This window comes from Lagopus muta, chromosome Z (genome assembly GCF_023343835.1).
Source record: "Lagopus muta isolate bLagMut1 chromosome Z, bLagMut1 primary, whole genome shotgun sequence".
Lineage (NCBI taxonomy): Eukaryota > Metazoa > Chordata > Aves > Galliformes > Phasianidae > Lagopus > Lagopus muta.
This window is the reverse complement of record NC_064472.1, coordinates 74,111,288-74,233,183: the sequence shown is the minus strand read 5'-3', so window position 1 is coordinate 74,233,183 and position 121,896 is coordinate 74,111,288. Positions and strand designations below refer to the sequence as shown.

Sequence of the window (121,896 nt, the reverse complement as noted above, 5' to 3'; positions counted from 1 at the left end):
AGAAAGCTGAGACAAGCTGGAGGATGCATCCATATAGTGCTACTGATGGACACTTTTTTCAAATGACTACATTGAAAGGCCAACACTTCTGGATCCTCCAGGCTGACAAGTCTAAATTACTGTCTCCCTTATCCCACTCTTAGCCTAGTTTGAAACAGGTGGCAGCAGTCAGAGGATTGATGCAACCTCAGTGATCAGCTGAAGCTGTGGGTGGAATCTGTGCACCACACAAATCTGCCAAATGCTTTATGCAAAGGCTTTCAAGCCGTAATGAGCTGAAAGCTCCCCCGGGAGAACCCCACTTATTTGTAACTTCTTGACAGGGTAAGAACAAATGAGATAAGTGTACAGGTGTGACAGTGAAGCCATAGGACCATACAATGATTTGGGTTGAAAGAGATGTTAAAAAAGGATCCTATAGTTCCACCACCGACTAGAACAGCTTGCTCAAAGCCCCATCCAACCTGGTCTTCCTAATGTCCTAATCTAAATCTATCCTCTTTTAATTCAAAATCATTATACATAGTCCTTTCACTACATTCCCTGATAATGAGTCCCCATCTTTCCTCTAGGCCCATACTAGAAGGCATCACTGATGTCTGCCCAGAGCCTTCTCTTCCCTAGGCTGCACAGCCACAACTCTTTCAGCCTACACTTACCACGGAGTGGGGCTTTAGCCCTCTGATCATCCTTGTGTTCCTCCTTTGGACCTGCCCCAATAGGTCCATGACTGTCTTGTGATGTAGGCCCCAGAGCTGAACGCAGCATTAGACTATATATTGGGTCTCATGAGGATGGAGTATAGGGGAAGAATCTCCTACCTTGCCCAACCTACCCCTCATCCTTCAATGTAGCACAGTGTACTGGCTTCCTAGGCTGCAATGCACCCTGCTAGCTCATAGGTTTGTCCACCAATCCACCAAATCAGCTTGAAATTGAACTGATATGATACACTCTGTGAGCTCCTAGTACATCACTTGGTGAATATCTTCAGAGAACGTTCTTCTAGAAGCAATTTGAAGTTAGAACAGCCTCTTGTAAATTGATTTGCCCAACTATGAGAGAAGGACGAAGTACTGACACACAGTTCCTCATGTTAGGAAATTATTTCATGAAAAACTCTGAAAAACAGGAAGTCACGAGCACTGGGACTCCCAGGATTGCAGTATGAAAAGCATGACACTCCTATTTGTGTCCAGCTTGGGTGCAAGAACTGAAGGAAGTTGCTTTTTTATTTTATTTTATTTTATTTTTACTTCTTTTTTAACTTTAACCCAGATTCAGTACAATGCACAACTGCGCAAGAAAACTGCTGGAGGTCCTTGCAATCTGCTCACAAAACCAAGAATCTATTTCAGTAAATATCTTCTATACAAACAATGGGGTTAACCTACTCAACTTCCTAGCAATCTTTGGAGAGAGACAAAACCACAGTCATTAAACTGAACCACATTACCACCAACTCAACTCTGCTAAGAGGAATAACAGCCTCAAACACTCCTTACTGCAAAAGCCAACCTACAATAACCTTCAGAGAGCATTACTATAAACCCTCGAAGGAACAGCCTATCCTTCAATCCCGTCACAGCCTCTGTGTCATTGCACACAACCAGCAGTGTTGCAGAGGTGCTGCCTCTGCCTGCGCTAAGAAGGCTTCCCTCCCACTGCACGTCTTGGGGCCTCCTCCACATGGAACAGAAATTACAAACCTTGCAGATTTTGACTGTGGGAAGTTAGAGCCGACAAACAGATTACTCATTTTTGTTGCTGACCTGCTATTTTACCACACTTTGTTTCCCCCCCGAGATATCTTAGGTCAATTAGATTTTGCAGCAATTGCTCTGGCATTCTAAGCATGAAGGATTTCATCAATCATTCAAAATGTGGTGGCGAGCATAGATCTTATAATTCTGTTTTGTTGGAAACAACAACAAAAAGCACAGTCCTTTTCTTTGAAAGGAAGTGGCCAAAGGGTTATTTCCAGAGTTTATCACAACAAAAGGAAATTATATCATTAATATAATTGAAATGTACAAAAATCAAGAATGCTAACAATTAATGCATGGTCCAAAATCCTAAGGAAGGCAGTATGAGGTTTCAAAAGTTCTCCAGCTTCTCCTACTACCAAAATCATCACTATTTTGTAGTGTCCTGAGAAAAACATTGTCTTTCTCTTTCTACTGTCAAATTACAACTATGAACTATTCATTCTGAAAAACTCAGTTTAGTCTATCTCTCCAGCAAAAGAAGATTATGAATAAATGTCCATCTCCATGTCCAAGCCAATCAAATATTCTCAAAAGTCTTTGCATTATAAAAGAGAAGAGGGAGGATGTACATTATTCCACGAGATACTTATGCCAAACACAAAGCAAGTCAGCCTGTAAAAGATTTTGAGAGATAACTCAAAAGTACTATGTTTTGTAGATGAGGGGACATCTAGAGGTATAAATACAACAGAGAGACCCTAAGAAACATAAGTGCACCACTGAAATCAATGTCAAGTGTGCCAGAGCCAGGACTGTAGTATTTGGTTAAAAACAAGAATCAGCGTATCTTCTTTGCTAGACCCTGAGATCCTGATATTTATTTTCCCTGGTCTACATGTTCCAGCCTGACAGTCTGTAGGCAGGAGGATCTGCCAGTGCAGGTCAGTACGCAGGAAACTATCCCATAAACAATCAGAAGAGCCATCTCTAGCCTTGCACAAGGTGCCAGCAACCCTTCCCAGCAGAGAACAGTGCTTGTTTTTACTCCTTGCGTCACATCATGCACCTTAGATCTGCTTCTCTCCTGCAGCGTCAGCAGGTAGTCCTCTTCGTCCTTCACAAACTTTTTGCAGGGAAAAATAAAACAGAACAACAACAACAAAACACTGCTGGCCATCTGTTTCTCCTGGTGCTTAGGCAGCAAGTCTCCTTGTCACTACTCTCCAAGATGCTCTCCAGAGACAGGCAAGACATCCAAGCCCTCTTCACACATGTAAGTGATGAGTCCATCTAAGCTCTTTTTATCCATGTAAGGCACAAGTCCCATGTGACTGAACAGTGAGCCTGTGCAGTGCTCCAAGACACAGTTAAACCCTGGGGAATAGCCTGGTCTTCCTTGGATTTAGTTCATGTCTCAGCTACTCCAGGAACTGACGCAAGACAAGGATTCAGAATGATGCCTGAGAAACACCCAGCGGGGTCTAGTGTCACTCAACCAATCCTGGAACTGAAGTGAGAGGAGGTTCCATAAATCCAGAAACTGAGGCTGGTAAGGAGGGGCGTGTGCAAAATGGAGATTTAGACAAGATACTGTTAGGAAATCATGATAAAGCTCAGGGCGGTGAGGCCCTGGCACAGCTGCCCAGAGCAGCTGTGTTGCCCCATCCCTGAAGGTACTCAAGGCCAGAGTGGATGTGCAGCCTGAGGTGGTGGGGGGCAGCCCTACCCACCGCACGGGGTTGGAACTGGGTGGGCTTTAAGGACTCTTCAGACCCAAGCAGTTCCGTGATTCTACAGGTATCTATGGACCCAGAGTGTTATTTCACCTTAACCCACACCAGGTGGATTTCTGAATCGAAGTCAGACACCCTCCTTGCTAGAAAGACACGACAGTGCAACCCCTACAGACCTTTATTTCCGTCTTTCCTCTTTATCTAATGCTTTCATTATAATTAGATGCATTTTAATATGCTTTATTATTTATAATAAATATTTAAGCCCCAAACGCACCCGTTGTATCACAGGCGCGCTGCACACTTAGAAGGGCCCCACATCGGACAGCTGAAGGACGCTGCACTCCTGCATCTCCTTCAGGGCTGCCGCCACCATCGCGGTCAGCTTGACAGACGCTGTCAGTACCGACAGCCGGGACAGCGAGCTCCTCCCCTCGTGCCGAGGGCTGCGCTCTGTGTAGACGGCGATCCCGAGAGCGCAACGCCGAGGGGCAGCGGGCGAAAAGCGCCGAGCGACAGCAGAAAGCCAGACCCGCCTCACCGACCGGCCGCCCCGGCGAGGGCGGGGGGTAGGCGGGAAGCCTTTCAGGCTGCGGGCGGAGCCGGCCTGCCCCCGCCCCATCCCTCCCGAGGCCGTCGGCAGCGGCGGGGAAGCGGCGGCGCTGCGTTCCTGCGAGCTCCCCGGTGAGTGCGGCGCTTGGTGGGGCCGCCGTGCCCGCCCGTCGCCCTCCCGCTTAGCCGGGGGGGCGCCTCGAGCCGCCCGCCCTTCCTCCGTGCGGCGCCGGGCTCTGCCGGTTGCGGTCGGTGGCGGCGCGGATCCGCCCTGGCGGCCGGCGGGCGCGGAGCGGCCATCCTGCGGCCCAGGCCGCGCTGAGGGCGGCACGCCGCTGCAGCGCGGCCCTTAACGGCGGCGGGGGTTCGGCCTCGTCTGTTGGCTGGGAGGAGAGGGGGCCGGGGGAAGGCTGCGCTCAGGCTGCCTGCGGGCGGAGCTGCCCGCGCTCGGCAGCGGGAACGGGGCTGCGGGCGGATCCGCTCCGGCTTTTGGGTTCCGTGTGTCCGCGGTGCTGCTGCCATTGTTCAGACTGGCTCGTTACCGGTAGTAGAGGAAGACCACCCTAGGGACAAATATTAACACTGGGATGTTTATTTTGTAATGCTTGGCTTGAAAGCAATTGTGCTTGGTCAGAATGTCCTAATAGACTTCTGGGGATTGTTGGTTCTTCAAAGGGCAGAGGGAGAATTTAATGCACACACAGTAGGAAGTGCGGCTGACTCTTATGCCCTCTGGGTTTTTGATGTGTATGAGGAGTTACTCGAAAACTTGTCAGTATTTTATCCTGGGCTTTGTAAGACAGACAGGATTCCCGTTGTAGAGCTTTTCAGTGTGTGGAGGAGTTTGGACGCTCTCTTACAGAGAATGCAGAACTAAAGGCTTGAGGTCTTTCGAACTTCATTTTGAGTCATACGACATTTTAATTGGACCCCTGCCTCCCTCTGGTTCCTTTGAATTGAGTGTCAGCCATGAATGATGCACCCCCACTTTGATATTTCCAATAAAGTGATTCTGGTAATTATGCAAGAGCTTATGCAATAATTGCAGAAAACCTGGAATGGAAGAAATATTATTGATATTTAAGTAGTAAATACAGTGGGAAATTTATTTTGCTAGTGTTCTTTAACACGTATTCTCACTGTGGGATTTTAATGTGTAATTAGCTGGAAATTTTCTCCCTGACACAGTTATGATGTGTCAAATTCCTGAAAGGCTTAGAATTGAAGGGTGATCTGTTTCCCTCAGAGAAACAGTGAGAAGGTAAAGATGAGGCTTTTTCTCCAGGTTCCCCTGTTTGCGTGAATAGAAGATAAGAATTTTTCATGGTTATTGCCTTCAGTGTTGCCTGTGGAGTGGCTACTGCTGTAGGTAGGAACATTTCCTCCAGATATTTGGGATGCTGTCATAGGCATCAGGACATAGAATAATTTTAGGGCAGGGACTCCAGGAACTTGCAAAATACTCTCTGCTTTTTCTTTTTTTTTTTTTTCTTTTTTCTTTCTGGTCTTTTTGTGGAAAACTCTGGAAAAGCTGATTAGAAATGTTTTGTTGAAACTTCAGTTGGTTCCTCAGGGATTGTGGCTAGTAAGCGCTTGTAATGGCTGGCTGGAATTGATGAAATGCTATCAGATACTCAGTTGCTCTGCTTGCAAACTGAAACCAGAGGGTTTAAAAGTTGGATTTGTCTGCATGAATGGTCAAATAGTTGCTGAAATTCTAAGTTGGAGATGTATTAATGAGAAATCTCTTGCTATACTTCCAGAGTGCAATTTGCCATGACCTGAAAAATTAGGACTTCTTCCTGATGGTGCCAGATTTGTTTCACAACATTAATAATTCTTTCTTCAGTTCTTCATCCTTCCACCTACACATTTGTGATCGTTCTGAAGCAGTGGCAGTTCACACAGAGGGACTCCAATGGGTGCAGGAGCAGAACTTCACAGAACTCAAATGGTGGTTCTGTAATGAGGAGAGGGCTAATTGACAGTATCCCCAATTTGTTTTCCTTCCTCATGCTCTTCTGCTGCCGTCTTGCCAACCTTCAAATGAGGCTTTTGAAACAAAACCAGTAACAGAATGGTTTTTTAGTCCCCCATAACGAAATGTCTTTTTTAATCCCCCATTCTGAAACTGAATTTCAGGCTAAACTTTTCCAGGTGCTTACTGAGATGTGTGTTTCCAGCTCTCTTGCAGTGCTCCCATGTTCACTTATTGTTGGGAACATGCTTCTGCATGTGCCCCTGGATATATGTATATTTTTTGTCCTAACACTGAAAGCTAATTCTTTGTTAAAACTAGTCCATGCTGCATTTTTATTAATGAGTAGTCTAGGACTGCCAAGATGGGGGAAGTGAGTAGCAAGTTTGTACAGAAGTAGGAAAAAGGTTTAAGTTGTTCTTTAAGGGGAAAAAAAATATTGAAAGCTTCAATTTTCAGTGTACTATAACCTCAGGTAAGCTTTCCTTTATTCTTAAGTGTGATGTTGCTTGTTTTTCTGCAGGAAAAGAAAAGTCTGGTTTTAACTAGGGCACTCACTGATGAGTCTGCTGACACAGCATTCCCTTAACACTCTTGCCTGCTTAATTAGGATCTGGATTTTGTTAAGTACATGGTTAGATTGTGTTCCGGAGGCTGTTTGAAGATACTGGATAATGTGTACTTACCTGGATCATCAAAAACTGGTGAGATGTGTGCACGGGAAGTGTTTCAGTGATCCCTCGAGCAAAAAGCGTGCTTTGTTAGGTGAGGGAAGAGAAGGTCGCTTTCCAGAGGGATGACTTGAGGGAGTTTACTGTCTTGAAACTGGACGTATCTGAACTTCCAGCCTGCTTGGAGCTGGAGTTTCTGTAAAAAGGCGGAGGCTTGATTTCACAAACACGGTCTCTACACGGTACTACAGCACTGCTAACAAGGTGAAATCCTCAGAGTGTTTATGATAGCCAGTGAAATATATCATTTATACGAACACACGCTTCCCACTGTGCTTGAAGTGTCGCTCGTTGTGCTCTGAAAACACGTGTGCTTTCATGTTGCAGTCAAAGTTTTAGACATTAGGAGGAAGCAATAAAGTCAGCAGTTCAGGGTCTCACTTGCGTTCCAGGACAAAGTTCCTTTTGAGCTGTGAGTTGAAATGGGCTCCCTGAAATGTTGTGCGGAGTGTTTTAAATAAACTCCATTACAGATTGCTGTGTTTTCTTCCAGTGCACAATAATGCCATGGTTTATACCAGTGGAATAGTTTCTCAGCTGTCAAAAAGTTAGTGGACTTCTCTTTAAGGATCTGTGTAGCTATGGGCTTCACTGTGCAATGGAGAAACATATTCTTTCTGAAGGCTCTAATAGTTCTCAAGTGTCACTGCTGGTAGTTCACAGCAGGGCAGCACTGCATGGTTCTTATACAATGGCCTTATCCATCACAGGTAGAGCAAGTATTAAACAGTAAGAGCTTTTTTAATCAGAACAAGAAACCTGTGTGTTTATTGCAGCTGTAGTTGTACTCATCTGTTCTTTGTGCATACAGAACTACAAATGTAATTATAATAGCTAGATACAGTACAAAACAAGACTCTGCTTGTTCTACTGGCGGTGTTGAACTTTATCCAAATGCTGGGCTATTCCTTTTTTTTTTTGTTTTGTTTTTGTTTTTGCTGTTCTGTTTTTTTTTTTTAATAGATGCCAGGATAACAAAAACATTTTTCTTAAGCAACTTGGATTTTTCAGCTGATTCTTTTCTATCACACAACTATCTGTGTTCCCCCTTCACTCCTCAAACTGACTTGAATTGTGAATGGATTTACTTACCAGAGTGTTACTACTGCGGATCCCTGACTCATGCTGAAGAAGCTGTCCTTCCATATCAAGCATGGAGACTTCTGCCAACATGCTTAAAAGGTTCTTTCAAGCAGGATAGGTACATACAGAACGTGTTGCAATTCCAACATGACTGAAGTTTCTTGCCTACTTGACCTGCTAAGGGATCACAGAACCACAAGGTGGTGTGGGATTAAGAGACCTTGAAGATCATCCAGTTCTAACACGGGCAAGAATGCTTTCCTTGCTCTTCCGCTTTCCAGATCTTGATTCATGGGTAAGAAATCTGTAACTTAGGTAAACTGAAAGTTGAGTTGTCAATGCCTTCAATTAGGGCCATTGGTGAGCAGAATGTGAAACCATATGTAGAGCTGTGTAAATTGCAGACGCTTACTTTCTGTTCAGGAGGAGAGCAGTAGACCTAGGTTTAAGAAGTGCTCTTCAGCCAGGCATGATTCTACTAATGTCACAAGTGGCATGCTCAGTATTGTCTTGATGGATTTACAACTCAGTAATCTGCTGTTCTGTAGCAGCTCCTCTCAGATTTTTACATCCACATATGCACACAAATGTCAACCAGTTGAGTAGGCAAAACTAAGGTAAATAACTTGTGCTGTTGGAGGGGGAGCAGTCATCGCAGTGTTGGTACAGATGTGATCAGGTTGAGCATGGGTGGTATGTGCTGCTGCAGCTGTGAGTGATCCATATGTCTTCTGCCTTTTCCCCAGAGCAGTCCTGCCAACTAACTTCTCCCTTCCCCAGTTTTCAGTTGGAAGTTTCTTCATGGATTCCCATAATCCTTGCAGGTCTAAGTCTTCCACCATTACATTTGGTGGATTTAACCACTCTCGTGTCCTATAAGGTGTTCATTTTAAACTGCCCAATTGGTGATTCTATGCTAACTCATTCCTCCCACTGGTAACAGTCGATTTACAAGCTGCCAAGGGAAAATAACTTTTACTAATTGATGTCTACTTTAGTCAGTCAAACCATTAGGTGTTTAGTTTTATGAGTTGATGTTTAAAATCTTAGAATCCTGAGATAGCATAGCTCCAAAAGGAGCTTAGATCATGTAGTTCCAACGCCCTGCTGTCAGCAGGGTTGCCAACCACCAGATCAGGCTGCCCAGGGTCCCATCCAGCCTGGCTTTGAACATCTCCAGGCTTGGGGCATCCACAGCTTCTGTGATCAACCTGTTCTGGACATTACCACCCTCTGGATGAAGAATTTCCTCCTAATATCTAATCAGAATCTCCCCTCCTTCAGTTTAAAACTGTTCTACCTTGTCCAATCACTGTCAGACCATGTAAAAATTTGTTCTCCCTCCAGGTTATAAGATGTACTGGAAGGCCACAGCAAGGTCTTGTCAAAGCCTTCTCCAGGCAGAACAAACACAGCTCCCTCAACCTTTCTTAGATGACAGGTGCTCTATCCTTCCTGTTATGTTTGTGGCCCTCCTCTGGACCTATTCCAAGAGATCCATGTCTTTTCTTGTGTTGCGGGTCCTGGGTTTGGATACATTACTCCAGGTAAGGCCTCACAAGGGCAGAGCAGAGACAGTCACTTCCCTTGCTCTTTTGGACACTCTTGTTTTGATGCAGCCCATGATACAGTGGGCCTTTTGGGCTACAAGCATGAACTGTTGGCTCTTTTAAAGCTTTTCACAGAATCATAGAAACACCAAGGTTGGAAAAAACCTACAAGCTCATCCAGTCCGACCATAAAATTCTTCTATCAGAACCCCCAGGTCATTTTTCCCAGGGTTACTCTCTGTGAGTTCTTCTCCTGACCTGTACACATACTTGGGATTGCCCAGACCCAAGTGCAGCACCTCTCATGTTGCCTTATTGGATCTCAGTAAGATCCTGTGGATCCAACCTTGTCTAGGTCCCATGGATGGCATTCCTTCCATCTGTTGTGTCGATTGCAGCACTCATCGTGATGTCATCAGAAAACTTGCTGAGGGTACACTTGATCCCACTGTCTGTACCATTGATTAAGAAGTTGAACTGGGATACCACTCATCACCTGTATCTACCTGGACATAGAGCCATCGACCACAACCCTCTGGCAGCGAGTATCCAACCAATTCTTTACCCATTGAATAACTATCCAAGTCTCTAATTTAGAGATAAGAATGTGGTGTGGGATGGTATTGAAGGCTTTGCACAAGTCTGGACAGATGACATCAGTTGCTCTTCCTTTGTCCACTGATGCTGTGGCTCCGTCATTGGAGGCCTCCAGGTAGATGAGACTCAATCTGACCTCGGTGAAGCCATGCTGGTTGTCTCAGATCACATCCCTGTGTTGCCTTATTGTAGTTTCCAGGAGGATGTTTTCCATGATTTTCCCAAGCACAGTGGTGAGGCTTACCAGCCTGTAGTTCCCCAGGCCTTCCTTTCTCTCTTAAAACTGCAAGGGACTTTTTCCTGTTTCCAGTCACTGAGAACTTCACCTGACATGCATGTCTTTTTGAATTTGATGGAGAGTTGTTTGGCAATCACATTGGCTTGCTGGCCAAAGTTATTGGCCATACAGCGCAATAACTGAGATATCAAAGATGAAATAAAAGAGACAGTGGTTTGTTGTGGCTTTACCCCAGCAGGCAGCTGAGCACCAGCAAGCTGTTCTCTCACTTCCTTGCACTGGGATGGGAGAGAAAATCGAGGGGACAATAACTCTTTGGCTGAGATAAAGGCAATTTGATAAAACAGAAAAGGAAGGGAAAGTAATAGTAATAATAGCTATATACGTATAGAAGAAGTAATGCACAATGCAAGTTCTCACCACCTACTGACCAATGCCTGCTCAGTCCTGCAAAATGGCTGCCTGTTCAGCCAATTCCCCACGTTTTTTTATGGTTCATCATGAATTCATACGGTGTGGAACGTGCCTTTGACCTCTTTGGATCAGCTGGACTGATTCTGTTGTCCTCCCTGCTCCTTATGCAGCCCCAGCTCCTCGCTAGCAAGGCAGCACGAGAAGCAGAAAAGGTTCATTCAGTGCGAGAACCACTCAGCAACAACTGAAACACCAGTATGGTATCAATGCTGTTTTTCTCCTAAATCCAAAGCACAGCATCATACCAACCACTGTGAAGAAAAGTAACCCTAGTCCTGCTGAAACCAGGACAGTGTATTGCTGAGATGGTCATCCAGTGCTGTGGTCTACCACAGAGATCTGCATGTACATCACAGCCCATTCTCCTGCTAGTCTGTTGTTGCAAGGACATGTCTGATCTATCATGGTGAATAGAGTTTACTGATCGACTCAATACGGATAGAAGGAGGGTGATGTACACATATTTTGCTAGTGTGGATGCTTTGGTAGAGCATCACGATACAAAGTTTTGTTGCTGGAGAGATATGAACCCTCCTATATCATTTCCAATGGTTGTTTAAGGAGCAGCTGTTCTAGCTAAGAGTTCATTCTCTGCTTGGAAGGGCAAGTGTTACGTGCATGAAAAACAGCTTCCTTGTTTTATATTTGGAAAGTTATGGCCCAGTCCAAATAAATCTTCCCCTCTTGGTATTCATGGTTTCCATGCCTATGCTTAGAATCTTTCTGCACTTTTGCTTCTGTGAGGGAGAGAGTTCTAGGGCTGGGATACAGGAAAGACTGAAAATACTTCTTGTGAGGAGCTGATGTGCAGTCTGTGTGAAAATTCAGAATACACTCCAATGGGATGTGAAGGTGAGTGACAGAGTGCTGAGCAACTGCATTGGCATAGCACTCTGAATGGGTAACTATTAATAGTGAAGGAGTTGAGATTTAAAGATGTTCAGCGTTAATATAAACAAGACCAGTGTTTGCCAATCTGGGTTAGTTGGCACAGGAAACAATGAAGTAAAATTGTAGTTCATCTTGTTCACTTTGTAGAAATCATACAACCTTTGAAAAGGCTAAAGTAATGAGGATTTGTGTCCTGGCAGATGATGTTTGAAAGGGACTGTACAAAGGAAGGAATGTTGCTGCTTTAGTGGATTACAACTGAAGAAAGTGAAATTTACCATACTGCAAAAAGGCAGATTTGTATAGGTAATGCTTAAAAGCTAAACATCCTTATTCCAGATTCAACTTCAAGTATGTAGTCACAAAGGCATGGATTTTGTGAGACAGAAGGAAGCTTTTTGAAGGCCTAGCAGTTTTTACGCAAGTCATTGGGTTTGTGGTGGTCTTCTCTATCATGATATTTCTGTTAACTTCTGTCTTTTTTCTCTACTCCAAAACTTCTCTTGCTAGTTTTCTCTTTTTCTCTGTTTGCCTGAAATTATTTTTGCTATAACTTTTACGGAAAATCTGCCCCCCAGTCTTCACATGCTCGTGCTCTGAAATCTGATTCTGTAAAGTCATCTGTTTTCTTTGCTTTCTGATCCACTGTACATTTATGTAGCCTTAAAGATGCTAAATTGAGTTTAAAATAGTTTTCTTTTGCTCTGCAAAGCAGGCTGAAGGAAAACTTAATTTGCTTCCCTTCTGACCCATTTCCTCAGATAGATCAATCGTGTGAAGCCACTGAAATCATAGGAGAGCATCCAGAATTGTGCAGAGGTGGGGGAATGGACGTCTAGAGTCTGGCTAGTCAGAGGCCTGAGTGTAGGCAGCAGTGAATGCTGTCCTCCGGAGCCAGGAGGAGTGTGGCTTGTGTGGGTGACTTGTGGCTGTTAGCATGAGAAAGCTCTTCATTTGCACTTCTGCCTTCCCGAGGGTGTGCATGCAGATCCCCATTTCAGAAGTGACCTCTGTGCAAACAGTGTGGAGGCCATCAGGCAGCAGATCCAGCGCTTGCTTCAGTCTGCATGTTCAGCTGTTGCTGTGACCGTGCGTTGTGACCCCTGCATACTGAGCCAGTGTTTGGCAGGCAGACGCTGGCTAACCTCACTGCATATTTACATGAAATGAATAAATACTCTGTGTTGCAATCTCGAGTTAATCAGTATCCACTGCAGTGATTACTTCAGACAGTCTGGTGGCCTTCTGTGATGGAATGAGTGGACAAAGGACGTCATCTACTTGGACTTGCGCAAAGCATTCAGTATGGGCACACACCACATTCTTATCCCTAAATTGGAGGGATATGCATTTCATGGGTGAGCTGTTTGATGGAGCAGGAATTGGTTGGATAGTCGCAGGCAGAGGACTGTGGTCAATGGCTGTATGTCCAGGTGGATGTTGGTGATGAGTGGAGTCCCCCAGCGTTCTGTCTTGGTCCCAGTGGTTTTCGATATCTTCATCAGAGACCTAGGTAATGTGATGGAGTACCACATCAGCAAGTTGCTTATGACAGAACCTATGAAGAATGATTGGGGGAACTGGGCTTTTTCTTCCTGGAGAAGGCTTTGGAGAGACCTTGCCGTGGCCTTCCAGTGTTAAAGGGAGCTTGTAGGCAGGAAAGAGACTGATTCTTTTACACGGTCTGATAGTGATAGCACAAGAGGGAACCATAAACTGAAAAAGGAGGTTTAGAATTAGATGTTAGGAGGAAACTCTTTGCTCAGAGGGTGGTGAGACCCTGGCACACTTGCCCAGAGAAGCTGTGGTGCCCCGTCCCTGAAGGCATTCAAAACCAGGATGGATGGGCCCTGGGCAGCTTGATCCAGTGGGTGGCAGCCCTTCCCACAGGAGGTGTTGGAACTACTTGATCTTTAAGGTCCCTTCCAAGTCAAGCTATTCTAGGATTCATTCTGTGATTGTATGATTTCTTTTTTAGTGGATTTAACCTGTGGAGTATTGCTTCCTCACAACTTTTAGGCAGGTCAGCAACTCGAGTGCAGTGCTTTGGCCATTTTGTTTATAGTTTATTTGGAAATAATAGTAGACTGTTTGTGGATTTGTGCTGTGAAATTTGCAGCAATGTTGTTAAGAATTTGGTATTTATTCTCTATACTTCAATTCTTGCTGGGGGCTCAGTGGAGCTTACAAGGTTGTAAGGTTTGTTTGTGTCACTTTGACCAGGTAAGGTAAGAGAACATGCACGCGAGCCTTGGCGACCTCAGTTTGGCACCTTTGTTTAGCTAACTGATGATGGCAAAGAAATGGTAGCAAGTCAATAATGTGTGATTGAATTGCCTCTGTGGGTTGCCAAGACATCGGCTTAAATGAGAAATGTTCCTGGTTCAGTTTGTACTCAGATAAAAGTGTGTCAGCTGAGTACGGTGGAGTCATATGGTCATACTGAAGTAATGATCTCCTGCTTTATCTGTCAGGCTTTTCCATGAAATGAAATGAGTATTCTATAAAATAAAATTCTCGTCTTGGAAGGCAGAAAATAAAACTCATTAGGATCATAGCATGCAGTCAGGGAAAGGAAGAAGTTCGTTTCAGTTGTGCTCAGTTCAAGAAGCATTGAGGTTGCTTTAGAAGGGGAATACCTGTGTGAGTCATGGTTACCAAAGAAGAGGACGACCAAAATTTGGTGAGATTGTGTGAGGGAGTGGTATCTGCAAAGCTGGGAAAAGGAATCTCAGCAAATGACTTGTAGTTGGGAATGTGAGAGGTGAGACGTCAGTAGCAGCTGGAATTTTAGGGCAATACAGTGCAGAAAGTAAGTGGTCTTTGGCCTTATGCAAGGAGAAAAAAAAATGTTGCAAAGAAATCAAGGTAAGTTGTCAGTGAATGCTACAGAGTAAGCTTTTTTTTTCTTTTTCTTTTTTTTCCCTGAAAGAGGGAAGCTTCTGTGAATTTCCAAGCACAGATTTGTAGTCTTTAGTAAGCGGTGCCTCATTTTAACTTCAGTTGTTTTGATGGTCGCAATCTGTTAATTTTCTTACCTTTCTAATTTGCTTGGACATTGTTTAGAAGTTTCCCTTGTTTTGTGTGGCAGAATGCAGGGCGTTTTCCTTTCTTATATTTCTTATCTCAATACTTTATTCCTCAGACCTTCAGTTTTCCCTCTCTCTCCATCTGTGTCACCCCTAACTGTTGTTAACTTGAAAATTTGTGAGATGTGATTTGTGCTGGAGTGCTTTAAGAATCCTACACAAGTGATGGAACACCTCTTGCAAGGACAGGCTGAGAGCCTGGAGGAGACAGGGATCTGAGGGGAGACTGAGTGACCGCTCAGTGTCTGTGGAGGGGCTGCAAGAAGGAAGGGGGCAGACTCTTCAGCAGGGTCTGCTGTGGCAGGACAAGGGGAAATGATTTCAAACTAAAGGAGGGGAGATTGACATTGGATATAAGGAAGAAGTTTGTTATGATAAGAGTGGTGAAGCACTGGAACTGGTTGCCCAGAGATCTAATGACTGCTCCATCCCTGGAGGCACTCAGGGTCAGGCTGGGCCAGGTGCTGATGGAGCTGTAGGCGTCCATGCTCATCCAGAGGAGTTGGACTAGATGGCCTTTAAAGGACCCTTTCGACTCAAACAATTCCATAATTCTCCGTGTATTTGTATTTCCTGAAGAGTCAGTGAGGTCCGATGGGTGAAATAAACTAATTCAGCCTTTGGCCTGACGTTAACACAAATCAGTAACACAACACATTACTACTGACAAGTCCTGGTCTTTGTGCAGCCATTTGCACCAGCCTGTCAAGGAAGCTTGTCAATTTCATACTGTTTTTTTTGTTCTTGCTTGTTTGAAAAACTGAGACACAGGGAGATAATGTTACTTGAAAGAAGGCAGGAACAGTGATGTGTGAAAACTGAGTTTTATCTCTCTTTTTTTTTTTTTTTTGTTAAAGAAAAAGATAATCATGTTGCCTGGCAAAGGATGAAAACAGTGTTCTTTTTCTCAAATTGTTGGCTTGTTCCCAGGCATATGTCAGCCTGAAGTGTTCCCAAAAGTGCTTTGGATAGAACTCAGGTGTTAGTGTCCTACAAACTGTTTCAGCAGGCAGTTCACATGCAGCTAAACTTTTCTGAAGATGGAGAGATGTTTCCAGTATGAATTCAGGCCATTTTGTGCCTTGATGTTGGAAATATTCGCAGACACTTTAACTTGTGTAAGTGAGTGTTAAAAGTCCTTTATCCTAGTGGAATATTCTGCCCATTGAACTGCTAGGATAGCCACAAAAACCATCTCAAGATGTTTACGGTAGAGTCAGCCTTAATTTTCTTTTTGTGGGGACTGAGATATTGCTGATGGCAAGGCGACTCCTTGATTCTCAAATATTCGGATAGGGTTGGTAATCTTACTGTGTAACTCTTTCTAGCTTGAATAAAATCATCATGTTTGTGTTTGGTTGAATTAATTTTTGAGTTAATTTTTAATTTTGAATGCGAATGACTTTCTGTTTAGCTTTCAACAAGATTGCATTGTTAGTGACTGCATCACAGGGGCTCAGGGGGCAGTCCAGAAATAGCCCAAAGAAGACAGTAGTGCAAGCAATGTCAGTGCAGACATTAAACTTGTTTTGTAAGTCATGTGATGCCTCTTAAATTTTTACAATGCTCTTATCTTCCTGCACAGCTTTTATCTCTGAGGACATGTTACAAGAGGATTGCAGGGAAAGGGCAATACTAATACAGGCTTTGCTGTGCCTTTTTGTCTTGCATGGGCTTTGCACATATATGGAACAGACATTTTGTGGGGTTATAGAGTGTGTCTTTTGCACGTGGGACACATGCTGTGAAGATAGTGCTAATTCTTTTTCTTTTGTATTTTAGGGACACGAGGTGTCTTTAATAACCATGAGCAACCCTTTTGTACAGATTGTGGAGCCACTAGATGCTACACAGCCTCAGAAGAAGTTCTTTAATCTGAGCAAATTGGAAGACGTGAGATATGGTACGTTGACAACATAGGGGAAGCATTTGATTAGCTTTGATGAACAATACCAGAGGCACTGCAGCATGGGGTGATAATGAATCTGTGACTGTACAGTCATGGAGAGGATTATGAGTTCAGAAGATATTTCTTGAAAACAGAAAAGCGGAGTTTATTTCTGGAAACTTAGAATTATAGAAGTACCAACAGTTTGATAGTGTTATTTTTCTCATCATGTTGTGCATGCAAACTGCATGTTGCAGTTGTGTTTTTCCAAAATGAATAAGGAGGGCTAGCCAGATCCAAGTTTTTACTCCACAGCTGTGAAAGGCTGGAAATGACCTGACTGATATAGCTAAGTCATCCAGAAAAATTGTTCAAATATAAGAGGAACAATGAATGGAGGTGAGAAATGTTTCCGAAGATGCTTTTTCTCACTAACAATTCCTGAATATTCTTAGGCAACTTCTGTTTGTCAGTGTTAAAAACCTTACAACCCATGCCACTGACCTAGAAAGCCAGTATCTATAGCTTATAGCTGCCCGTGTGGAGTGTTCCTCTTCCTTCAAAGAGAAAACAAGTGATTAGGAAGAATTCAGGAAATAAGCTTGGAAGAGAAGGAACATTTTGTTTGAATGTTAAATGCATTGCAAGCTCAGATACTGCGTAAATGAGGAATGAACTAACTGTGGACCTGGTCTCTGGAAAGCAGAGATGAGTCTTAAGAGACAGGCAGATGCATGTATGCTATTAGCAGTTGTCTTATTTCAAAATCCCAAGAGGAATAAGCTGCATGTTCTGTAAAGGAAAAAAAAAAAAGGTGAAATTCTCACAGTCCAGCAGAGAGATGGAGTAATGCACCAACTGACTGTGGTGGTGGTGAATTACCAACCAACAAAAAAAACCACAAGTGCAAGTGGCTCTAAGTGATTAAATGACTTCTGTGTCTGGGGGACCCTGGATAGAACATTACAACAGACTTCTCAGGTTGTTTTTTTTTAATTGAAATATTTAAAGAGAGGATCTCAAACATCCATTATTGCAGATAAGCTTTTATCTTTTCTTCATACCCATTACTCATGGTAGGGCTGTCAAGGCTATTCTAATCTTTGGTAACATCTCACATGTACAAGGATTAAGCCAAAGGTAATGCTTCCTACATTGCTGACTCATTATATCAGGGAAAGATGCTGGTAATATGGCAGTAGAGGTTGAATCTTCCCACCAATTTTCTCTTACATTTTGTTGTCATGCAACGAATGGCAGCAGAGGGGTGTTCTGACAGAATGGTGTCTGGCATGGAAGTGCAGATGAAGCAGAGCTGTGTCATTGAATTCCTCCCTGTGGAAAACACTGCATCCATTGACATTCATTGATGCTTTCTGAATGGTTATGGACACCAAATGGTGGACATGAGCACTGCAAGGTGGTGAGTGATGTGTTTCAGCAGTTGCAGCAGTGAAAGACAAGCTATGTTCTGAATGGCCTTGCACGGCTGTCACACCGTGAAATGAAGAGCATCTCGATCAGGTCATCCATGTGAACTGGGGGAATTGCAACCAGGGAGCTGTGTACAGAGCTGAATATCTTCACTGATACATCGGAGATAATGGTGGCGGTGTTGGAATATCACAGGTTTGTGACAGGCAGGTCTCAGGATTACTCAGACAGGAATGGAGAGAACACTGTAAGCAGATCTGTCAGGACCTATTTAACTGTATGAAGATGAAAGTAACTGTGTCCTGGTTAATAAGCCATAGTCAAAATGGCAGTCCATAGAGGGGTGGCGTGAATGGCCTCTAGAAGAAAAAGTTCAAGATGCAGCCCTCAGCAGGTAAAGTGATGTGTGCTGGCTTTTGGAAAAGGAAAGGTTCCAGGATTTCCTGGAACTTGGACATATCATCAACTCTGTCCACGTTGTGGTGCTGAATAAGCTGAAGGCTCAAGTTTCTACAGTCAGGCCAGAGAGAAGACAGCTTTCTCCTGCAACGGTGTTATTGTTCTCTTTGTATCTGTTGTAGTTTCTGTGGAAATAATTAGGAGGCATTACTTTTGGAGTGGCCTACTTATTTCTGTCTTGAAGTAAAAGTTTAGCAGATGCACAAATACTGCAGTTCACTTTCATTCTCCATCTCTTGAGGACAAGAAAACGGTTAAATCATCTAAACTGTTTTCAGTCATTCTGGGTAGAAAATTGTATTTTCCCATTGTGTTTATAACCTCTTATTACCTCCTGCCCATGCAGCACGCCTTCCATTTTCTATTCGAGTCCTCTTGGAAGCAGCAATCCGAAACTGTGACGAGTTCCTAGTGAAGAAGCAAGATGTTGAGAATATTCTCAACTGGAAAGTGGTGCAACACAAGAATGTTGAAGTGCCATTTAAGCCTGCTCGAGTTATTCTGCAAGATTTCACGTGAGTCTGATGCTCTCCACAGCTAGCAAGAGTGGTTTTTGAATCTGCAGGAGTACTACTCAGCTTGGGATGGAGGGGATGAGCTGAGAGAAGCAATAGCAGTGAAATGCTGGGAGGGATTGTGTTCAGCTTTCCTGGATATTAGTATGCAGACAGCTCTTGGGGAGGCAGATGCTGGTAATAAAAGCGTAGGTGAAGTACCTCTGAGATGCAGAAATAAATATCTTCATGAAGTTCCCCAAAAAAGGAGAGAAAGTAAGATGGATGTGTTTGCGTGCAAATGGAGAAATTTGAAATAAGAGATTTTGCTGGTTTCTTTTTTTTTTCCTTGTTTTTGGAGAGGCTCTAGCTTTTAATATTGTACACTTCTCAGTCCTCATTTATTAGCCCCACCATTGCTTTCTGTTCTAAATCACTATTATTCCAAGTGTATATTTTTAAAGACTTCTGAAAAAATGAATGTCTACTTTTCCCCAAAAATGTCAGTTGAGATTCCTGCCTGATGGACTCTGAGACTGGGCCCATTTATTGCAGTGGTGGTAATACCCATATGTTAGTAAGTCCCTGTTAGATGTGCAAAGTAAATTTTCAGGTGAAACAGTAACTCCTAACTGTTTTTAATAGGGCTTTTGACATGAAAGTCCACATTACTTTGAACTTTTGTCCTGTACCTTTGTACAGAGCAGAGATCTCAGTTCTTCTGTGGTAAGCCCCATGCTGCTAAGCTGTCCCTTTATTTTATTCTTCAGGAGTGTAATGTATCTTGCCTGTTGTACCTCCTGGTTTGCATTTCCCCATATGGTGACCACTGGACGGGAGCCCAATACAGCTCAACTTTTGAAGATGTTTGGAAAACTAACAGAGCTTCAATTGAAAAAAAAAAAAAAAAAAAAAAAAAAAAAGTATTGTTTTCCTAGATACTCATTTTTGTCTGTTGGCTGTTGCAAACCTTAAAAAAAAAAAAAAAAGAGTATGGAGGCAACCAGTTTATAAGCAAGCTTTGTTCCCTTAGTTACTGCTTTTCTTACTCCTTTCTTTCTAGCTGAGTTGTAAAAGTTTTGCTTTAAGTCTGCAGAGCAGCTGTATTCAAAAACATGTTCCTGAGTGGGATCGTTTAGAAAATGGAGCTTTTGGTAGCCTTACAGAAGCCACGTAACAATTACATCCATAGATCGTGGATTAGGATTATTGAATTTACTAGATTTCACTGTTCTGCAGGTATGCTGAGTTCCTCTGAGTATATAGATGAGTATTATCTCTGCTTCTTTTCAGTTGCATGAGGTTTGTAAATTGGTAAATGAATCTTCCTCTCGCCTTCTTCCACCCCTGCCCTCCCTCAGATCCATCCATAATGCGGCATCAGCTTCTTTCCACAGTGTATGCGTATTCTGGGGGAAAAACAAAACCAACAACCTGCTTCAAGCTACTGAACATCAACAGCTGGTAGTGCTGAATGCTAGATAATGTGGAGCCTTTTTTGCATGGAGAAAAGAAGGCTCGGGGCGGGGGGTGGGGAGTTGCAGCTCTTACCAGTTTGTGAAAGTACTTGCATGGAGGGTGGAAAGAGAATGAAGTGAGGCTCCTTCAGTGGTGCCAGTGACAGACAGACAAAAAGCAATGGGTTCAAACTGAAAAACAGGAGGTCTCCTCTGAGTGTGAGGAAATGCTTTCTTACTTTCTTGAGGGAGGAGAAGCATTGGCACAGATTGCCAGGAGACATTGCAGAGATTCTGTCCTTGGAGATATGTGTAAGCATGGGCAATCTTCTGTAGATGGCCCTGCTTGGGAAGGGTGGCTGGACCAGAGGACCCCCAGATGTTCCTGACACCCCAACCATGATTCTTCCTGCAGGGCTTCTGCTATATTTTAAAATTTTAATAGCATTCTTATAATCAGGAGTTCATAACAAATTCTTGCTACCGTATGCTACTCTTGCAGAAGCTCATTCTTTGTGAGATACTGAATGGTATTAAATCATTACAGACACATCACGGACAACGTTTTTGTCTCAGCAAGTAGCATGGTAGGATATGTTGATATGCAAGAGGGTTTCCCAAATGAAATCCACTTCTGAAAATAGAGGTGTTCTGTAGTCAGGTCCTTTGTTCTTTAGGAAGTCTTGAATACCTTGCTCTACCAGTAAAACTAGCGGAGGCATGGAGGGCACTTTTCACAGAATGACAGAATTGTAGGGGTTGGAAGGGACCTCCAGAGATCATCGAGTCCAACCCCCCTGCCAAAGCAGGTTCCCTACAGCAGGTCGCACAGGTCGGCATCCAGGCAGGTCTTGAACATCTCCAGAGCAGGAGACTCCACCACCTCCCTGGCAGCCTGTTCCAGTGCTCCGTCACCTCACTGTACAGAAGTTCTTGCACACATTGGTGCAGAACTTCCTATGCTGCAGTTTCCGGCCGTTTCCCCTTGTCCTGTCTCCACTCACCACTGAAAAGAGTCCGGCCTCGCCATTCTGCCCCCCACACCTCAGATACTGATAGACCTGGATCAGGTCCCCTCTCAGCCTTCTTTTCTCAAGGCTGAACAGACCCAGTTCACTCAGCCTTTCCTCATAGCAGAGATGCTCCAGGCCCCTCACCATCTTGGTGGCCCTCCGCTGGACTCTTTCCAAGAGATCCCTGTCTGTTTTGTACTGGGCAGCCCAGAACTGGACACAGTGCTCCAGATGAGGCCTCAGCAGGGCAGAGCAGAGGGGGAGGATCACCTCCCTCGACCTGCTGGCCACGCTCTTTTAATGCACCCCAGGATGCCATTGGCCCTCTTGGCCACAAGGGCACACTGCTGGCTCATGGCCGACCTGTCGTCCACCAGGACACCCAGGTCCCTCTCCGCAGAGCTCCCCTCCAGCAGCTCATCCCCCAACCTGTACTGGTGCATGCAATTATTCCTCCCCAGATGCAAGACTCTACACTTGCTTCTGTTAAACCTCATCCGGTTTTTTTCTGCCCAGCTCTCCAGCCTATCCAGGTCTTGCTGAATGGCAGCACGGCCTTCAGGCTGTCAGCCAATCCTCCCAACTTCGTACCATCAGCAAACTTGCTGAGGGTGGCCACCATCCCCTCATCAAGGTCACTGATGAAGATGTTGAACAAGACCTGACCCAGCACCGACCCCTGAGGAACACCGCTGCTTACAGGCCTCCAACCGGACTCTGCACCACCATCAACGACCCTCTGTGCTCTGCCAGTCAGACAGTTCTCAACCCACCTCAATGTCCACTCATCTATCCCACACTTCCTCAGCTTTGCTATAAGGACGTCATGGGGGACAGTATCAAATGCCTTGCTGAAATCAAGGTAGACTACATCCACTGCTCTCCCCCTATCCACCCAGCCAGAGACAACATCATAGAAGGCTACCAGGTTGGTCAAGCATGACCTCCCCCTGGTGAACCCGTGCTGACTGCTCCTGATCACCTCCTTTTCTTCCAGTTGTCTGGAGATGACATCCAGCACAGCTGTTCCATCACCTTTCCAGGGACAGAGGTGAGGCTGACTGGCCTATAATTGCCTGGGTCTTCCCTCTTGCCCTTTTTGAAGACCGCAGTGACACTGGCTATCCTCCAGTCTTCAGGCACCTCCCCCGTCCTCCAAGACTTCTCAAAGATGACCGAAAGCGGTTCAGCAATCACCTCTGCCAGCTCCTTCAGCACCCGTGGATGCATCCCATCGGGTCCCATGGATTTCTGAACATTGATGTTGCCTAGGTGCTCCCGGACCACCTCTTCCCTGACAGAAGGGGGGTCTTCCATTCCCCAGATCCTCTCACTAATCTCCAGGGTCTCAGATTCCCGAGGGGGAGCTTTTTCACTGAAGACAGAAGCAAAGAAGGCATTCAGTATCTCCGCCTTCTCAGCATCCCCCGTTACCAGCACACCCCCGTCACTTAGCAGGGGAGCCACATTCTCCCTACTCTTCCTTTTACTGTTAACGTACTTAAAAAAGCCTTTTTTATTATCCTTTATCCCCTTTGCCAGATTCAATTCCAGGCGGGCTTTAGCCTTCCTTGTCGCATCCCTGCAGACCCTGACAACATTCCTGTGTTCTTCCCAAGTGCTCAGACCCTTTTTCCACATTTCATGGGCCTTCTTCTTTCCTTTGAGTTTGTGCACGAGCTCCTTGCTCATCCACACAGGTCTCCTGCCACCCTTTCCCGATTTCTTGCTCACAGGGACGCACCGATCCTGAGTTTGGACGAAGAGCTGCTTAAATGCCGACCAGCTCTCACAGGCCCCCTTGCCTTCCAACACCCGGAAGAGATCGAAGTTGGCTCTCCTGAAGTCCAGAATAGCAGTCCTACTTTTTGCTTTGCTTCTTCCACTCAGGATCTTGAACTCCACCATCTCGTGGTCACTACAACCCAAGCTGCCCCCGACCTTTACTTCCCTGACAAGCCCTTCTCTATTAGTGACAATAAGGTCCAGCAGTACCCCTCTCCTCGTCGATTCCTCCACCACCTGCATCAGGAAGTTGTCTTCAACACATTGCAGGAACCGTCTGGACCACGCGTGCCTGGCCACATTGCTTTTCCAGCAAATATCTGCATAATTTAAGTCCCCCAGGGACTTCAGTCCTCCAATCAGGAAGAAGATTCTCATGCATTTTACAAACCTTGGAAGAGATGGCCTTTGCCCTGAAATCAGCTGATAAACATAGCAGAGAATGGAAAGAAGGACACAGTTGGTTTTTTGTTCTGCCTGCCCCAAATTTTTTGTTTTGTTTTTGTTTTTCTTTAAAGAGTACTGGGAAGGAGAGCAGAACAGAGCAAAAAAGAGAAACAAATTCAAGGACCGAAAGGAATGCTGAATTGAACTATTTTTTCTAGAGTCCCAGCCATGTTAATCTCCCTGATGAACTTTGATGAATTTTGGTTTTAGTTTTTCGTTGTTACAGCACTCAGAATGCAGATACAGTTCAGTCTCTCCTGTTCTTCTGAATTCATCTGCCTAAGAATAGAATCATAGAATCACCAAGGTTGGAAAAGACCTCAAAGCTCATCCAGTCCAACCGTTCACCTATTCCCAATAGCTCCCACTAAACCATGTCCCTCAACACAACATCCAGCCTTTCCTTGAACACCCCCAGGCTCGGTGACTCCACCACCTCCCTGGGCATCCATTGCAGTGCCTGACCACCCTTTCTGAAAAGTAATACTTCCTCATGTCCAGCCTGAATCTCCCCTGCCGTAGCTTGAAGCCATTCCCTCTGGTCCTATCACTAATGACACGAGAGAAGAGGCCGACCCCCAGCTCACTACAGCCTCCCTTCAGGAATTTATAGAGACCAATGAGGTCTCCCCTGAGCCTCCTCTTCTCCAGGCTGAACATTCCCAGCTCCCTCAGCCTCTCCTCATCAGCCCTGTGTTCCAGACCCCTCACCAGCTTCGTTGCCCTTCTTTGAACACGTTCCAGGGCCTCAATATCTTTCTTGCAGTGAGGGGCCCAAAACTGGACACAGTACAGAGAATACTGTCTCTGAAGCAGAGTAATGATCCCAAGACTTAGGGTGAGACCATAGTTTGCTTCCCGTGTGGCTTCAGGTATCTCTTCTGAGTTTCAGGACATTGGCAGAATTTGTTTTGCCTTTTTTTTCTCCTTTCACATTGTCTAATTATCTTCTATTTTAGTGGGGTACCTGCTGTTGTTGACTTTGCTGCAATGCGTGATGCTGTGAAGAAACTTGGTGGGGACCCTGAAAAAATCAATCCCATCTGTCCTGCTGATCTAGTGATAGATCACTCCATCCAAGTTGATTTTAACAGGCGGTAAGAATCTCAAAACATCTCTTACTTCTTGATGTTAGGAAGCTGGTAATGCAATTGGTGATACTCTAAGCATTTGAACGTTGTAGAACTTGAGAAATGATGAAGTCAAAGTGTTGCATCAGTTGCTGTGAACAAAATAGAAATGTTATTCCTTCTGTGATGCCTTTCTCAGCCACACAAGCCTGGACTGAATGTCAGTAGAAACAGGCTCAGTCCAGACCTCTGGTGATCACAGTTTTCCATCATAATACTGCATTATTATTAGTTGTTCAGAAATAGCTTTTTTCCACTTGCACTTTTTGACCTTTGGGGCTTCGTGGAAAGGATAGGCAAGATTGTCTCCTTTCTTCCTTATTTATGTAACAGCAGACCTGAGCTGCCCTGACCAGCTGTTTGCTGGTTCTCTGCCTCCACAGGGAAGAGCACAAGATATTGATTAATATGTCTGGTAAAAGTATAGGAAAGAAGCATAATGCAGGCCAATCCTGAATGTGCAGCAGGCAGACGAATGCTCATAGACTCACAGTTAAATCTAAGACCTTTACAGAGGGTTCCTTTTACCCTGATATGTAAACACGAGTCTACCAAAATACTCTTTGGAACAGATCTTGCCAGTGCGTGTTTCTTTGTGGTTTCCTTCTGTGTACCAAACTTCTGAAGTTTGTTAGTCTGCAATTGCCTTGCCTGCAGAAGTGCTCTGTATTTATTGCCCTCTGTAAGGGATAGTTTTGAAGCAGGCCTCTTAAATTACAGAAAAAAAAAAAGAATAAAAAGCAGAAATAAAAGATCACAAAGAATGTTTTAGCAGCGCCAATATTTCAGGGGCTCTGCTAAGTAAAAATAATGAACTTCAGAGCAGAGATGTAACATAGAACTTATTTCAGAGTGGAATGTTGATGGAAAGTTTTAAATGTAACCATTTTCTTCCTTTTTTTTTTTTTTTTTTAATATTTTTGGCTAAAGGCTTATAGAGGCACAAGCTCACTGCTTCAGTTTCATAACTGATGGGAGAAGAAAGGCCAAATGTTTTGACATACACTCCTGTCAAAAATAAGCTGCCTTTAAATTTTTGTAGAGGTTATTGTGAATCTTAACACTGAAGAATTTAGAAACAGTCACAAAATAAAAAATGAGACTTACCAGTGAGTTAGTGGGTGTTTTAGCAGCAGTTAAATAAACTAGAAGCCTAACATTTTAAAACTTGTAAATGACATCTGCATCAGTTTTATGAGATCTTTGGAAAACAGTACAATTTTTTTTTTCCCCCCACTTTCCCACTGTTTTGATCACTTTTCCTGTCTACTTTAATAACTTTCATTTTATCACTCCTATTCAGGACTTTACTTAGATAATTTTTGGCTGATAGTTACTTTTTGTCCCAGCGTTGTTCTGATTCTACTAGGACCTTGTAGGTGTGGAGAGAATATTGGCCAGTTCTGGGCTTGAGTTCTTTCAAACCCTTCAGCCCTAGGTTAGGGAGCTGGTATAAGTGGAAAGTTTGTTAGCCCTTTCTGTCTTAAAGCACGGGGGTAGCTACTGCTTAATTTAAACTGCAAGGTAGTTGTGTTCCAGTTCGCCTTTCTGCTTTTCTGGTTTCCTTGTATTTATCAAGGCTTTGAAAACTTCACATTGCTCTGATGCAGATGTAGTCTATGTTTTCCCAAAATACAAGATTCAAGCCAACCATGTGTATGATATGCAGACCAGTGCTCAGATTTAAACTAAACTTCTTAAATAAGCAATATTGCTTACCTTACAAGCAATATTGATTACCTTCGTTTTGCTGCTGTGATGACATTAAAAGCTGAGATTGATCAGCATTAAAATTAACTAATAACTCTTCTTTCACCATTTTGGCGTATTTGACCACACATATCAGGTGGATCCTTTTGATTGTGACAGATGATTATTTTCACTTGCAGATCAGACAGCTTGCAAAAGAATCAGGATTTGGAATTTGAAAGGAACAAAGAAAGGTTTGAGTTCTTAAAGGTACTGAAGTAGTTAATCTTATTTGCATGACCAAAGATGGAACAGACGTAAATTCTTCCAGTGCTCACATGTGCTAAAAACTTTTGACTCCACTTTTTGTTTCAGTGGGGCTCTCAGGCTTTTAAAAACATGAGGATTATTCCACCAGGCTCCGGGATCATCCACCAAGTGAACCTGGAATACTTAGCAAGAGTGGTGATGGATCAGGATGGCTACTACTATCCCGACAGCGTGGTGGGCACTGACTCACACACCACCATGGTAGATGGCTTGGGAGTACTTGGCTGGGGTATGTGCAGTAGCTCATAGTGAACAGTCTGTTGGCAGAATGGTCTGTATGCTTCAAAATTATGGAATCATACAATAGTTTGGGTTAGGAATGGATCTTAAGGATAAGTTCCTACCCAATTCCGTGGGCAGGGAACAACCTACATCTTTGAGTAGAGTAAACTTTCCTTCCTGTAAAACGACTTGTCTGCTTTTGATTGATAAGCAGTAGTTACTGTACGTTTCACAAACAGCACACCAATGTTCTGTGCCCCGTGAGGGGTTTTGTTCTTTGCTTATTCATGCCATGTTTAAGTCTTTAAATGAAACTTTTGTTTGCTCACTGTGAAATCCAAGTCTCTTCTGAGTGAGTTACTTAGATTTATCTAATATCCCATCTGATGGGGATCAAGGCTAGAAATATGGAACTAAAGCTTAACCTTGCACAAAAAAACAGCCTTGCGAAAACTGAAGACAAACATCTGTTCACAGAGGTCTCAGCCGTGTTTTACTGTGTGCCTTCTCTCAACTTAAGTCAACATAAAATACTTACCTCGTAGGTTTATTTGACTCTTGTGTGTCTTTCGGATAGTCTGATGGTTTAGTTCTGTTGCTTCCAGGTGTTGGTGGCATTGAAGCAGAAGCAGTGATGTTGGGCCAGCCCATCAGCATGGTGCTTCCTGAAGTGGTTGGCTATAAGCTGCTAGGAAACCCTCAGCCCCTGGTAACATCCACTGACATAGTGCTCACCATTACCAAGGTAATGAACATGCCTTTTTTTTTGGTCATTACTGCTGAAAATGTGCTGTGTACTCAGGATCCCTGTGTATACTTCCATGTAGTTGTTTTGATGCTTCAGACTTATTGCTCTGTGGATTGGAATCAACTACCCAAATTTGTTATGCAAATCTGTTTCCCAAAATGTAGATAAAATAGAGCAGAGTGCTGGTGCCTAAAGGCCTGTTTAATTCCTCACATGTAGGCCCATTTTGGAGCAGCACTGTACAAAGTTCTCAATTCTTTATCATCTCAAAATAAACAGAATGGCTCTCTTTTGAAGGCCACGCTTAGAATGAGGCAATGTAGAAGCTGAAAACAGTAAGTTCTACAGTCTGAGGTCTTTGATTTATGGGCATTTTGCTCACATGCTCATAATATGTTTATTCACTCTGTGGCTTGTGACTGAATTGAGAGTATTAACTGAGTCAGCGGTGATGTTGAGTTGAAGCTCAGCAGTCTGGTAGATTCGTTCATCATGGGTTGCTGGCTCTAGAGAGAACCTCCAGCTGGGGAAAGTTAATTTTTCTTTAAGTCCATCCAAATGTTGTGTTTTCAAACATTTGCAGTTTGATTCTTGTGGGGATAGCTATTCTTGTTCCTCTGCCTGCAAGAGTTCACTGGCAAAGGAGTGTGCTGTTTTCTCCTTAGAGAGAGAAGTCAGGATAAATGCAGTTATTCGAAGATAGACACTAATTTAAGTGAGAGGCAGAGTATTTCAGAAGGAACACCACATGCCTGTGTTTTATCTTCTTGGGAATTTGCAGCTCTCTGTCCTTTTTTTTCCTAATGTAGTTTACTATATATAGTTTCCTGCTTTAAAATGTGTGTAGAATTTTTACTCAAGTCTCCTGATACCTATTGATGATGTAGTCACTGTATTTTTATAACAGCACCTTCGCCAAGTTGGAGTTGTGGGTAAATTTGTGGAGTTTTTTGGTCCTGGTGTAGCCCAGCTGTCAATTGCTGACCGAGCCACCATTGCCAATATGTGTCCAGAGTATGGAGCAACAGCTGCCTATTTCCCAGTGGATGATATCAGCATTGGATACCTGGTGCAAACAGGTTAGTTACAGGAAGAGACATGGATCAAAGGCCGAAGTGAATAGAAGCCCAAAGTGTATATGGTGAAGCCTTGTTAGCTCGAAGCTTTTATCATGTATTTTTATCATGTATTTGCTTATTCAGCTTGTTTCTTGCTTTTAGTGTTAGAAGCCATATTTAGGAAGAGCAGAATTTTAGGTTGTCTTGTAACTGTCTGCTTAGCCCTCCTTGAACACGGGCTGTCCAGATTACAGAAGCAGGAACCTAAGCTGGTTTTGTTCTGCAGGAGCCACTGTCTGCTCAATTAATCTCTTTCTAGGGAGTCCCTAGTGCATGTGTTGGAGGAGTCCTTTTGTGCACAGTGCAGTGTGGAATAGTGTTCACAGCAGTGTGAAATAGCCTGTTTTGCTTTCTGTCAAGTAGCTGTTCCTCAGGTCCACTTGTGTTTTTGTTTTTTTTCCTGTATCTGGCTTTCGCCACAGGCCGTGATAAAGAGAAAGTTCTGTGCACCAAAAAGTATCTTGAGGCTGTGGGAATGCTGAGAGATTTCAAGAACTCCTCTCAGGATCCAGACTTCACACAGGTTAGAAATTATTGTGTTTTGGCTCCTTTTTTTTATGCCCTGCCCTATTTTAATGTGACTGTTGTCTCTTTTTTAAAGTAACTAAAACTAATCAAAGTACTCCTCCTTCTGTTCCTTTGACTTTATCTGTACAGCTGTCTTATTCCACTGAGTTCTGAATTGAGCCAGCTAGCTGAGTCTCCACATGTGAAAATTTGGTCATCAGTATAGACTAACTGTAGCTGAACTTTACCTGCTGCAGATAGCATGACTGATTCCATGTATTTTTGAGAACTCTGGTCCAGAAATGAACAGAGCTCTTGAAGATAATGCAGATGTCTTCTCTGTAGGCCTTGTCTCATGTTTTTCCCTTGCATGTTCAGCAACTTACTTTACTGCATGATAAGGAGACTCCAAAGCTTTGTTTGCTAACTGGATACCGAACAAGCTTTTTTCTGTGCAACAAAATCAAGATCATAGTCTATATCTAGGTGACTCAAGATTAGTTTTTAACTTATGTTCAGTTTTGCATGCTTATTAAAAAAAAAAAAAAATAGAAACACTATAAAAACAAAATTGAAACGTGGGTGGGGAATAAGAAACTATGATAGTTTTTTTTGTTTTCCTAATAGTTCTCTGAATATTTTCCCTAGGGTACACATAAGTAGCCTGTTCTGCTTGATGCCAGTATCAGAATTCCTCCTCAGCATTGTTTTCTGAAAAGGATCCTGTTACTAGTATGTGAAAGGACGTAATTCTCTACACCATCCACATTGTTCAGATGATTCCATCACACATTGAGCTTTCAATGATTGGGCTACTTCTGGGAACCACACCTGGGAGCGAGCAGGGTCTTAGTGTAGAACTGTTCCTACTCTTCTGATCTGTCCCTTCTCATATGTCTCTGATGATTCTCACAAACATAACAGTGTGCAGGCTTAGCATTAATTAGGCAATGAAGCAGAGCTCACGTGTGACTTAAGTGGCTTCAGCTTGTCATAAGTGCTGAATCCCTCTCTGCTGTTCTTACTGAATAGGTTGTTGAGTTGGATCTTCATACTGTTGTGCCTTGCTGCAGCGGACCAAAAAGACCCCAGGACAAAGTTGCTGTGTCAGATATGAAGAAGGACTTTGAGACTTGTCTGGGAGCAAAGGTGACTGGGAACATATGTGTCTACAAACTACCGTATGCTTCTAAAATAGTTTAGGAACTACATTCTGGGATTGACTAGTTTGTTCCTTGCTTTCCTGTTGAGAAGTGAATGAAAGTGCTTGATTGGTGTTTGAAGGCAGGATAGAAGATGATGTCAGTGTTCCTTTTGAACGTTCTTTCACCTGGAACTGTTGGCTGTCTTACTGAAGTAGAGTTCCTTCTGATTTTAGAACAGTCTTAGGCCTAACGCAGGTTTGTTGTGTGATTGGGATCTCTGAAAAAAAGCTACGTTGGGTATTGTTGTAGTTTGGACAAAGTAGCTGCTGCACTGACCTGTGTGATGGCTGGCCAGCTCCACATCAGGGCTTTCAAAGTGTGTTAAGCCTTGAGATCTGCAAGGTATTTTTGAATTCTCTACTCAGGTTCAGCAGTTCAAAGCTAATTCTGTCTCTATGACTCTTTCACATTGATGTTGGTGACAGAATAAAAGACATTTAGAGAATATTGTGACTTCTCTCTACATCATCCAGTGAAAAATTGTCACTGAAAGAAAAGCAAGATTTTAGTTCAAAATATTATGCCCAAACTTGTAAACTTACAAAATCAGTTTGAATCTTTACTTGATATGGTACCCCTCCCTGATAACCTCATAGAATAACTCTACCTGCTAAATAGCAGTGCAGCACTTCAGTGATTTAAATCAAGAAGTCTTAACTGCAGTGATTTGTTACGTTTCTAATTGCACTAAAGGACCTTATCATTCTAAATCTCTAAAATTACTGCTTTATGCTGCAAACAGTGTCTTCTTGCTTTTTATCAACTGTCTCAAATCATCTTGTAACATAGGTTTTAGTTTATGTTAAACTAATAAATACTTGTGTTTTTTGATTTTTACAGCTTAAAACTTGTTCATATTATGCCTAAAATCTCAGACTAGGCTATGTAGCAAGACATTGGGGAATCTTTGCTTTCCAGTATGTGATCAGGTATCCAGAGCAAGTAGGTCAGAAGCACCTGAGCATACTGAAGGGGAATACATTCATGCAGGAAGAAAACCCAAACACTTTTGCTTTGAAGGCTGTTTTACCAGTAAAAAGAGAATGGAATATAGAGCAATGGAAATTATTTTTGTCCACCACTTTGACCAAAGATGCAAACCTCCAGCACAGTGCAAGCACTGGTGTGACTGCACACACTTCTCATTCAGGAAGTTTGCAGCTGATTTCCAGTCAAATTATTAACATTGGAGGCATCCTTTTTGATTCTTTCTTTTTCCTCTTACAGCAAGGATTCAAGGGATTCCAGATTGCCCCAGATCGACACAACAGCATAGTCAAATTTAACTTTGAGGGCTGTGACTTCGAGCTGTCCCATGGTTCAGTAGTGATTGCTGCCATTACAAGCTGTACTAATACCAGTAACCCCTCAGTCATGCTGGGAGCAGGTAAGTATATCTGCTCGGTTTTATGTGCAGTAGTCTTTCTGTGGCTCTGGCTGTGTGTTGTGAAGACAAAGACAACACTAACTCTGTTTTCATCATTTGCCATACTAGAATTGAGAGTAGTCCTTAAGGAGTAGCAGAAGAAATTCTGGGCATAGTAGCTGGAAATGTGGGTTGAAGTTTTTCCTGCACTGTTTTCTCTCCAGGTCAAACTGGAGCTGAATTAACCAGCACCTCTGACACTTGATTAGATGCACAAAAACAGCTCTGTAGATCTGTGATAGAAACTGAGGAGGGACTACTGAAAGTCAGCACTGCCGGGAAAGGGTCTGTGGAGAAGGGTCTGTTGGTTTAAATCTGGAGGTGCTCTTATCTGTCAGCGGAGTATGAAGCATATGCTTAGCTGTCTGAACAATTGTCTGAGGGTAGGTAAGGACACATGAATGAGGAAAAATGTCCTCTCTGGAATTTCTGTCCCCCAGAGCCTTGTCATTTTCACTTGAACTGTATCCAAGAAATGGTCCGAGGTGAACTTTTTTCTCCCACTCTCTTGCTTATCACCATTGAAATACTGTCATATAATACAGTTGGTGTGAATATGAATAGATAAAATTTGAGCTAAGGTAGTTGTAGCAAACAAGTTGCCTTATACATTTATCTGTCAGTAAGATACAGCTCGTGTTTCAGCAGTGTACTGTTTCTCTGAGGTGATCTTCAGATGTATTGAAGAGAAGTATTGAAATGATTGAATGTATGGGAAAGATTCCCACCAGTAGGGATCAGCAGTGCCATAGTATAACTTACGGTTGATGGCAGTGTAAATCAGAAAGTATCACTTAAAAGAGTTCATAGGGGAAGCTATCTCTTGAAATCAATACTATTTGGTTGTTGTTGTTATTTATTTATATGTCTCTACTGCTAAGAATCTAGAAATTGACTCTTACAGAAGGCCATTCAGTTGATGTTAGAATCATTGCTTCTACTTCCTCTTGAGAGGCAAAACACAAATTCAGCCTGAGATTTCACCATCAAATAAATTAATGAAAGCATGACTAAAAGGACATGGCAGGTGAAGCCCTTTCATTATTTCACTTTCAGAACCATTAAATAAATAAATTAAAAGGATATGATGACTGAGAAGGTGTATTACTCACACATCTAATTTCCAGAGCTATGAATTCCCCTCGGGAATCTGAGACCCTGGAGATTAGTGAGAGGATCTGGGGAATGGAAGACCCCCCTTCTGTCAGGGAAGAGGTGGTCCGGGAGCGCCTAGGCAACATCAATGTTCAGAAATCCATGGGACCCGATGGGATTCATCCACAGGTGCTGAAGGAGCTGGCAGAGGTGATTGCTGAACCGCTTTCTGTCATCTTTGAGAGGTCTTGGAGGACGGGGGAGGTGCCTGAAGACTGGAGGATAGCCAATGTCACCCCGGTCTTCAAAAAAGGCAAGAAGGAAGACCCAGGCAATTATAGGCCAGTCAGCCTCACCTCTGTCCCTGGAAAGGTGATGGAACAGCTGTGCTGGATGCCATCTCCAGACAACAGGAAGAAGAGGAGGTTATCAGGAGTAGTCAGCACGGGTTCACAAGGGGGAGGTCGTGCTTGACCAACCTGGTAGCCTTCTATGATGTTGTCTCTGGCTGGGTGGATGGGGGGAGAGCAGTGGATGTAGTCTACCTTGATTTCAGCAAGGCATTTGATACTGTCCCCCACGACATCCTTATAACAAAGCTGAGGAAGTGTGGGATAGATGAGTGGACAGTGAGGTGGGTTGAGAACTGGCTGACTGGCAGAGCGCAGAGGGTCGTTGTTGGTGGTGCAGAGTCCGGTTGGAGGCCTGTAAGCAGCGGTGTTCCTCAGGGGTCGGTGCTGGGTCCGGTCTTGTTCAACATCTTCATCAATGACCTTGATGAGGGGATGGTGGCCACCCTCAGCAAGTTTGCTGATGATACGAAGTTGGGAGGATTGGCTGACAGCCTGAAGGCCGTGCTGCCATTCAGTGAGACCTGGACAGGCTGAGAGCTGGGCAGAAAAAAATCGGATGAGGTTTAACAGAAGCAAGTGTAGAGTCTTGCATCTGGGGAGGAATAATTGCATGCACCAGTACAGGTTGGGGGATGAGCTGCTGGAGGGGAGCTCTGCGGAGAGGGACCTGGGTGTCCTGGTGGACGACAGGTCGGCCATGAGCCAGCAGTGTGCCCTTGTGGCCAAGAGGGCCAATGGCATCCTGGGGTGCATTAAAAAGAGCGTGGCCAGCAGGTCGAGGGAGGTGATCCTCCCCCTCTGCTCTGCCCTGGTAAGACCTCATCTGGAGCACTGCGTCCAGTTCTGGGCTGCCCAGTACAAAACAGACAGGGATCTCTTGGAAAGAGTCCAGCGGAGGGCCACGAAGATGGTGAGGGGCCTGGAGCATCTCCCCTATGAGGAAAGGCTGAGTGAACTGGGTCTGTTCAGCCTTGAGAAAAGGAGACTGAGAGGGGACCTGATCCAGGTCTATCAGTATCTGAGGTGTGGGGGCAGAATGGCGAGGCCGGACTCTTTTCAGTGGTGAGTGGAGACAGGACAAGGGGAAACGGCTGGAAACTGCAGCATAGGAAGTTCTGCACCAATGTGCGAAGGAACTTCTGTGCAGTGAGGTGACGGAGCACTGGAACAGGCTGCCAGGGAGGTGGGGGAGTCTCCTTCTCTGGAGATGTTCAAGACCTGCCTGGATGCCGACCTGTGCGACCTGCTGTAGGGAACCTGCTTTGGCAGGGGGTTGGACTCGATGATCTCAGGAGGTCCCTTCCAACCCCTACATTTCTGTGATTCTGTGATTCTGTGAATTAGTAATTTAGGAACTTGTAATAGCGTGGCTGTCCCCACTGTTTTCACTGAGGTGCAGGCTCATTACCTGTGTCTGCCCTGTTGGAGCTGCAGATGCAAGTTGAGCAGTGCTGGGTTGCCCAGGGCTGCCAGGCAGGTGGCATAAGACTGGCAGCTGCCCGCATTGCAAAAGGATTGATTAAGGAAAGACAGGGTGGCCCAGGGAGCCTGCAGCTGTGGTGCTTGTGGGAGCTGGAGAAGCTCCAGCGGTGATGGGCCAGTTGTAAAACTGTGTGCTGTGAAAGATAGAGCACTGTGAGGTGGAGGAGCAGGAATAGCAGCCAAGGTCTGGCTGCTGCTTGGTGGCAGCAGGGAGGGGGCTGGTACTTTTCCCTCCCTGCTGCAGCAGCAGGGTCTGGCAGGGTTGGAGCAGTGCCGTATGGGGCTCAGGTGGTGGCTTTCTTGGAGCACTTGAGTGGTGGAGGACCAATGGGTACCACATTGTCCGTGTGCCTTCTTCCTTTTCTGCCACCAGCAGGCTCCTTTTGTGCTCTGCTCTGCTCCCCGTGTGGGGTGGGTACCTGTGCTGCTCCTCGGATGGTTTGTGTTCAGATCTCTCTGCAAGGCAGACTCAGCCAGGGCATCTCTCTTCTGGGCAACTCTTGGCTTGCGGTGTTCAAGTAGTTGTGGATAATCTCTCTTGAAGCATGGCTTATAGTAGAAGAGTAACTAAAAAATGCAAAGTAGAAGAGCTGCTATGATTTTGAGGTTGACAGACAGCAAGATACAGGAACTAAAACAAATTTCTAAAGACAGGTATTGGTATTAGAACGTCTGTTGGTCAGTGTAATGCTACACCTTAGGCTGACTAAAACAAGATAAGTTGCAGATACATGTGAATAAACAGACTAATCATATCCTGATTTTTCTATCTTTGATATATTTGATACGACTCAAATATATTTTATCCGTGTTTCTACTACTCAGCAATGCTAGCTACCTTAAAATACCTGAAAACAGACAGAAAGAAATAAAGACCAGAATGTTTTCTGTTGTCCTCATCTCCTATGTTGCCAAGACTTACGTTATTGGACCTGCCATCCCTCCCACCAGAATGCTGTGGGAGTTGGTTCATTTAGGAGCAACTGATGTACCTTACTATGAGCAGCAAGTGCTTCTTCCTCTGCTGCAAATTCAGGAAGTGAGGGATGCCTTTTGCAGTCACGTTTTATTTTGGGGAATCTGTGCAGATTAAATCAATGAATCGAGCTTTTCTTGGTTTCAGTCTGAAAGACTCTCAAAGGTCCTTTCCTACCCAGTACTTCTACCTTAGACATTTATTCAAGGATTGCAGCATAGTAAATAAGTAAGGCTATCCAGTGGTCTTAAATTCCTCACTTTCAACCAGTAGCCAGAGATTCTGTGAAAAGCTGATGGCTGATACTTCATTTGCCAGAGCTCTCCTCAGAAGAAACGAGGTAAACATTTGTTTTCCTCTTCATCTGTAAAAATTTGTGATCTGTTTTCTCCCACCTTCAGTGCTCCAGCAGCATCACAAGCCATCTCTGTGTCCTGCACCTTTGAGAGGAACAAGGTTAGTGTTTCCCAGTTCATTTGCCCTTAACGGGACAACTGGATCAGGTCCATGCTGATAATGATCACAGTTGTTGAGCTGTGTTTCTTCTGAGGATTGAGAAGTGGTTTTCCTGCAGGCAGACCATCTTTACTCAGTTTTTTTCCTTTAGTTCTAGCTGGGTGTATCCTTCAGTTGTTCCACCAATGCAGCATATTTTCCTCAAACCTTTGGCTTCCAGGCTAATGGTATGCATTTTACTTCTCTTTGCTGTGGCATGGAGATTCTGGTCTTTCGGCCTAATTAGCTTACTAGCTTAAATTTGATGCTTAAATTTGAGTTTGATGCACAGAAGTCTCTGCAGATGCTATCAAGTTAGTGCTCTGAATGCATTCACTGCAGCGTAATACACAGCAGCCTGAAAAATGCAGTGCCAAGGATCTCAGCACACTGACTCAGATTCAGTAGCAGCTGTAACCTTTGCTGCCTTGCTCTTTGGCCTTGTCAAGCAGGGAAAGAATAATTCTCTCATTCTCTGTTAACTGTTTATACGCTACCTTGTTCAGAACCCTCAGAGATATCCGCAGGAAAGGTGATAATTTCTTATTCAAAGTGGAGTTTTAAATTAAATAAAACATACAGTGCTAAAAGAAATGCAAAATACGGACAGTTCTTTCAATCTACAAAAGGATGTTCTGTGCTCTAAATGGTATGGGGGGGCTGTATGTTTGTGTGGGCAGTGTGCATATGCTGTAGTAGCCTTGACAGCCTAAGTTCTGTCATTTCCTTGCATGGTTTAGAGCTTGATTTTGTGTTTCAGAGCTGATATTTGCAGGAAAGCAGAAGCCAAAGCTTTCAGAGGGGCTGTCAGCCTCTCAGATCTTAGTATGATCATTTGTTCATGGTTACCGACTATGCAGGAACTCCAGTTTACAACAGCTGTCTCTGACAGCTAGGTGGCCTCAGCCATTTCAAGAATGGGGCTACTTTTTGATATATAATCTACTGCTAGGCCTCCAAGTCTAATGGTCTGTGCCTTCTCACAGAGTACTCTAAGAGGAGTTCTCCATGGCATGTCTAATAGTACCGAACAGCTGACAAAAAACAAATTAGTGTGATGATTATCTTTCTGCTGGAGCTCCTGCTGGATCAGAGCAGAGCTCACGTATACTTTCTCATGCAAGTAGGTGTGTTTTGGAAAAAAATTACCGTTTACAATTGAAAAAAGGCAAAAATTACTTGTTGGGCATTGCCAGCACACATGAACTACTCATTTAAGCGGAAGAAGGTCAGAATCAGTACATTTCTGGCAACATATCTATTCCACTAGATCATCTCCATGCACATTGCAAATAAGGACTGGTAAAATAGCACTCCAATAATGAATTGTGATGATGACAGCTGCTGCACTCGGAAGCAATTTGTGTGAGTGCAGCAATAGGTTGGTTGTTATTTCAGCACTAAGCTGCCAGAGGTGGGAAGGTAACAATCCTTCATTTTTGGTGAGATGTTTGTCTTACGGCTATTGTTTGTTTAACCATTGGAGTTCTGAATGTCTGCATGCCACCGCTGTGTGAGTGCATTTTGTTGAGTGTAATTTCCCATGAGAAACAGAAATTGCAGACTGGGTTTACAGTTCAACAGTGCGTTTGTACTCTAGCCGGTTACTCTGTAATCAGTGCTGTAGTCCTTTTCGGCTCTCCAGTTATTTAATGACACTGCTGTTAACGTGTTGATCCACCAAACTATTCCACGTCCAGGAAAAACTGCAACTATCCTTTGCATTTTTCAGGATTGCTTGCCAAGAAAGCTGTTGAAGCTGGTTTGACAGTGAAGCCTTACATCAAAACTAGCCTGTCCCCAGGAAGTGGCGTTGTCACTTACTATCTGAGAGAGAGTGGAGTCATGAGTTACCTTTCTCAGCTGGGGTAAGTAAGCCTTTCTTACTGTTGTCCAGTGTGTAACTGTAAGCACTGCCAAGTGTTGCAGTGGAATAACTCTTGGTCTGCGCAGATTAAAAGATATGGCAGATGCTCTACAACATGCTCCTGTGTGAATTAGTGCATTGCTGTTGTGCTGGCTGACTTAGTCACAAGCAGGGAAAGGGCTTGCTGCCTTCTTGAAGACTCATGTTCCTATGCAGGAGAATGGATTCTTTTTCAAGAACAATTGCTTTAAAATAGCATAAATGGCAATATATTGTTGTTCATCTTGCTAGATAGCAGTTTCCCAGCTCTTTGCTCTGTATACATGGAGTGTCACTGCAGTAATAAAAAGTGGTCATTCTGGAAAATGCTGTTTTCAGCAGCAGCGGATTTGTTAAAACAGTACATCTTCTGAAAGTAAGCTAAGGAGTTAATTGCTAAGGTGTTAAACACCTAACTCCCAAATAGTTTTTTAATTCCTTGATGATTTCCACGCTCTGTCTAGGTTTGATGTCGTGGGTTATGGCTGTATGACTTGTATTGGCAATAGCGGACCCCTGCCAGACTCCGTTGTTGAAGCCATCTTACAGGTATGCATCAGTCAGATTTCCATGTGCATTCTATGTAGGTAAGTTATTCTCTGTGCAGTATTGAGCTTAACCTTGTCAGGTGTATACGAAGTAAATGCAGTTTTCTTTGGGAGGTACTTGGGGATCGTTTGGAAGGAGACAGTTCCTTGTCATCTTACTGATGTTGCAGCATGATGCAACTCTGCAAACCTGCTGCACCAGCTTCCTTGTCTCAAACTCTTGCAGGGAGACCTCGTAGCAGTGGGTGTTTTGTCTGGCAACAGGAACTTTGAAGGGCGTGTGCATCCCAACACCCGTGCTAACTACCTAGCCTCCCCACTGCTGGTCATAGCCTACGCAATTGCAGGAACTGTCCGGATTGACTTTGAGAAAGAGCCTTTGGGTAAGACATGGGGTGCTTCTTCTCATACCTCATAAATGGAACTAGTTGGAATTGAGCTCTTAAGAGACGTTTGTCCCAAGGAGATACTCCAAATGTGTGAGCACGTCTGGGATACGAAGCATGCAGTGGTCAAGCAGGAGAGCAAAAATTGGTCTATGTGTTGGAGGAAGGGGAAAACCATGTTTGCCTTATGTTCTAATTCCATGGGAGACATTTTGATTACATGTGGGTGATGGTTTTTCATGAGCAGCCCGATCTAATAGACTTTATTTGAGTAGGCAATTCAACCTGACAAACTTTGTAATCCTTTCTAACCTAAATTATTGTACAAATATTCTGAAAGACCAATAGAGATCACAAAAGTAGGCATATGTACAGGCATCAAGTTTGTGAGGCTATCATCTGTCAGATCCTTGTAGTTGAAAAAGGGTGTTTCTCGTGAGTTTTTGTTGGGTTGGAAGGAACGCACAGCTGGAAGGCACACTTTTATTTTTCTTAATGGAACATGTATATAACATGTATATAACATTATCAATTTATACAGGAATAAATGCTTCAGGGAAGAAGATTTTCCTGCAAGACATCTGGCCAACACGAAATGAGATACAGGCAGTTGAGCGTCAGTTTGTTATTCCTGGGATGTTCAAGGAGGTCTACCAAAAAATAGAGGCAAGTTAATCCTTTGGGAAGTGGTTTTATCTATGTGCTGTGCCATTCTGAAGATGTTAAGTGAATAGCTTTAGACAGTGAAAAGAACCTTTTCCTTCTGTTTCTGTTGCTCTGGTTGTGGCAATATTCAAGTGAGGTTTTATTTATTATTGCAAATGACTCCTAGCTATGTAATTAGTTCTTATGGCTGGTCGTGTCCTGAATATTGCAGATTATGGGCTTTAAACAGTTATTTTAGGCTGATATTAGAAAGTGAGATGTTCCAGCCTCACAGATATTTTTCTTCAGATGACATAAAATTCATCTGCATTACTTGATAGCATTAATGGCAGAGAAAAACTTGTACTTGGTAAGGTATTTCTGTAAGTCTTCCTCAGCTACTGAAACAAAATGTTCTTGGGGTTTAAGTGGTAGAAAAGTTTCTTTGAGAGTTATAAAATGTTGTCTGCCTTCATAACATAGATAAATGCTAGAAAAATGGGCGAGTAGCTCTTCTTCTGCAATGAAGGGAGTGAGCTTGCATTTCCTTACCTGTTCTTCTAATAGGTAGAGTCATTAAAACAAAGCGAAAAAGAATAGAGTGGCACAAGAACTTCCCAAAAGCCTGAGAAAATACAAGGCTTTTGCAGAAATCAAATCTGTTGCTTCTGAAAAGTTAGAGATGGAATGTTTACGTGTTTTTCAGACAGTAAATGAATCTTGGAATGCCTTAGATGCTCCCTCCGACAAGCTATATACTTGGAATCCAAAGTCAACATACATCAAGTCTCCGCCTTTCTTTGATGGTCTGGTAAGTGTGCACTCCCCCTTTGAATCAGGCCAAACACTACAGCAACCATGACTAACCTGGAGGGTGAAGCAGGGGCGCATCACGGCGCCCAGAAGCATCCATGATAGCCTGCTGAGACTTCATTTCTGAGCTGTTATCATCACACTCATTGTATTCATTTTAATACACAGGCACAAGCCAGTCTAAAAATTGCAAGGATTCTCTGCTGCTTCAAGATTTTTGAACATACCCCTTTCTTGTTAAGCTGGGATAGTTTTAAGTAGTAACAGAACAAATGAAGGAAAAAGAAAGGAACCCGTATATATTCTTGCCTGCATTTTGCACTAATTAGTTCAGCACTCAGATGCAGTTTCAGCACTGTTTAAAGGAAAATGCAGATTTCAGTGCATGCAGATGTCCAGGAATCATGGATTTTCCTCTGTGTTCATGCATGTGCTGTTGAAGCCCTCAGCTAGCTTTTTTGCCTCATCTATTTTATACACACACGAATTTGCTGACAGCCAGGACGTCATACTTGGTTTAAGAATGACTGTATCTTTCATACCATTTTTTTCTTTATCCTAACTTACATGTAAAGGGAGGCTCTATTTTGCAGATTTCTTCTACATATTTTGTCTTTTTGAGAAAGGTAAGGGAATTGTGTATCATATTAAAATCATGTTCTTTGTACTTGTGGTGGCTTAGACTTTGGCTCTGCAGACGCCCAAAACTATAGAAGATGCTTATGTCCTGTTGAATTTTGGAGATTCTGTGACAACGGACCACATATCTCCAGCTGGGAATATAGCAAGGAATAGTCCTGCAGCCCGCTATTTGACCAGCAGAGGGTAAGTAGTACATTCTTGTTCCTGTTGCAGATTGGGAAGAGGAAACGAGCCACAGTTACTATGCCATGTTATGGACACACATCAGCTGTCTGTTCACAGACACTTGTGTACCTTGGATGATGCTTGGAGAATACGTAAAAGAAGAAGAGAAAGCATTCCTGTGTTGTTTCAGCGTTTGGCACTGGTTCTAAAAGCTTGTGTAGGGTGTGCAGATGTGTTCAGCTTGAGAACTGAAGATGTTTGTATGGAATATGATGGTTCAGAATGGTCACAGTCCTTGGGGTCAAAAACTGGTTCTGCACTCACTTATAGCACGTACAGCAATTTCATAGAGCTAGGATATCACGAACTACAGAGTTTGGGGTTTCAGTGCAGCTGCAATGACTGGCACAGCTCTTGCCTTTAGCCTAGAAGCTGTTGTAAACTGCTCCTTTGCTATGGACAGCCTGTCAGTTCAGTACTGTGGGTTCAATGTAAGACAAAACCAGGCCTTGCTGGGTCTCCCTATTCACTCTTCAATGTAATGTGATAAGTTGTTTATTCACTGGTTTAGCTTTGCTTACAAATTCTGTGGAGCTTTGAGGAACAGTACTGACAGCTTAGAAATTAAGTATTTTCATTAGATTTAATGAATTTGGAGAGAAAATTGGTTAAAACTGAGCAGTCCACTGATGATTAACTGTTTTGACTTCTTTGGCCCACTTTGAAATCTAAATAGCTCCCTTCTGAGTGTAGTCCAATATAAACAGTTCAATTTTATGTCATATTGTTGTGATTTTTTTTTCTTTACTGATCGGGGTAGAGTCTCCTTTAATTCCCACATCCATATTTTTAAACACAATTTTTCTCCCTCAGGTCTCACTTCCAGCAAAGATTCTCTCTTTGCCCTATAGGTATTTATCACAGTGGTGTCTCTACCTCTAGATGCTGTGGTAATACAAATAACCATGACAAATTTCAGTAGCCAGCTATTAAGTGAAGCTGAGAAAAGCTGCTTCATGATTCGTAAGGAAGGATTGTATTGCTTCTTCTGACCCAACATAGCAGTATGTCTGCATTACTGTCAGATACGTTTTGTAGGGCACAGGATGAGAATACCAGTACAGCTGCTTTCTATGTCCAGGCTAAGTAGGCCTGTTCTTTTTTCTTCTTTATTTTTTTATTTTTCTGTTCTTTTTTTCTTCTTTAAATAACCGTAGAAACACCAGAGAACTGGGTGCTGCTGCCCTGATGGGAGCGATCCATAGCTGCTTCAGGGACACTAGCTCGTGACTGCATTTAAACCAACAGCCCTGCTTTTCTTTTTCATTAACAGCTTGACTCCTCGAGAGTTCAATTCCTATGGTTCTCGCAGAGGGAATGATGCTGTTATGGCCAGAGGAACATTTGCAAACATTCGTCTGGTGAACAAATTTATTGATAAACAGGGACCTCAGACTGTCCATTTCCCTTCAGGAGAAACAGTAAGTATACACGCCACTTTAAAATGAGCTCCTTGGCAGTAGGTGGGATTAGCATTAGATTTGCTTCGTACAGCTTACATCATTAATTTCAGCACCTTTTAAGTAAAGCTGAGGAGGAGACTGAAGATTTCATTGACTCAGGGCAGCAGGTCACACATACCTGCATAAGGTGGTGCTCTGAGGCTCAGCAATGGAGAGCAGAACCTTGTGGTGAGAATGGAAAATGTGGGCTGTGGTAGAAATGCCTTCAGGCTGGGAGTCACGAAGTGCCATGTAACTTAACGTGCAGTTAAGTGGCATAAAGTGTGGGCTTCAGCTCTCAATGTGAAAACACAATTTTCTTATTTCTACAGAAGTGTATTTCCACCCACAATAGTATATAAAGTGTTTTGTATTTTCATTGCAGCTGGATGTGTTCGATGCTGCAGAAAGATACAAGCAGGCTGGCCATCCTTTGATTGTGCTGGCTGGGAAGGAATATGGTGCAGGAAGCTCAAGAGACTGGGCGGCCAAAGGGCCGTTCCTCTTGGTAAGTAACTCAAGTAATGTAGGAGGAGGATAATACTTGGAGGTTTGTTCATTTTTTCAGGAAGAGTAGCTTACAGCATTATCTTAGGTAGCTTATTCTCACTCTGGATATCAGAAGCTATTCTGAAGTACAAGCTGAGTCCAAGAGCCACAGTACGTTTGCAGATATATTCAAGTATTCATAGAGCCCATTCAGGCAGGAAGACATGACAGAACTTCAGCTAGCTTTCCATACACCAGAAAGGCCATTTTCTTTAATCTTCCATCATACAGCCCAATAAACCTTGGGTCTGCTTCAGGCTGCTTTCTTCAGCTCGCTTATCAGAGAAGATATAAAGTGTAATAAGTGAAGTATTAGTGAACTTTAAATTTAGCATTGCTTCACCATGCAGGTTTCAGGAAGTCCTATCAGTATTGTTATTGGATCATGTTGTAAATCCAGGTACAGTGGAACATCTGTCTTATTCTGTATGCTGTCCTACATTATTCAGCAGCCAAGGTGGTTCAAGTTTTCCTGGTATGCAATTTTTGAATGCAACAGTTGTGTGCATTTTTAAGCAACGAATTAAGAGGGTTGGTGTTTAGGGTTACGTCTGCCTGAGTTTTTAAAATTACTATTGCAGTGGTGAAGTTTGTGTAAACTGTATTTGCACATGGACATGTAAAGATCAATAACACTGCACCCTGGAATATGCAGGGTAGGAGAACACTGAAGTAGCAAAAATTACAAAAATAACTACTGGTACTCTACGTGTGACACAAAGAAGTCTACAAAAAACACACAGGAAAATTACACAGAATTCCCAGAAAAGTGCGTGCAGTTTTTTGGCGATCTTTCTTCTTAAGATGTTTAGAAGTTGACATATAATCAAGTTATTGTGGGCAATCCACTGATTAGCAGTACCTACTGACCAGCAACAGTCAGTAAGTGAAGGGTGGGCACCTCAAACATCCCAGTCCTATTCCTGTGAGAGCAGAAGGTCTATCCTGAGCCATCTGGATAAGCACACCCATTGTGTACTTCTCAGGGCGTCAAGGCTGTGCTTGCTGAAAGCTATGAGAGGATTCATCGGAGCAACCTTGTGGGGATGGGAGTGATTCCTCTGCAGTATTTACCTGGGGAGGATGCAAGGACTTTAGGACTCACTGGAAGAGAACGTTACACGATTATAATTCCTGAAAGTCTAAAACCACAGATGAATATCGAGATCAAGGTATGAAATGCCTGAGGGCTGCCACGGTTTCTCTTGAATTAACTGTCTCTTCAAACTGTGTCTTTTCCAGTAATCTCTTTTTTCAGGAAGGCAAAAGAATTGAGGGCAGGGGATTGGACTAGATGATCTTTTGATGTCCCTTCCAATCCCTGGCATTCTGTTATTGTGAGGAAGCAGTAATTCTGAAAGCAGTGATGGGAGATAAAAGCAGCATTCCCAAACAGCTTAATTCAGCACAAAGCAGTCCTGTATTGTGGAGTAGCCTACAAATGTTGTCTACGTATGCCCAATTAATGTCCTGAAACTGGGAGAGCATAGATCCCAGTGAATTCATCACTTTATTGTAAAGTCACTGATGAGAGCAGCTTTCAGCAAAACTGACATAGTTTGATTCGCTTCCCGCTGCTGTCTTTCTGCTTTTCTTCTTCCCATACAGAGCTCCAGTGAATGCTAATGCAATTAGTGTTACTGTTGTACCTAAGCCAGGAGAATGACTGCACAAAAAAACATGAACAGTTATTGTAACCACTTAATTGGGTGGTCAGCTTACATGCAGCTTACATACTAGGCTTGTGTCGACCTTAAATCAGTTAGAGACAGTAAGTGCAGTGCAAGGAGTCTCCATATTGTTTCAAGCCAACTTGCTCTGAAGCTGTTGGCTGTGGTCTGGTGTGGCCCCTTGTCTTAAAAAAAAAAGCACTGGTGTCCACTTGCTGTTCATCTGAGCTATTCAGATCAGAAAACTATCGTAATAGCCTGTATTTTACTGTTGTGTAGTAAGTTCTGCTGCTTGAAGGACTCTCTTTAACCTCAACAGCTGGATACTGGGAAAACCTTTCATGCCATCATGAGGTTTGACACGGACGTGGAGCTCACTTACTTCCACAATGGAGGCATTCTGAACTACATGATTCGTAAAATGGCGTCTTAATCAAAAATGCTGGGCGCAGGCCTGCTTCTGGTGAGCACGGCAAAACTAATCAGTAACAATGAAGTGAGAAGAGCGAACCGTACAGTGAACAGCGGCGTCTTGGATTTGATTTGTTCTTTTAAACAAGCCTTTTGAAAGGCTTGTTGACCATGCTGAATGATTCTGTGCATCAGGAAACTTGTCGCTTTTGCCCATTAAAGAAAACAACTTCTCATTAGTTTTGAATGGCGACTGAAAATTGTAGTTGGCTTGACTTACCCTAGAACATGGTGCAAAGGTCATTAAAATGCTGACAGAATCTGTGGAACTATTGAAGACCATATGCTGGTTTTATGTATTTGGTCCATTTCCTTTGACTGCTAAGTTCAGTTCTGCATTATATTTAGTGGTCCAAAAACTAACTGACGGCATACATCTAATTTTTATTCCTTCCTGATTATCTGATATTGACTTCCTTTCTTATTCAGCTGACCAGATTCTGAATCTAATACTGAAATTAATCATCTAGCTGTTTATTAATTCAAAAGAAGATGTGAACTCTGTTCCTTTAAAATCTAAGCCTTTGTGGAAAGGTGGACCTATGGGGATAATATTTCTAATGGATAAAATTAAACTTATTTTCAAAGAGTTCAGTGTGCTGTTTCATGTTATCCTAGGTACTAAGATACAGAAGAAAGCCTCAGCCTTATTTTCTCGCTGTCCCTAACTGGATCAGGACCCCACCCATCGTATCCTGTTGTATATTAATTCTCACTTGTTTCTTTGGACAGTTAACATGAGACAGGATGACAACGAAAACTGTCCAACGTGAACGACCTTCTGTAGCTCAGCATGATACTGCTGATTTAATTCCCTCTCCTGCTTTGTGTCCTCAAGAAAATAATTTACCACACTTCCAAGATGTACATCAGCAAGTTTATGACAGTGAGCACCCAGTAATAGTAATATGGTCACTGAAGTCATACCCATGTACAGTGATAACAAATACCTTCTTACTCGGAGATAAACAAGGTGATAGCACTAACAATTATTCCTAACTGTATGTGGAGCAACTGCCAAAACAATTAACAGGAGAGAAATTCTTTCAGAGCAATCTCTCATTCCTTATATTTTCAGTGCACTTTGCTCCTGCTCTGTTGGCGTGGGGTGCAGTGCAATTAGTTTTGAAAGAAATCAAAGGACTGGAGGAGGGGACAGAGATTACATTGTACCTGCAACAGCCTACTGATGACAACAGCACTGCTGAGGCTGCACCTGACGTAGTAATATCTCTAGTTATGGAATCCCTGAGAGAAAGAAAGGCCAAGTCTGTTCAGCTTAGGGAAGGGTTAGGGCCAGCTGAGCAACCTGTGTGCACAAATACCCAAAGGGACAGCACACAGAAGATGGACACAGGCTCCTGAAGGTGCAGCAGCAGGACTGGAAGTAATGGGCACACACTGAAACACAGGAGGTTCTGGCTGAAGATCAAGAAACACTTTCTCACCGAGGGTGACTGCGCACGTTCACAGGTTGCCCTGATGGGTTCTGGGTGCTCCATCCTTGGTGGCATCCAAAAGGCATATGAACATGATGCTGGGCATCTTGCTGCAGGTAGGAGGCTCTGCCTGAGCAGAGACTTTGGGCAAGATGACCTCAGGAGATTCCTTCTAACCTCTGCCATTCTGTGAAACGTCTTGAGAGCTGTTAATGTGGTCATCGTTTTCAGCACTGTTTGGTAAGAAATACACAGCTTTTGGTTCAGACTGAAAAAATAAATCATCTGACAGGCCGGTCTTCTTCAAAGTCTTTATTCCTAATATTGTTGAAAGGGAGGTATTATCATATTGTAAATCATCCATTCTTCCATGTTTCTTTTTGGAAGCAGCTGCATGAACAAATTTACTGGGTTAAAATCAATGCCCAGAAGAAAGAACTCATTGTAGGACTGAATTGATGACTTCCTGTACAGTGCATACCGCTTTCACAATAAAGGATAGAGACCAGGACACAAAACGCAATAGTGCTTAAAAGTTTATTGGTTTTAATGCTGTATGAAGTGGTTAAAGGAGGACTTGAGATCTCACTGACTAGGATCTAGCTAGTGAAAGTAACTTTTGGACTCTGAGTTAAGTTTATTGTTCAAGGTGCTTCTTCCTTCAGAGTTAAGTGTTTAAGATCATAATCCTTCCACATATATACATTGCTGCACTGTTACTGGGGGCTGGATTTGCTGACCTCTTGAGGTCCTTTCCAACTCCTGCAGGTCTGTGATGAACCATGAAAAGTAATCTGTCATTTTGGTTCCGGAGACATTGAAGATTAAGTGCTTTGAAGTGTACAGGTTTAGCTTTCCTCTGAAGCAACTTCTGTTTTTCTTAGCATAGACTGGGACAGAGGTGGGGAGAAGGGATTTAAACACTGATAGTTAGACTCAAATCTGATTCTGTGTGAGCTCTGACAGGAGACCTGCAGAATTCCTATCAGTATCTTGAGTGATACCAAATACCAACACGTGAGGGCAGCAGGATAGCAGTGTAAGTACTAATCACCGTTGAGATTAAGCCTCCACCTATCTTACAGGGCACTGCCTTTTCTTCCATGGGGCTGGTTAAGGTGACTTGAGGTGTCCCTTTTGCAACTTCAGCAACAGCAAAGTGACAGACCTGCAGTGATGGAAGAAAACAGTGCTGTCACTGCAGTACAGAAGATGCCTCCCCCAGGCGTCCTGAAGCCATGCCCTTTGTTGGCTGAACCATGCCACTTTTCTTAAAGGTGGATTCAAAAGATGCTCTTTCTTACGTAACTCAGTGGACATTTCCCTCTCAATCGTTGCTGCACCATCATGTCTACATCGTTAAAACATTTTAAAAATACTTTAGAGTCTTCCAAAGATCTCTAAAAGTGGCTGAAGTAGTCCTGTTGAATTGCTGAACATCCCATTAGTGGACCCAATTGGTCCGCTTCCCAAGCTTGTCCTGGTCACTTTTGTTGGCATCCCTTCCTTCTGTTGCACCACTCAGCTTAGTATAATCAGCCACCTTGCTGAGGGTGCACTCAATCCACCATCTGTGTCATTAATAAAGGCGTTAAACGGGACGGATCCCAGTATGGAACCAGTCATTCATCACTGGCTTTCACCTGGACATAGAGCAATTTACAGCAACCCTTTGTGGCCACCCAGCCAAAATTGTTCAGCACATCTACTTACGGTAATGAAAGGAAGAATTTTAATAAACTGGATGTATTTAACTTCAGTTTGATAAAACAGGTACAGGAAAACCTGTCTCTGGTCAGTTTTATCCATGTGATTGGATTGCAAATGGCTGCTGAGCACCTTATCTCCTTTCATTCCAATTTCAGCACTGTGGGATATTTAAAGAATAGAGCAGAAACAGCTCTTGTTTGAAGTAATCTTACTTATATTGTAGCCTTGCCAAGGAATTAGCAGCAAGCCTCTAAGGAATGTGGTTGGCATCTGGTTCATGGCTCAACTGAAAATGCAGCAGATTGAATACTAGTCACCTTATGAATAAGTTGCTCTTGTGTGTGTTTATTACCTACTACACCTGTTGTTAGAACTCTGCCTCCTGAGCAGAAGCTTTATTTACAGTTCTGATTCTCATCCAGAGTGACCAAAGATGAACACTGAGAGGTAGATGTACTGTATAAAATAATGCCTGACTGATTGAATAACTGAATCAGCATTCATATTTAAACTACCTACATCACTCATGGTCCCTTCAGGACCTTTCTGTAGTTACTACAAGTATTAATGCGTTGCCTTAAAGAACCAAGGCAAATTGTAAATCCTGGCTTTACTAGCCTGAGAACTTTGCATCAGCACTCTCTGATCTTAAAAGTACTGGAGCAAAATCTTCGTATGCATCACAGAGCTTGCAGACAGCAACAAGTTATTTTTAACAATCTGGCAGAAAAACAGTGTGAAAAAGATAGATGTATGGACTAAAACAGTAATATGACGCTGCTTCAGACTTCATTTGTTGCTAAGACAGAGGTTTAGTGGCTCAACTTTCTTTCACAGCTGTCCCCCCTTGCTCATGCTGTCACAGCAAGTCATTACATGTTGTTACAGTGACTGCAAACAGAAAAAAAATCTGATTTCTGTAAAATGAGACTAACATTGCCAGTCAGTATGTCGAATCACTGGTTTAACTCGACTGTAACTCCACTACTGCACATCAAATTCAGTGTCAGTGAAGCTAGTGAAAAATAACATTCCCAAATCAGAAAACTGAATGGAGTCAAAGTAGAAAACCTTTATGATGGTGAGGTGGAGTAGGTTTCGTACCTGTAACAAATGCATAATGATGTCTTGAGATAGCAGCTCAGACTTGATCTACATTTTGCTGCTGGATGCACGTTCTGCAACGTGTCTGCTGCAAGTCCTGGACCTGGACATGACAATCCCTGTGCTGCACCTCCAGCACAATGCTTGAAATGGCCAGTGCTTAAAATCGGCGATGCAGTTTTAAGTACCTGCTTCAGACAAGCATGTGTCTTTCAGTGGCTGGAGAGTCTTTGTGTTATCAATAAAGGAACACTTGATTTTCTGCAGTAACTGCAGATTTTTCAGTGTAGTTACCAATCTCTGTTTCCATTCCAAGCCTTGGAGCCTGCTCTACTTTAAGTTTTACCATTCTTTTCACACCCCGACCTTTATGCCACCCTATCCTAGGTTCACGCTCTTACTCTTCCCTTTTATGCCTTTGAAAATTGAATACAGCTGTCAATACATGGCTTTGTGTTGCAGAAGCAATGACCGAAGTATCTGAATGGAGTGAATAACCAGGAGGGGGAATGTGCTACAGCTACTGCTTTCAGAAACACCCTTTTCTTAATATTGAACCTTACATTGCTGAATATGGAAAGCTGTGTTTAATGTCTCCACTGGGACTTACACAGACCATTTCTACACAATAAACCCCAGGTCTCTGATCAAACTGTCAAACTGTACACAACCAACTTCAGTGAAAAGGGAGAAATCAGCTCCAATGGAATCTCAAACGGCTCAAATGTTGGCAGCAAACACGATGAAATGCGGGATTATTTTGCAAATTAATGAATTGAGGCACGACTACTCAGCACTGGATATAAAGTTACTTAAAGATTCCAGTTTTGCTCTGGGATTGGGTATTTTTACAGTAATTCTAACCTTTGGCCACAGCCTATACAACTAGGGGTTTATATTTTATTAGACGTTCCCCCCCAACCTTTACTTCATTTTCTCAGGGAAGAAGAGTACTAACTCCCCTTTGTTAGATGTTCCCATCCATCAAATGACACCTAAAGCAGGATTTTGAGGGTGGTGGGACATTGGCACAGGTTGCCCAGAGATGCTGTAGATGCCCCCTACCTGGAGGCACTCAAGGCCAGTCTGGATGGGGCTGTGAACAACCAGGTCTACAGAGAGGTGTTGGAACTGGGTGATCTTAAGGGTCCCTTCCAACCCAAACCATTCTGTGATTCTGTGATTCTGTGGTGAGAAAAATGATGTAACAGTGAAACTTCAAGTAACTTCATGCATGTGAAAGCATGTATGAATAATCATAGAGTCGCAGAATGACAGCATAGTTTGAGTAGGAAGGGACCTTATAGATCATGCATCTTCCCTCTGCGATGGGCAGGGATACCTCCCTCTAGAGCAGATTGCCCAGGCCAACCCAGCCTGGCCTTGAGCATTTTCAGGAATGGAAGTTGTTTAGGATAAGAATCTGTGTGATTCTGTGATTCTGTGATAACTCTTAATTTGAGGAAGATTTTAAAATAATTGGTATATGTTATAATTGCTTCCTTTGTAGTAGGGGATTATATGACAAAAAACAATGTGCCGTTACTGACAGAAGGGACATAAGCAATGTACCTCGTTGCTCTGCCACTGCGATGTGTGCAGAGTTTTAATGGTTCTTGTCTTGGTTCTGTATAACACATCCAAAACAGCTCCATCCCACACTGAAGCTTTTAGCCATCTTCATCACTATATAATATTAATTTCCTGAAAATAAAGGTCAGAACTGTGGGAAGTCTTGGCTTTATATTAAGGGAGAATTCAGAAGTGGTTGCAGTTAATTACTCCTTACGTCCGTGTCCTCCTGGCCATCTTTACATGGATGTATTCCACGTATGAGAGAAATATTTGCCAGGGAAATTTTATTAACACCGATTGGCAGAACTTTCCTCATTAAATCTCAGTAGTTCAACTGTCCTGAGCATCAGCTAATTCATGTCTATGAATCACAGCATTATATACAAAATAATGTAGCATCCATTGCTTCTAGTCATGCTTCTTTAGCTCGCAGTCTTTCTTCTTTAATCAAATGTGAAACTTTCCACAAATGTCATTTCTGCCTTTGAGTAACCTTGACCTTCCTGTTTCTGTTTAGCAAGATGGAGTATTCCACTCCCACCTACGGGGACAACACCAAAGAGGCATCTGTCCTCACAGTTTACTCAACAGCATTTCCCTCTAACACTTGAAATGATGGAAGTTGGAGAATCATTTGGCCATGCCCTCTGGTCTAATTTAGCTCAGTGCCATGAATGCCAGCTAAACTAGACTGAATGAGAGATAGCAGAGAAGCTTTCTTAATAAAATTAGCATCTTTCTAATAGGAAATGAAAAGACCTAATGAAAGCTTTGCCCTGTGTATGATGTACTCTTCCTTCTCACCTGTGTACTGTTCTGACCTTCTGTGAGTATCTAGTTACTTCCCTTGTTAATGAAAGGACTACTGACTGAGAAACAAGGAAGTTAGGTTTTCCCATTTGATGCTAAGATGGACACTGGCTGTCAGAAGAAAACAATCTTACTTTGATGGCATGTTTGATCTCTTGTCCTCTTTACCACCCTCTGCCCTCCAGCAGCAGAGATTTCTGAAGAAGGTGGCTCAGAATTTCAGGTACTTCAACAGTTGTATATGGATAGAAAGTGGGATAAGCATTTTCCACAGGAGCTGCAGACAAAAGCAAACAAACAGAGACACGGGCGGATTCCTCTGTGCAATCCCATCAGTGAAGATTGTGGTAGCAAGGACTTGTGCCTTTTTCCAACCTACAGATGTCTTTTTCTGGTGGGGTGCCCCACTCTTCTGCTGTGAGGGGGAGCTTCAAAACACTGCAGAAAGTTTTGACGAAGAAATTGATACCAACAGAGATAATAGTAGTGCACAGATGAAAGGCCGACTCAATTTCCCCATGGAAAACCTGGCAGATGCTTATGGCGTAAAGTACTGTTGAGCACCATAGGAATGGTGCACTAAAATTTCCCCCCATTTTGAAACCAGTTACTTTTTTTTTCCCTTCAAATTAGCCTTTCCTCCACGTGTGGAGGAACATGTGTGTGAACTGCAATTCATGTAACAAAATCTGATGTGTCACACTGAAGCAATTTGTCACTCATCTCAGTGACCCGAGTAACACAGATTTTCAGGTTGATAGCACGCCTCATTGCATGGAGTGAGCATGGATCCAGCTGTGTATCAGCACAGGGTTCCAATACTGTAAATCACTGCTACACAGTTCAGCAAGAATTCAGACATACACGGTTAATTATACAGTCATTTACATAATTCTTGTTTGGTTTTAAAATTAACAGCTCTCCATATCGAAGGCTGTGAAGATGAGTACGTTTCGTGCGATTTTTTACAGGACATTTTCTGATGTCAGCTTGCTATCAGTTGCCCCTTTTGTTAACTCATGACTGATTCAAGACTGAGCTGCAGTCCTCAGGGTGCTGAAGAAGCAATAAGAGCCCAGCATCTGTGCAGCTGATAGCTGCATTCCATTCTTACCCACTGCCGCGTCAGTCAAACACAGTCAAGTTCGTGTGCTGTTCTCCCCTGGTGAATCGGAGCACCTGTGAGCTGTATGACAGATTACACTAAATGATTTGCATACAGTAATTTGTGCCTTTGTGCTGACTTCCTCTCTTGTGCCTCTTTAATTCCATTCATTGTGCACTTATTCTTGATACACGTTTAAAATGAGAATGATTCCCAGTGTCTTTGTGCCATATCTTCACCTGGTGCATATTCAGCTAATATTTTCAAATGTTTTGATTGCTGGAAAACAATAAACATATTCTGCATGTAATGCTGGCAGTGCTGTGTTTTATTACTGCTATTTTAGGGACTCTGTGTTGTATCGATGCCGGCTCCAGTTGGCTCATAGAGGAGCATAATCATCTTAATTTTTAGTGATGATAAATAATAAATAATGCTGTTTTGTTTGTTGGCTAGAAGCAGTAACAGTTCTTCCCTCGAATGCAAGTGAATCTAAATTGTCCCACAGTAAGGCTCTCGATAGCCTGCCTTCTGGTCACAGGATGCACAAAAACACACAGAGCACTGCTTTGGGGGAAGTTAGGGGTTTTCTGGCCAAGTAATGGCACCCACTAGAAGGTGACAGAACTCCAGGTGACCTCAGCTGGAGTTACCTTCTGGTTTGGTCAGGAATCTTGGGGAGTGCAAAGGATCCAAGAAGATCTTGAATGTCATTTTTTGTGTGTGTCAGTAAGGCTGAAAACAGACACTGCATTGACACCTGTGCAGTAGAAATTTGTAGCACCAATGAACGTTGATTTGTATGAAAATGTTCGAAAGAATGCGGCTGTCTTTCCTTCCATTTTTGAAAGGCAAGTGCATGAGACCAAAGGAGTTCCCTGAATTTTCTAAGAGTGTTTAATGATGTCATTAACTTTACTTAAATAATAGAAAAGGAATACTCATTTTAACATTAAATCAGTGATAGCTCAGAAGGATCAAACTGTCTTCTCACTCTACAGAACACCATATATGGCTTGCCTTCAGCACAGTTAAACCACTTCTGTTTCAAGTCCACTTAAACAGCCTCACTGGGAGGACTGAAAAGTGACAGACATCAGAAAGATTGAACTTCAATTTATTCCCAGCCCTCCTTCAGTGTACGTCAAGGAGAGACGCAGGAAGTTCCGCAATCCAGTGTTTCCAGATTTAGTGCTTCTTATTACGAAGTAGCAATAAGTCACAGCTGATAGGAAGAAAGGCACTGTAGCCTCAGGCGGATCACTGCCCCTTGGGATTCAGCATAATTGATACGAAAATGAATTATTTTTCTTTGTGAAAAGCTGCCTTCATGCTGGAGTAAGTAGCAGTCTGCAAGTTTGATATTTCGTACTACTAAATCCCTGGCGAATATCAGGATAAAAAAGGACAGTTAAGTGGTAAAGAAAATTAAGAGCATTTCTGTAAAATCTAGAGACACTTTTTTCAGCTTCTTCAGAAACCTATTTGTTCTCCATTAGTTTGCTTAGTATCCTGCTTCTGTCACTTTTTTGTGCTACTCCGATATTCTGATATGATATTCTGACATTCAGTGTTGGTTGTTGGGTTTTTTGTTGCTGTTGTTTTTTTTTTCTTATAGTTAATACGACTTTAAAGCTGTATTAGAAGTGTCATTAGAGTGTCTTAAAAGTCTTGAAAATGTCTTAAAAACAAGGCTTCTGTGGAGGCAAAGTCACACTAACGACAGGATACAAAGGGAAATAACAACCCTCAACTGCCCAAGTCCTCCTTCTTCCCCAGATTATGTAGTTATAGAGGCTGCCTGGGCTGTAGTGACATCTACACTCCATGTAATGCTGGAGTTCCGTCTTGAGAGACACAGGACAGACAGAGGGTAAAATCTTTGTAAGATCTAAGAGAACACTGAACCTTAGGAAAGCCAACTTCCAGCTCCTCCGGGAGCTAGTCAACAAACCCACCTGGGGAATTGCCCTCAAAGACAAGGGAGCAGAGCAGGGCAGGCAGATGTCTGAGGAAGCCTTCCTTAGTGCACAAGAGCTCTCCATCTCCAGGTGCAGGAAGTCAGGAAAGGAAGGTCAGAGACAGGGGTGGCTGAACTGGGACCTGCTGGGCTAAGCAGAGAGCAAGAAGGAAATGCACAGGCAGTGGAAGCAGGGACAGCTGTCCTGCAGGTAGTAAAGGGGTGCTGCAAGGCTGTGCAGAATGTGGTCAGCTGGAGCTGGACTTGAAAAGGGGTGCAAAGAAGAACAAGAAAGGCTTCTACAGGTGTATCAACCAGGAAACAATCCCAAGAGAAGGAGGCAGCTCTCTACAGGAGGGGCAATAGAAGGATATTAGAGGAGTGTACAGAAGAATCCTGAGCTCAGAAGGTTTTGCTGTATACAAATTTCAGTATGCATCACGGGGGCTGTTCCATCTTCTACACTGTTTCTGAGAAGAATTATTGTCAGCATGGTAGCTGTGTCATTGCTCGTGGAAGGTAATCACAGCACAGGGATTTTGAAACACCTTTCCAAATTCTTTGTAGGTTACTGCAGAGTAAAATGGGACAAACCACAATACCCATAACTGGAAAAGCAACAGGCCTCCAGTTTGATGTACACTATATATATATATGTATATATATAAATATATATATATATATATATATGCCTGCATTATCTTGGCTAGGAAATCAAATCAAGTGAAACCATTTGCTGCTCTTTGCACTGTAAAATAGATTAAAAAAAAAAAAAAAAAAAAAAAAAAAGAGGGATCACTAATCACAGGTGTAGAAAAACAGTGAAATGACATCTGCACTTACATAAATACCTGAGTAAGTGAATGAATGAATGAATAAATCAGTGAGTCACATTCAGTGATCTGAAATGATACTGAAATTTGTATGAATAATGTTTTGTAAACACTGCAGTTCCTGGGAAACGCTTGGATTTAACATGTAATCAATGAGGAATGCTGGTTAGCATCTTTGCTTTCTTCGTAGGTGTCATCTTTCCATGAATGATCTGCACCCAAGATGAGCCCAGTGGTAACAGTGAGGTCATAGTTAAAGTAGATTAATTAAAGAGAGCAGATTACCATGCCTAGTTTGATAACTCTGGTCAAATTCTCCCCAGTTTTTGTTCCTTCCTAATGCTGTAAGTGCATCCTCAGAGAAGTCATTAGCAGTAATTTAGACTTAAATATCAGTTTAATTCCTCGCACGTATATAGATTCTATTTTACTTTCAACAAATTTGTTCCTCACAAGTGTAGCTGGAGCCGAGTCCTGATGGTGATGAAATAAAGAGGCTCCCAGCACTGCATGACCAGGAGGCAGCTGCAGCTGGGCACTGTGCTGGGCGTAACAGCAGCACTCCCAGTTGGAGCAGGCAGCCACAAGATGGTGTGCTGACACCAGCAACCAGCTGCCATCTGTCAGGCAGGCATCAACTGGGGAAGCGAGAAATGAATCCTTCGTACTGCCTGTGAGAGCAGTGTGTATTGCATTCAAACTTACCAGTATCTTCTGGAACATGTATGGCAGATGTCTTGCATGCTGTTAGTGTGTCATCCTTAACATCTACTTGCAATGCTGGTTTTGACTTCTGAGTGTGAATCTATAACAACTATTGAAAAATACTCTGCTGAGATCCCAGAGCCAGAAGCTGCCACTCCAAGGAGAGCTGACTCAAGCACTTTGGATTTGAGCTGTCACTCCAAAGACAGCTGACTCGACCCCTTGGAAAGCACTGAAAAGGGGCCATCATCGCCACGGTCACCATTGCTGTTGTCAACAGAGCAACGATGCCTGACCACTCACTACTACTGAAGATCAATGGCTGAACCACGAACCACGCTGCATCCACGGCGGTGACGACCTCCCTCTTGCTTCCCATAAAGACTCCTTGCTTCTTGTTTCCTAGCTTTTCTATCGCCCTCCTTCCCTTCCCCATTTCCCTCATTCACAGCAGCATCCTTCCTCCCCTTCCCCATCTCCCTGAGTAAGATTTGTAATAAACTGGTCGGACCAGCGTTTGAAGCATTGTTTCTTCATCTCATGCTGGGTACACAGATATTAAAGAGCCTCCTCTGCCTGCTGTGGATCGGAGCAAGACATTGATGTAAGGCGCAGCTGAAGGCAGGACACCCACCATGAGAGTGCTGTCCTTCCAATGCAGTCTGACAGGTTTCTGTGTGCACCTCCTTGAACCTGCCAAACTAGGATTTATATCTCTCAACACTTGAATTGCTTTGGAAATGCTCACATAGAGAGTTCTTGAGACACAAAACCATCTTACAAAACATCCAGTGGCGAGTCCACACACTGTCAAACTGGACTGGATTGGCTTTTGGTGCAGTAACGGCAGTGCAAGGTTGTATGGCTATTCATGAACACCACAGCCTGTACTGAAGAATTCCATCTGGATCCTGGCTTACACTGGGACTTCCTGGGTGTAGAAAGCAGCTGACACAAAGACCTGTTTGCTTTATTTGTTTGCTATTGTTGGTTATTGTTAGAGGAATGGTCACTGCCAAATGTGAGGTTGTCTCTTTTCACTTTCTACCTTCTATTCCTTATGTAACATTCGTGTCACCGCTCCTCAACAGTCACCGGGTTTGTGGCAAATTGAGTGACTGTAATTGCTGTCTAAAAATGGAATGATAACGAAGAAGTTGCTGAACAAATTGCCCATGGGTGACATGTGCCCTGTTTTGTGCGCTGCTGCAACTCTTAATTTGTTCCTTGTATGATGCCAGGTTTTATTCAATTTGTGCAACGTCTTGTATCCTCCATGTATTTGTAACCACTTCTACTGATGGACAAGCCCAACAATCAGGGCAACATTTGTAGCCAAGATCAAGAAATCTTTTGTAGTAACTGTGTGACCATCAGCTTACCTTCTCCCCCTCCTCCTCCCCTCCTGGTTGTTTGCTTCTTTATTTTCTCCCTTTTCTTCCCTCACCTCCATAAGTGGAGGTCACTTATGCTTCGTTTCAAGCAATCTTTGAGCCACGGGGGGTGTGATTAATGATTTGAGGGAAGTACAAGTGGCTGTAAATCCTGGATGCATGTCTTCATGGCAACCATTGGGATTACTGATGGAAAGGTCTCAAAGCCCTCTGCTAACGGAGATGTATGACTGCACAACTAGATCACATGAAACACACATCTGATGGCAAAAAGGGTGTGTGAGCAAAGAAAGAATTTCCAGCATCTGCAGAAGTGTATTTACTTCTTCTATTCACTCAGTGGAATGTGTGTGCATTTATGCATATTTATATATTAAAAAACCTCTCATCTTAAACTGCTTCTTTACTAAACTGTCTTGGAATGGATAATGCAGTTTTAACCTGTTAGGTTTAAACAACCCACCTAGGGTTCAGCTGGAAATGGCACACAGCTTTTGATCTAAAACACAGTGAGGCACCAATCACAGGCTGCCCGCTGCAATGTGTGCCGTCAGTCGGTTCACTCCTGCACATCCTGCAGTGATAAGACTGCTCTGTGTGAGCTGTGTTCACATGATGGACAGGCAGTTCTACCAGCTGTACTCTTGCAGGCAGTGACAGCGCAAGCTACAGGCAAAGATGAAAAGTGCACGAGTACATCTAAGAGGCAGCACATCTACCTCAGCTGGCAAATGGAACAGTTCTGTAGCCATGCAGCACAGCACACACTGAGCGAAGGAACAGAAGGAACAGAAGAAATGATGTCTTCCCTCTTGCCCTTTTTGAAGACCGCAGTGACACTGGCTATCCTCCAGTCTTCAGGCACCTCCCCCGTCCTCCAAGACCTCTCAAAGATGACAGAAAGCGGTTCAGCAATCACCTCTGCCAGCTCCCCCAGCTCCCGTGGATGAATCCCATCGGATCCCATGGATTGGTGAACACTGGTGTTGCCTAGGTGCTCCCGGACCACCTCTTCCCTGACAGAAGGGGGGTCTTCCATTCCCCAGATCCTCTCACTAATCTCCAGGGTCTCAGATTCCCTAGGGGGAGCTTTTTCACTGAAGACAGAAGCAAAGAAGGCATTCAGTATCTCCGCCTTCTCAGCATCCCCCGTTACCAGCACACCCCCGTCACTTAGCAGGGGAGCCACATTCTCCCTAGTCTTCCTTTTACTGTTAATGTACTTAAACAAGCCTTTTTTATTATCCTTTATCCCCTTTGCCAGATTCAATTCCAGGCGGGCTTTAGCCTTCCTCATTGCACACACAGAATCATAGAATCATCGAATCTTAGAAACATAGAATCATAGAAGTTTGTCATCACATGAAGCTGTGGACCAGTGCTCCTGGAGAAGCTGGCAGCCCACGGCTTGCACAGAGGCACTCTTTGCTGGGTAAAGAACTGGCTGGATGGCCAGGCCCTGAGATCAGTGGTAAATGGAGTCACATCCAGATGCTGCCTGGTCACGAGTCGGGTTCCCCAGGGGTCTGACGGCGCAGAGGCCTGTCCAACATCTTCATTGATGACCTGGATGAAGGCATTGAGTGCACCCTCAGTGAGTTTGCAGTTGACATGAAGTTGGAAGAAGTGTCATTCTGCCTGTAGGAAGGCCCTGCACAGGGATTTGGACAGGTTGGACACACACACAGAGACACACAGATCCCAAAAATACACCGCAGTCCCCCCGCCTTTTTTTTTCCTTTTTGTTTTCCAATTTTTTTAGTCCCCCCTTCAAAAAAAAAAAAAATTTAAAAAAATTGGGGTTTTTTTTCCTTTTTTTTTTTTTTTCTCCTCTGTGCTGAAAAGGCGGGGGGGGAAGGGGGGAGGAAAAGAAAAGGGAGGGGGATGGGGGGAGCGCGGGCGAACACACACAGACATACACACACACACACACACACACACACACAGGTTGCTCCAAGAGCAATGCCTGCCATTGATTTTGATGGAAACTGCTCCTATGTTGCCATCTGCTGGCACGCCAGCAAATTGCAATGGAAAAAATGCAAAGACAATACTCCTTGCCTTCCTTGCATGGTGCTTTTCCGTGAATGTGTCATGCTGTGCACATGTGCATGCAGACACTAAGAAACACACACACACACACACAGACATGCACACAGACACACAGACAGTCGATGGGCCTATGTTACGGGTTTTAATGAGACCAAGAGCCAACCATTTCAGATTTTACAGGAGGTTTAGGGGCACCATCTAGCGTTGGCATTTGGCAAATGCGTGGGGTGATAAAACCTGGTGATTGTTGTCCTCCTGCTGAACCCTCTGCTACGTGGTCACTGATGAACCCAGCGCTAAAAGTGGCATCCAAAAACCAAGGAGGAAGAGTTAACGACTCTGTTACTACTTCTACCTCTGCCAGTGTGTCAAATGAACAGCCCAGCTGACAGTAAGTAACCCATCATGGAGTCCATCATTCCAGAAACAAAGCCCTCAGCTGTGACAGTTTTGGAAAATTGTGCAGCTGTCAGGCTTGGGATATCTCTGATTTGGTAACTTGGTGCTCCAAACTGGTCTTGATGAAGGCTTTGGTTCAAGGATCTGAGACCAGAAGGATTAAGAACATTTAACGTTTAATGTCTAACAGTTAGTGGTTATTGAAGATTTGACTCAGACTCTCTCATTTTGTTGGAAAGTTTAATGCTTCTGTGAGATTTGGCACCTCTTGCAAATAGAAGACAGATGTCCTTACACTGCTGAAAACCTGAAAGATAGCAGTTGTGGCCCATTGTGCTGGAGAACTGCTTCTTAGCATGATATGAACATATGCTAAGAGCCACTGAAGAAAAGGAGAAGGTGAATTTGAAGATAGCAGGCAGTAAAAGCAACTTACACACATGCTTACTTCTGGAGTTATGGCCAGCTCCATTTACTTCAAGCTTCAGTGATAAGCAGACTCCTTTCATCATGACATCCCTGCTTTTTTAAGTGCAAACAAGAGATACACATCCATTTGCCCAAAAGAGTTCCCACTCCACAGGGATAAAGCACAGATCCGTTGACTTAGTGACAGGTTTAAATATCTGTTGACCTCCGCTGTAACACCTGTCTCGACTATGAAGCAGATAATCTGAGATGCAGAGACATCACAGGCTGGTTAACGGCATGCAGAATGCCTTCTGAATCTGTCATGTTTCTTTTCCTTCTCTAATATTTCCAAGATGATGCTGTCTTTTGGCAATGACCAAAATACACCACTGCTGATACTGTTACTGTTGGGAAGCAAACTAGTAAATACCAGTAATTAATAAGTGAAAATGTCTTCTCTGGGTATGGCATTCTTTCCTGCCACGTTTTCAGGACATTTAGGGGTACATAAACATACTGTTATTTCTGATGGCTTGGTTAGCCCTAGGACTTGGGGCCATTTGCTCCAGGCAGCTGAGGACCCTCATTTCCTGACACTCTGAGCAAAGAGCTCTGCAGAACTGGCTTGTTCTCCTCCTTCACTTCATTGAAACAGCAAGTACAGATCCCTATTGTAGCCAGTGCCCTCAGTTTGAGTTTCTGTTGGAATACTGACCTTGAATGGGCTGATTACACACAGAGATATAAAGCAACATGCTATTTCTAATGCCTCTTCCTTTCCTTCCCTTCCTTCCTTTCCTTCCTTTCCTTCTTTCCTTCCTTTCCTTCCTTTCCTTCCTTCCCTCTCTCCCTCCATCTTTCATTTCTCCCTTTCTTCTTTTTCCCTTCTTTTTATTTTCTACTTTTCAGCTCCATTAATTTATTCTTTCTTTCCTACCAATCTTGATATAAAAATCATGGTTACAAAGCAACAGACTTCCATTAATTTTCTTCAGTACTCCTGGGGGTTTGGTAACTATTAATGTCCTAAGTTGTGTTATGAATGCTATTCTAAGAAAACATCCTGAAAACTATGGAAAATATTACTTTCTGTGTGCATTCTTCCCACTTGCATGGCTTAACAAATTCTATTTATGACCACTCCTTTGTTTAAACTTTCAAAATGTGGTGTTATTTTCTGCCCCAGGTGGGGAAAGCCCCATGAATAATAAACAAGGAAATCTAGGGGGTTTCCCTGAAGATCAGCAGGCACTCCAAGCATCTTCTGAAGTTCTCTGCTGAAGGAGCACAAATCGTGAATTGAGGGTACAAAAAACCTCAGATAACACTTCAGTGCTTTTCATTCTTGCGTGCACAAGGCAGTTGCTGAGCTAGAGCTGGATGAAACACTCAAAACACTTGTTGAGTGGAAAAAAGAAGTAGCACAGGGACAAAGAACGTTCAGGAATCATGAGTAAATGCATCAAAGTTTATCTGAGGTAAAAAGAAAAAAGCTGAGGAAGATTTTTAAGACATCACTTGTTATTCAGTCTTTCCAAAAGTGAAGATGTGTTCTATTTGGAAAAGGTCACTGTTCACCTTTTTCAAATTATAATTCTTTGACTTCTCCTTCAGAAAATGCAGTTAGTGGAAAATGGGAACTAAATTACTAATGGACAAATAAAAAGGGGGGATCAAATAGTCTAGAAATGATGAGGAGGCGAGGTGTCAGTGTACAGTATGCACAGTATTTCTGTTCAGTTCAGGGAGAACACAAATCAGAGTGCAGTTCTTGGTTTGCTTTGCTGAAAGTAGTTTTGTTTCAAGCTGACTTCAGCTGATTTCCATCCCTTGTTCAGTCAAGTGTTCGATTTGTTTAGTCAGCACATTAAGAGGGAATTATCACACTGTCTGCTACAACCTCCCTAATTAAAACCCAGAATTTTGCATACGTGGAACTGCAGGCATCCACATCCCAAAGAGGTGATAACACTGACCTTGTTGCATCTTCCTCGCTTCAAGCTCTGAGAATTCTGGATGCACATCAGGCTCTCACTGAAATCTCTCGTTATACTGGAAAGCCGAGTGCTGCAGGACAGAAAAAAATAATTGCCTTATTGTCTTGTATCTCCTGAACATGGAAGAATTCAGTCTTGGGATTTGTTATCTTCTGCTATGCAGTGGGACTTTACAAATCAACCACAGTAGACTCTGATTCATCTTTTTACTGCAGGATTTCACATTCCTCTCTCAGACACCTGAAAAGATCGTTCTTAATCACAAAGCAAACTGACTTTTACCCAGACACCCAAGGTAAAAATGGAAGGTTAACTATTTGCTTTCTTTCAGAACTGCCCTGTTGACTGGGTTTCTCACTCATATTCAATTTGCACTTAGCTGAATTTCTCTGATTCCTTCCCACACCCTTACACAGTGCTTTCTCTGGTCATTTCTAAGGCCACTGCATGTCTTCAGCAGCATGTTACTGCCAGCCCTGCTTTTGCTCTCTCCAGTGTGCAAATAAACAGGGTGGAGAGGGTTGCTGCCTGTAGAAGGCACTGGGGAGGCTGAAGAAGAGCATGGAGAAGCAATTCAGGAGGGAAAAGCCTTCCTGCTGTTGGAACTGGTTAGACATCCAGGAGAAGCTGGGAAAAGGAATCAATGGACTTGTGAATTTGGGGTGTCTAGCAGCAAGAAACAATATTTGACGATCACAAGGAGATATCTGAATCCAAGTCAGATATTCATTGATATCATGACTGCACTGGGACATTCTATATCAACACAAATCCTAAAAAACTTAAGGAGTTGTCAGAGGACCATGACCAAAGGCAGCTCAAAGCTCACTTTATGGATGAAGCTGAATGGATGTAAGAAAGAGATCAGCAAAGTTTGAGAAATCTTCCACTGTAATTTTCACTAGGTTATTGGCAGAAAAAATCAACTACTCTCCAGTTAGGAGATGACAGTAGGAAATGGAGAAATTAAGTTCATCCTCTGTATCCAGAACAAGTCGTCACAAAGACTGTTTGCTCTGAAAGAAAGAGACCTTTACCATTGTTTGCTTCCTTGAATCACTCTGTGATACTGTGAAGCAAAAGGAGGCATCAAGCAGTAATTCAGCTGCAACGCTTGCTCAGTTTAGGAAATAGAATGGACTGGCATGGCTGATGATGGCTCTTTACTTTGGTATCTCTGTTCCTGAAGCCTCTCACTTTTATGGCTCGTAAAAGCTTCACAGATTTTTTTTTACATAATACAATATCCTATTGAGTTCAAAGTGCAACACCACTGTTTATCAACAGTAAAAGCTTCTAGATTGAAAAAAATCAAAATGAAAGAAAAGGAAGACCCAGAGGTATCAATAGAACATTATACTGACGTGAAGTAAACCAGTTTGCAGAAGTCTACTCTTTCAGCACAGATCACACACACAGTCACAGAATGGCCAGAGTTGGAAGGGACTTCAAGGATCACGAATCTCCAACCCCCTGCCACAGGCAGGGCCACCAACCTCCACATTAAATACCAGCCCAGGCTGCCCAGGGCCCCATCCAACCTGGCCTTGAACACCTCCAGGGATGGACGGGGCATCACAGCCTCTCTGGGCAGCTGTTCCAGCACCTCACCACTCTCTGTGTAAAGAACTTCCTCTTGACATCCAACTTGAATTTCCCCTCCCTCAACTTCAAACCATTTCCCCTTGTCCTGCTGTTATCTCCCCTTTCCAAGAGCTGACTCCCCTCCTGTCTGTAGGCTCCCTTTAGGTACTGAAAGGCTGCACTGAAGTCATCCCGCAGCCTTCTTTTCTCTATGCTGAACGAGCCCAGCTCTTCAGCCTGTCTTTGTAGGGGAGGTGCTCCAGTCCCCTGATCATCCCTGTGGCCCTCCTCTGGACCCTCTCCAAGAGCTCCCTGTCTTTCTTGTATCTGGGGCTCCAGACCTGGACACAGTACTCCAGAGTAGAGGGGGACAATCACCTCCCTGTTCCTGCTGGCCACCCCTCTGCTGATGGAGCCCAGGATATCACTTGCTTTCTGAGCTGCAGTGCACACTGCTGGCTCGTGTTAAGTTTTGCATCCATCAGGACCCCCAGGTCCTTCTCTGCAGGGCTGCTCTCAAGGACTGCTCCTTCCAGTCTGTACAGATTCCTGGGATTCCTCCAACCCAAGTGCAAAACCTTGCACTTTGCTGTGTTGAACCTCATTAGATTCACCTGGGCCCACCTTTCAAGTCTGTTGAGGAATAATAACGAAGTGAAAGTCTAGGTTTAAAAAAGGTGTATGTATATACATACATGTCCTGAAGGATTCCCATTCCGATTGAGATTCTTACCCTTCAAAATTAGTGAGCTTTTTAAATTTCTGCTTGACATTCATTTTTAATGACATACAAAGTCTGGCTTTCAAGAACCATCTCCCATAAGCAAAGCACATTGTGGAAAAGCTATGCAGTCACACCTTTAATGGCAGTGGGCCTGTGCAATCCTACAATTCATTGCAGGCGCCTTCTGTGCTTTTTCATTGTCCTTGAAAAGAAGGAGAGAGCTTAGGAGTGAAATCGCATCTCCCAAGTTTCAACAAGATAATGAACATCTATAATTTTTCATGTAAGCTTTTCCCATCATGAGAATTCCCCCAGGGCAGGAATATATTCTTCACAGATAGAATTTCTGAGCAAGTAAGTAGTAACAAAAGCATCAGACTAGTAGAGGTGGGAGAGCAGAACCTCATCAAGACATTTCAGCTGTCTTTGAGGGACCAGATGAAGAGTAATTCTCACTGATCTTTGAGGCTGTCAAGAAGGAGGTCAGATTCTTATGGCTTAGTTCCATATTTACTGAGCCCCAAACAAATACATCTGCTCAAATGAGCACATGAATGTTCTGGTTTTTTTTAATTTTCTTCAGAGAAGTAAGTTTCATGTAGTGCAGAAAATAACCATCTTCCTTTCTCCCCAACTGCACTCAATATCAAAATCAGAATATAAGAAAAAGTTTTTGCAAAACAAGAACAATTCTGCTTTTTTGTTCAGGACATGGAAATAAAATATAACAAGCTCACCCACAGGCCTCTCCCCCCTACAAAAAGCCTACTCTTCATAGGGCCATCTTTTTACTTATAACTTCAGATTTCTCCAAACTGTAGAGAGCAAACAAGTTTGTGTCCTGTTCCGGATCCATGTATGTGATACAGATGATTAGCAATAACACAATATTTCTAGCTAGTTATAAAATTGCAAAAGTGAGCCTTAAATATTAAAAACAAAAACAAAAAACAAGTAACTTAGCAACAACAAATGCTGCTGTACAATTCAAGTATGTGGAAACCAACTGTTTTGTTAAAATTCCTGTGGTTATTGAAGCAAACTCCAGTAGAGCACACGAGTGGTTTTCTGTGCATGCCTTGGGAGGTCTATGGAGAGTCCCATCAAATTTAAGAATGATTCAATATCCTGTAAAAATCTGTACAGCCCTCTATAATAGCATCCCAAATAGACGAGGTCCTGGGTGAAGCAGAGTTCAGCTTTATCCTTTTGGATAACATTTCATGCAAATTTTTGCCTCTTTCCAAATTAAAAATCTTTTAAGTTTTTTTCTTCCTAACTTTCTGGATTAACCTCAGCTGAGAAGAATTTCACCAGCAGTTACAAGTGGCATTTTGCTGGCTGCAGTTTGCTTCTTCGTTGTAATGCTATTTAACCAAAGGCTTTGGATGTCACTCAGCTCACATAGATTGTATTGCACTTTACTTGAGTCTGACCTTATTTATGTCTTCTGGCCAGGAAAAGACCTGGCCATCTTTTATAACTATCTTTTCTTTCTAAGTACAGTGGACTCTCTACTCAGCTTTTCTAGAAGTGGATTCTAGATGTGGACTCTTATTGGTACTGGCAAAGGGAATGTCAAGATAAAAGTCATGCAGAGAGTAATTTTCTTTTAAGGCACATTACACAAAGGAAAATCATTACTATTTCAAAGTGCATCAAACTTTACTGCACTGAGTGGGCTATCTTTGCCTCACTCACAAAGCAGGAGACTCCTGCTTAAATAGTACAGCCCACTTAAATGTCATGGACTTTGTTATTGATACAACTATCTGTACAGGCATGATTGCAACACGCAGTGGTGCATGAAACAGCTGTAAAGCACAGAGCACTGCAAAAAGGCCCCAGTTGTCAACTCCTTCACAAAGTCGTCATTAAAGCCAGTGTGATCCATACGCTTGGGCTGGGGTGCTTGTGCACAGTCTGTAGCCAAAATTCAGCTGATTGCTGTCCATAAAAATTTATTTTGAACACAGAAAAGTATACTGAGAACATAAGCCTAAGCTCACCCTACATACACTGAAACTCATTCTTCAAATATTGCAAAGCCTTAGTGTTCCAGGCACTTCCTAGAACTGGAATTTTTCTCTAACTTTGAGAAGATCTGTTTCTGAGAGATGAAGAATCATTGAGAAAAATTACATAGCCTTATTTTTTCTAAATAGAGGAACATGGCACAATTCCCCAGGGTGTCGTTCTACTTTGGAAGCTTGCTAAGCCAGTCAGCAGTAATTAGTTCCATGGCGGGACCTTTAATGACCTCTGATTTTAGCTAAGTAAAAGAATGCAGATACTGATGACATGTGCAAAGAGCCATCTCAAGAAAACACCACAATTTCTCTTCACTCTGGGAAAAATATTATATTTAGTCAGCTCATGTGTCAGTGAGGCATCAGGAGAAAAGTGGCAACAATGGACATCTTCCCTGTTTCGTGAGATCAGATGCACCTTGAGCACTGCTGACTGTATCACACTGGCATTTGACAGTGCAGCCATTCAGCACACGCACAACCATTAGGATGACTCCCTTCTTTCAGGAGGCTTATTATCTGGATCTGATTTAATTCAGCTCATAAGGAGATCCCTCTACTTGCAGTGCAGCAGGAATTCTGAAAATGATGTGTGTCTATGCAACAAAGCCAAAGAGGTCCTTGTACACCCACACAGCCTCCAAACCAACGCAGGAACTTACAGGACGAGAACAAAAACCATCAGTAGGTATTTCCTATGAAGTAACAAACTTCCTTATCATTTTATTTTCAAACTGCTCATTTTTCATGGTGTCTGATAGTCACAGAAATCCCTTCTCCTCTCAGGATACACAAGCCACAGGATTTCGATGACTCACCCTGAAGGAGATTTTAAACGCACAGAGGAAGGAAGGGCATGCGGTTTCTGCATTAAAGCTTCCTGCCAAGGTCTACATAAATATATTTGGCAAACTTTTAGCAACAACATTAAATCCACCTCATTGTAACCCATCTGCTGGAACAGCCTTGCCCATCTTACAAACTGCCCAATCGCATCCTGTTTGCCATACAATTCCTTTTTCACAGCCACAGCTGAAGCCAGAATACTTGTGAAACTGTTCTTCGCACACAGAGGTGCAGTACTGACTTTGTGATGCAGGGACGTAATGCCTCTTGTAGTCAAGAACTGTACAACTGATGGCCAGAAGAAAGGGCGCAGTTCTGAAATGCCAAGGGCTCTTTGGAGAAGACCTGCACTTAATTATCCTTTTGCATGATCTTTATCACAATGCGCTTCTAATCGGCCAAACTCTTGGTCTAGCATCAAAAGAACATTGAAAGTAAAGTGAAACTCTCTCTTCTGGGAACTTAGAGTTCCCAGTTCTGCTGCTGAGGCAGCTGCTTCTTTCCACAGCAGAAGCACTGAGCTCAATATCCTTCACTGCATGGGAATCCATATAGAGAAACGAGAAAGAAGGTTTGACAGGACCTTACACATACATGGGGTGTCACACTGCTGTCAGTAAAATCATTTGGTCTTCTTTCCCAGAGCTTCTCTGGGGACTCAAACTCATTGCACCCACCTGCTGATTAACACCTGGTAGCATTGCAGAAGAAATAATGAAGGCTGTCAGGTCGCACTGTAATCTCAAAGGAAAGGTTTTGTTTCACTGGAGTTTTTCTTTCATTGAACCAAAGTAATTCCTCCTGCTGTGGTTTGGACATGAAAACCAGTCAGTGGAAGCTCAACTTAAATAGAACAATGACTGTTTTGCAAAGCAGTGAGCTTTACACTCACACAAACAACAGGGACGAGCAAAAGACCTGCAGTACAAAATTCTTTAAATACTGTGATGCGCTCCTGACATTCAGTTGATGTAAAGAGCAAATACCTGCCTCGTAGCAAAGGCATGAATAAAAGACTTGCCAAGTTTTAAGCTACTGAGGTCACAAATGCAGTGAGACACCAGTGAGGTCAGAGAGGCCCTCAAGTTTTGCAGGCTGAACTGCATTCTCTGCAGCTACAAGTACGTTGCGTTTGGTAATTTAAGGCTAATTTACCACAGTCCTCCTGTGTGAGCTGCCAACCCCTACTGACTGCAGCTCTACAGCTGAGGACAGAGGTAGGTGTCACAGCACCCAGACTGCCATGCAGGCAGAACTTCCCGAGTATATGGGAAGAGAGCAGGAAGGATTCCAAGCAAGAGAAGCTGTTGATTTGTTGTTGATGGATATGAACTGGGGATCTCTGGGTCACTGTCAGGAATACTGCATGTAAGTGCAAGGATTGCCAAGGTACAGTGAGGACAAGAGACAGGAGGTCTTGCACTTCAGGATGATTACGGCCTCTTCCCTCATCCACTCAATTCCCAGAGCAGATGACAGCTGTTTCTCTGGGGAAGTGAGTGCATCCAGCAGTTTACACTTAATAGGTCCCTCCTCTTATCAGATGCATTTGCAAACGATACCACTGCTTATTGTTCTTCACTTAAGATGTCAAGGAATTTTAAACCACACCTCAAAAACTGAGTGGGCTTTCCCTTATGCCATTTTTCCCCTTAAATCCTTCCACTTCTTTAACATTTAACTCGTCATTGTGAGATATTGTCTCTTATGGATGTCCAAACTTCTGGCTTGACTGAGCCATACTGAATGAAAAAGAATTGTCTTGGGCCACATATGAAATATATAATATAGTTAATCTGTATAAGTGACAAAACTTATTTTTATATGTATTTTTTTTATTAAAACAGAAAGAGGGGTCAACAAAAGCATAAAACTAGCAAGTTGGACACATATAAATCTAAGAATATTTTATTGCAAACACCTTGTATGATTTATAGATAGACTTGAAAAAAATCATCTTGTAAATGTACAGCATTACTACAGAGACATTTGATTTGCTTCCTATATTTGTATTAAACTCCCGTTCAAACTAATATTCCTTATATATAAAAGCTTTTCTAAGAAGCAAAAATTGCTTTCGCTTTTCACATAGATAGGGAAGAACAATTGCTGCTGTGTCAGCTGTTAGTTGCCAGTTTTGTGTGTCCCATTTTATAGTTCAGAATCTGTACCATTCTGAAAGTAAAAAGTTAATACCAAATACAATCGTGGCCTTTTTAATGAAATAACAGAAGAACAGCTCCTGGAAATAAGGTAGGCACCTTTACTCTAGTATGCACTCCAATGTTTCACAAGTTCTGATTTAAACAAAGATCTTGAAACACAGTTTTTATGACATTGTCTTAGATGAACACTGTTTCGATTGAATGTCTGGAGTGGTTGCTAAGCATTTTGGAAAATGCGTACTTCAAGCAGTGATGGCATCAATCACTGTCAGAAAAGATTTAAGTATCAAGAAGGATTAACAGGTGTCTATCCCATTCAATATTCTCATGAACACTTAAGATCATTGAAGAGTGAGGTTTGTTTATGCATCATCAGTGTGATGTGTGCTATAAGTATAGATGTGATGCAGAGCGAGTTTAAAGTAATTTTGAATAATTACAGAAATGGTCTGGACACACTTGTTTAAATAGCAGTGATGAGTGCAAAATTATAGGAAAGCAATGACAAGAAAACGCTTCAAGTGTGCAGTGAGAAACAATAGGAGGGTTTGGTGCTACAGAACAGCATGAGGAGGATGGTGGTTTCTAAATCAAAGAAGCTGAAGTCTCATTGCTGCAGGAAAGGTGAAGGAATGTATGACTGGGTGGGTGTCTACTTTGACAGACTCAGGAAGAAATTTCCTCTGCTCTGCTGACACATCTTCAGTTGATTTCTGTGCCCACTTGTAGTCATCTTCTCTCAAGAAAGGTAAAATCCACCAACAGTTATGTGTCCTTACAGCTGAAGATACAGAAGAGAATAGTAAGGGTGATCTAGGGGCTAGGAGGTGCAGTTGATAAGGACAGACTGAAAGAAGTGTAGTTATGTTCTTGAGAGGATGAAAGGGAGAATAGGACAAGAAAAGAGTTAACAAGTCTAGGTAACCTGTTGTGAAGGAGGGAGAGATCACACACTGATGGCATGGTGTAGATAGCTCAGATCGCTTGCAGAATCTGTGAGGGCTCCCCACCAAATGGTCTTGTAGGGACTACACCCAGGGAACCTCACTAATAACTGCCCAAAACCATGAGCTGAGCAAGATTCATTCAGCTCATGATCACATTATCGCCATACCATAGAGAAGTGGTAGGAAAGCATGTAGTACTTCTGGAAGAAATGAGGACAAAAAACAAGCTGCAGGAATATCCAAATTTGGCCAGACTTGAAGGCCACACGCCTAGACCCTTGTCCAAAATTAGATCCTCCAAAAACAAACAAACAAACAAACAAACACACTCAAAGATCCATTTAAGTGAGGAAAAAATTTAATGGAACTAAAATTAGAACACTTCAGTTTTTTATTATTATATGGAACTCTTAACAAATAGCTCAAACACTTTAGAGCCCGGTAGGTTTGTACACATCTCCTCTTATGTCCACTGTGTCTCTGCAGATCTTCATGTCCATGGTTGATTACAGTAGTCACCCACCAACTTTCAGAGCAGCAGTAAGTGCTATACAGCTCTCTGAAGGGAATTACCTATGCCACACCTCTGACACTGAGACTTCTGGTCCCAGCCTGGACAGCAGCTACCTATTCCTCATTTTCTTCTAGAGATTTCAAGCTAACTTCACATCTGAAAACACAAGCAACATACATACCATCCATCATATTTTCATGTTGAAAAATGAAGTTAAGATGACAGACCAGACATTTCTATAGCATCAGGCAGCAACGTTTGCTCGCAATAAGTAGTGCAGACCTCCAAATTCCTCTGCACTGTTTTTCATCTGCCTAGAGCAAATTTCTCTCTTTCAATCATCAAAATTCCAAACTGAAACTTCTGACTTACAAATCTGTCACATTTTTAATACACTGTTCCAAAGGTTAGTTGGACTCACCGCTGTAAATCTGCACTTTGTTTCTAATCTGTTTTTTGTCTTGCTTCATCTGATATCACTGCTTCTTCTGATGTTGTTGTCTGTCGGATTTCAAAAACAAAAGTTGAAGGTTTGGTCACAATGTGAGCGCTGACAAGCTGTGATCAAACCATCTTCCAGCTTCCTTTTTGGCAGACCAACTATTTTGTGTTTTCTAGGGCAGGACATATTTTTGAAGTTATTACTCACTCCTCTGGCTCCCCAATGAGCCCTCTGTACTTTATCAGCCTCTCAAACAATATTGCAGAAGTAATTTTATCAGTGGCACATGCAGGAAAAAAAAGCCAACAACAAGAAATCACCAATTATGCATTTCCACTTAATCCTTCCCAAGAGATTTCTTAGGATATATTTGGCTGTGTTATTAATGAGGGCTCTTTAATACCATCCTCCTACATTTATGTCTTATACAAATTTTAGATACTAATGTTTGGGGTTTTTTTCCTGCAAGAGATTGACAAAAATATCAGATGTTTTAGACTTAAGCTTAATGGAACAGAAGTGGGAAAAGCATTTCGATGTTTGTTCCACAAACTATAAAACTGTGATCATCTTCAATTTGCTTGGTTATGTTTCCGAATTTCCATCTTTCTCTTATTACAAGGTTTTGTATTTGCATAAGTGTGTGCGAATATACATATATATATACATATCTGTAGACAAAGAGTCCAAAAAAAATTTTAAGTGCTGAGTTTTGGCAGCATCAAGACTTGAAATTGACATTTTAGCAGAGCAAAGTGTGATTTTTGAATTCAAGGAATTTGTAATGTTTTTATCCTTAGAAATCTGCCAACAGCTAGTATCAGAAGAAAATGTATTAATGTCAAAAACCCCTAAAAAAAAATTATAACCAAAAACAGTCAACCCATGGCACTTTCAAAGCGTTCATTGTTACAGGATATTCCAAAGGTTTCATTTATTTCACTGTCCTTTGAAAGAGATCATAATTTTCAGATTTCCGTGGAAATGAAACACGCTGCACCCATCTTTTGCTTCCATTTGCACCTCAGTCAGCTTTCAACGTGCCACGGACATATCACAAGGGTAACAAAACTCCCAGATGCTGCAAAACAGGAAGCAATTGTAAAACAGGGCAGCAGGACCATGACTCAGGCGGATGCCAGGCATTTGGGAGGTGTTGATTCACACAGTTTATCATGCCTGCTTGCAGAGCAACATCATCTCCCCGCAATGGAGAAGAACACTCAGTGAGCTGCGCACTTCCAGTTGCAAACAGGACATAATTGCTAGTAACTGTAAATAACTGTAATTAACACTTGCAGAAGAAGAGCACCATTGAACCTCATATGCCCAGCACTGTACAACCATCCCACTGCTCCCACCAGCTCTTGCCCCCATGCTTTCCAACAACAAGGACAATGCACAGCAGCACAGAGCTCTCTGAACAACAGCAGCAACTCCTGCTGGGATCCTGTGAAGACTCCGCTGAAGTCTCCTCATCTTCCTCGCTGAGGTAGAAGTAAAACTCTGCAGCAATTCTTTTTCACCCCCACAGGAGGAGCAGCTTTGCCTCAGTCCTCTGCATCTGCACCCAGTGTTTTGCACGGGTGAGAAAAAAGCTAAAGGGCATTGCCTGGACTGGGAAGTCTGAGCAGCTCCCAGCACTGTGTCCACTTTCTCTTAACTCCAGCATAGCTGATAAGAATTTCTGTTTGCTTTTCATCTTTTGTTTTATTTATTTATTTATTCCAGAACTCCGTTTTCCACATTCAGACACATCACACAATGCTCATCTCAGCGTCGCCCTGCACAACTCCCTTCAGCAGAACAAGATCTGGGCTATACCTCCTCTTCCTGCTCCTCACACAAGCCTGCCTAAGTTTTCCAGGCTGATGGCCTTGTGGTCAGACCTATCAAAGATGAAGATTTCTAAACTCAGGGAGTCTGAGTTCACACATGTACATTCTACAATATGTGCAGAGCAGGAGCTGTTGCTTGGGAAACCTTACCCTGCAGTTGTGTGCAGGCAGAGATAAAAGGTGGGAAACTTGCAAGGTGGGAAACGCCTGTGAGGGAACTGAGGGGTTGGCGAGGGGCAACAAACATTCTTCTTTTCACAGCTTCTCAACCACACCAGCCTCATGAAGATAGAACTGTCCCCATGGGATTAATGTTTACTCTGGAGGCCTTGGTTGTTGCATTCTGCTCACTGCCAACTCTTTTCCCTGGAAATTCCCCTCACTATTCCACAGACACTTCCTCAACCTGAAGATTTTACTGTTAAGTTCACAATACAACTGCACAGCCAAACTCCACTACTTGTTCTTCCTGCTTTATTTTATTATTAATTTTTCCCCACAAATAGCAATACATTTTCTTGCATTTTTCAGAGTCCACTTCCTCCTCCTTCCTTCAAGGCTCCTGTATCTACAGAGATCTTTGGGAGCTAGTCCCATTAGCACTGTTACAAGCTTGAAGAAATTAAAAAACAACTGCAGTAATATTAATCTCTGGCCGCCCCAGACAGCTCCATTAACTACTAACATGGATAATACCAGCAACATGCAGACTCACTTTTAAGACTTTCCACTCCATATCACTATACAAAATTGTTTGCCAAGTAAGAAGAGAACTTTTTGAAACAGATACTACTACACACTGTCATCAGAACGTGCACTTCTCTACATACGCAAATATTCACTAAATATTACCATTTTTTCTCAGTTACAAAAGCATAGTCATCTTAAAAGCACTTTCTGAAGTTCTTTTTTTCATATTTTCCCAATATTCTTTCTTCTTGCATCCAAATATTTTTATGCCAGCATGGATAAAACTCTGGGTAAAACTCCCCAGATCTGAAGTTTTCCTCTATATACACAAAATTATGGACTCAGATAAAGTTTGTAACAATAGATCAGCCACAGAAGTTTCAGACAGGCAGTCACACAAGTTTTTGGTGAAACATAAAATAATGCAAGAACAATCACTAAAATTAATGAAAAATCTCAAAGCATTGGATTTAAGTCAATTCAATGTTTGGCTGAGCAAAGAGACTCCATCTGTATCGGAAGAGCATCCTCATCAAGAGCTTAGTGTTTTGAAAATAAGAGTTGAATGTAGCTACACTCTTCATGAATGGATAGGATCACAGACAGTGTTGTGAGATCTTTTTCACAACCTCAGGAAATATCCCAGGCATTTTGGAAGACAGGTGGTTTCAGAAGCACTTGTAGTGAATTAGGAGGTCTACTCTGCGTCTGTCAGAACGAGATTGAAAGAATACTTGAATAATCCAATTGCAATGGCAATGAAGGACAATACTAAAAAGTCCAGGTAGTTCAGGTAATCCATTCTGAAAGATGGCTCCAGATTCTCATGGACTTTATTTCAGTTCCACACTGCACATATATCCGGGCCAAGAAAGAACAGAAATCATAAAATTGATAAATAGGACTCAATATAATCACAAAATAATTCCAGATCTACACAGACCTAGGAACATGTTTTATCAGGTCAGAAGAATTATTAAAAAGCATTATGAAAGAAATAAGATTGGGGGCAGGGGGGAAGAAGAAAATAAACAGAAACAAATTAAACAAAAAATGAAAAATGACACCAAAGATTCAAAGGTTCACATTTCTTGGGATTTATGCTGAGATGTCTTCTTATGGCATAAGTCTGTTTTATCGTTTTCAGTGATACAGCATCTGTCAGTACAATTTGGTAACTACATTTTGAAATTGTACAAAAGCCCCATGTGTACTGAAGGGAATACACGTATAAAATACTGATTATTCAGTGTTTGCCTAAACTGGCATCAAAATGTTACAAGAACACCAGAATCTCAGCACCAGGTCAGACTAAATTCTGGGCTGCACGATATATTATCTTACTCACCTTCTGTGATCTCACAAGTTCTGATACTTTCAAGGAATGGCATTAAGTATAGCTTCATCTGAGGCATGATAACCCATCTGGTCTGTGACTCATCTTACCCATGCCTGTTACAAAATCAAGGCCTACAGTTTGCTGTGGGTTAGCGAGCTCATTGAGAAATGATCTCATCTCTCATAAAAGCAAACTGACTGGCACAGAAAAATGTTACATGTTTGTCTTCATTTCAGTGCAGATCAGTCGTTAGGTCATTTGATTTCAGTGCTTCATCCAGCTTATTTTCAGAAGCTAGATACTGGGTGTCTGTCACTGCGCTTACGAAACTCCTTAATGTTCAGGTTACAGAACACTCTTTTCAATCTCCAGCCCTTCCCACGGCATGTTCCTTCCAACCACAACAAGCAAAGGCTGGTCCTTGGCTCATTGTAGCCTGCACCAGACATTCCACAAACCATCAGCCTTCCAACAGATCTTAATTTCTTCTTCTCCACTGCTATTTTCAACCCTGCATTAAAAATTAAAAACTGCCTTACCTTCTACAAAGTCCTCCAGGGACCTCTCACACTGCTTATGAGACTGCAGTGCCTCCTCTAAGACAGAGAGGGCAGAAGATGTTGTGGGAGCAATATTTCCAGCTGTAGATTCCTGTGCCCTGGGTGCCTGTTGCAGATTCAGTGATGGCCATGCTGCCATGTGGCTAAGACACCAGCAGGCCCTTCCCTTGGCCCCCACCTTACCCTGCACCTGAGCTTCACAAAACTGAGCTTTGGTGAACTGGTAAGATTATCATGTTCACAATCAATCACCTGAGATCAAGCTGCTATCTAATGGGCTGGAGGAAATGAGAGCCATTATTCTATTACCATGCCAAAAGTTTCCTGACTAACCACACATGTAAAATCAGATTTCCCAAGCACCTGCCTGTTTCTCACTGCTGCAATGCATGCATTTCTCTTTGCACTACTGTAGATGAGCCCTGGCCAAGAAGCCAGCAGAAAAGTCTCTGCTGGAAAAGTATGGATTCCCCAAAGTTGGAACAGTGCATCCTCTTATGACTGGGCAAAGTGGTTGCCTACATGGATAACTGAACATATTTCAAAGGAGAAGACACTGTGTATGTAGCTATTTGTTCACTTCCATTTATGGCACTCATAATGAGTTTTTCAGTATGCAGAAGATGAGCCCAGGAGCAGGCTGGGAGAAAAAAAACCCTATAGTGATCTCTGAGTATGGATTTTTTCACCCACTCACAACCCTGCAAGAGGCTATGGGCCTCCAAGTGGGTGTCAGCTGCTTTTCAGTAATAAGGCTGATGATCCCAGTGAAATTAAAAAATATGGCACTTCCTTCACTTGTTGGTATTATCTTGGTATTGCACACTACAGTGCCCTGAAGCCTGCAGGACATATTTGGCCCAAGGGGTTTGAAAAGGAGGAAAGAAGTGGTGGTGGTAGTCAGTCTCTTCTCCTAGGTAACAGCGATAAGACAAGAGGTGATGGTTTCAAGTTGCACCAGGGAGGTTCAGAAACAGTTCCTCTCAGAAAAGTGGTGAGGCATTGGCACAGGGTGCTCAGGGAGGTGGTGGAATCCTGGAGGTGTTCAGCAACCATGGAGATGTGGAAGGTGGGGACATGGTTTATTGGACATGGTGGGGATTGGTTGACAGTTGAAGTTGATGACCTTGGAGGTCTTTTAATTCTTAATGATTCTACAATTCTATGATTCTCGTAGCAGCCTTTCACTGGTACCTGCACATGAAAGTTGTGCCACCTTGAACATTTGGCATAAAGAGAATTTTGTGAGTTGAATTTATCCTACCAACTGGCTTCCTCTGAGTGAAAGTTGGAGTTGCATACAGACCCAGATACACACAAACAGACCACAGCAGGTACAAGCATAACAGAAATATACAGAATGCTTGTGGGTGGCACAACTGTGAGATCAGACACCATGTACATGTGGGGAAGGAAGGTCAAGTAAACACAGCCTAGTTAGGTTTCAGACTGAATGGAAATTGTAATAGCAAGTGTCCAAGTTTAATTCATTCAAACAAATGCTTTCAGTGTATCTCATGGGTCTCGTTTTTACTACTTTAGGAAACAATACTGTACATGCTTTCTTCCTCTTCCTATGTTTTGGATTTACAATCTATTCTGGATTTAAAGAGAGTCTTGGGATTTTTCTTCCTGTTACTCACGATCATTAAATACTGTTTATGTACTACAGAGTGGAAAGCTTTCCGAATTGACTTTTCACTTGGTTATCAGTCATTACCTGTTAGATGTTTTGTCTTTCTTTTTTTTCCTTTGGCTTTCATGACTCAGTCCCTCTTTTGTGTACATTTGACTACTTCTCCCCAGCTTGCATGACAGGCTTACCTTTTCTCCTGCAGTTAGATTCTGCTTTTTCACCCTGTGCTCCTGCCTTCCCCTTGATAAATAAAATCAGTCCAGAGACCCAATTGTTATCCTGTTGTTTCTATGCATAAGTGTCTCTGATTTAGGCTCTGTTCTAGTTGCATTGTTTTATTTGCTTTTTCATCTTTCTCCTGTCATTCTTCTCAACAAGCAATGTCTTTGGCTTATTCAGCTATGAATAGGGAATCCATTTCTTCATTCGTTCTGTTTTCATCTAGTCCACTGCCCTCAATCTTCTCCCTTGTCTGGGTCTTACATCCTGCTTTGACTACAGAAGATTCCTCCCATGTAATTTTCTCTAAATCTCTAAGGCCATTCCTAATGCTAAGTCATGACAGTATTCTAGGTTTACCAGTTTCTTCACGTCCTTTTTATTAGCTCTAACCACACTATCAAGTTTTCCTGGTATCCTGTTCCACAAGCTTTCCCAAGGCACTAACCTGCTTTCCTCTCTTATTCAGCCATTTCTCTCATTGCACCTACCTACTCTCGGGTGCAAACCGGTCTTACTCATTTATCCACAAAACACCTTCCATAGTTTTTCTCATGTAGCTACTTCATTGTGATGAAATCTGAGAAAGTAAAAGCACTGCTTACATGACTGAAATCAGACAAACTGGCCATACCTTTACAATCTTGTATTATTCTGGCTGAAACATTTGTCCAATTTTCCATTTGGGCATTGATTAACCCCTGGAGGTGACCTCTCTCCACAGCCTTCTAAGGTGTAAATCACCCCTATGGCCATTAGAGTTGGGCAGTATTCTTTTACACACAGAAAAGATTTTATACAAGGATTATCTGTCTACAGTCAAATATTTCTGCAGTGCTGGCTGCATTGCTTGCACATCTGTGTGGGCCTATTTTAACCCAGTTAATAAAGAATAAACCTAAGTAATTCAGATCACTTAGCAGCTTCCCAACTTGAACCTGTATGTTCCACTTAGGTGTTATTATTTGCTCCTATTTTGGAGGAAAGTCTCACTTAACACAAACTGTAAACCAAAACTGAAAAGCTTTTATTTTATCATTCAGTCATTACTTTTAAAAAATTTCAGATTTGTATAATCCTCCTCATTTTTATGTATTAAAACAGAATATATCTTGAAGATATCCTCAAAGGGAACAGAAGGCTGGAGATTATGACCCACTTGTCCTCCATGGTGATGGTCAGTGCTTATTTTCTGTTTACTAGGAACATTTTTAACTGAACTGCTGAACACCTAGAGGCAAAATCAAGAAAATTCAGACCTGGCATGACAATATTTCTGAAGCCAGAGGTACTCAAAGAGATTTTCTGTATCATTAAAAAGTACACAGTGATACAGCTATCTGCTAGTAAATGTTTCACAAACTAAATCACAGAATACTGGTAAAAATCTTCGCAATTGTCTTTCTCTTGCTTAATAAATACTCAGAGGATCCTTCCTTTACCATTTTCAAGACCATTTTAGCTGGTCTTCTAAATACATTAAACTTCCTCTCTCCTCCTGACTGTTTTTCTGCTGAAACCTCCGGATATTTGTCTCTCAATAATGACACAAACGGATGCAGCCACCCACAGTCAGAGTTTTGTAGTCAGTCCCTGGGAGTCATTTTTGTCCTCTATGAATGCCTACATGGTTTGGACCCCTTTTAATTCCATTTCCTGATTAACTGCAATATTAACCATGATTGGAAGGGCGATGCTGAGATTAGTCAAGCAGAAATGATGAAATATGCAGACAAGGGAAAAAATGCAACTGACATTAAAATTCAGAAGATGCAGTGCTGATAACTGAAGGCTCTGTATTAACTGGACAAACTAGGTTTTCCTTACAGTTTTTTATTACGCTGACAATTATGTTGTTTTGCCTTTATATTTCAGTTCTGCACTGCTCAGGAGTTTGCTAAGTCTGTGTGACCTAAAAGGAAGGCTTCAGTAGTTCATTCACTGGTAACAGATATCTGATTTCTCCTTAGGGATGAGCAGAATTCACAGGAGCAGCAAACTAGATGTCTTTGAAAAAGACAGTCATTCCCTGGCACTACTGAACCCAGAAAGTTTAATTGACTAATTTTGTGCTTAATTTAATTGGCCAATTTTGTGCTGATTAGCTTTTTATTTATTTCACTAATTAATGAGCACAGATAGCTGAAAATGACTCGTTAATGTGCACAGAGCCTATCTCCCAACCTAATAGTCTTTACCCAAGACCAATTCCAGGCAAACAGTAGCGAGTGCTGGTGATGACTATGGGATGCCATCTTGTTAAATGGAAGGGTGACATTTACTCTTTGCTCATACTCCACTGGCCACCAATCACTCTTCTCTGGTGGTGGGACCTTGGGCTAGGCTTTGTCACCACCACAGCACAGTGTACTTTATCTTCACTCCAGAAATTTGCACCCAGTTTTCCTAGAGCTCAACAGAAGAGAGATCCCAGCTTCAGAGGTTAATGCTGAAAACCTTGTGCTCATAGAGGAAACCAGATCAAGACAGGATGTCTCTTATTCTGCAGCATTCACCTCAAAAACTTGAATATGCAAGGTTACCTGCACCGAGTCATAGTCTTCTTTTGAACGAATCCCACTTTATCCCCTCCGTCAGGTGAAATTCAACATGAGTAAGAAGACTCCCGGCTGTCCCACATTTGTCAGTTGTTTAAGGTCTGAACAACCAGGTGCCTGGTGAGACATTCATGCTCTTTGTGACTAGGAGAGTGTACAAAGGCATTTACTACGGGAATTCCCCTATTACCTGCCCAGAGGTGTCTTACTCACTTATTGTATTCACACTGTAGGCATTGCAAACCTAGAAGAGTAAATGAGAAAGAAAAATTCCTTCTCTCCTACCCAGTGGCGATAGAATAAGAACAGCACTGTTATCCTCTGTTGAGAGGAAAGTACCACACAGTGCAACAGCTAAGAAACACGGTGAGCTAAGCTGGGGAAAGGGCCCTTTGTGGAAGCAGCAGCAAGCTAACAAGATCAACATGCATCACTGGACGTAGGACAGTGTTCTGAATGTTTAGAGGGCTGAGGAACAGCCTTCATCTGGTCTATGGGAGGTCTTGAAAGTGAATGGGAGAGGATTTAAACATTTAATGCATACATATGTACAGATGAAACAGATCTGGGAAGAATCCAGATGTGCATGGCTGGATGGATAACCATAGTCTGCATAGTAATCTTTATTTGTGTTAGGAAAGAGTGTAGTGGTTCAAGTTAACATTTGTTTACCTTTGCTCTGACTAATATTACACATTTTCTGGGCATTATAGCATATGTTTGGTAAGAAGCAGTCCCTGTCTTGAAGAAATGATAGTTCTGCCAATGTATTCCTATCAAGAATGAGGTCCCTTTTGCCAAGTGCATGTCAACAGCAAAATGAACACAACAAACGTTGGTTCAAATGAACTGCAAAGAGCCATTCTCATGGTATTCCTAACATCCTTCAGATACCGTTTGATAACTGAAGGAGAAACTCCATTCTTCTGTGCCACAGCACAAGTACCAAAATAAAGAACTGTGGTTGCAGTATTAATTTGCACTGAGATGTCTTGAAATCCACATTTTATGTGTAACTTACTCAATTAAAATGTGTTCAGGTGATTGAAACATTCAAAGTATTGTAAATAATATAATTATAATATTAATTATCTTTAAATGTAAATGTTTATTAATTGTCTGTTGTCTATTAATTAATAATTATAAATTAATTAGTAATTAATAACTTCTTCCTTTAACACTAACTTGGACCCAGTATGTTTTCTGTGTATCTTGTGCCCCGTGATGAGCTCCTGATATATACTGTGCCACCAAAGAAATAAGAAAAGACAGCAAAAATGAAATAGGTTCACAGCATCCTTTTTATACTATTTCTTCCACATGCCCTGTGGCAGTGGAACACCACAGTTTGGACACATTTTCTGAAGCATCCTACTCAGTTCATTTCTCAGTGTTAGGCTTTCAGTGGCATGCTGTGTGAACGCAATCCATAGCCACTCTAAAGGTTGCAACTTTACAGGACTCCCCAGATGTCAGTGTTTAAATGTAATCAGTTTTATAGCAGTTTCCTGGTCTGAAACACGACAGGTGATAAAGACTCACCATTCTTCAAAAATCAGAGAGGCTTTCTGCTGTACAAGACTCACTATTCCTTATACTGTGCACCCTTAGCATTTTGTCTTCATACCTTTAAAAACTGCTTTTAGTACCCTAAAATGTGCAATGCTGTCTACATCTACTTCTCCATCAGCAGTTGTTGGCTTGGCCACTATCACCCATACTGTTACCTGTACTGTTCCCCTTTGGCTTGGAAACAGCTGCTGCAAGCATGCTCTGATAGGGCTTTTCAACAAAGCAAATCTGTGAGTTTGTCTGGAGTGTTTCTACATGCTGTCAGCAGAGTGAAGTCCAACTTCTTAGGAAATTTCAGGTGCTTATAGAATTCTGTTCTGTTTCCAAAGCTGTGCTATCAAAACACCATTTGCAAAGCTCTGCTACTGAAGTACCAGGGAGCTGTCAAGCACATAACTGCATTTCAATTCACATGCATTCTAGCATTTATGGGTAGGATTCACTTTAAAGGAATCCTCGCCTCCTAATGCAAGATTTGGATGTAGAAAACAAAGTTCCAGCTCTAGTCAAGAAAAATGTTAAATATTCAGAAAAGAATTAAAGGTGGAAAATTGAAAATTTCAAGTGTTATGAAAACTTCTGTTTTGATTTTGTCCACAGAACCACTCACAATGATCTTTAAAAGCCAAGTGTTTGACCACAGGCTTTTCAAAATGATCTTCTGACATGAGTTGTAAGTAACTTGTGACTTTTCCCTATGAAAATCTTTGCTGAGTATGAATGCTGTCTTTTTGACAAAGTGTTATTTTCCTCAAAATGCATCAATCAGGTCTAAAAATAAATCTGAACCTTAGAGCAAGAACGGAGTATACTTCATTACATCGGCAGTTCACTGCAGGTCCTGGTATAAATCTTACTTATAGTGAAGAACTTCTATTCTGCGGTGACTCAAAACAACATCCCCTGCTGTGGTCATATAGAAAGAATGACACGAAACATTTTGTTCTCAAAATTATTGTCACACAGAGTGACAACCCCAAGAGTATTACAGTAAGCAAAAGGAGGTAGAAAAATGCAGACCATGAGAGCTTTCAGGATGACAGCTGGAAGTTTTCTGCAGGGTTCAGTTTCTGTGGGAAACCACATCTGATCAACGTGCTGCAGGTGAAATACATGTGTAGACCAACATTGTGGAAAGTGCCTGTCTTTAATGTGTTGTTTTGTATAAGACCACTCATGCAGTGTGGAACTTTTACCTTCTTGTTCCTTTTTTGTGGTTATACATTGCTATGTCACGGAGGGCATTATGAACCAGGTGGTGAAAGGATAGATAAATATTTGTTTATTACAGCAGCCTTGAATTGTGTTGAACTTTCTGACAGATGGAATAATATAACGTACCTTTGCCCCGTAACCCATGAGATTACAGACTACCTCTAAATCTGCAGCTGGCATTTCCAGGACGTGTTTCTTTTACACATCCCTGGCTCCAGCACAAGCCCATCCACCCAACACCAGCTAGAGGAGCTCTTTGCCTGAGACCACACCAGTACCTTGTGTGCAGGCAGAGAGGAAGAAGCTGGGGCTGATTTCTCCATCCTGCTGCTGAGGGCAAACTAGAGCACTCAGAGACAGACTCACTGGCACAGGATAGGTGGGAGAGTACAGCAAGAGAAGGGAAATTCCTCCCATACAGCCACTGTGTGCTTTGTGCTGTAGCCCACAGCTGCCCTCCCCCGGGATTTTGCTGTCCCGCTGACTTCATCTGCTCATGATACAGGTAGGCTGCCCTGGGGCATGCTGCTTGCGATGTGCATGCTGCAGATGGAGAAGGCTGATGCAAGACAGCATGTGGGATGCTGCAGAGGGGTAGAGGACAGATGCTCTGAGGTCTGCTGTAGGTTTTGGAGGTGTGTATTAAGTTTCTTTCAGCTGAGGGACAGGCTGCTTTCCATCTGTTGGAGCTGCCCTCTGTTCTCAGGTCTCCATGTCTATGTGAAGGGGAGAGGGAAAGAGAAACCTCAGCAGAATTCTCCCCGAGGTTTTTATAACCCACTCCCCTCTCCAGTTCATAAAACTTCAGCTTCAGCTTCTGCTCTTCGAAACAAAGGACTGGCCAGGTCAGTGCAAGCACTGCTATCTACCTACACAGACCTCTGGTTTATTTTGCATGTGAAAAGCAGTAATTCTACTTGAGTTAGTGGAGAAAAATAGCAAAGAGAACAGACTGAGTAAAAGCTTACAAAGAGCCGTATAAAATTTTGAATTAAAAAAAAAAACCAAACAAACACAACACTTCCTTTTTTTACTTGAGGTGAGACAATTCACATGAGTTACATTAACTTCTTTAACAGTAAAATGAGAGAACACAATCACTCTTCCATAAAACAGGTTGAGAGTCCTCTGCCTGATGAGTGCAGAAGTACTGAAACTCCTGATAAGCAAGTATCTGTTTTCACTGGGTCTCAAGTTCAGGCACAGTAGGAAGTAAAATTTCCCATTGCACAGGATGAAATAAGGAAATCATAATTTACCTTAGGAACTTTTCAAAAAACAAACAAACAAGCAAACAAACAAACAAAAAAAACACCTGTCCAAAAGGCAACTAATCTAATTATGAATTATTGCAAAGATTATGTGAATGACAGTAGCAAGGGGAGGCCATGATTCATTATTTCACCCCATGGGAAACACTATTGTCATTGTATTCTTGTATGGACTGCTCTACTGCTCTCTCCTCTGGAGGCTGCCAAGGGCTCTCATCTCTCCCCAGCACTGGATGAAGTTATTGGCTCACTGACAGTCCAGCTGTTCACCTCTGCTCACTGGTGAAATTTGCACTCCTGAGAGGCTACAGCAAGAGCAGGAATTCACTCACTGAGTGCTGCGTGGTTCCCTGGCTTGACAGCTTTCAAAAGCATTTTAAATTCCTCTACCCAAATGCAGCTCACGGTGCTTGCCCTTCAAATTGGCATTTGCAGCTCAGCAGAAACACTTGGACTTAGCAGTAACATCTATTTATACCACAGCTACTGTGCAGAATATCTTGTTTGGCAGAGGTCGATGTTCAAAGAGAAGGCAGAGGAATTGTGAAAAAACAACTGATTTGAATAAAGGGAGGACACACAGACAGAAATCGCTGCGGAATCTCTCGAAAATTCTAGAACATGGGGTGTCCAACTTTCTGCCTTGCTTGGCCACATGAGTGAATAAGAATTGTGTTGGACTTTGCAGATCATCCCATTCCAAATCCACTGTTGAGGGCAGTGTTGCCAGCCATCAGACCAGGCTGCCCAGGGCCCCATCCAGCCTAGCCTTGAACACCTCCAGCAATGGAGCATCCACAGCTTCTCTGGGCAATACGTTTCAGTACCATACCACACCTGAGTAAAAAAATTGTTTCTAACATGTAATCTAAATATCTCTTCTTCTAATTTAAAGTCATTTTCCCTTGCTCTTTCACTTTCTGTATAAAAAGTTGTTTCCCTCCTGCTTATAACCTCCCTTCAAGTACTGTATGGCTGAATGCCTCACCCAAGACCCTCAAGCTCTTCTCTTCAGAGCTGTTCTTAAGGAGTTCCTCTCCCAGTCTGTATGTATACCTGAGAAAACGCCGTCTTAGATGCAATGCCTGCATTTAATCTTGTTGAACCTCATTTGGTTCTTGGGGGCCTGCTTTTCAAGCCCATGTCCCTCTGGACTTCCCTTTCTTCTTTTCTATCAACTGCATTGTTCAGCTTGGTATCAGCACAAAACTTGTTGAGGTTTGTTCCACTGTCCAGGTCATTTGTGAAGATGTTGAAGGGGACAACACTCATTAACATCTTCCACCTGGACAAAGAGACACTGGCCACAACTGTCTGGGTATGACCATGCAACAAAGCCCTTACAAACTGAGTAGTCAACTCTTCAAATCTCTCCTTCCAATTTAGAGATAAAAGTGTGTGGGAGCATATTGAAGGCTTTTCTGAAGTCCAGGTAGACAACTGTTGCTCTTCCTTTGTCTGCTGATGCCATCACTCAATCATAGAAGGCCATCAGGTAGGTCAGGCATGATCTGCCTTTGGTGAAGCCATGTTGGGTGTCATGGATCTTCTTTGTCTTGTGTGTGCCTTACCATAGCTTCTAGGAGGATCTGCTCCATGATCTTCCAAGACTCAGAGGTGAAGCTCACCAGCCCTAGTTCCCCAGGTCTTCATTTCTACCTGTCATATTTCCCTTTTTCCACTCACCAGACACACACAGCTATTTGAATGTGATGGATAGTGACTTAGCAATTACATCAGTCAGTTCCTTCAGGACCCTGGAAAGTATGTCTTTGGGCCCCATAGACTCATACACTCAGATGCAAGGAGAGGTCTTGAACTTGCTCTTTGCAGTTGGAGACATTGTGCCACTCAGGAATGAAAGAGATGTGTGAAGCCTGACTACCAGCAAAGACTGAAGCAAAGATCCCATTGAATACCTCATGCTTCTCCATGTCCACTGTTGACAGTTCTCCCTTCTCATTTATCAGAGAAGGTACACGTTCTCTTCTGACCAATATACCTGTAGAATCCCTCTTGATATTTTCCACATGCCTTGCCAAATTCAGTTCTGCTGTGCCTTGGCTTTCATGATCCCATTCCTACTCATATGAATGGCATCTACGTATCATTCTCAAGCACAAATCCTTGCTTCCACTGCCTGTACATTTCCTTCTTATCCCTCAGTTTGCCCAGCAGGCTCTTGTTCAGCCATGCCAGTTTTCTGACTCCTCTGCTTGTTTTCCTACACAGGGGGATGGAGAGTTCTTGTGCTCTAAGAAAGATGTTTTTAAAGTGTTTCTAGCTCGATTCCTTTCCTTTCTTCCAAAGCAGAGCTTCCCAGAGGATCTCTTCAAATAATCACTTAAACAGATGGAAGTTTGCTTTTCTGAAATTCAAGGTCATGACTGTTCTTTCCCACATTCCTCAACATCATGAACTCAATCAGAGCATCATCACTACAGCCCACATTACTGCCAATCTCAACTTCTATAATAAAATGCTTCTCCTTTGCTCTGTTTGTCTAATACCTGGACCAGAAAGCTTTTCTCAATGCATTCTAGGAGTTTCCTGAATTGTTTGCTGCCCACTGTCTTACTTTCTCAGAAGACATTTGGGTAGTTGAAACCCTCCATCAGATGAAAGCCCGCGAGCTCAATACTTCTTGTAGGCAAAGCAAAAATGTTTTGCCAGCAGGCTCCTCTTGCCTGGGGGGCTTGTAGTAAACCCCAGCCACCAGATTTCCTTTATTGGTCCAGTCCCTAATTTTTACCCACAAGCTCTCAACCTCATCATGTCTCTTTTTAGAGGCAGCTCTTTGTGATCTATATACTTCTTATCAAAGAGGGCAACACCCTTGCCCTTCCTGCCCTGCCTATCTCAAAATCTTGTAGCCCTCAATTGTAGTGTTCCCACTGTGTGATTCATCCCATCACATTTCCGTGCTAGTAATTAGGTCATAGTCTTCTAACTGCACCACGATTTCTCCTCCTGCTTATTTCCCATGCTGCGTGCATTGCTGTAGAGACCCTTCAGCTTGTCTATAGGCCATGTTACTGACTTGGGGCAGTCTTCTCAAATTTCTCTGGGACAAGTGTGAGGTTGTCCCCTGCTGCTTCCTACAGTGATAGTGCTTCCCGTCTCTTCTCTGTCTTTTGGAAGTACACTCCTCCCACTGAATCTAGTTTAAAGCTTTGCTAATCAGTCCAACCAGACTGCTGCCCAGAACATTCTTGCCCGTGGCCAGTGGCTCCTGGCAGTTCTGAATAGCTGTATTCTGCTCACCCTGGGGTCTTCTTGGTTTCAGGACCTTCTCCTGGAGCAGAGGACACCTCGCCCCACACTTTAGCTTTTAGCTCTACTACTTGTCTCACCAACACACTTAGAAAAACAAAGGCTCTGTGTCCGAGCAGAAGAGAGAAGGCCTGGCAAACCACCAGGTGGCACAGGGGCAGGATGCCAGATTTCATGGTGCATCCCTTGATAGAAGCCAGCTGTTTCCTTGACAGGAACAAAATAGGCGTGGTGAAACTTCAGGTTCCTTGTTTACTAAACATGGTCCTTATGTAATAGGAAGAAACATGAGAACTTAACAATTCTACGATTCAACTTGAGCTTGCATCCTCTGTAAACTGTCTCCTGAGCTATCAAATCAGTGCAGAAAATCCTTTCCTTGCTGGGTTTCTCAAACATCTTAGAGCTGCTGTGAACTGTACTTCTCCATCCAGCCTAACCTTCCTGAAAACTTACAAACACAAACCCCAAATAGAGGAGTGGTGGGTGAGATTTTATTCGTAACATCACGCCCGTTTTTTGTCTGGGTTGCATCACTTGCATGAATTACCCTTGTCTTCCATGGTGCTGGGCATAGCTGACTGGGCCCATGCAGGACCTTGGGAACCACACAGGTTATTTCACACTTCTGGAAATGGGGAGCACTCCAGTCAAGCCCTGGTGGGATGCTGGGTGTGTGTAGGTGACAAGAGGTGCAGGACTGCCAGGTGTTCAGCACCATGGCTTAGACTCAAGGGAAGCTGAATTGAGAGATACTGTCCTTCCTGCCTTTGGAAGCTTCTTGCTGTGTGCTTGACCATGTGTTCGCCCTACTGAATGTTCCTTGAAATTCTCTGCACTATAGACTTTGGCACACGTGTCACAGATTGCCATATTGCTGCAGGAGACACTTTCTGGGCTCAGGCCTGGAAAATATTTCAGAAGAATCTCTGGAATCTTATCAAGTCTGCTGCTCACACCAGTACAGCCACGCACAGTACCTGGTTGGCAGCTGGGAGATCTTGTGGTGTAATGCAGAAATTGAGAGGGTCACTTCCCACTGCCTGGATGTAGAGGTGATGTATTCTAACGAGCACAGAATGAAGGCAGAAGGTATATTGTGCTGATGTTGTGCTGATGCAGCAGGATTTCACAGTGGTTTCCACAGATATATTTAGACAGCAGAACATCAGCCTCTTGAAATGCAGATCAGAGGAAGCAAACCACAGAAGATATAAAGACACAGTATGCTTTATTGTCTCCAGGGAAAGGCAAAAGGGTAAAGTCTGCATGAACCCAAAAAGAAACCGGGGGTGGGAATGATGCAGCAATATCCAAATTCAATGGTCTGAGGACTGCCTCCTTCATTCACCTCTTGCTTCTGGAAGGCAGCTTTGACACCTTCACCCACCACTGGGTTTCTTCAGCGCTCCAGAGAGACAGATCACACTCCTCCCAAAACGTCTTCCAAGCTTCTGACCAAGTAAAGACACTGAAGGGGAGCAACATATTCCTCCTCACTCAGAACAAAACAGGACACCATCAGCTTCTCCCCACGGCTGAGGAGCTCCCCAGTCTACTGGAGGACACTTTGGACTTCCCTGGAATTGATCAGACAGGGAGCTGCAAACAGTTTCTGCAAGCAGAGTATCAGCCCTGCTTTGCTGTGAAATTTATTGTCCAGAATCACAAATGGGAAGCGGAGGTATGGAGGAATTACAAGGTCACACAGGAAGTGTGCAGCTCAGCTGGAAGAAAAACACAGGTCTCCTGATTACTGACACCAACAAACTTTTTCCTTTCTGCCACGACAGAGGCTACTCTGCCAACTGTCTTTCATTCCCCTAACAGAAGGCTTTTTGTCTGTAGAAATTCATTTATTTATTTATTTTTTTTTGGCTCCGTCCTTTTAAAAAAGCTGTTCCAAAATTGTTCAAAAAACGGAATCTCAGCTTTGAATTGTCCTCTTTCTGCCTTAATCTTCTGTGCTAGGTATTGAATCTATATTGCAAATATAGGTCAGCACTTCTCAGCTGTACTTCTAACAAACAGATCTCTGTTCCATTTGGCCATGCCTTACTTAGCAGAGGTATTTTAACTGGTAGCCAGCAGGAGGAGGAACAGAACGATGTGCAACCTGTCTCTTAAGAAACACAGCCAAAGGAATTTTTCTGCAGCAAGGGGAGGCTTTTGGGCAGAGGGGTAAAGCAGGCAGCGTGGGGCAGCCCCTGCCTTCCCAGCTCACTGCACCCTGCACCAGATTCCTCTGGGTTTTCCCATGCGCACAACATCCTGCATGTGGTTTCTTTTGCTTTTCTTGGCACTGCAGGACCTCCATCCCTCCCAGACAGCAGCATCAAGCAAAGGGACGTGCCAGCAGAAAGGCAGCAGGCAACCAGCGGGGTGTTCAGGCATGCAGAAGTGCTGAAAGTGGAGTTTCACTGAGACTGGCACTCTGGGTTTCGTGTAGGCTGCTGTGATTCAGCCATCAATGCCAATGGCTGCGCACTCCAGGGAGCAGCCGGGCAACGGGGATCCAGGCTCTGCTGCTTCTCTCCCCACAGCTGAAGCCTCACCTTTCCCACTGAGAGGAGCAGCAGCTGAGGGCAGAGCTCTCAGTCCACAGAGTCCACAGGGAGCAGCAGCAGAGTGCTCAGTTCCAAATCCTTCAAAACCTCTGTCCATCATCCCAGAAGCATAGCATCCCCTCTCAAAAGCAGAGGCTCTTTTATCTCAGACACTGCAAAATCAGTATGGAGAATTTAGGAAACACCATGGAAGTACATCCTGAAACTTGGCGCACAGTCCCACAAGATAGAAGTGGGAACACAAAGCAGAACAGAAAATCAGATCTTCGAGTGTAAACCGAGCAATAAAACAGCTTTTCCAAATTTTGTTTGGGAAGATGGTTTCTAGGATGTGAGAGGAATTATCGACTTCTGCTCCCAGTGCCTTGTCCAAATCACAGACATCCACTTCAAACAAGTGGTTACTGCAGAAAAGTGTTTATACACAAATAATTTTGAGCATGATGTGCTTTTGACACTACATAGCAACATGCAGCACTGTGCCAATAAATTACTTTCAGAGAAAAGAATAATGGAGCAATGTCATGTGAAAGGAAATGAGAAAGAGCATACGCCCTAATCCACATCTGAAGGCTTTGCTGCAAGTAAAACCAGGGGTTGGGTGTATACCAGAGTAATTCTTGTTGTGTCTATGTTCTGGTTCTGTGCACAGCACCGCACTGAGTCAGTGCCCAACACCTCAGAGTGTCACACAGTGCCAGTCCACAACGTAGAGCCCCTTTTGCATAAGCACCCTGGGAGTCTCAACTCCTTTGCTGCATCAAAGATATCCACAGTGCATAGACACAGCAGGAAATACATCCTGTAGCCATTTTTGTTTAAAAACAAGCAGGAAAGGATAAGCTCAATAGCCTTTTAATAGACACCGGTGGTCATACAGCAAGGCCAAGCTTCAGGTGTGAGTCCAGGAGAGGCATCATTTCCTATTGCCATGGGAAGGGATACAGCCCTGTTGATCCCTGCTTCATCACCACTAAAACCTCGATCAAGGGAACCACATAAGAGATCCCCTTCTCTAAAGAGAGTTGCGAAGAACAATCTTCACCTCCAAACCACTTTCACATCAATAACTCTTGAAAATCCTTCCTTCCTCTTGCAAGGGAAGAGGGATGGTGTCAGCCTCTCCTACCTGCAGGCGTTTTTCCTAAGCTTTGTATCCTATGAGCCCTTCTCATTCTTCCTCAAGACTAAACAAAACAGAATGAAAGTACATGAGCTTCATGCAACTGCCCTACCATCCCCAGTTATACTACATTGCTGCCCTAGAGACCTCACTTCAGGTCTCTGACAAGGGATGGTATCCTATGTAGATGAACTTCAGGTAGTTTATAAATATTAATAAGAAAACTGCTAATTGTTGTGTACTTATGTAGCTCCTGCTTCAGTATCTGGCTTGAAACATGACAGTTATAAGTGAAATGTAGAAGACATTCAGCACAATTTATTATTTTCTATTTAAGAAGGATGTTTAGCATTTTCTGCAGGTGAAGCCACTTTCCTAAACAAGTTAAAAGTAAAAATCTCTCATCAGTCAGGGTAGACAAAATGTGTGTCTATTTTCTGCCCATCTGGCCGATCAAAGAGTAACTTGATTCTCTATGTGGCACAGATCCAGGCATCTTTAAACAGAGCAACGTTGCTGTTGGCTGAAGGGAAAAACACACTTCTTGAAAAAAGCATCATTCCACATTCCAGAACATGCCTTATTTCTCTTGTTTTGTGGTTGTGCACATCCAAGCAAAGGCTAGCTCCTTCTCAGTAGCCACCCATTAGCTACCAGATAGCTGCAGACAGCAGTGAGGTCCCCTCTTTCTCTCCTCCAGTTTTAGCCAGTCCAGCACCCTCCACTTCCCTTTGTATACCACACTCTCCGAACAACCATCACTGGGACCTTTCACTGAACTTGTCATCATTTGTCTGGTGCCAGCAGCACAAAAGTGAGCATCAAAAGGATCTTACTGGTGCTGCCAGGATCCCTTATCCTTGCTGGTGCAGTCCAGCACGTGGGGGCTGCTTTTCTGCATTTGTGTGCTCCTGGTTCCTGGCCATACCAAGTTCCACCACAACTCAAGTGTTTTTTTCTGCAGAGCTGCTCTCTGTTGTTTGGCCCCAGTCTGTCCTACTGCAGTCCATCCCCGAGAACCAGCCTTTGTTGAACAAATGAAGTTCAGCTAATTTCTTCAGCCCATCCTACCTTCTGAAGCCATGCCTTCCAGCACATTACTGCTGCCCACTGGTTAGTGTCATTTGCAGACTTCATAAGAGGAGTCCAGCCCATCATCCATTTAATTAAGGAAGGCTTTAAAAGTTACTGATCTTACTGCCAGTCCCCAAGGCTCTAAATAGCAGCTGCTCCTTGTGTTGGCATCACATTTTGAACCTGGCAATTTTCTACTCATTTCACTGCCCTAAGGCCCAGTGTATCTCACTGGCTTTGTCCTAAGAAGTCCACAGGGTATCATGTAAAAGGCCTATCAGAATCACCTGCTGCCCTCATCTTTTCCACACACTTATATCAGGGAGGAAAGCAATCTGGTTCATTGGCCAGGATTTGCCCTTCTATGTCTTTGTGACTGGACTGAGGAAAAGCCTCCTGAGCCACTGAATATGTTGGTAGCAATGTGAACTGTGTATGCAACTGCTGAACTTACTGATCTTCAGCTACTAGGTTCCCATGAAAGAAATTATGAACTTAGGAAGTTTTCGCTTCATTTAACATCTGCTGGAAGGCAACATATTGAGATGAGATTTAAATTAGATGTAAGGGGAAGTTTTTCACTCAGAGTGTGGCAAAGCACTGGAACAGGCTGCCCAGAGAAGTTGTAGGTGCCCCATCCCTGGAGGTGCTCAGGACCAGGTTGGATGGGGCCCTGAGCAGCCCAATCTAGATCTTAATCTAGCAATCAGCAAAGCTGCCCACAGCAAGAGGGTTGGCTCTAGATGATCTTCAAGGTCTCTTCCATCCCAGGTCATTCTGTGATTCCATCTGAAAAACACAGCCATGCCTAATGATGTCTAATGCATAAAAACTATTGTTCTTTACTGAGGTTAAACTTCAACTCTTTATAGCTATTGATTGTTTTATTGATTTGTTTTTCAACTGGATAAATTTTGAGCAATTGGATTATTCCACCAAAAAAAAAAAAAAGTGTGAGTTTGCATAAGTAATCCGTTATTTCCTTTTTTTCTTTTAAATATTTTGGAAAATAAACACTTGTAATCCCATTAAAAGTGCTGTGAAAAAAACTGCCAGCTGTAAGGTCCCAAAGGTCTGCTTTAGGGACAAACACTCCTCCCATATATTCTTTTATTTTTCTATTTCTACTTTTGTCTTCAACAGAAAACACTTATTCCTCCTCTCTGAGAAATTACCAGCCAGAATTCACAAGTGTATGTCAATAATGGCATATATTTTTACTGACTTTATGATTAAATCCAGCAGCACGTGTTGACGATTTATTCAGCAATCTTAGACTCAGATAGCCTTCACTGCAGCCTTGCTTTTGCAGTGTGCAAATAAATAAAAGACACATGGGCATTTTCTTTCAAAATATACACTGGTCCTTGGGGAAATGGAGGGAACTTGAGACTGAAACTTTGTGCAGGACTGAGGCATCGCTTAAGGTCACTGCTACACATTCAAGTGCTCTGCTTCCATTGAGTTGATCTTAATGAGGTCCGTTCCCTGTTGTCACTCACCACTGTGAATAAAAATGAAAATGACCCCAGTGTTGCTGCTAACAGGGTGTGTGCAGCCAGGGAAGGGAGCAGTGGATCAGAGCTGGAGCTGCCACTTCAGCAGGCATCGATTGCTTCAAGGAAACCTATGAGCTCGCTAATGTAATTTTTATAGGCCTTGTGCTAATGACATGGCCCCAAGGCTGAGCAGAACAGATTTTATCACAAGGCTGTTTCATAACGTGACAAAATATTTTTCCCTTGGAAGATATTTATTTTGAAGATGAATCAACCTCCAGTTCTGCAGTATAAGTGTAGTGTAAAAGGTTAAGCTTCTGCCCAACTCCAGAAGCTAAAGGGTGTGATTTCAACCAGTCTGCTAAGAGCTTACATACCAACGTAACATGTATGCTACCCCACATTTTTTGCTCAGAGAGAGCATTATTTATTACTTTCTGTTTAAATCTCTGTGTGCAGTTACTGCATTTGCAAGTTGTTTCCATGTATTTGTGTGCCTCGTTGCAGACGTTCATTTTTTGCATATTAATTTTAAGCAAATTTATAAACATAGAATGGCTTGGGTTGGAAGGGACCCTAGGCTCATACAACATACAGCATCCTGGGAAAAGGAGCTCAGTTACTAAAAGCTTGTAAGATCTTTGATGTTACAGAAGTAGAATTTACGGGGGAGCAGTCATAGAAAATAAATACCTTCAGTTTTTCAAATTATATGAATATACAAAAATATAGCTTCAAAGGACCATGGACCCATGCAAGGCAAACAAATGTGGTGCAGAATGTAGATATAGCTACTGTATGCTTTACTTCTATTAGCAGGAGTAGTGATAAATGCATTTGCAAAGCCTTGTCTTCTACCTTACACTTGGTCTAAAAACTTTCCCTGTTTACCAGCTTCAGGACATACTGGGGGGAGTCAGGCAACTGCAAGGACATTGGGTGAAAACTTCCCAGTGAGATCCATACAGAAACTCTAAGAGAAGCCACTCCTTCAGATCTGCTTCTGCACAGAAAGTTTGGAGTATTTGGGCTTCTTGTTTCAGTGCGTGAAGAGGAAAAAAAAAACAACTGCAAAACGTTTGACCTAAGAAAGGAAATTCATTCAAGAGACTGAGTCAGAACGTGCCTGCCTTTAACTTTTATCAGTGTCACAGATATCTAGGCTCCCTCACCTTAAATATTTCAAAGAAACAGCGTACCTAAAAGAGAGACAACAAATGCCATCATGACTAAACTTCAAATCTGATTTGCAGCACCGTGGGTTACAGTTTCATCAGAACTGATTCATGTGGCTTTCTACCACTTGGTATTTTGGAATCATGGGACTCCCAGCATTTTACTTTTCATACAGCTTCACTCTCACACAGCACCAGCAACACAAGAGCATGTCCCCACTCCTCTGAGTCCCTGCAGAACCCACGTGCTCCACAGCCATGTCTCTGACAGCCATTCTGTGTTCTCTTTGAATGGCACTCCTTTCTTCTGTCGTATTAACTGCAGCACACCATTTGATGTAGTCTACAAAATTCCTGAGGGGAGGATGCGCTCAACTGAACCGTTCCAATGCCTGTTCACTCTCACAGTTTTTTCTAATGTTCCAGGTTGTGCCCACTGTCACTTGTTCTATTGCTGTCCTCCACTGAGAAGAGCTTGGCTCTGTTTTCTCTACTCTCTCCCACCAGGCAGACAGCAGGGAGGTATCTCCTTCCCCTTCTTCCCCAGCCTCAGCCAGCCCAGAAGCTCTTACTTCTCCTTGTGAGCTGTGACCAACATGAGGTCCCTTTTCAGGAGCTATCCAGGTTCCTCTGCACAGCAATCCCACCCTCCAGCATTTTGATTCCTCCCCTCAGTTTAGCATTATTACAGAATTGCCAAGAGTACCCTGCGTCCCACTATTCAGGCTGTCAATAGACACACAGCACAGTACTGTTCCAGTTCCTCCTTGCATGATTCAGGCTTTTCAGGTCATTACAGATCTGCCTGCAGATCTGCATCCTGCCTGCTGTTACACCAGAGCACAAGCTTCCAGCCTCTGCCTCCCTGAGGCTCTCCAAGATGCACCTTGTCCATGTATGGCCTCTGCTCAATTTCCCCACACTGTATGGCTTGAGCTTTTGCCTTTGCAGAGCATCTGCAGAGACCCCATCCCCCATTTCTGATGCTACACAGCCTGTTCATCTCCTCATCTGTTTTTGAAATGCCCAAATAAAACATGAAATACATGACTCCAGATTCAGAAAAGACATCCCTCCTTATCACCTTCATCAGCAAGAAACGAGTGAACTGACCTTAGAAAACAATATCTGGGAGTCTGACATTTATTACGACCTGACACTTTGTTCAGTTATTAGCACTTCAATGTGTCTGTAAGTCACAGGAGGCTGCATCTGGCAGAAATGGCTGCAGTCTAGCCCCTAACTTGGAGCCAAGGGGAGCTTGTTCTGTGCAATTATGCAAAAGATTGCAGTTCAAGTTCCTTCCCACTCTTTCTCCTCAGCCTGCAATCAGCTGACAAATAAAGAGAAAGTAACTCTGATTCTGTTTATTGAACCAACAGATGTTTTCTTGGATAATAAATCTGAAGGGCATTTTAATTCCTGTGCTTATCTTTATGACTGCATATAAATATGACTGCAATAAATCTGAAATATTTATCTGAGAAAAGGCCCTGAGGTAATTACTGTAAGGAGGAGCACGTTCTTCAGAACCCGTAAACCTGAAAATCCACCTACATTTCTCCAAAATGAAAACGTGTTCGGGTTTTGATTTATTTCTTTATTTACTTTAAGATTAATTCCTCTCCCTTCACTCAGGGTGAAGCAGAAAAGCAAAAACTGATCACCTGATGTCACAGAATGCAAGTTTTCAGAGCACATTTGTTCTGTATGCTGAGAGGACAGTATGGGAAGAGGCAACCTGTAAGGAACATTTCCATGCATAAAGCATAATTCTTGTTCTTATAGAAAACCTTCAGTCCTCTGATTGTGGTCAGGACACTGAGTGGAGTTGTCAAATGGAGATTTGGAGTACATTTGCTTTACCTTTTCTGGTGGGAAGAGTTCCATCACACTACAGATAATTTCCACTCACTTTTTTTTTTGTACACTATATTATCAAGGGACAAGAATGATAAAATACAGTTTCTGCAGACTGCATTACAAAGTCCAAGAGTTAAAATTAACAGGATTGTGGAGGTGTTATGAGATATCAGCACCCTGTTAGACTTTCCACTTCACTCTCCACCCACAGTCACCTGCTTTTGCAAACAGTTTGAGAGTACTAACAGGCCAGTTCAAGTTTCATACAGCACTGTCATTGAAAACAACAGGAAAATTCTTCCTTGAGCAGTTGACTGCATTTCTGAGGACTAAGTCTGTTCAATGCCGGAACAATTGTCCAGTATCAGTGACACCAAGCTTTGAAAGTTACACCAAAACCTTCCTCTGTTTCCATGCAATTAGCTGTTTCCAATATATGATAGCAGAATGTGAGGGGCTGAAGGAAATTTACCTAATCTGTCTGTTCTCTTTGGAGATTGTATTCACGCACAGAAGGTAAATAGTACAGGTACTTCTCTGGACAGTCTCAAATACTTCAAGCACAATAATGCTATTAAGTTGTCAGACAGGCTTTTCTTTTGGGTGTTTTGTTTTTCTAAACTCTAAGATCTTACTAGATCAGCTTTAAAGAATTCACATATTGTGCTTATTACCACTTACTTTCATGTCCTGTCCACACTTAATAAGATGGAGTAGAATTTTGCCAATAGTAACAAACTCCATACTTTTCCCAGTATCCTTGCAAAATAGCATAAAATTCTCGCTGCTGGAGGGCCAGTGAATGCTGGTGGTCTATAACCACATTTTCTCAAACAATGTGGAAAGAACTCTGCTCGGAGGTATCTTTAATTTGCCTCGTAAACAAGATATTGATTCACTGGGATGAAATAAAAGTATTCTTCAGATCGTGAATGCAAACTTTCTAAAGAGAAAAGAAAAATCTCTGCTGATCAGTGCATGGGGAGGATGCACAAAGCCCAAAATCGGATAAGAATGTTTTTACAATCCATTGACCATTGGTAGCATTTTTTTTCTCTGTGATGAGAAGAATATTTTGCACACAGGACAAAGGCTCCTATTGCTAGTACAGCTATCACTGTACACACGCTCATCTTGTGGCTGCAGGCAGCACTGGCCAGCAATGCCCCTGCCTTGTCAGCTCAGTGATTGAGCATGCCACTCACATCTGTACGGAAAGGGCTGCAGGTCTGTCCCCTCTGTCCTGCCTGCTCAGCAGGTGACCTTCCCCACCATTCTCTGACAACCAGAAAATCAACCAGGATGCTCCCAGAAAGCTCCTTGTGAAAGCATACGCACACATTTCTTATTTGCTGCTCTCCTGATGAACAAAAAGGGCCATAGCAGCACTGTAAATGGTGGGAGATGAACACTGAGTTCTCTCACACATGATTTACCAGTCACCATGTTTCTCACACTGAGGTGGGGATTGAGAGACTGTGCCCAGCAGTCTGCACACACACTTGCTCCTCTCTTTGTGTCCAACAGTCTCAAAGAGAGAGTGTCCTGAGAATCCCAGAGAGGGAAGAGATCTTCATTGGAGCTTCCAAGCAAAGCTGGCTCCTCTTTTTATTTTATTTCAATGCAGAACTCCATTAGCTCCACAGGGTGTGAAGACAGTCCAGCATTTATCCACCTTCAGAACCTCAGGAGGACTCAGCTTCTTCAGAGCAGCATATGAGGGGAAAGCATGGCACAGAGAAACATTTCCAGGGATTTCAACATCTGTGCTTTGCCTTCTGACATCACCTTGAGATCCTACTAAGAAGTGCAGCCACTGCCATCGAACCAGCATGATCTGTTAGTTTTGCAGAAGCAGGGTCAAATATCCCACTAGTTCTGTGTTTTTGTTGCCATGTGAGAGATGGCAGCAGAGGGGCAGTCTGACAAAATGCTGTCTGACCTGGAAGTGCATAAGAAACGAAGTTATATAACCAAATTCCTCTATATGGAAAGAACGTCCCCCACTGACAATCATCGATGAGTGGGAACATTTATGGAGACCAAACAGTGCACATGAGTACAGTCAGGCAGTGGGAGGTGTGCTTCAGCTGTGATGACAGTGACAGTGGGTCATCTTTGCTGGGGCAGATTCTTACTAGTGACCCATGCAAGCTCTTGTTCATTGCTGGCAAAAATGCACAGCTAATGGTGGTGACTACGCTGAAAAATAGTGTCTTGTAGCTGAGATTTTGTTCTATCATACAGTGCTCTTTGTATTAGTTGTATTTTCCACGGAAATAAATTGGAGACATTGTTTTCAGAGTGACTTTGTATGCAGCCCAACACAATTCCTGTTCACTCAATGCAGCCCAGGCAAGCCAAAGGTTGGACACCCATGCCCTAGAGCAAGAACTATCCAAAGGGGCTGTGGGGCTGCACCTCTGCTAATAACCCAAGAACCCATTCAGACTTATCTGCAGGATGACAAAGCTTGAGCATCTCAGAGCTTGCAGGAGTTGAGAGCTCTGCATGAAGCACCAGAAGCTGTGAGTAGGCTGGAAGACTGCATCTAGACTGCAAGAGCACAGAGTCGTTGTAAAACAGCTTCTGAGTGGCATAGCTGAGAATGGCATAACTGCGTTCGCATCCTTCTCTTTCTGTCCATCCGGCAGGAACTCCCCTGCAGACTTCCTATTGAAATGCAACTGAAATAAGAAGAATCTGCTCCCTGCAAGCCTCTGGACAGGCTCTGGCTGAGAAGACTGTTGTGCAGAAAGAGGAATGGAACAGAAAGTGAGGATGTGAAGTTATTTATCATTTACAATGCCAGGGAGCAGCCTGTTTGTGGGCAGGATTGTCTCCTGGGCACACCTGTCCTGGCAGCACTCCAGAGTAGCAGAACAATTTATGCTAATCCTACACCCATCAACAACAGAGAAACACCATCGTGATCCTATTCAAATCACAACACAGAACCTCAAGTACGAAGTTCTGTAGGAAGTTCTGCACCAATGTGCGAAGGAACTTCTGTACAGTGAGGTGACGGAGCACTGGAACAGGCTGCCCAGGGAGGTGGTGGAGTCTCCTGCTCTGGAGATGTTCAAGACCTGCCTGGATGCCGACCTGTGCGACCTGCTGTAGGGAACCTGCTTTGGCAGGGGGTTGGACTCGATGATCTCTGGAGGTCCCTTCCAACCCCTACAATTCTGTCATTCTGTGATTCTGTGATACGATTCTTCTCCCCTTCAGCCACATTAAATTCAGGAAAGGAGGTTAGCACAATTGTTCAAAACTTAAAAAACTTAAAAAAAACTTTAAGAGTGGTTGATCACAGCCGATCAATCCCTGTATTTGGAGAGCATTCAATCAAACAAGTAGAGGCATGCTGTCTTCAGTCAAAGTCCAGAAGCTAGGACTGAACATGCATAGGCCTATAATAAAAATGTACATTTTTTTTTAAAGGAGAATGATGGTTCACTAAGGTGGTAAATGCTTCTCTGCCACTGGAATAGTTTTGTTAAATAAGACTGGTTGAGTATGACTGTGCTGTTTGCAGATTGCAGTAGTTACCCTCTGTCCTCCCCATACGTGCAATAGTCTCTTTTCCCCTCTCTTTAGGTCTGTCTTTGGGAGTTCTTCCCAGATCTGTAGATGTGAAGGAGCAGAAAGGACACTGGGGGCAGTGAGAGCTAACCATTGAGCAAGTAATTCTCAACTGTGTTTGCTGCAGAAAGCAGCAGTGCGCAACAGAGACGCTCTGCCTCTTTGATGTAGTAACAACCATAAGAGATGGCTATCTGCAGTCATCATGACTTGTCTTTTTCCCTCTAGTAAAATCTATAGCCAGTAAGAGAACAGATTCTTGGAACATCAAGACCTATGGCAGTCAGCAGTAGAAGAGAAGCACAGAGAACATACAAAAACAACTTGATTTCCTCTTTCCCTGGAGTTCTGTGATTTCCTACAGCAAAGGAATTGAGAACATCATCCAAAGAGGAATATGTCAGATACATCAGCCCCACCACCATGCTTCACACTGGAGCAGGACTCCAGTGCTTCAGGCATGAAGAAGCCCATGCAGGATCAGCAGCCAACAAAGGCTCTCCTGCTTCAGTCCTGAGAGAGCAGAGCTGGCAAACGCTCGTCAGGGAGCACACATTTATGTAGCTTAGAAAACCTGCAGGCTGCAAATGAGTTTACAGGCACAGGTTTACAAAACGGCTCTTTGCAATACTCTCAAAATTCCCTGATAAAGGCAGAGAACTAGTTAAAATTAGTCTGCTGACAGAAGCAGAGCATTTTTCTCCATCCAGTGATTGGACGATCAGGCTCGTATGATTGCCTTTTGTCTGCTGACTCACCAGAGGGCAGCAGCTTTCCAGATGTGATGTCAGCTCATAAAAACGCAGCTGTCCCTCTTGCTCTCTGGGTCAGACCGTCCCTCTTCATACTGTACCCTGATGTCAGCAGTCAATCCCACTTGGCACACTTGGCTGGCAAGCTAAACCGCAGTGCTCTGTGATGACGACAAGTCAGGTCAGGTATCTGTTAATACACAAAGTTCAGTCTCTCAGTGTCTGCAGTACCCAAACAATCTCACACAATTAGTTTGCCCTGAGATCAAGGGCATTTGGCAGCATGACAGGTAGACAGCTTTCTGTCACTCCAGATCAAATCTGGAGATTTTCAGAGCAGAGCTTAATTTCTGTGGCTAGGTCTGCTGGCAGCAAGGCATCCCTGTTCATTGCTGTATCCCCCTCACATTTTGTACTTTCAAGTGAGGAATGGAGAAAATTGCATTTATCCTCTACTTAAGGCAGGAAAAAACCTATTTATTGCAGGAAGATCCCCTTCAGAAAGTCTGGCTAGCTGACTTCTGTGTAACTCTGGTGCTGAGCTGTCAACCATCCCTCATCTGCTCTCAGTCATTCACTCTTCTTCCTTTCCTGTGCCCATATTTCCCATATCAAAATCAGATTCCCATCTCTCTCTGATGAGGAGGTCATGCGAGGCTCTCACTGTGCTACACATGCCACACAGCAACACAGTGCAGAGCAGGAAGCCTCACTGCAGAGGCACTGCTCTTCTATCTGCCTCTCTTCTGCTAGGCCTGGTGTCAAACCAGTGCCAAGGAGCTTCCAGCTCCTTGTGGATTTGTGGTATCCTTCATCACTGAGCTGCAGAGCCTGCCATGCTGTCAGTAGAGGTGACTCTGCTGTCTCATGTGCTATTGATTGTTTCATAGCTCTGGCAGGCTATTTCAGCTGCAGGCCTGAATCCACACTCATTTCAGCCAAATGGGAATGCTGCCACTGTTCACTGTGGGGTTAGGACAAAGCCTGCAGCTTGCCCTCAGCCACATGAAGAAAACTGTGCCCTTACCACCCATCCCAGCAGAGTCTGTTGAGGACATGCACAGGACACGTGTCCATGGAGCAGCCATATGAAGTTACACTTCAATATTGGGCACAACTATTATAGGATCACAGAATGGCTGGGGTTAGAAGGGACCTTAAATGCTGTCTAGTTTCAAGCCCCTACCATGGGCAGGGTTGCCACCTGCTAGATGAGCAGTGGCTCCATCCAGGGCTGCATCCAGGCCTCAAACACCTCCAAGGATGGAGCATCCAGAACTTTTCTGGGCAGCCTCTTCCAGTGCCTCACCACTCCCTGAGTAAAGAATTTCTTCCCGACATCTAACCTAAATTTCCCCTCTTTTAGTATAATGCCATTCCCCCTTGTCCTGTCACTACTGAACTATGTAAAAAGTCAGTCCTCCTCCTGCTTATAACCTTTTATGTTCCTTTTAAGTACTGGAGGGGCCAGAATGAGGTCTCTCTGGGGCTTATTCTTCTCCAGGCTGAAGAAGCCCAGCTCTCTATGCCTTTCTCTACAGGAGAGCTGCTCCAGCACTGTAATAATCTTTGTGGCTGTTCTCTGGCCCCACTCCAACAGCTCGGCGCCCTTCCTGTACTGGTGGCCCCAGGCCTGGACACAGTACTGAAGATTGGAATGGACCCCCACAAAGCTATGGCACGGCTGGAGATGGAAAGCAAAAACCCAGTGGTGTAAAATTTAAATAGCTCTGCCTCCAATAGAAAGGTGAGATGAGTTACATCAAATATTATGGGAATGCAAGTTCTTATCCATAAGCCCCATCAAGAGGCTGTAAGAATTGGTCAAGTAGCGGGAAAGTGTGCCCTAAGTGTGCAGGACTACAGAATGGAGCACCCTGGGTTCATAACTGTGTTTTCTAAGCGTCACTCCTTCTGCATGCATACTTTGTACTTGAGACCAAGCTTCTCAAAGACTCTGAAGTATGTGGGTTCATGTAAATGTCCTACCTCTGAACAGAAACAGTGACTGCAATAAGTGAGGCCATTCACCTTCTGCTAGCAGAGACAATTTGGAGAATAATTTGGATGTTGAAAACATGCAGTGAGTGTTACCTGAGCTGGATTAGCAACCCCAGATGAAATTGTTAGCCTTGTTGTGTCAGCCACTGCACAGATGTACACCACCAAGAAAAGAGAGGCCTTGCCCTAAGTCACCGTGTGTCCAAACAGGCTTGACAAAGGATGAGAAAGAAGACACATGCAAGCCCCTCTGGTCAAGCTCGTCATCACCACTGCAGTTGCTTCTCCCCCACAGCAGGATCAGTTTTGCACACTGTTAATGAGATTTCAGGAGCAACAGGAGCCGAGGAGAGGTTGTGGTACAGAGTAAGAGGTGTTCATGGGGAAGCGATACAGCTCCTCCACCAGTCCAAGTAAAAACTGATGTAAAAACATCAGTAGGGTTTTCTTGTGGAAAACCATTCCCAGTGATGCAGTGGGGATAAGAGGGCATTTGAAGCTCAGCCTCTGTACACAGGAATTGCCCTGGTGCTCACTCTGGCCACCCAGCCATGATGGCCACAGAGGAGTTGTTTGGGTACCCTTCCCTGAGCAATGCTCTCCTGCAGCCCACAGGGCTTCCCCTCTGGTAAAAAACACAGAACAAGACTAACTTGTCTGCATGGGAAAGCACCTTCTTTATTTCCTAAGGAAGAGCATTACAGAGTTCCCAGTTTTCTGACTTTGCCACAGAGGGCAGGAAAGGATGACTCTGCACTCTGAGCCCACCTTATTTCTGCTCATACTTGGAAATTTGGTCTTTAACAGTGGGGACTGGAATCCTACTTTTCTGGTTAAAAAGACAGTCTTTGGTAAATCTTTCCTGTGTTCTGCACAACTCTCCACGACTGGCACTCTGTTTTTCAGTTACTATCCGAAATTCCCTCTTTTTTTCCTCCTCAGTTGAAATCTCATTTAGCTCAAGCCTTCTTAAAAGATCGTAAGCAAACTCGTCAAATTATATTTTTTTAATCTCTGCTTTTTCTAAGCCTATGTATAAGAAGCTTTTAAATACATGAGGGAATAAAAACGACAAATCACTATAGTAAATAATATTGCTTTGCTTTTATGAGAAGAGCACACATCTAACATGCTTGAGGTCACATGGAAACGTGTCTCTGCTTAAGGAACTAATTTATTTATTTTTTTTAATTCCTTCAAAATGAATTAGTAGTGATGTAGCCAAGTGAACATTCAACCACTGTAAACTATAGAGAGCTTGTAACAACTTTTAGCAAAGTTTATTCTTCCAGCAGTCCCTGCAGACTGCACTATGATATTGCTCATCCTCAGGAAAGGCGGCATGGAAGACTCACAGGTCGGGTTTAACAAGAGTAAGGGGTAGCAGGAAGGAAGGGGCTATGCGAATCATCAGTATGAGCTGCAGCCCTGCAGAATTTTACTTGGCGCTTTGACTTAGAGAAAAGCACTCATGTAGAGCTGACAGCAATCCAGATGCACTCTGCAGAGGCTGCTCCCATAACAGCAGCAGACAGAGGAGGTGACAGGCAAAACCTATGTGAAGAGGAGCTTCGGGAAGCATTAGATTCCCCAGCCCATATTTTGGAAGGAGCTAAATCTCCACGGTGGGGTAAAGGCAAGCTGCTCCGCTGCAGATGTGGGCATTGCTTTCAAATGCTGCAGCTGCTGGGAGGTGTTCAGTGGAAGATGCTGACTGTGATAAGCTTGCCTGGCCTTCTAAGAAATAGGAGCCGTGGTTAAACATCTGCCCTCCCATCACCCCAGCACCTTTAATAGATGATTTTACTACCAGTATCTTAAACTGAGCACCTGCAAGCCTGCAGCTGTGCTCTTGTCACTAAAATCAAACCCCCATGACCAGAACTTCCAGGAATGCAGGTTCATTGGTGACCCCACCAAGGTTTCCTCCTTGCCTCACCCCGTGGGGTGGGCACAACTTCAGGCCTAGCAGAGTTGCTGTCCCTCCTCTGGACTTTCTGTTGTGCCAGGCTTTTTGCAGCCATTTGCAAGGCATCTCTTCTGTAAAGCTCATTTAGCACTGCCCCTTTGCAGCACATCAGTACAAGGAGAACTTTGCAGAGGTAGCTCTCACTGTGTGTGGTTAGGGTTTGGTACATAATACTAGTTTTCGGAGACTCAAGAGCTCACAAGAGAAAAACGCCATTTAGATCATGCCATAGAACATTAGCTGGCAGTTAATAGATATATATGTAGCTGCAAATGTTTACTTTGTGACAGATAAGCAGGAGTCTTGTGTCTTCCTGGAGCCTGACTGGAATTCAGATATTGACTTTTTCTCTCCCACAACACATATTTGATTGTATAATACTTTTGAAACCTTGGGCAAATATACTACTACAATTTAAACATTACATGAGTCAAATGTACCCATTACCATGAATTGAAAACAACAGCTAAGAAGAACTCGGATCACAAGCAAATGTTTTAATGAGGAATCAGTCTTATGACGCTCATTCCTAACAGTTCATCTGCTGGTTCTGAGAAGATTTCTGAATATAGCAACACTCTTAAAGCAATTTTTATTATTATTTCCATTGGAGGAGCCTGAAGCATTTAACATCTGTTCGTTATTTACCCAGCACAAGGTACTTGGCAGGAGCAGCCAGCTGTCACAAAAGTAAACCAAGGCACAGAGAGGCAGGTCCTCACAGCCAGTCTCAATGGCTCACATGGTGCTAGAGCAATCTGCAGCAGGAAATGAGGCATCCAAGGACGTGAGAGTAGTTACCAAGGCTATGAAATAATCAACAGCAAGATGAGATATCAGAGTCACCTCTGCTGGCAGCAAGGCAGGATCTGTAGGTTGGACCCCTGGCAGCCCCTGTGAAAATGCTCAGGAAGAGAGTTTCTTGTCAGAGATATCAACAGGACTCAAGTGGGGATTTTTTTCTTTTTTTCTTATTTTAAGATTTTAAAAAATCCCACATGGATTCATCTGACCACGGGAAAGCATTTTTCTGTGTTAAGTGTTATTAATCCTCCTTTTCTGTCCTCAAACCCGTATTTTAAGATACTGTGACGTTATTTCCTCAGCAACAAGTCGGTTTCCTGATCCAAACTGATTTCTTCCTTTCCATGTCAAATCCCGTGCAATTTCTTTCACTTCCTATTTATTTATTTACTTATTTATTTTTAAATGCTGTAATAAGGCAAACATCTTGAATTATTCTGAGCTTGTTGGAATGTTGGCTGTTGTTACATTCTGACTAATAAGAATGGATAGAGTTTTATGAATGGAAGTGTGCCAAGAGCACAGTACCCATGAAAGCAACAGAGAGATGCTCTAACATTCACAGCGCTGCTAGCTCTAGAAGTTATGGGCTTAAATTCCCTTTTTCATGAGCAAACAAAACAGGTATTTTTGATAGCACTGATCTAGATTCTGCAAACTTTGAGACTGCATGGTCAATTAAAACCATATACAGATGCTTTGTTTACTCTAACCGACAAACCAATGAGAGATTCACCCTGGCCATTGAGCCAAGAGAGAGTGGATGTAGGTCACTGCATTTGCTTTTCTTCCAAAAAGACTTTGCACTAGCGCAAACATAACACTTATCTCAGAATACCCATCGTACTTTTTGTGCACTGAGCCATATATCTTCTCGTATATAAAGCTGTAGATTTTCAACATGTTTTGTTTTGAACCTCCCTCCCTCCATCCCCCACTTAAAAACTGTATGGAGAAGACCACTGAGTATGCAGAGACACTGCAATAAAAAGCTGAGTCCCCACAATGTGTGGTTTCTGTGGCTGATGAGATGACAGTATTTCTGAATCCTTTGTAGGGGAGGTCTGCCAAAATACACGCTAGTACAGGAAACAGAACTGACTTCAATTCAGTTATCTGAACCAAATTTATAACAAAACACCACCTACTTTAGAGCAATCTAAAGCAGCACAACTACAATTTTGTGGATATGGACTGTTTGTAACTAAGTTCTCCAGTCCTGTAAGAGAATCACTGAATCAGAATCACCACGGTTAGAAAAGACTTCTAGGATCATTCAGTCCAACCATCCACACCTACCACCAATATCTCCCACTAAACCATGTTCCTCTAAACTCTTCATACACATCTCCAGAGATGGTGACCCCACCACCTCCCTGGGCAGCACATTCTAGTGGCTGACCATTCTTTCCGAGAAGAAATTTTTCCTAATGTCAAACCTGAACATCGCCTGGCACAGCTCAAGGCCATTCCTTCTAAACCATAGGTGTCTGACATTTTGGTTTGCCTGGGCTGTGTACACAAGGTCACTCTGAAAGTAATGCCTCTTTCTTTTTTTTTTTTTTTCCATGGGAAATACAACCAATGCTAACAGCACAGTAACACTCTTTGACATAACAAAATCTCAACTACAAAATACTATTTTTCAACATAGCCACCACCATAAGTATAAAGAACAAAGTGCCCCTCCGGCACAGCCCCTGCTTCCCCCCCGTGGGGGGGTTGAAGGATTTGGCCAACGGGGGGGCATTGGCTGCAACCATTCATTATTACTGCCCTGATGCGCTCAGGCTGGAGGGTAATTAATTAGTTGGGTTAATTGGGGGGGATTAATGGGCTGGGGGTAATAACAGGGGGGCGTTGGCTGCAAGCATTCATTATTACTGCCCTGATGGGCTGAGGCTGGAGGGTGATTAATTGGATTAATTGGGGGTGAATTAATGAACAAAGCCAGCTTGTAAGAATCCACACTAGCAGAACTGAATCACTGTCACCACAGCTGAAATGCACCACCCCCCCTCACTGTGCTCACATGTACTGCTTGGTCTCCATAACCATTCACAAGTATCGATGAATGTCAATCAGTGCCATCTTTTCTGCATGGAGGAATTCAGTGACTCACATTTACTTCATACACGCTTCTGTGTCAAACACCATTTTGTCAGACTGCACCTTTGCTGCCATCTGGCACATGGCAACAACGTGTAGTGGAATATTGTCAGGAAGATTCAACCTCTGCTTTCATATCACTGACACCCACTTCTAACGTCATGGGCCGATATAATAAAATAGCAGGCTTACTTTCAGTGCAGCACTCATTAAATATATAATATAGTTCATGTATATAAGTAACAAAGCTTATTTTAAGCTGTAATATTTTTTATTAAAACAAAAAAAGGGAGCAAAGAAAACACAGAACAGTAGAACACAGTGGGATGACCTGTTTGACCCTGTTTCTGTGAAACTAACATATCAGGCTGGTTCGGTGGCAGTGTCTGCAGTTCTTAGCGAGATCTCAAGGTATTCATTGGAGATTTCTGATGTAATTCTACTCCCCCTGCACTTCATCCTTGAAAACATCTGTTCACAAACGTGCGTACTGCCCAGAAGTGATGACATGAAGGTCTCCATGAGCACCATCAACGTTTCCATGGCACCTCCCTCTGCCATTATGATAAATATGTGGCTTCTGTTTCCCAACACCAGATTTTCATGAACTAGATCAACTGAAAAGAAGCTAGGGCTTTCAGCACCATGGGATCATCAGGACAAGTTGTTACCTTCCAGTATGTAAAAACAGTGAGTTTGGTAGCATGTATTTGAACAGCTGCACATTGGCTTCTTCCTCATGGGATGAAGGCAGCACCTCAGCTTTGTCTGCTATTGCAAAATGACTCTGGATTTTGCCCAGTGGCTGGCTCAGGAGTGATTTCCATCCTCTTCTCTCAAAATACTGCAATGCCAAACAGCAGCAAGAATAAAAGCCACCAGGCCTGCTGTGCAGGGGATGGGGAGAAGAAGCCCAGCATGGGCTCTGACACAACGGCCTGAAAAGCTCAAGAGCTGATCACAAACTGTAGACCACAGTATTCCTTCCTAAAATACAGAATTCTGTGAAACTAACATATTTTGTGGCAAATTAAATGGTGGTGGTATTTTGATGGGAATTTTCTTCAAAAATATCTTTGATATTTACCTGCTTTTTAAAGATGGATTTTTTTTTTTAAATTTTATTTTTTATTTTCAATGAATCAAGCAGCTTTCATTTCTGTTACAGAATCTTCAAATTGGAGCCCCCAGACTGTTCTGTCCTCAGGAAATGCTGTTTGTTCTGATTTTCTATCTCATCTTTTAACAAAGCCTGAGTGCTGAAACACAGCAGGACACAATCTGTGTTCCAAGCAGAGGACTAACCAGGCCCACCAAATCACCCTCATGTCCAAAACCTTCTTCAGCCCTTGCCAGCACAACACCTTAACAGACCTGGATTTCTTTCAGATGATTCATCAACAACTTTCCCTCAAGTCTTGCTCCAAAATGCGCCTGTTCCCCTTCCTTGTCCTCCCAGCCCCAAAAGTACCAGCCTGTACAACTCCTTTCTCTTCCCCTCCTTCCCTAAGGCTATTTTCTCAATTGCTTTATGTTTCTGAGCACTGTTTACTGTTCCCATGCTGTGAAGACAAAACAGACCTTTTGCAATGGTTCTCGTTCATCAGGTCTCTTTACTGTTAGAATACAATCAAAAGCCAAGACCCCTGAATGCAACACAAACTGAAATTCCTCTTTCATCACAGCTCTTGTTGCAACAAGAAAGCCATGAAATCTTGCAACTGACACAGCCTCAGACAACAGCTGATGAGTTTGATGAGTTGAGAGTGTCTCCTTGTTTGAAATATAATTGTATTAGAGGCTGGATGTGAATGATGCATGTATGACATGTGATACCCATTTGTGCAGAGCAAACCTGGTCCACATCAGTATACAAACCATGCTAGTAATACTGCCAGGCTTGAAATACTTCTGTGTCTTAGTTCCTTGCTCAGAATGGTTATCCTTCAGGGCATTACAGAGTACCGTGGAAAACGTCTAGCATTTTGCAGTCCTCCTCTGCATAAAATGGCTGAAACCACATCTGTTGTTTAAAATTGACAAATAAAAGCTTCCTTGCCTGGATTCAAGCCTGAAGCCAAGTGCAGAGACCATATTCACATCATGTTGTGAGGGAGTGAAATGCAGTGAAGTGGAATGAGTGAAGTAGTTGAAGCATAAATCTGAATAAGAAGAAAAGGTATGTTGTTCTCCCATAGACGTATTATCTTAGTATTGTTTATCAGATCATCTGAAAGTGACAAATTTTTCTAGAAAGAGGTTGAAAATTAATTACTGCAATTCCTTTAGAAGCTCCATTTGCATGGATAAAATAAACCACAGATGTTAAATGATTCACCTACAGTGTCTTCAGATAGAAGATATAGAAATAGAAATTCTTGCTAATTTTGCATATCTAGTCAACCAATACAAGCAAAAAGATCAATGCCTCCTGGCAACCAGGTCACAATACTGCTTCGGAAAGAAGAAGAAATCCTCTCATGCTCTCAACTATAAATTATTTTTCCAATTTGTAAGTGCTCCAAGGCTTTTATCAGACAAACGATGATTTTATCCACACAACTTTCATTCAAGATTGCAGCAATTCATATAGCGTTCCTCTTACACCATAGCTTCATAAAAGAGCAGTCTTGCAACCAAGCCTTCTATTCTGGATCTCTCTTTCTGCTCCAGAGGAAAACTGCTAGTCTTTGAGTGCACCATTCAGTGAGTATTTTCAAATCTTTTTCAGTTAAGCTGGATATTATCTGTAGGCTCCTCAAGAAAGCCCAACAATTTTTGCCTAAAAATTTCTATTTATAAGGCTCAGAAGCCTCTATTCCATTTTCTTTGTCTGTGTTCAAATTTGCTTTCAGTAAACAGTTTTGTTTTTCAGAATTAGTAGTACAAAGAATTTAAACCAGCCAGATGGAAACACCTTTATGAAATTACTGAGAAACGTCATGTAGTAATACTGTGAATGAGTTCCAGGAATTACTGAAAGTCACTTGCTATTTACTGCCTGGTAATACAGTACTTGAGGTTTTCCGTCACTAGCTCGGTTGTGCTAAAGCTAGAAAAATAAAATTCTACATGCTATACAAATGCCTTCTCCTGCTGGCTCACTTTGCAAAAATTACTGACCTGGTTTTCAAGCAGACATTAGGAAAATGGGAGGACCTTTCTTTATTTGCTTTGTGGCCAAACTGCTTGCAAAAAAAACTAACCATGGGAGCAGGAACAAGAGGGTTAGGACAGAATTGAAGAGCAATTGCCACAGTTCTACCACGACTTCAAACAAATTCTGTTGCCCTCAGTGAGTAGATAAAGGACAGGATTCGATGCTTGTTTCAACCTGCAGCTGCTTGTCCACGTTGACGAGGCAGAGCCCCTCACCCTCACAAGGACAAGGTGGTCCTTGTCTACTTGATGATCTACTCTTAAGATCATCAGCTCAGACCACAGCGTGGCTTTCATGCTCCCAAGGAACTGATTTTTTCCAGACAAACATACCAGTGCTCTACTTCCTTACTGAAGCATGCACAGAATCTTAGGGTGGCATGTGTGACTAAGGACCACTTGATAAGTAAAGGCATTTTTTTTGTCTGCTTGCCAAGACCTGTGTGGACTCTGCACTTGAGGTCTTGTGCTCAGAAAGAACACCTATATAAACAACTTGCTGAGGAAGGAGTGACAGCACTGCAGGTTTTCCCTATGTTGATGGTATATTTGAGTGACACAAGTCACAGATCAGAGAGAGACAGGGACAGCTAAATTGTGAAAGAGAGCAGTCAATTGGGTACTGCCTGTGTAGAGTGTCAGCATTACCTCATTACAATCTGGATGACTGAAAAAGGCAATTAATTCCCCAACTGAATGTTTTAAACAGCAAATCACTCAAAAGCCGTGCACTTCTGCCACTTCACAAGCCTTAGTGTGCAGGAAAATGAAGGGTAAATAAATACACCCACAACGCAGTTTCAGCTGGCGCAAATGATTTTTCAAAGGCTGCTAGAAGAAATGTATCATTCCCGTGTCCCAGAAATGAAAGTAAAATGCAAAGTCATGCAATGGTAGACATGCCCAGAAAACAAACAAACCAGAAACATGTCATCTGTTGTTTGCACAGAAGAAAGAAGATAAGCAGACAGAGCAACTCACAGTGCGTTCTCAGCCCCCTCATCAAGAAACACAGACCAGCATTAAAGGATTACACTGTTTGTGAACTTTGTGTTCTGTCGCTATTAAATTTTGCAGCATTACTCAAGTCATTAAGGGAGACCATTCAATTTGAAACGCCTCTGGTTTTGGAATTACAATTGTTGGTTAATATGTAATATTTCCTCTTTTCTGATATTTTGTTAGCAGCAAAGCTTTTGATCCCAATGTTTCTATACAAAAAAATCAAGTTGACAAAAATGAACTTTCAGGTGCACTTGTGAAGCATGTTGTGTACTTTGTATGCTGCCAGTTCCTGGAAGACTCAGTTAACCCCTGTGATACATACATTTTATGACACATATTATGGAATATTTCAAGAATGCCCTCCCACAGTCATAAGGCAGCTGTCACTGTGGCACTGGAGGAGGAAGAGAGTTATATCTTTGTAATCAAGTCAGTGCTAAAGAGGACTTGCACATTGTGGGTGCTTGTGCCAGATAATAAAACTTCGGAATAAGCTAAAATGCTAGTTTTGCTAGTCTTGAAATGCTAAGGTTTCATTATTTAAATCTTAATGCTGTTAACAACAGTGCTATAGAAGGAGAAAAGTAGAGAGGTCAAAAATGTTTCTCATTTCTTCAATCTTTTCCTGGAGTGAAATAAACAATCAGAAGCAGAAACAGCAGCACAAGTTCTGACTGGGAGAGACACAAGATTCTGCACATCTCAGGCAGAGTAGAATCCATTCAGCAGGAAATACTCAAGAAAAACATCTCACCAAGTACTTGTCATCTGCCTGAGAGGGGAAACCTGGATCAAGACTCAGTCGAAATCAGTCAAAGAAAAGAATTTTATCACAGTCTTTCATATCTCTGTTTAGAATTTGGAGAAGGGAGAAGAGAATCAAGACCCATTTAATTAGTGCCTGACTTGGCTTCTTTCTCTACCTCCACGAAAAATCTGTCTGCATGAATTCTGAATAGCTGTGCCTTTCCAGCTGGTTTGCATCCTGTACCCCATGGCGCCTTCTCCTCTCTAGAGTATTTCACAGAATCATACAGTGAATCATAGCATCACAGAATGGTTTAGGTTGGAAATGACCTTTAAGATCACCCAGTTCCACCCCCCAGCTATAGGCAGGGACACCTCCCTGTAGACCAGGCTGCTCACAGCTCCATCCAGTCTGGCCTTGAGTGCTTCCAGAGGGGGGGCATTCACAGCCTCACTGGACAATATCTTCCACTGTCTCACTACTCTTGCAATAAGGAACTTGTTCCTAATATCTAGTCTAAACCCATTTCCCCTCATCCTGTTGCTACATGCCCTTATAAGAAGTCCCTCCCCAGCTTTCCCATAGGCCCCTTTCAGGTACTGGAAGGTTGCTATAAGGTCTCCTTGGAACCTTCTCTTCTCTAGGCTGAAAAGCCTCAGCTCTCTTAGCCTGTCCTTGTAGGGGACATGCTCCAGCCCTCTGATCATCTTCATTCTCGGAGATATGATTTAGCAGAGGGTTGTTAGAGTTAGGGTACTATGGTTAGGCTGTGGTTGGACTTGATGATCCTTGAGGTCTCTTCCAATCTGAGTAATTCTATGATTCTATGACTCTCCTCTGGACCTGCTCCAGTAGCTCCATGTCCTTCTTGTGTTGAGGCTCCAGAACTGGAGGCAGTACTCCAGGTGGGGCCTCACAAGAGCAGAGAAGAGGGGCAGAATCATCTCTCTCGACCTGCTGTTCACACTTGTCTTGATGCAACCCTCAGTACAATTGATCATCTGGATTGCAAGCGCACACTGCCAGTTCATGTTGCCTTTCACCAAGCAACACCTTCAAATCCTTCTACACACAGCTGCTCTCAAGCCATTCTCCAATCAGCCTATATAAACCCATTTCTTGGGATTGCCCCAACCCAGGTGCAGAACCTTGCACTCAGCCTTGTTGAACTTCACAAGATTGGCATGGATCCACCTCTAAAGCCTGTCCTGGTCCCTCTGGATGGCATCCATTCCCTCTAGTGTGCCAACTGCACCACTCAGTTTGGTGTCATCTGCAAACTTGTTGAGGGTGGACTCAATCCCACTGTCCACGTTGCCTACAAAATGTTAAATTGCACTGATCCCAGCACCAATCCCTGAGGAATACCACTCATCACCAGTTTCCACTTGTATGTTCAGCTGTTGATCACAACACTGTGAGCGTGACCATCCAGCCAACTCCTTATCCAGCAAGTGGCCCATCCATCAAATCCATTTTTCTCCAATTTGGTGACAAAGATATTATGCGGGACAGTGTAAAAAACTTTGCTCAAGTCCAGTTAAATGACATGAGTTGCTCTTCCTTTATCCTCTGATGCTGTAATGCATCTCTGATGCATCATGAAAGACCACCAAGTTTGTCAGGCATGACTTGCCCTTGGTAAAGCCGTGCTGATTACCACCAATCACTTCATCTGTGTTTTCCACATGCTTTAGTAGGACCTTCAGAAGGATCTGCTTCATGATCTTGCCAGGCATAGAGGTGAGACTGACTGGCCTCAGATCCCTGGATGTTCTTTTCTTCCCTTCTTGCAAATGGGGATTATATTTCCCCTTTTCCAGACAGTGGAAATTTCAGTAGAATGCTATGAACCTTTCAAATATGACAGATAACATCTGTCCTGGATCTCATCGGGTCCCATGGTCTCGTGCACCTCCAGGCTCTTTAGATGATCTCGAACCTCATCTTTACTTACAGTGGGCAAATTTTCCCAGAGGTTTGATGACTTTTGAGAGTTGCCTCTGTCATCTGGGTCTGTGAGATGTCATTGGTGTAGAGGTGATCCAGTAATGACTAGTCTAGTAATATTGGTCTAGTATTGACTGGCAATGACCAGGCTTTTTTCTGTGAAATAACTTTGGTTTTTCTTTCATAAGCACAGACAGGCAGATTCCAGCAGTAACAATGTGCCAGACTCAGTGGAAGAGAGCTGAAACACTGCAGCCTACCTGCCTCTGGGGCCCTTCCATGATGGGACCTCAAGCTCAACAGAGATTTGAGGTGCATTTGATGAAACATTTTTCTTATATTAAGCTCTCCAAAGAAATCCAAAAGGCTTTTTAACTCACAAATCCAGTTTTATTTTACAAGATTCTTGCTCTTTTTTTTTTTGCAGGTCTAACCAGATACTAAGCATCTTTCAATGGGCAGTTTAGCATCTCCCAGAGTACATACAGCTGCTCCTGAAGGAAGCAAGATTTTTATCTCTCTTCCAAATGTGTCCACACAGCACAGTTGTTCCTACAGATGAGCTTCACATATGAGCTGAGAGCAAAAAGAAATAAAAAGTCACTGCTCACAAGCCCCCCAGATTCACAACAGGAAACCACTGACAGAATTTTCCCCTACAACACTCTGGCAGCAAGTCTTTTATTAATGCTGGGTTTCATGGGTTTTACTATTGAGATGTATTTTCTTTGAAATGGTATTCGTTTCTTTAGTTTTTATGTTAGTCCTGAATCAGATTTTTCTTTTTCAGGTGTTAAATCTTTTCGACCGTGAGGAAATTATGACTACACTAACATGTGTGAAACCCAGAAGTGAAGCTAGATAACACTGCAAGTAAGTCCTGAGAAAGATATCCTATCTCAAATGCATGTAAAACACCATCATTTTCATGTCCTTTAAAACATTTATATATATATAAAAAACATTATATATATATAATATATATTTATATTGTGCTTGGGCCTATTCACAACATGCATTTTATACTTCCCCTTGTCTATTTGTTACACTCTCAACCAGTCTAAGAGACCAAGACGTGAAACTCTAATCCAGCTCAGGTTTATATGGCTATGCCTCAACATAGGGCTCAACATTTTTGGATGTCATAGAATCATAGAATCATAGAATCATAGAATCACCAAGGTTGGAAAAGACCTCAAAGCTCATCCAGTCCAACCGTTCACCTATTCCCAGTAGCTCCCACTAAACCATGTCCCTCAACACAACATCCAGCCTTTCCTTGAACACCCCCAGGGTCGGTGACTCCACCACCTCCCTGGGCATCCATTCCAGTGCCTGACCACCCTTTCTGAAAAGTAATACTTCCTCATGTCCAGCCTGAATCTCCCCTGCCGTAGCTTGAAACCATTCCCCCTGGTCCTATCACTAATGACACGAGAGAAGAGGCCGACCCCCAGCTCACTACAGCCTCCCTTCATGCAGTCATAGAGAGCAGTGAGGTCTCCCCTGAGCCTCCTCTTCTCCAGGCTGAACATTCCCAGCTCCTTCAGCCTCTCCTCATATGGCCTGTGTTCCAGACCCCTCACCAGCTTTGTTGCCCTTCTTTGAACACGTTCCAGGGCCTCAATATCTTTCTTGCAGTGAGGGGCCCAAAACTGGACACAGTACTCGAGGTGCGGCCTGACGAGTGCTGAATATAGGGGAACAATCACCTCTCTGCTCCTGCTTGCAACACTGTTTCTGATTCAAGCCAGGATGCCATTGGCCTTCTTGGCCACCTGGGCACACTGTCGGCTCATGTTCAGCCGAGCATCAATCAATACCCCCAGGTCCATTTCCTCTACGCAGTCCTCCAGCCACACCACCCCAAGCCTGCAGTGTTGCCTGGGGTTGTTGCAGCCCAAGTGCAGGACCCGGCATTTGGCCTTGTTGAAACTCATCCCATTGGCTCCAGCCCAGCTCTCCAGCCTGTCCAGATCCCTCTGTAGGGCCTCGCTACCCCCAGGCAGATCCACACTTCCAGCCAATTTGGTGTCATCTGCGAATTTACTGAGGGTGCACTCGATGCCCTCATCGAGGTCATCAATAAAGATATTGAAGAGGACAGGCCCCAGCACCGACCCCTGGGGAACACCACTCATGACCGGGTCATGTCAATTATATCTGCTAATCAGTACAGGTAGTGGAAGCTCAGTACCTGATATGCTAATTATCTGAGGTATAGAGACAGATGGGAGTGAAACACCAGGCAAGTAGGACTATGGCAGGTGTAATGCTGTATTTTTCTGCAGTTAAAAATGATGGTGGGTATATCTTTATGGCAGTAGAAAAACAAATGTTAGATTTGTACTTCAGCAGTACATACTAAGCATTCAAAAATTCTCCTGAGATGTACAGCTCTCCAGCACCAACATTTAGGTACCTCTCACCCCTTCTCTAAGGCATGTGTGAAGCTTTGACAGACCATTCTGTCTTGTCAGGCTTATCACTAAACAGCACTGTAGTTTAGCTCTGACAGAAGAGCAGTATAAAAACAATGCCTACGTTGAAATCCTGGCACACCACACCCTGCAAAACCTAAATTGTTGAGCTAAGGTGACAGGGTTTGGAAAAGTTCAAAGAAAAAAGGATTGAGAAAGCATGTTTTTAGTCACGTTTGTCTTTATTGCAGCATTATATTCCATCCCTTCAATTGCTCCTCTCAGCTCCACTTCTGAGAAACACATTTGTCTCCGGATATTCTCCTAACCTCTTTTCCTGGACACATTAATTAGGTAGATAAGAAGGAAAAGATGTAAGCCCTCCTCTTTCTCATTCTTCTTTCAGCATCCAAGAATCCATGTTTCTTCATTTCTTCTTACTTGATGGCCTAAACTAGGAAAGATCCCAGTAGAGAAGTCCCTGTTTTCAGGTCTGATGGATGCTTGACAGTATGTAAACGAAATAATTAAGCAGCTCTAAAATTTCCTACCTAGCATGCCATCACTACAAAGTCAAGTTAGTATGAGGCACACTGAGAAATGCTGTATTAAAACCACCCATGTGCGGGCTCTGAATGCTGCTGTTCACAGGCAAGGTGGTTACTTACCAGTCACAGAGAACCAGAAGGCACATGTGTCCGATCTCAGCAAGAGCTGCCATCAACATCACTGTATGTCCTGGAAGAAACACCTCAAATCCTGCACACTAACAAACTATTCTTTATCTTACAGTATGGTTTTCCTAACAAACTGCATGAAGAACCTTGTGACCCAGCTACAATATGAAACAAAAAAAAAAATGTACTAATGAATCAGTGCAGTGCAAGAACGTGGTCAGAATCTGATGATGTTTTCATTACTTCTGTAGTGATTTTGGGGTACTTCAAATTGACCAGAAATGTATGGTTGGTTATGATTTCTTCTCGAACAAACGAAATCTATAGAAACAACATCATAAATGGAACTTTGTCCAAAATCACATCAGCCAGTACAGTACTTCAGAGACACCAGGTATCCTTGCAAATCCCTAGTTACTCCTTCCAACAACTGCTCTGAAATAAGAATAAACACTTGCAGCTAATGGAATAATTTCAAACTGGCTAATTTATTCAAGACCACTGAACATAGAGTAAAATCATTCCCATTCTCTAGTCATTCCTTCTGTTTTTATGATTGACACATACAGTAGTGCTTTTAGGTTTTATAATAACTGCTGACCACAGTTAGTAACTGCTGACTTCATCTTTACTGCTCATGAAGACAGTGAGCTTGGATTGTCTGTTAACATCACCCAGCAAAAGCCATTGCAAAATGAAACCAGTAATTCTACAGACTCTGTGCTTTTATTCATTTGTTTGTTTGTTTATTTGTTTATTTATTGGCATGGATCCTCTAGCTTTTAAAAACCTGAAAAATGCCCCACTTTTCTTTCAGTCCCTATGCTTCTGCTGTAAGTAATTCTTATTATCTATTCCTGTAATTTTAAACATTTATTCTTTGAAATTCCCATTAGTCCCCAACTCAGGTTAATGTGTGTTTGATTTTATGTTCCTTGTTCTAATTTGCATTAAATTTCCTCTCCTGGAAGAGAATTATTTAAGTTGCAATGATATCTGGCAGATGATTTTGGCACAAAAAAGTCGCCCAATGCTGAGCCTCGAGCTTCTCATACCCTCCTGTCAGGCACCAGTGTCTTCTTCTTGTCAAAAGTCTCATTGTTTCATCCTACAGCTCAGCCACAGCTCTAAAACTAAAGATCCTTAAAACACCCAAAAAATGCCACATTTTTTCACAACACAGATTTAGAGTTAGAAGAGGAAGAGCATGAGATGTTTCAGCCTCTCCTGTTGAAGCTGCTTAAGTCAGCAAAGACAAAACAGGAACGTAAACCCTGCCTCTTTTCCTCGTGTTATCTTTCCTTTCTGTCTAGTTTATTCCAGCAGGGATCAGACATGGTTGACACATTTGGCTCTCCCATGTGTTTCAAGATACAGATTTTTTCTGGTAACACACATAAAGAATTACAGGAATGAAAATTTGTGCACCAGGGGTCCTCAGATATCTCTAAGGCTAAATATCAGCTAAGCAATGATCGCCAGAACAAAAAACTGGCAGATAACAGCCTTGCCATCTTACCCTTATTATTTCCAAGTGATCAGGCTGGTGAGAGCTGTAGAAACAGAATAGGCTGTATCAAGATCATCTTCATCTCCCTCCAGCAAGTGTGTTACTGATCAAGGAATCTGAGAAAGATTTCAGTACCACAGAACTGCAATTGTCACTGAGTTGCACAAGGATAATAACTAACCTGCAAGATATGGATTCATCCAGCAGCCGGTGGGCTTTGTTTCACTATTATGCAGCTCCTATCTCCTTTACATGGTGAGATTAAAAAAAATGACCCTCATGTAATGATGACCCAAGCCCCTGTGCTGTACACTGAATTCAAAAACTTCTTGTCCATCTCAAGCTGCCTTTTCCAACGTGCATAGTGTGCCAATGGCACTCTAAAAGCACACAGAGAACTGCACCCCAAACTTTCTGTGTTAGTAGGTGATTGATAAAATATTTAAGTGGGCAACAGTCATCATGTTCCATAACCAGCATCATAACCAGCTAACAAGCCTAGGCACTACTTAACAACATCCACCAGTTTTCAGCAACTGAGAATCTGTGTGGTGTTCTGATGACACAGCACACGCGCTCTGTCCCTGAGCACTGCCTTGACACCTGTTACTCACCACCACTAATTTTGTCAGCATGTAGATACACCAAAATTTATCATTCAGAACAAGAGAGCCATGCTGTTTGCTCAGCTGTGATTGCAGTATCTCTCCTTGTCCATCTGCCAACAGACACGAGAACAGATTCCAACTCCTGTCTCCCTGGCATGGCTACAGGACAGGTAAAGAAGAGACAGCTACCAAAGAAAAATGCTGTGGCAACCTAGGGGGAGAACCTGCCCAAAAATGCAGATTCTAGTGATCCTGACTGTCCCATCGTTGTGTTTAAAGTGGAAAAACACAAGTTTCATGTTGGACAGGAACACTGTCACAGCAGCTAGTGAAGCATTTTCTTTGGGGAGAGGAGCCAGAACCTGCTGCACAGAGTTAATTTGTTTAGAGTTTTGACCTATAATCTGATGTCTAGTCCTTGAAGATCCTCTCCTTCCAGGTCTACCACCAAATGTTCCACAAAACAAGGCAATACTGGCAAAAAAAAAAGAAGATTACAAGTCATAAAAGAGATACATGGGCAGTTTCAGAAAAAGCCTGTATGAAGGGAAAGCTGGAAAGAAAAAAGCCTTCATCTCATTGCTCAGAAGCATTAGTTTTCACATGTGATGGTTTTCGAGCAATCATTCAAAAAACAACTTATTTCTTGCTTGCCACCTCAAGGGCAAATTTTATAGTTGTTTTGAGATGTTCTACAGAGCATGAA

The 121,896-nt window shown here is 43.0% G+C and overlaps 1 protein-coding gene across 2 annotated transcripts; it reads left to right on the top strand.

Moving 5' to 3' along the window:
• Positions 1-3,997: 3,997 nt before the first annotated feature.
• On the top strand, positions 3,998-46,264 carry ACO1 (aconitase 1). Of its 2 annotated transcripts, XM_048932087.1 has the most exons (21): positions 3,998-4,126; positions 16,408-16,528; positions 18,753-18,921; positions 24,562-24,699; positions 26,622-26,691; positions 26,797-26,980; positions 27,579-27,718; positions 28,629-28,800; positions 29,262-29,362; positions 30,379-30,495; positions 31,779-31,938; positions 38,111-38,246; positions 38,749-38,833; positions 39,059-39,215; positions 39,760-39,884; positions 40,570-40,674; positions 41,359-41,501; positions 42,817-42,964; positions 43,371-43,493; positions 44,521-44,706; positions 45,524-46,264. In XM_048932087.1, the coding sequence occupies exons 2-21, from the start codon at positions 16,432-16,434 to the stop codon at positions 45,635-45,637; spliced, it is 2,670 nt and encodes an 889-aa protein (XP_048788044.1). In that variant the 5' UTR covers positions 3,998-4,126; positions 16,408-16,431; the 3' UTR covers positions 45,638-46,264. The 2 variants fall into 2 exon arrangements, with proteins under 2 accessions (XP_048788044.1, XP_048788043.1); XM_048932086.1 differs by lacking the exon at positions 3,998-4,126 and having other exon boundaries at positions 39,760-39,888; positions 40,574-40,674.
• The last annotated feature ends 75,632 nt before the right edge of the window (positions 46,265-121,896 follow it).

What these genes read in the sequence shown, in the direction of transcription:
- ACO1 (XM_048932087.1), top strand. Translation starts at nt 16,432, where the DNA reads ATGAGCAACCCTTTTGTACAGATTGTGGAGCCACTAGATGCTACACAG. An exon ending in CAAGTTGATTTTAACAGGCG is followed by an intron (nt 24,700 to 26,621) that starts GTAAGAATCTCA and finishes TTTCACTTGCAG; the next exon opens with ATCAGACAGCTTGCAAAAGA. An exon ending in CGCCTTTCTTTGATGGTCTG is followed by an intron (nt 40,675 to 41,358) that starts GTAAGTGTGCAC and finishes GTGGTGGCTTAG; the next exon opens with ACTTTGGCTCTGCAGACGCC.